We start from the raw sequence: 144,179 nt of genomic DNA, 5'->3' as shown, positions 1-144,179 counted from the left end.
TAAATGCCACTTGTTATACCTCCCTGCTTTTCAGCTAGTTGTTTGTATGTCTGTGTTTCTCACAGGTACACACATGTAATCACCCACACGAGCACCATTAATTACTGGATTTATTAAGTTTACTTTTCCTCCAGAAACCAGTTAGCGCCCTGTGTTGATGAGAAAGCACGTTGACACAGCTTAGCTTCTGCACAGGTTCTGCGATCCCAGGTGCGCCGTGCTCAGCCAGCACGAGAGCTCCGCACTGAGCAGCTCAGGAGGTGAGACTGCTCCACTCAGAACTTTGCACACATGCATTTCTGAACACTCCCAAGCTACACAGAGTCTTTCTTAATCCTAAACGTCCTATTCAAATGTGTGTTCTGTCTAATACAAGCAAGGGTACGGGACCAAACACTGAAAGAAATGTCTGGCTAAGTTGAAGCAGAGAAGAGAGCACAGAAGCAAATTCTGAAAAATGCAGATGTGGAAGGGAAAGGGAGGAAGATTAAAGAAAAGATGAGTCCAAAAGATAGTATATACATTGTGTGTGTATGAATACAAAACCACAAAAGCAACAATTGTATTTTCCTGTTAGCAAACATGGATACACTTCCATGTAGTTTAATCTCCACTGAAAGAATAAAGCAACATGTGAAGCAATGTGCAATACAGCAAAGAAATGGAAATCAGTTTGCCTTTTACAAATTAAGGAGATGTCCCTCTTCCTTTGGGAAGCTGAGACGTGTGAGTAGGGATGACAAGGTCCACCCGCTCAGTCCTGCTGGGACTCTGGAAATCTAGATGGGAGTTGCCTGGTTAGTCAAGCCTCATCGTAAAACCAGGCTGAGATTAGCAAGTTACTCTACTTTCTGGTTCCGTGGATCTTACACAATCACTGGGCTGTAGGCCATATTAGATGTTTCCAGACAGCTCAGTGGCCCAGCTCATTTCTTGGTTACTGATTTTATTTTAAATATGATTTTAGGGCATGTGATGTATCTAGAATAAGGTCTTCCCCATCAAGTGGGAAACAATGCAGCCATGGCTCCAGATTCTGTCTCCAGAAGAGTCTTGTGACCTTAACAGGAGGGGATAGTGGCTCATGGAGAGAGCTTAAGGGTAGCCCTGCTCTGGATCTGCAGGATCAGCAGCCCAGGGGGGTGCCTGGAATCTAGGACACAAACTTCCAGGTGACTCGCCTATGCTGTGAGTCCAAGAGCCACCAGTCTAAGGAAACCTCCCAGCTCGGGGACCCCAAGCACCTGCTTTGGTCACTGAGGCCTCTCCCAGGCAACCAGCATCTTGAGCTGGTCCTGACTCACCCCTGGGTCCTTCCTCTACTTGGGCTTCGCCAAGAAGAGAGCCCATCCCCTGGCTCGCACTGCTGAGGATGCAGCGCTGATGGGGGAGTGTGAGGCTGGTGCAGCGAGTTTTCACACCTCCAGGCATCATGGGAGGCCGCCCTGCTCAAGGAAGAGGGTGATCACACACCCCTGCTGGAGGTGTGTGCCCAGAACCTTAATGCTGACCTCCGACACACGAGGAACACAAGATTCTATATCTGTGCTAACGATTTCAAGCTTGATCCTTCTTAACCACCTGGCATTCACTGGGAAACTGCTCCTGCCTCACAGTGACGGCTCTTAACTCACGTACTAGGATGTACAGCCTTTTATAAATGCTCCACAATGGAGCACGTGCCTGGCATGTCACATTTTACAACAGATGTCAATACCCAAACTCCATCCCAGCTTCAGGACGATGACATCGCTTGTTCTCACAATCACCTTCTCAGCTCCCTGCTTTGCAGGGGAAGGCCAGACCCCAGGATGGACGATAACCCCTCCTTCCCAGGAGGAGGGCAAGGCTCCTAGCCACGTGATGTGAGCTTGGCTGGTCTGGGGTGTAGCAGTCCCAGAAGAGATTGTAGTGAAACATTACTGACCTTTTGTAAGCGAAACAGTGGAAAGCAAGAATGGATTATAAAACAGATCTTTCAAAAACAATTTTCTCAGTAGATGAGCTGTCTTTATTCTTCCTTATGGATTTTATGACTTTGTTAACAATACTGTATACTTAAAATTTGCCAAGAGTATATCTTAAGTGTTTTCATTTAAAAAAAAATACTAACATTGGTGAAGTAAGAGTGTTTATTGGCTTGACTGTGGCAATAATCTCACATTATCTATGTATATCAAATTGTCGTGATATACACCTTGCTGCTGCTAAGTCACTTCAGTCATGTCCGACTCTGTGTGACCCCATAGATGGCAGCCCACCAGGCTCACCTGTCCCTGGGATTCTCCAGGCAAGAACACTGGAGTGGGTTGCCATTTCCTTCTCCAATGCATGAAATTGAAAAGTGAAAGTGAAGTCACTCAGTCGTGTCCGACCCTCAGCAACCCCATGGACTGCAGCCCACCAGGCTCCTCCGTCCATGGGATTTTCCAGGCAAGAGTACTGGAGTGGGGTGCCATTGCCTTGCAATTTTACTGGTCAATTATATCTCAATAAAGTTGGGGGAAAGTTGTCTACAAAGAGACATCTATAAGAATAACTTTGCTAATTTTATGGTTAATTGCAACAAAGAGAAAACATTTTGCTCTGCTAAACCATTTAATACTAATTTCTAAATCATCATCCCTTAGGGACATGTTTTTTACCCTTCTGTGTCTGAGTTATATATGTGGATAGGATACTTAATTCTGACTGAAGGAATGTTATGTAGTGTCCTTGGAAAGTCAAGCTATCTAGGAAAATTATAGCCAAGAACATCATCTACTCAGAAATTTATTTAATGGAACACTAAAAATTACTTTTAGTGCAAATATGAGTTAATATTTCTTTTAGCGAAAATTGTACGTATTTTATGTTACAGAAGGAAATGTGCTCTGTTGAAGCGTCTACCAGTACAGCAATGACAAGAACCAGAAGCTATGGACACAGCAGTTGGGTAACGCATGGTGAGTAGAGAGACTGTGCTACCCAGGGAGGCACAGGGACCTTGACACATGGAGAGGAACACCACGTGCTCAGTGCCTGTCCCTCAAACCCCAGGTGATGGTACCAGGGGGAGGGGCCTCTGGGAGGTGACGGTTTGGGGGCATGAGGTCATGAGGGTGGAGCCCCGGGACGGGGGTGGTGCCCTAATGAGAAGAGGCAGAGACCCGGGCACTCCGTCCGCCCCTCCTGTAGGGGCCCAGCGAGAGAGCCTCGCCGACCCCACTGGCACTCTCGTCCTGGACTTCCAGACTCCAGAGCCCTGAGAAGTGAGCTTCTGTTGCATAAGTCTCCGTCTGGGCATTCTGTTTCGGCTGCCGAGCAGAGTGATGCGTCGCGTTTAAGACAGAAGGTGCCAGATCAAGTTCCGATAGTCCCCAGAAGGAGTTTGTCTCCGCGGCGTGTTGTAAAGGTGCCTAGAGAGGTGGTGCCGGCTTGGGCAGACAAGCTGGATGCTGGCTGGAGGCCCTTGGCCGCTGGATACCGGATCTCAGTTCACAGGCTGAGTGCGCGTTCAGGCGCGAGACCCCGCCTTCCCACAAGTGGCCCGTGCGGGGCAGTGCTGGCAGGTTATGTGTTTCCTGATGTTCTCTGGCTGCTTGAGCCCTTGCTCACTGTAGGTGTCTTTTCTGAAACTAGATGTCTGGGACAACTTGAGCTATAGCCTTCGCATACTCTCTGCTTTTGTTCTAGTTGCTACTTGATGGAAGTTGTCTGCATAAAAACGTATTTTCTCTCATGTGAGAAAAGCACAGTAATTACATGTTAAATGAGGTCTTTTAAATACAGGAGCTTGGGAGAAGCAACTGACAATGGAGTAGTGTTTCAGAAAATTGTGTTCTCCTTTTTCTTTCTATAAATGGCACTGCGTGTTTTAAGTACTTAGGAAGCATATCTGATTTCATATGTGATATAATATCTGGGCTAAGTTTTTGAAGGAAGGCTTAATTGTGCTGTCCTACCATATCTGTTCTAAGACTGAGTTTGGGTCATTGGTCACTGGTAGCGGTAAACTGAGAGCTATTCTTAAGGTAGAAATAGACCTATATATCAGAAGTGAAGTTTTTGTCACTCCAACCAGAAGGGAATTTGGAATTAAATCCGAGTATTAAGTGATTTATTTACCGGGACCCATCATGTTACTATCAAGATTACATACCGCATAATGCGAGAGCAGCGCGCCTTCACCTCGGCAGCCAGAGGCTTAGCGGCAGCGTCTCCGGGGTCAGCATGAGTTATTGGAGGACAGACGTCACGTTCCAAGTGTCAGTTTGAAAGATTTAATAATAAACTGAGAGCTTAGCAGAGGAAGGAGCAAAATAATACTGACTGAAGGGACAAAGAAGAACCGTACTTGACTTTTGAGAATCCACTTATTTAAGGGGGAATTGAGCAATAAGTCTGATTAACAAACCTCGCATTCTCTCGGTGAGAGGAGTGCTGGACGCTGGGGCCGTGGGGCCCTGAGACCCCAGCACTGTTCACAGGACGAAGTCTCGGTGGGTTTCAGACCTGTGGGCGGTCGCAACGCCCTGAACAAAGCACAGAGACTCCATTTCACTTGCATTCAGGCTACAAATTGCTTTAAAATTTTTTGAATGTAGAATCCCAAAGAAACCTTTGCTCTAATACGCTGAGTAAGAGGGCACTTCCGTGTCCTCCTCTAAGTAAGTAACACTGAGCGATTGTTACATCCTCCCCAGTAGCCTGATTCCATCGACTTCCTCGACAGTAAAGGTCAGTGTGTCTGACGCTCGGTCTGTAACAGGCATGCGTGTCCCAGCGCCTCACATGCGATGTTCAGCGACAGGGTCACAGGGAGGAGCAGGTGGGGAGGTTGACAAGGGCTCGTTCAGGCTCTGCCAGCCACTGTCACTGGCACCTCGATTCTGCCGGGGCATCCAGGCCCCGCGCTGCCGGAGGCTACACGGGAAATTAGCACCACACCTTGACTCGGATGGTCCGTAAGTAGCATCTGCAACCACGGCTTCTTTCACAACACCGCTTTGTTGTTTATTAAGTGTCAGAGCCAGAGCTAAAGCTGACAATAAACGCAGTATTGGTAAACCAGGTCACCACCCCAACACCTAACAAATTCCATTGCTTATTGTGAAATAAGAATGATGGCTGATTCAAATAGAATCTGCTCCTGAAATAAATGAGGTTTAGTTAAAAAAAAAAAAAATTGAATAGGTTTCTTGGCAAACGTTGACTTAAAAGTGCAGTATTACAAAAAGCCTCTTGGATTGAATTTGATTTTTCTGCTTTATATGGAAATTTGCGTTACTTTATATGAATATTTCAAGGCAGGCTTCTTAAAATATTAAATTTTACTTCATAAAAAGCGAAGAAAATAGGAAAAGACCATGAGTCATTTTGCTTAGTCCTCTCCTCTAGTTTAGGAAGAATCACATGAAATAGGTTCTCTACAAAATAAACCCAATTTATTCAAATCAGGCCGTAACAGACCTAGATCAGCCAGCTACTCAAATATTTTTAAAGATCCACTTCACTCTCTGTGGTTGGGGGTTGGTCTTGAGTAGTTGAGTAACTGAAGTAGTGACAGGAGGGAGGGGAGGGTGCCAGGGTTGGGGGTTGGTCCCCCCAGGAGCTCCAGGAGAAATAAGCGAAGGGCGTGGTGTGCCTGCTGGACTTCAGATCAAGTGCCCTTCAGCGGGAGATTCTAAATCTCTCAGAACAGCTGGCAACCAGCTGAGATTAGTACAGACAGTCTGTGGAAAAGAGAGAAACGTGAAAATCCAAGATTCTCAGACACACATTCCCCTGTCCCAGGTTCCCTGTTACGTCTCGGTGCCTATTCTGGAGAAGGAAATGGCACCCCACTCCAGTACTCTTGCCTGGAAAACCCCATGGACAGAGAGAGGAGCCTGGGAGGCTGCAGTCCATGGGGTCGCATAAGTTGGACACGACTGAGCGACTTCACTTTATTCTGTTCATTGTTTACGGTAGCCAAATTGCAGCTGACAATATCTAGAGTCTAGAATTCAGAATCACATTTTACAGGGCTCTAAACGTAGAAGACGGCTTCCAAACTGTCTCTCCACTGAAATGTGGGGCATCTGATGTCACCGGTACTTCATGTGGTCACAGTCAGTGTGGGTCAGATCATCAGTCAGTCAGGGCCAGAAGCTATGTTCTGTCCCTTTGCCAGGGCCCTGGGGCTCCTGTCCTGAGCACGTGGGGGGAAAGCAAGGAAACAGGGCTTAGGAGACAAAGCAGCAAGGGGAGCTGGGGAAGCAGGGATGGGAAATCTGAACAAACGGTTGGCTGTTTTCCTGCCGAGTTGAGGTATAATCGACAAATAAAAATTGGATATGTTCAAAGTATACAACTTGGTGCTTTGATATATGAATACATTATGAAGTAATCACCACAGTCAATTTAAAATGATCAAACTCATTGAGCAGAGAGCAGAGTGGTGGTCGTGGGCGGTGGGGTAGGGAGGTGGAAATCCAGGATGTTGGTCCAAGGGTGCAGACCCTCAGGTGCTGGAGACGGGAGATGAGTGGGTTCTGGAGATGGGACCGACAGCCTGTGACAGGGCTGACAGCACTGTGCTGTACACTGGAAATGCTGAGTGTTCTCAGACAAACCTCAGCTGGCCTCTGGGCAGGTCCGCGAGGAATGGTGCGGCCAGCGCACATGCATGGCTTCAGACAGAGTCACAGGTGTGAAGTGCTGGGTGTGAGGCTTGCACCGCAGAGTGGACACAGGCTCCTCAAGCCGCTGGGGCTTCCTCACGTACGAGGTCTTTGTTTGCGTTTTAGAACATGTGGACTTGACTTTAGTTTCATGGAAAGCATCCTCAGACTTCTGGAGAAGGATGGTGAAAAGGTCCGAGAGGAGGGGAGGAAGATGTGAGAGGCTTCAGCCAGATGACAGGCTGGCAGGACGGTCAGTGGGAGGTGATCCCAGGATGACAGGAGGGGTCGTGGTGGGAGAGGAAGCCACTCAGAGTGAATCAGCAGGCTTTCGGTGCCGGCAGGGATCTTTGCTGCATCATACAGGATCTTCCGTGGTGGTGTGGGCTCTCTAGTTGCAGTGCGACAGCTGAGTTGCCCAGCAACACATAGGACTTAGTTCCCTGACCAGGGATCAAACCCGCACCCCCTGCATGTTGGAAGGCAGATTTTTAACCACCAGGGTATTCCCTAATTAAGATATTCTGCATTATCTTAATTTAGATAATTTAGAGATTAACATATTCTGCATTATCTTAATTGCTCCTCCAAAGTAGCATTGAATTGCTAGACTAGTGAATTCACACCTGAGGAAGGTAAGAACTCCAGTTTCCTGACTAAGGTCACAGAGCTGGAAAATTCTGAGCCAGGCCTGGACCCAGTTCTGGTGGTTGCAAATCCATGGCCTGTTCACACTGCACAATATTCTCTGATGTGGATGTGTGACTTGCTGGTGGTCAAACCAACGCAGGGAGGAGGGAAGGTGCTGGGAGGGAGAATCTTGTGAAAATGCCGTCTGAACAGCCATGTCCTATGGGACAGGAAATCGTCGGGATCAGAACCAGGTAAACGAACAAGGTAAGGTTAGGAAATCTTCAACGTGAAGTCCTCGAGGGCTGTGGATGTCCCAGATGTGGTTGGAAGGACCCGCCTGCCCAGGATATGCAGACGTTGTCATTATGTAAGCTGGTGACCCTGGGGGAGTAAAACATAGTGTGTGATTTAAACAGCACACCTGTCAGGACGGCCGGTGCCCAGGCCTGACGGCAGTGAATGCAGACAAGGAGGTGGAGCAGCGGGAGCACGTATTCCCTGCTGGTGCAGATGGAGAGTGCTCCCATCACTGTGCACGTCAGTGTGGTGGTTTCTTACAAAACTAAATGTACTCTCACCAGACCGTTCAGCAGTCATGCTCTTTGGTATTTACCCAAAGAAGTTGAGAACTTATGTCCACACAAAAACCTGCACAAGGGTGTTTTCAGAGCTTTATTCATTATTGCCCAAAGTTGGAAGGAACCCACTTGTCCTTTAGTAAGTGAATAGAAAAACAAACCGTGGTCCAGTCATACAATGGGCTAAAGTAGAAGAGCTGTCAAGTGAAAAGGCCCAGAGAAGCTTCAGTACATCCTGCCCAGTGTACAAAAACTAAATACTGTGTGATCCCAGCCATACGACCTTCTGGAAAAATCAAAACTGTAGACACAGTATAGAAATAAGTGGTTGCCAGGGGTGCCCTCAGTGAGAGGGCAGGTGAGGTGAGGAGGAGGAGTCCCGGGGGTTTTCAGGGCTGTGAAACCATCTGTGTGCTGCAGTAATGGTGAATGCATGTCCTGTTGTTATATTAAATACATTTGTCCAGGCCCATACGATGTATAACACAAGAGTGAACCCAGTGTACTTAATAATGTGTCAGCCATGACCAATAAATTTAACACCGTCATGCAAGATGTTCACAGGAGAGGTGACTGTGAGGGACGATGGAGGTGGTACGTGGGAACTCTGTTACTCTCTCCTCAATATTTTATATAAACTTCAAACTGCTATAAAAATCAGTCGATCATATTTTTTAATGTGTGTGGAGACAGTGGATGATGATACTTGGAAAACATCAGCAGTTAAGAACTGGCTGGAGGAGGAGGAGGTGATTTTTTTTTAAAGGAGAATAAACACTGAGCTGCTGAGCTGGCCATCACGCCCAACGTGTGCTCAGTGTTACTGCAGCTGTTTCACGGGTGACAGTCCTGGCAGTCCTCGCTCCTGTAAGATAGGGTGTTTCCAACACCGATTTACAACTGTACACAAGCAGATTTGCTTCTTACGCACACACATGTGCACACGCGCACACACACGCACATGCACACACGCACACATGCACACATATATGCACATGTGCGTGCGCATACACACATATACACACGTGCATGCACAGACACGCACGCACGCACACGGCATTTCCTGCTCATCCATCTCCATCCTCTGAGAGAGTCCTTCCTCACAGCCGCACAGCTCCCACACACTCCATCATCCTCCTGCCCCTGGAGGTGGGGGTCAGGACCACTCGATGCTGCCTGGGGACTTTCCAGAAGCTTCCACCACTGTCCCCGACCTCCTCAAACCACCCCCACCCTGCAGCCCCACCACCCACAACTCCTGTTCTCCTGCTGCTGGCTGCATCCTGTCTCTGTAATAACCACTGCCTCTGCAGCCTGTGTGCTTGGGGCTTATTTGTTGGTCATCTCCCTCATGACTGCCTTTTCTATTTTGTTTTGTTTTCAGAAAAATGCATAAGACAAAACTTACCAATGTAATGATAATCATGCTATTTTCTTGTCAAATTGATAGTGAATTATTTTTAATGAAATTTGAATTTAAAATTGAAATATAGGCATGTTGTGTACTACTGATAATAAAACTCCCCCCAAAGAAAATATCACATTTCATATGCATATATACACTCACTGAGCCATAAAATATTCCTAATGGAGGAACAAAATGGTGCAAGAGTAGATGAACATGGAGTACATGTCTCTCCACGGATACATCAGGAATACATCTTCAGACACAGAAGTGCTTGCAGAACACCAACTGACAGGAGTACCTGACCACCAGAAAAGAACATATAGAACCACGAAAAACTCAGGAAGATGAAAGAACTCGGGGGGGAAACAGGAGTGTTAGTAGGCCTGGACCTGCCCTCAGCAGGTGGGGGAACTGAAGCAGGGGGTCCCATCCCCACATCAGGGCAATTGTCTGGGTCAGAGGAGAAACATTTAAGGCTGAGAGTGAAACAGCTGATCTGGGGAAGCCTCAATGGGTTGAGAATCAGACAGCCCTTGCTGCAGCCATACATACCCTCGACAGGGATGCAGGTCCCCTAGAAGGCACAGCAGCTGGGAGCTGGAGTTTAGGGGTTGTGGAGCAATCCCAGGGTGAGGGCTGGTGTTGACTGCAGAGAGACTGATCTAGGGGAGGTGAGGGAGGAGATTATGGTGGGAAATGCCGGTGGAGGAAAGGCAGGCAGCCATGGAAGCAAGGCAGTACTTCTGAGTCACATGTAGCAGGTGGAGCCATCACCATAGCCTCTCTCCCCAGACATGACAGCATCAGCTGAACAATAGAGAGGCTGGCCCATCAAACGCCTGACGCACTGAACTACAGAGTAGGACCCCACCCAGGTGCCCTTTTAAGTACCTGATGCACCGATCTACAGAGTAGGACTCCAGCCAGCGAAGCCCCTCTATATGCCTGACAAGCAGAACAACAGAGAAGGACCCCAGGCAAGGGAGCCCTCTAAGTGCCTGAATGGGCAGAGCTAAGGAAAAGACTGGCCAAACAGGCTTTCTGATTACCAGCTACCAGAAGCTGAAAAAAAAGACTCTGAGAGGGCCATAACTTCTGTGGTGGAGTCAGTCCGTGTCCCTGCACCCTTGACACCATCAGGGTCCCCACGATCCAAGCAGCTGCGTCTCTTTCACGCTGAACCCTCACTGGGGTGGAGCTGCCACAGGGAAAAAAGTCTTGCATCTGTGCACATAGGGTTGCCTCCGCTGTGTTCAACTGTTTGTGACCCTGTGGACTGTGGCCTGCCAGGCTCCTCTGTCAGGGAGGGCAGTTCTCCAGGCAAGAACATCAGAGCGAATTGGCCCATACTGGTTGCCATACCCTTCTAGAGCGCTACATTTCCTTCTGCCCTAGCCGCCAACCCCCCTGAGTACCTGGTGCTGCCAGAGCTCCTGCAACCCAAGCAGCTGCACCACCTGCACACCTGACCCTCACAGGGGCAAACCCAAGTTCTCCAGAGCAGCCTCAGGAGCAAACCCAAGTGGATGCCCCATATGCAGAAGTGTGGTTCAATTTCAACCACAATTGAAACCTAGGGGCAGTGTGGCTAAGGAAGAAGACCCAAAACCTTCCCACCAGCTGTACAAGTTGCAGATTAAATCCACACGATCAACTAGGCAGACTCTGTGTCTATGGAATATGCATATAAGGCCATTGAGAGCTCCCACAAAACAAAATGCACCAGTTCTGATAGCTATGGACATTGGAGGCAAGAACACACAGGAGTAGGACCAGATTAGAGTCTGAGCTGCTCCCAAAGCAGGTCCAGAGACCAGCACAGTGTTGGAGGGCATCCTAGGGAGGTGAGGTGGACTGTGACTCCCAGCAAGGGAAAGGACTCTGACAGCAGTGACTCAAGAAAAACATTTATTATTCCTAAGTTCTGACTTGTTCTATGGTTCCTTTGGATTTTTTTTCTTTTTTTGTTCTTTCTTTGTTGTAGTTGTCGATTTTATTAGCACTGTGAAATCTAATTAAGCTTTTGTTTTTTTTTCAATCACACTTTTTATCACCGTTAAAAACCTATACCTCTATGTTGGCCTTTTGCAGTTCTGTGGAGTTTCCTTTTTCTTTTCCTTCTTCTTTTTTTTCTAATTTTTAATTTTTTAGACCTATTATTATTTTTTTCTACATTTGTTACTTTGCTTGCTTTTCTACTGTTCTTTTCCCCTTGCTTAAACTTTTATAAGTCTTCTTTATCTACCTCTATTTAACTTTGCATTTCTTTTCTTTCCTTATTTCCTTTCTTTCTTTTTCTCACCATATTTTTTAGTTTTGTTTTAATTGCTTTCTTCCCCAGTTGGCACCTTACTTTTGTTTGCCAGTTTGTGCTTTAGTTAGTTTTGTTCTTAACTGGTGGATCATTTTTGGTTTCCTCTGTGTGCTGGGTCAATCTATTGTACTTTATTTTTGTTGACTGTTTTGATTTTGCTTATGGGTGTATATGTATATGTGTATATTCCATTATTTTAATTATTATATGCCTGATTTTGTAACAGCCATTTGTCTGGGGTTTATCTTTTGTTTCTCATTTTTGGGTATTCATTTTAATCCCGTTTAATGCCATAACAAACCACCTGTGGAAGCTCCATTGCTGGCCAGAGATTAAGTCTTGAGCCTTTGGAGTGGGAGTGCTAACTCCAAGATACAAAATACCAGAGAACTCCTAAACATAGACAGTATCAAATAGTGGGAACTCCCACAAAGGAAACCACTTGAATACAACAAGACCCTGTATCACCCAACAGCCAGTAGTACCCTGTGCCAGCTGCCTCATCCAAACACCAAACAAGACGAAAATACAAACCCAATCATTGGCAGAGAGGATTATCACCTCACTCAGCCCTGCCCATCACAGGAAGAAAAAAAATTCAGCACAAATCTCACCCTACACGAAGCTTACACAAACCACTGCACCAATCTTAGGAGGGCAGAAACCAAAAGGAAAAGAAGAATTCAACCTTGAAGCCAGGGAAAGGGAGACCTCAAACACGATAAGTTTAAAAAAAAAAGAAAAGGCAGAGAAATACTGCACAAATGAAGGAACAAACTAGAAACACACACATCCAAATAAATAAAAAGGAAATAGGCAAACTGCCTGAAAAAGTATTCAGAATAATGATAGTAAAGATGATCAAAAATCTTGAAAGTAGAATGGAGAAAATGCAAGAATCAATTAACAAAGACGTAGAAGAATTAAAGAATAAACATACAGAGACAAACAAACACAATTACTGAAATTTAAAATGCTCTAGAAGGAATCTATGGCAGAATATCTGAAGCAGAAGAACAAATCAGTGAGCTGGAAGATAAAATGGTAGAAATAACTTCTGAAGAGCAGAATAAAGTAAAAAGAATGAAAAGAACTGAGATAGTCTCAGATACCTCTGGGACAATATTAAATGCACCAACATTCAAATTATATGGGTCCCAGAAGAAGGAGAGAAAAAGAAAGGACATGAGAAAATTTTTGAAGAGGTGAACTTCCAGATGTTCAGGCTGGTTTTAGAAAAGGCAGAGGAACCAGAGATCAAATTGCCAACATCCACTGGATCATCAAAAAAGCAAGAGAGTTCCAGAAAAATATCTATTTCTGCTTTATTGACTATGCCAAAGCCTTTGACTGTGTGGATCACAATAAACTGTGGAAAATTCTTCAAGAGATGGGAATACCAGACCACCTGACCTGCCTCTTGAGAAACCTGTATGCAGGTCAGGAAGCAACAGTTAGGACTGGACATGGAACAACAGACTGGTTCCAAATAGGAAAAGGAGTACGTCAAGGCTGTATATTATCACCCTGCTTATTTAACTTATATGCAGAGTACATCATGAGAAATGCTGGGCTGGAAGAAGCACAAGCTGGAATCAAGATTGCTGGGAGAAATATCAATAACCTCAGATATGCAGATGATACCACCCTTATGGCAGAAAGTGAAGAAGAACTAAAGAGTCTCTTGATAAAAGTGAAAATGGAGAGTGAAAAAGTTGGCTTAAAGCTCAACATTCAGAAAACTAAGATCATGGCATCCAGTCCCGTCACTTCATGGCAAATAGATGGGGAAACAGTGGAAACAGTGGCTGACTTTATTTTGGGGGGCTCCAAAATCACTGCAGATGGTGATTGCAGCCATGAAATTAAAAGACGCTTACTCTTTGGAAGGAAAGTTATGACCAACCTCGACAGCATATTAAAAAGCAGAGACATTACTTTGTCCACAAAGGTCCATTTGTCAAGGCTATGGTTTTTCCAGTGGTCATGTATGGATGTGAGAGTTGGACTGTGAAGAAAGCTGAACACCAAAAAATTGATCCTTTTGAACTGTGGTGTTGGAGAAGACTCTTGAGAGTCCCTTGGACTTGAAGGAGATCCAACCAGTCCATTCTAAAGGATATCAGTCCTGTTTGTTCATTGGTAGGACAGATGCTGAAGCTGAAACTCCAATACTTTGGCCACCTGATGTGAAGAGCTGACTCATTGGAAAAGACCCTGATGCTGGAAAAGATTGAGGACAGGAGGATAAGTTGATGACAGAGGATGAGATGGTTGGATGGCATCACCAACTCAATGGACATGGGTTTGGGTGGACTCTGGGAGTTGGTGATGGACAGGGAGGCCTGGTGTGCTGCAGTTCATGGGGTTGCAGAGTCAGAAACGACTGAGCGATTGAAGTGAACTGATAGTTGGAAACTTCCCCAACATGGAAAAAGAAATACTCAATGAAGTCCAAGAGGTGCAAAGAGTCCCATACAGGATAAACCAAAGGAGCAACACATCAAGACACATACTAATCAAACTATCAAAGATTAACCACAAAGAAAGAATATTAAAAGCAAGGGAGAAGCAGCAAGTAACATACAAGGGAAACCCCATAGAGTTTAACAGCTGATCTTTCAGCAGAAACTGCAGGCCAGAAGGGAATTGCAGGATATATTTAAAGTACTGAAAGGGGAAAATCTACAGTGAAGATTACTCTACCTGGCGAGGATCTCATTCAAAACTGATAGAGAAATCAAAAGGTTTTCAGACAAGCAAAAGTTAAGAGACTTCAGTACCACCAAACCAACTATATAACAAAAGTTAAAGGGACTTATGTAATCAGGAAATACGAGAAGAAAAGATCTACAAAAATAAACCCCAAATAATTAAGAAAATGGCTATAGGAACATATATATCAATAATATATATCAATAATTATAAATGAATTAAAGGCTCCAACCAAAACACACAGACTGGCTGAATGGATACAAAAACAAGACCCATATATATGCTGTCTACAAGAAACCCACTTCAGAAACCCAGTAAAGACACATATAGACGGAAAATGAGAGGATGGAAAAATATATTCCATGCAAATGGGAAGCAAAAGAAAGCTGGACTAGCAATTTTCATATTAGGCAAAATAGACCTTAAAATAAAGAATATTACAAGAGATAATGAAGAACACTACATAATGATCAAGGGGTCAATCCAGGAGGAAGACATAACAATTGCAAATATCTAGTCACCCAACATAGGAGCACCTCAAGACATAAGACAAACACTAAAGACATAAAAGGAGACATTGACAGTAACATAGTAATGGTAGGAGACTTTAACACCCCTCTCACACTGAAGGACAGATCATCAAAACAGAAAACTAATAAGGAAACACAAGTCTTAAATGACATATTAGATGAGATGGATCTCATTGATATCTTCAGGATGTTCCATCCAAATGCAGAAGAATACACCTTCTTCTCAAGTGCACATGGAACATTCTCCAAGATAGACCACATCTTGGGTCACATATTAAACCTTAGTAAATTTAAGAAAGTTGAAATTGTATCAAGCATCTTTTCTGACCACAATGCTATGAGACTAGATATCAGTTACAATAAAAAAAAAAAAAACTAAAAAACACAAACACATGGAGATTAAACAGTACGTTTCTAAATAATGAACAGGTTACTGAAGAAACAAAAAGGGAAATCAAAAAATTCCTAGAAACAAATGACAACGAAAACACAACAACCCAAAACCTATGGGATGCAGCAAATGCAGTCCTAAGACGGAAGTTTATAGCAACAATCCTACCTTAAGAAACAAGAGCAACATCAAATAGACAACATAACTTTACACCTAAAACAACTGGAAAAAGAAGAACCAAGAAAAAAAGTTAGCAGAAGGAAATAAATCATAAAGACCAGAGTAGAAATAATGAAAAATAAATGAAAGAAACAATAGTAAGATTAATAAAGCTAAAAGCTGGCTCTTTGAGAAGATAAACAAAATTGACAAACCTTTAGCCAGACTCATCAAGAAAAAGAGAAGACACAAATCAACAAAATTAGAAATGAAAAAGGAGAGGTTAAAACAGACAATGCAGAAATACAAAGAATTATAAGAGACTATTGTGAACAACTATATATGGCAATAAAACGGATAACCTGGAAGAAATGGACAGATTCATAGAAAAGTTCAATCTTCCAAGACTGAACCAGGAAGAAATAGCAATTATGAACAACCCAATTACAAGCACTGAAATCGAAACTGTGATCAAAAATCTCAAAAAACATAAGCCCAGGACAAGATGGCTTTACAGGTGAATTCAATCAAACACTTAGAGAAGAACTAATGCCTGTCCTTCTAAAACTGTTTCAAAAAATTTCAGAGGAAGGAATACTTTCAAACTCATTCTATGAGGCCACCATCACCCTGATACCAAAACCAGACAAAGACAACACAAAAAAAGAAAACTAGAGGCCAATATTACTGTTGAGAATAGATGCAAAAATCCTCAACAAAATTCTAGCACACAGAATTCAACAACACATTAAAAAGCTCATACACCATGATCAAGTTGGTTTTATTCCAGGGATGCAAGATATATGCAAATATATGCAAATCAATCAATGTGATACACCATATTAATAAACTGAAAGGTAAAAACCATATGATAATCTCAGTAGATGCAGAAAAAGCCTTTGACAAAATTCAGTACCCATTTATGATTAAAATTCTTCAAAAAATGGGCATCGAAGGAACCTACCTCAACAGAGTAAAGGCCATATATGATAAGCCCACAGTAAACATTATTCTCAGTGGTGAAAAACTACAAGCATTCCCCCTAAGATCAGGAACAAGACAAGGGTGTCCACTCTCACCACTGTTATTCAACATAGTTTTGGAAGTCCTCGCTATAGCAATCAGAGAAGAAAAAGAAATAAAAGGAATCCAGATTGGAAAAGAAGTAAAGCTCTCACTGTTTGCAGATCACACAATACTATACATAGAAAACTCTAAAGATACTATCAGAAAATTACTAGAGCAAATCAGTGAATTTAGCAAAGTTGCAGGATACAAAATCAATACACAGAAATCACTTACGTTCCTATATACTAACAGTGAAAAATTAGAAAAAGAAATTAAGGAATCAATCCAATTCACCATTGCAACAAAAAGAATAAAATATCTAGGAATAAACATACCTGAGGAGACAAAAGAACTGTATACAGAAAACTATAAGACACTGATGAAAGAAATCAAAGACAACATATACAGATGGAGTGATATCCCATGTTCCTGGGTAGGAAGAATCAATATTGTGAAAATGACTGTACTACCAAATGCAATCTACAGATTCTTTGTAAAACTAGAACAAAGTTCAAAACTAGAACAAAAAATTTCACAATTCATATGGAAACACAAAAGCTCCTGAATAGCCAAATCTGTCTTGAGAAAGAAGGGAGCTGGAGGAATCAACCTTCCTGACTTAAGGTTATACTACAAAGCTACAGTCATCAAGACAGTATTGTACTGGCACAAAAACAGAAATATAGGCCAATGGAACAAGATAGAAAGCCCAGAAATAAACCCACGCACCGATGGGTACCTTATTTCTGATGAAGGAGGCAAGAATATACAATGGGGTAAAGATAACCTCTTCAATAAGTGGTGCTGGGAAAACTGGACAGTAAGTCACAAAGAGAAAGATAAATATTGTATACTAAGGCATATATGTGGAATCTAGAAAGGTGGCATGGAGAATTTATTTGCAGGGAAGTAATGGAGAAACAGACATAGAGAACAGACTCATGGACACAGGCAGAGGGTAGGAGAGGGTGAGATGTATGGAGAGAGTAAATGGAAACTTACCATATGTAAAATATATAGCCAACAGGAATTTGCTGTATGTCCCAGGGAACTCAAACAGGGTCTCTGTACCAACCTAGAGGGGTGGGATGAGGAGGGAGATGGGAGGGAGGTTCAAGAGGGAGGGAACATATATTTACCTATGGCTGATTTATGTTGAGGTTTGACAGAAAACAACAGAACTCTGTAAAGCAATTATCCTTTAATTGAAAATTAAATAAATTTTTTTTCTTTTTTTTTAATTTTATTTTATTTTTAAACTTTACAATATTGTATTAGTTTTGCCAAATATCGAAATGAATCTGCCACAGGTATACCCGCGTTCCCCATCCTGAACCCTCCACCCTCCTCCCTCCCCTACCCTCCCTCTGGGTCGTCCCAGTGCACCAGCCCCAAGCATCCAGTACCGTGCATCGAACCTGGACTGGCGTCTCGCTTCATACATGATATTATACATGTTTCAATGCTATTCTCCCAAATCTCCCCACCCTCTCCCTCTCCCAGAGTCCATAAGACTGATCTATACATCAGTGTCTCTTTTGCTGTCTCGTACACAGGGTTATTGTTACCATCTTTCTAAATTCCATATATATGCGTTAGTATACTGTATTGGTGTTTTTCTTTCTGGCTTACTTCACTCTGTATAATAGGTTCCAGTTTCATCCACCTCATTAGAACTGATTCAAATGTATTCTTTTTAATGGCTGAGTAATACTCCATTGTGTATATGTACCACAGCTTTCTTATCCATTCATCTGCTGATGGGCATCTAGGTTGCTTCCATGTCCTGGCTATTATAAACAGTGCTGCGATGAACATTGGGGTACACGTGTCTCTTTCCCTTCTGGTTTCCTCAGTGTGTATGCCCAGCAGTGGGATTGCTGGATCATAAGGCAGTTCTATTTCCAGTTTTTAAAGGAATCTCCACACTGTTCTCCATAGTGGCTGTACTAGTTTGCATTTCCACCAACAGTGTAAGAGAGTTCCCTTTTCTCCACACCCTCTCCAGCATTTATTGCTTTTTCTCAAGCGCACATGGAACCTTCTCCAGGAAAGATCACATCCTGGGCCATAAATCTAGCCTTGGTAAATTCAAAAAAATAGAAATCATTCCAAGCATCTTTTCTGACCACAATGCAGTAAGATTAGATCTCAACTACAGGGGAAAAACTATTAAAAATTCCAACATATGGAGGATGAACAACACCCTGCTGAATAACCAACAAATCACAGAAGAAATCAAAAAAGAAATCAAAATTTGCATAGAAACTAATGAAAATGAAAACACAACAACTCAAAACCTGTGGGACACTTTAAAAGCAGTCCTAAGGGGAAAGTTCATAGCAATACAGGCATACCTCAAGAAACAAGAAAAAAGTCAAATAAATAACCTAACCCTACACCTAAAGCAACTAGAAAAGGAAGAAATGAAGAACCCCAGGGTTATTAGAAGGAAAGAAATCTTAAAAGTTAGGGCAGAAATAAATGCAAAAGAAACAAAAGAGACCATAGCAAAAACCAACAAAGCCAAAAGCTGGTTCTTTGAAAGGATAAATGAAATTGACAAACCATTAGCCAGAATCATCAAGAAACAAAGGGAGAAAAGTCAAATCAATAAAATTAGAAATGAAAATGGAGAGCTCACAACAGACAACACAGAAATACAAAGGATCTTAAGAGACTACTATCAACAATTATATGCCAATAAAATGGACAACGTGGAAGAAATGGACAAATTCTTAGAAAAGTACAACTTTCCAAAACTGGACCAGGAAGAAATAGAAAATCTTAACAGACCCATCACAAGCATGGAAATTGAAACTGTAATCAAAAATCTTCCAGCAAACAAAAGCCCAGGTCCAGACGGCTTCACAGCTGAATTCTACCAAAAATTTAGAGAAGAGCTAACACCTATCCTGCTCAAACTCTTCCAGAAAATTGCAGAGGGAGGTAAACTTCCAAACTCATTCTATGAGGCCACCATCACCCTAATACCAAAACCTGACAAAGATCCCACAAAAAAAAAGAAAACTACAGGCCAATATCACTGATGAACATAGATGCAAAAATCCTTAACAAAATTCTAGCAATCAGAATCCAACAACACATTAAAAAAATCATACACCATGACCAAGTGGGCTTTATCCCAGGGATGCAAGGATTCTTCAATATCCGCAAATCAATCAATGTTATACACCGCATTAACAAATTGAAAAATAAAAACCATATGATTATCTCAATAGATGCAGAGAAAGCCTTTGACAAAATTCAACATCCATTTATGATAAAAACTCTCCAGAAAGCAGGAATAGAAGGAACATACCTCAACATAATAAAAGCTATATATGACAAACCCACAGCAAACATTATCCTCAATGGTGAAAAATTGAAAGCATTTCCTCTAAAGTCAGGAACAAGACAAGGGTGCCCACTTTCACCATTACTATTCAACATAGTTTTGGAAGTTTTGGCCACAGCAATCAGAGCAGAAAAAGAAATAAAAGGAATCCAAATTGGAAAAGAAGAAGTAAAACTTTCACTGTTTGCAGATGACATGATCCTTTACATAGAAAACCCTAAATAAATTTTTTAAAAAATTAAAAAAGAAACAAAACAACCACACAAAAAAAGCACGTTCCATCACCATTCAGCAATCATACCCATTTTTCCTTCCCTCTAGCCTCTAATCTAGCTTGTTTCTATAAGTTTGCCTATACTGGGTATTTCACATAAACGGAATCATAAAATACTGTACGTGGAAAAAAAAATTCCTAATACCTGTGGGTGAATATTCAGGCCATGAGTCTGTGTGAGGTGAGAGACCACAGAATGTAACACTGGACCAGCTGGTTTTGGAGGCATGAGGTCTAGAGTTGAATTCACTTCAGTTCAGTTCAGTCGCTCAGTCATATCTGACTCTCTGCAACCCCATGAATCACAGCACGCCAGGCCTCCCTGTCCATCACCAACTCCCGGAGTTCACTCAGACTCACGTCCATCGAGTCGGTGATGCCATCCAGCCATCTCATCCTCTGTCGTCCCCTTCTCCTCCTGCCCCAAATTCCTCCCAGCATCAGAGTCTTTTCCAAGAGTTGAACTGCAGTTTCATTATTTACCAGCATATATAATCTTTCTGAGTGTGAGATGCCCACCTGAAAAAAGTGGATACTATCTTTACTGCCTATCTTATAATAACACAAAATTTTTTCAAAAGATAATGTATATAAATGTTTTTTGCAAATGATTCTATGGGAATCATATCATATTTACCAATCACTATATTTATTGGTGAATGAAGTACGTGTTCAAACTTTATTCAGTTTCTCTCTCCCTCACACTTAATTCTAACTTCTTTTAGTCATTTTATGCTGTCATCATGTAAGTGATTAAATCTTTCCCTGACTTTGAATAATATGATGAGTCATTTATACAAACGTTTGCAAGATTGATCACCGAGGTCGATCATAAATAATTTTGGGCTTACATTCCATTTGTCTAGTCATTATTTATGGACAATTTAAAACATCACAGGCCAATTTAGCATTTATTAAATGACCCACAGCCTTATCATTAACCTTGAATGAGAATGGTGTAACCTTTTCCATAGAAACATTAGGAATATCTGGACCCGTTGTTCTTATTTTATTATCTCATTAAGAAAGTTTGGGAAAATTCAGTTGCTTTAAAGCATCTTATAATTTTATTTTACAGTAGCATTAGGAGGGCATCACAGATTTATCGAAGAGACGGCGAATGAGACAAAGAAATGGAAAGATTATTTTTGAGGCCTTTGACCATTATAAAATCAGATGCGGAAAAAGTAGTCACGGAAAATCATCATTTAAACTTGTCTTTTAGAATGTGCCCTTCCCATGTGACTTCATAATTGCCTATTCCAACCAAATGACTACTTTGCTTAGGGCTGCAGAGCTAAGATGCTTTCAAAAGGGCCATATCAATCATCCACAGAATTGTCAACCAAATTCAGAATGCACAATCAGTATCATCAGTTTTGAAACCCAAAAGCATAACACAGCTTGAGTTTTAGGGGAAAAAATCCTCTAATATATAAGCTAATCTTTGAAATGAAATTCAAGTTCAGTGTATGAATACATTTGCACATGAATACACTCGGTGTTTTAGTTACATTTCCTGATTTCCACCTGCAAGCTACCGGAGACCTCTGTTTGGCAAGGCCAGTGTCTGCTGTCATGAGAAGCAGCCATTCTGAGCCGGACTGGCGTTTGCTGCAGCAGATAGCCTGTGGCCAGAAAGTGGTAGGAAAGAATAAGCCATGGTTTGCCACATAAAGGAAGGTTTCCTTTTTTGTGCACTTGAGGCAAATCCTTGCCTCTCATAAGCTTGGAATGAACACTCATGATGCTTTCCTGGACATGTTTTCCTCTCCAGTATGAATATATATTTTTTTAATCTGATTTAACCCCTACTCTGTTTTGTTCACAACTCCCATAGACTTCAAACATACCCCATATCTTCTTTTTCTTTACCCTTCACCATTGCCTCCCAGGGCCCCTGGTGATGCTTCTGTTGGAGCTGCCCCGCGGTTATCTCCTGGATCCCCGTGGTCCCCAGCTGCCCATCTCCGTGATGTTCGCTCCTGTCTCATAGGTGCAGCACCTCCCCTCCTTCCTCTGATGATGTTAGCTCTAGTTTCTGGTGTCGCCGTATTTCCTTGGAGTTCTGGTTTTAATTGTTCTGTATTTCTGTTACTCAGCGTCCTTTTTTGTGTCATAGGTGTCCGGTTACCCTCAGGGCTTGGTTTATGCTTAAGAATGAGACTTCATATCATATATTCACGTATATACGGAATCTAGAAAGATGGTACTGATGAGCCTATTTGGAGGGCAGCAATGGAGACGCAGATGTAGAGAACAGGCTTGTGAACATGGGAAAGGAGAGGCTGGGACGAGTTGAGAGAGTGGCATTGAAATGTATATGTTACCATATGTGAAATAGACAGCCAGTGGGAACTTGCTGTATTTCACAGGGGGCTCAGCTCAGCGCTCTGTGATGACCTAGAGGGGTGGGAGGGGGTGGGAGGTGGCAGGGAGATTCAAGAGGGAGGGGACATATGTATACCTATGGCTGATTCATGTTGATGTATGGCAGAAACCAACACAATATTGTAAAGTGATCATCCTTAAATTAAAAATAAAATTTTTTAAAAGAATGATACTTTATCCAAAGAAGATATACAGATGGCTAACAAACACATGAAAAGGTGCTCAGCATCACTCATTATCAGAGAAATGCAAATCAAAACCACAATGAGATACCATCTCACACTGGTCAGAATGGCTGCTATCAAAAAGTCTACAAACAATAAATGTTGGAGAGGGAGTGGAGAAAAGGGAACCTTCTTACACTGTTGGTGGGAATGAAAACTAGTACAGCCACTATGGAGAACAGTGTGGAGATTCCTTTAAGAACTGCAAATAGATCTGCCATATGGCCCAGTAATCCCACTGCTGGGCCCACACACCAAGGAAACCAGAATTGAAAGAGACACGTGTACCCCAGTGTTCATCGCAGCACTGTTTATAATAGCTGGGACATGGAAGCAACCTAGATGTCCATTGACAGATGAATGGATAAGAAAGCTGTGGTACATATACACAATGGAATATTACTCAGCTATTAAAAAGAATGCATTTGAATCAATTCTAATGAAGTGGATGAAACTGGAGCCTATTATACAGACTGAAGTAAGTCAAAAAGAAAAATACCAATATAGTATATTAACGCATATATATGGAATTTAGAAAGATGGTAACGACAACCCTATATGCAAGACAGCAAAAGGGATACAGATATAAAGAACAGACTTTTGGACTCTGTGGGAGAAGGTGAGGGTGGGATGATTTGAGAAAATAGCATTGAAACATATATATTCAGTTCAGTTCAGTTCAGTCGATCAGTCGAGTCCAACTCTTTGCGACCCCATGAAGGGCTGCTTGAGGGTGATTCCCGCCACAAAGGTTACAGACATTCAGCCAACCCGCCTGGTTCCCGTCTCTTGACCCCTGCCTCCTGCCACTGGCCTGCCTGGAGAGTCTGTTTTCATTTTGTTAGACCACTGTCTCTTGTGTGTGCCGCACGTGAAATGGAACATCGGGGGAGGCACCACCAGGCGGCATGAGGCACAGGTAAGGACTCGGGCTCTCTCTTCTCTCTCAGTCACTTACGACCACTTGTGTGGGGGTGGACAGCCCGGGGCCCCCAGCTGCGTGACTGGGAGTCTGGGTTCAGCAGGACCTGCTCACACCCCTCCATCCATTTCTAATCTTTTTGGGAACATGGAAACTGTGTTGTCTGCTCTTCTCCCTGTCTTGTTGCTGTTGTCATCATTACTATTTTTTTTTTTTTTGCATTTTTCAAACAAAAACGACTAAATGTGTAATTCAGTTGGCATGTCCTGAAATGTCAAATTTAGATTGATAAAGGGCATGATATCAAATTTTTGGTGGTAAGCGCACAACACACACACGCAGGCATAATGCCATCCTTTCCTTTCTACTTTTTCTATCCTTAAGACGTTCAGTTATTAATGGCAATATGTCACTTTTTTCTACCAAATCTTTTTTCAGTAATTTATATAAATAATGACATACTGTAGGTAACACAAGGTAAAACAAAAGAAAATTCTTACCAAGTAGATGGTCTGTAGTCAGTCCAAGGTCAGTAGTCAGGTTGATTTGCAGATTGCATTTCTAGGTGAGGCCAGTATACAGCTTCCCAAGGTCTTCAGGGTGGCATTCTGGAGCTAATGGGTCAAAATCCTTAGATGCTTAAGGCTTCATGAAGCTCAAGAAGAAATGAGGTTGGCAGCTGAGAAAAGCATCTTTACCATCGGAGGAGTAATAACTCTACAGTTTTGCAGTTGATGAGGGCACTGCTGAGAAGAAATGGTCTGATGGACAGAACTCATGCTGTTGCCAAACTGATGCATAAAATTCGCCATCACACTCTAAAAAGAGTTCTGTGCTGCTCCCACACGAGGGCATTTTGGGGGTGGGGGAGGTTCCCTTCCTTTGGAAGATGCAGAATATTATTTGTCATGACCACATGGACACTTAAGTCATATGAAGTCTCAGCATCTTCAAATCCAGCACTTGTTACGTAAAACATGCTCTAAGTCATTGTGTAGCAAGTAGAGTTCTTATTTTAATTTGATTCATGTGTCTCCATGCAAGTAGATAAACTTATTATTCTGTGATCCTTTCCCCCAGAGAGAGAAAGAAAGGAAGACAGAAGGACAAACACACAGCTAGGTAACGAGAGGCCAGGGCAGGACAGGGTCTTGTTCTGCGGCAGAGTCTCTGCTTTGAATCCCTGCAGACAACCCAGCTTCTAGCAGAGACTCTGAAGCTCACCTTCTACGTGGTCAAATCACATAATTTTTTCCTATCTTAGATCCCTAAGTGTAGAAAATAGCCTTCTTTCTTTTCTTGCCAAATTCCCCCAAATACATAGAGAAATCGTCTACCAACTTCAAAGATCCTGGAGTGAGATGGGAAGGGCCAACAATGAGATGGTAAGCGTCTTTGGGAATTCACATCCAAAATGTTGATTGACATCATCCGCACAGAGGAGAGGATTGTGTCCTTATTAAGGAGCAGCTTATTTTATGGTTCCTTGTCCAGTGTGAGGGAATTAGATTCTGACTTGCCTTTATATTGCCTATCAGTGAAACACATAAAAAAACTCCTTACTTAACCATACTTAGGAACGAATAGGATTTCGTTCCTTTGAAATTATATATTTGATTCTTAAAAATTTATGTATCTTCACTTGCACATTTTAGTAGATTGCTTTTTCGGTCGTATTTTATAGGTTTGTTGTTTCATGGTGGGAAAAGGATTATTGCTATTGGTGCTGAAACAGGAAGGACCCCTTTGCCATACATTTGAAGGGAATGCTATGGAATTGATATTTCTAGTTCAGTCTATTAAAATAAATTGCTATTTATCATCTGAGATTTCAAATTTACATTAATAGTTCATGTTATTTATGAAGTTTTTTGAGCTCTGTCTGGAGTGTGATTCAGTTGCGGGGCAGCAAATGGACAAAGGCCAGTCACCTTCAGCAATCAGGAGCCAGTGGGTCCCAGGCAAACCTGAGTCTGACTCCACATGGTTAGCGATGACGGTCCTTGTTTTTCTGATCAGTTATAAATGATATGACTTCTCCCTGCGATAGCTGTCTTCAATGGCCCCTTGGTTTTTCATCTTCAGTTAGAGGTAAACGTAGTGAGCAGCTGTTTTGAGAGGGACATGCTGCCCTTTCTTTGTACCAGTGGTCTGCAGGCACCACGTCCTGCTCAGGATGGCGCTTCTCAAGCAGTGATGTGCATGAAAATCTCACAGAGGCACCAACTTGGAGTCAGCGTGCCTGCAGTTGGCTGCCATTTCTGCATTTTTGTGCTCTGTTCGTGGCTACACAAACCAGAATAAAAATTCCACGAGCTTCCAGGACATCCGTATGTACTCCATATGTCAGAAACGTGTACGTCATGGATTAATGAGTGAACAGATCTGTGGAAAAGTGAACAGCTGTTACAGCTGCACGTGATTCTCCCTGTATGAGCAGGATCCAGTGGCCCAGCCCCAGGGCCATGAGGAGAATGAGGGGCTCCGGTGGCTGCAGAGCTGACAGTGCGGTGCCTACGGCTGACGAGTTTGTGATGACAACACCCCAGAGGTGCCCCGGGACCCGCTCCTACACCGGTGAAGAAAGTTACACAGAGCCCCCAAAGCAGCTCAGGATCCGAGTGGGTGGTCGTTGATTTAACCCATCCTGACTTGTTGATATGGCCTCAGTGCGTGTCCACTGAGATTTGAGGCTCCCCCAGCTCACATTGCACAAGCCCTGAAAGGAACAAGCACACAAGACCTCCATGCCTCTCCACGCAGCCTTGTGGTTCCATGGAGGCTGGGGCTCCCAAGTGCACCCAGATACAGTGAACACAGTCCCTGGGCTGTCAAGAGACTGTTTTGTAGGAAGAATGTGAGATTTTGCTTAGCACTTACATTCACTACAGACTTCAACTGTATTCCTTTTATGATTTTTTTCCAGACCAAAGCACTATAATAAACTGTTTCAGTAAGTTTCCTATTATAAAACTTATATTTAACCAAAGAACAGATTATTTAAATATGTGCCAGAGAGATATTTAATCGAAGTCATTACAAGAAAAGAATGGAAACCAGTATTAAAAATACATTTCAGTCACTTGAAGTTTTTATGAAAGTGAAGTCGCTCAGTCATGTCCAACTCTTTGCGACCCCACGGACTGTAGCCTATCAGGCTCCTCCGTCCATGGGATTTTCCAGGCGAGAGTGCTGGAGTGGATTGCCATTTCCTTCTCCAGGGGATCTTCCTGACCCAGGAATCGAACCCAGATCTCCCGCATTGCAGGCAGACGCTTTTACCGTCTGAGCCACCAGGGAAGCCCCTAGTGAAGTTTTTATGCTGCTGCTGCTAAGTCGCTTCAGTCATGTCTGACTCTGTGCGACCCCATAGACGGCAGCCCACAAGGCTCCCCCATCCCTGGGATTCTCCAGGCAAGAACACTGGAGTGGGTTGCCATTTTCTTCTCCAATGCATGAAAGTGAAAAGTGAAAGTGAAGTCGCTCAGTTGTGTCCGACTCTTAGTGACCCCATGGACTACAGCCCCCCAGGCTCCTCCATCCATGGGATTCTCCAGGCAAGAGTACTGGAGTGGGGTGCCATTGCCTTCTCCAGAAGTTTTATAGGCAATGCTTATAATAATCTGAAAGCCAAGTTCCTATCTCCAGTTTGGCGATTTTTATAAATTTACATCTTTAAGCACAATAACATATTTTTATACACCTAGAATCACACATAATAGACTCTACTAACCATGTTTTACCAGTCCTCGAAAGGATAACAAGGTAAACAGAGGCAAAATTTTTAAATTTTCCCAGCCTTGTTGAGGTAAAGTTGGCAGGGACTGTATATGCTCACATTACACATTGTGATGCTGGTTTGTGTTCTAAGGGGGCCAACATGGGAAGGTTTAATGTGCTATCCAGATCAGAGCCCCCAGGACCAGAGGGGTCCAGAGCTATCCAGGACCTTCAGGGCCAACCGCCCCATCCAGGGTTTCCATGATTCTTGGGCTTTGGACCATGAGCCTAGGAGTTAAAGTACCTTGAGCTGCATAGTGACTGAGCTACCTTAAATATCGAGGTTTTAAAAATTAATAAAATGTCAAAAATTACCCCAAAAAATAAAAGTTTCCTGTTTGTTATGAAGGAATTTGCTCTGCCCATCAGTATTCTCACAGCATCACCTAGTGGAGCTTTGATATAAGAGCACTCTGGAAAATTTAAAAGATGGAGATTAAGATTATGAAACAAGCCACCGCGTTCTAAAGGCACTTTTTTCTCCACGTTTTTGTTGTTTTCGAGCAATTGATGATGCACGTCTTCACATGATTATAATTTCAATGTGTTCAGTCACTAAGTAATGTCCAGCTCTGCGACCCCGTGGGCTGCAGCATGCCAGGTTTCCCTGTCCACTATTTCCCAGAGTTTGCTCAAACTCATGTCCATTCAGTGACGGACATCCAACCATCTCATCCTCTGTTGCCTCCTTCTCCTCTTGCCCTCAATCTTTCCCAGCATCAGGGTCTTTTCCAGTGAAACTGGATAAAAATAATAAGTGTGGGAGTCATTCACAAAATCATTCTTTTATATTAGCATGAAAATAAAGATACTCTGAATTTTTACTTTTTTGCTGTTTTGTAAAAAAGTAAACACAGAGGTTAATTTTTTCTTCATATTTTTAGAAAGACTAGAAGTGAAACAATGTAGTATTTTGAGACAGTGTTAATATTGTAGTATTTCTTTGGGGATTATCGCAATTTAGTGTAAAATAGTGTAGTGACCAATGTAGACAGCATATTAAAAAGCAAAGACATTGCTTTGCCAACAAAGGTCTGTCTAGTCAAGCTATGGTTTTTCCCATAGTCATGTATGGATGTGAGAGTTGGACTATAAAGATAGTTGAGCACCAAAGAATTGATGCTTTTGAACTGTGGCAATGGAGAAAAACTCTTGAGAGTCCCTTGGACTGCAAGGAAATCAAACCAGTCAATCCTAAAGGAAATCAGTTCTGAATATTCATTGGAAGGACTGATGGTGAGGCTGAAACCCCAATTCTTTGCCCACCTGATGCGAAGAGGTGACTCATTTGAAAAGTCCTTGATGCTGGGAAAGATTGAAGGCGGGAGGAGAAGGGGACGACAGAGGATGAGATGGTTGGATGGCATCACAACTCGATGGACATGAGTTTGAGTAAACTTCGGGACTTGGTGATGGACAGGGAGGCCTGGCGTGCTGCAGTCCATGGGGTCGCAGAGAGTCGGACATGATTGAGCGACTGAACTGAACTAAGCATAGTCACATGCAGTTTTAAACTGAAGTTTTATAAGAAGTAGATCTTCGGAGACATTGCTCCAGATAAGGAATGTATTCAGGAGGACCCTTCTGTGTCAGTTGCTGTGTGGGTGGCTGTTTCCAGTTGAATGTTATGAAGGTCATTGCCCACAGATGTTCACAAGCTCCACACAGCACTCCTGTGTGCTTCATGCCTTGTGAACCTCCAGGGAGACTCTGTGACTTCAAATAAAATATGTAGGTTTCTGTTGTGTTCTTTGTAATTTCATGCCATTTCCTTTTCATCACAGTGGACATTTTCAGATTGCTTTTGATGTTCAAGTAGCTGTTAATATAATTACTTGTTCATGTGTCTCTCTTACGCTTTTACACTTCTCTCTCTCTTTCCGGACAAGAGCTCTATGTCAACTCTCTATGTGCCTGGACTTCTTACAGGAATGAAACAGTCTATCAAATCATTGCGAGGTGATGTGGAGAGAGCTGTCACTAGGCCGCTTCAGGTGCATAAACAGTGTACATTTATAAAGCGTGTTGGACATGAAGTCTGTATATGACTGAAGATGAAACTTTACAATTAAGCTATTGCTGCATTCTAATTTTAAAGTGGCATTATATTAATTGTTTAGATTGCTGTTTAAAAAAAATGAAAATCCCAAGTCCTACGTTGGTATCTAAACTCATGTTCATTAACTCACCCAACACATCCATGTATCATCACTATACACAGATGAGACCAGTAAGATAACGTGCCTTCAAGGACTTCAGTGGAACAGTAGGAACATTAAGATTGCAAAAGGAAAGAAAAAAAGGCTAATTATTTCAATGATGTAATCGTGAAAAACCCAGTATGACAACAAATGGAAAGGTTTCTGAGACCAGGATAACCTGCCGAAAGCCTAGGAAGACGTTAGGCAAGTGAAGCAGCTGTCATCCCTAGGCTGATGCAGGCTGAAGCTCGCCACAGTGTCCAAGTCAGGCAGCCAAGAAAGTTGAGGCCTCAAAACCAATGTGTTTAAGCAGCCTTGCTGATTCTACCAATTTTCAAGAAGGTAACTTGAGTATATCTTAAATCCTCTTGGCTGTGAACTTCTTCCCATTTCATGGAAAATGACATTTCTTGACTTAAAGTGATACAGAGATGTTGAGGAAAACCAAGAGAACAGTGTGTAAAAAAACGTACTTACATAGCAAGATCACAAATAAGTAGTCACTAGCAGAACGTTTCTATAAAATGTACTGTTTGTGTTCTGAAAATCTGCCCCTGAATCTGTTAAGTATGCTCTTCTAGGAAATAAAGATCATCCAAATAATCTTGAAAGAAAACTGAGGAATTTGAGAAGCCAAATAAAAATATAAACATTAAGGAGAGGAAAAGTTTCACATCTAGGAAAAATGCAAAAGATAGTTCTAGAAGGTTTTCATTAATATAATAAATGTTTAAAATATGACAGGGTGGGGAGGAAGGTGGGAGGGAGGCTCAGGATGGAGGGGACACATGTATACCTATGGCCGATTCATACTGATGTGTGGCAGAAACCATCACAATATCGTAAAGTAATTATCTGCCAATTAAAATATATAAATTTTTAAAAATACACCTTGAATTCAACATCTTAAATTCATGATGAACATCATATTGAATAAACTGACAACGGAGATTCTTGGATTTATTTAATAGAAAGAAGGTGTTACATCACAAAAGTCAGAATAAAAGGCTCCAAAGAGAAGTTAAGCTCTGGGGGATGGGTGAGGAAAGGAACAGTTAGCATTGGCCTTCTGAGACTCTGGGACCCTGGGCTCTAAAATCTTGAGTGCCCATCAACAGATGACAGATGCACTTACTGTAGTTTTAAACTTTATATATGTCAAGTCTATTGTCAGCATTAGAATGCAAGTTTGAGATTATTCTGGATTTCCAGTGGGATGTTTTTAGGATGACGTGACATGCCTAACCTCTATTCTCTGCTTTGGACTTCAAGTCAATTGTATGTCATAGGCTTATAATATACATATATCCTATATAAAAAAGATGATGACTGGGTAAGTGGATGTAGCATGTGCATATAGTAGAATGTTATTCAGCCCTAAAAAGGAAGAGCACTGGTGAATATCAGAATTTTCTTCTGTTGATGGGCACTCGGGTTGCTTCCATGTTCCAGCTATTATGAAAGCATTGCTGTGAATAAGCTGGGGCTTTTAAGAGAGCTACTGTTTGAATCATGTCCACAGACCGAGTAATCACTATAGAAATGAATCTGGAAACATGAAATCATGCATACACATCCCAGAAGGATTTCTAGTCAAGCCTACCATGTCCTTGGGATTCCCAGAGGGAAAGGAGAAGATACCCAGAGTGAGCCCAAGGCTGGTGAGGGTGAGGAGACAGTAACAGAGCTATGTCAGGAGCAGTTAAATGTATTCTCAGGCGACCACTCTCAGGATCCTACGGGAGAAGCATCTGACCTCACCCTGGGGGGTGTGGACAGGGTGCTGTGATGGCCGGTGCAGACGTGCATGAGGGCTGACCTTCCATGACCTTGCTGGATGAGCCCCCAGTACACTGAGGGTGCAGGATGAACACGCACATGTCTCAAGTCCAGAACAAAGGATCTGGATGAGACAGAAGCACGTGTGTGAACCACACCAGTCGTGCTGGCAGAGGCATGTGCTGTGGAGAGGACACATTCCAGTAAGGAGGGCTTCCTGGAGGAAGTGCTGTTTTTAAGCTGAATTCTGAAGTTTGAGTAGGCATTGCCCAGAGGTCAAGAAGGGCAAATCCTATTTCACGCAGAAATGGAATGTTTCAAGCTCTTGCCATCAAGGAGAGCAAAGTAAACTTAAGAAATCTCAAGTGAAATGTGGCTGCAGCAGATCATGGAGTGGGAAGGGAGGGCGTTGATAGAGAAAGTGGGGGGAGGCTCCTGCAGAGGGTTGTTCCCATGCAGACAAGATCTATCCTGGTGGCTGTGGGGTCACCAGAGGGTTTTAAGCACAGAAGGGTTATCATGAGATATAAAATCTAGAAGTATCATTCTGGCTACAGGACAGAACATTGCTTAAGGTTTGCAGAGTTGTGAGCAGGACAGAACTTTTGATACTGGGGGTGGAGCAGAGGTCAGGGATGATCAAGCCCTCTGCCAGTGGAGGGACGTGAACCACTCAAAAGACCCAGGCACTGCTGGGCAAATTAATACAGAAGAGTAAGGCAGGGGGGCATCGCCATCTCTTTGGTTCTGGATGGAGAAACTGGACCACAGATGAGGCCATGCATTCAGCGGGGAAGCCCAGAGGGGTTGACCAGAAGGACCAGAGGTGATTGCATTTGCATTTGTGGGTTTTCCCATCCTCACATCCTAAATGCTCTTAGATGGGCAAGAAACAGTGCTGGGGCGGTCTACTCAGATAAAATGTCCTCAGATTTCCCAGGCAGAGGTGAGTCATCCACCAAGAAAATAGGGAATCCGCATATAAGCAGGAAGCTCTCACATGTCAAACTCCCTTCCTGATCTTATGCCTTCGTCCTCGGCCCCATTCCATCACCAGTGTCTGGTTTCCCTGCCAGGAGTTAGAGCAAACACATCTTTCTACTGGGATCTAAGCTCACTCTATCTGTGTTCTCTCACAGTACATCACATGGGAAGAGAGTGTGTTGGTCCACATGCCTTCCACCAATGGGGGATTATTTTAATTACAATCATAAGTCTTTTTTCCTCAAATCCATACTTAACAATTAAATATTTTCCCCTTTTAGTGGTTTGTTTTTGTTGTTCATGCCATTTTCAACTCTTCCAAGTTTTGTTTTAAAAAGTATTTCTTGTTAAGTTAGGGGACAACTCCTTTCATTGGCCCATGTAGATTTTAATAAGCAAACCACAAAGGTACAGGATTTTTTTCTGGAGAGGTTTTGGAGTTTGAGAAGACTAATCATGAAATATGCATTGTAGCGGAGGTTTCAAAGCAGTGCCCAATCTGTATGCAAAATCCCAGTCTGCATCAGATACAAAGTAATTCAGGGGAAAAAATAGGACATTGCAACCACAGAAATCTCTCCCAGGTAGCCTTCTGGGACCCATGAATCAGCTCTGAAACTGTGCTCTGGGCTACAACTTGGCATACCCAGCAGAAGATTCTGAGCATTCCTTTTACCAAATGTGAGAAAATACAGCCAAGTTTTTTAAGTGAGAAAGGGAAGAAAAAGAACGGATTGCTTTGAAATGCTTTTTGGCTCAGTTATAATTCAAAACCAGCCTCAATAGTTACTCTCTTGATAGCATAGCTTGTAGCTCAATCTTCAAATCCTCATTTTTTTGGACGAAAGTCACAGAACTGGCCACCACTTACCGCAAACACATAAAGCAATGCGTGTCCCTGTGGAGTGTGTGTGCTTAGCTTTAAAACTAAACTCTGCAGCAAATTACCTTTCTTTAAGGTTAATGACAACTAACTTTCTTAGCCTGAAAATAGAAATGTCTTCTTGATGTTACTAAAGCATGTACCACATTGTTTCGCCCTCAATCACAGAAGTTCTGGGGTCCCCTCTGCCTGCCATGGGCACCGTCAACCTCAGGAAAGCCAACAACAGCATCTGGTGGGTAGGCTCCATGTCCAGCCACTGGAATCTGAATTTCCGCATGATTGGCCCAGACCTGTTTCAAAAAATGCCCGTTCCTGTGACGCAGTGAGGGTAGAAGATGGCACCTTCCAAACACCACCAGTTATCAGATTTCTCTTTATTAAAATAAAGACACAGATCCTAATGCTCACTTCAGCCTGAATCACAACCTCTGGTGTTGTGACCCTGAATGAGCGTTTATTAAGACTGACGCTTTGGGATCATCCCTGAAGACAGGCAAGTGGATGGTTATGGTCAGTCCTTACTTTGATGAACTTAGAAGTTAATGGCAAAGGAGGTGTTTTCATACAAATAAGCAGATCAGTACAATTCCCTGTGTCTCATGAGTGTCTACGAGGGGCACCTAACCCACACTGGGGGGATGGGGAAGCCAGTGACGCCCCTCGTGACAGCAGGGACTGTGGGGAGGGACAGCGAGGTGGTGCTGACCTGCCTGCTCCCCCCGGTGGAGTAGCCTCCCTGTCTCTGCATGTCCACTCTGTGAACAGCAGCAGAGGGCTTATAACGGGCTTATGATGCCTTCTCTCATTTCTTTGTCTTCTGTTAAAAATCACAAAATTAGTATCTATAGTATAGTTCTTTTTAATATCAGCAAACCTGGGTTTCACATTCTATCTGTATATATATTTTATATGATGACAATCAATAATTATGTAATAATAATAAAGTTTACTTCTGGGTGATAAAGGGGCTTCCCTGGTTGTTCATATGGTAAAGAATCTGTTTGCGATGGGGGAGACCAAGGTTCGATCCCTGGGTTGGGAAGATCCCCTGGAGAAGGGAAAGTCTACTGACTCCAGTACTCTTGCTGGAGAATTCCATGGACAGAGGAGCCTGGTGGGCTGCGGTCCATGAGGCCGCAAAGAGTCGGACATGACGGAGCGACTGTCACTGTCACCTGTCTGGGTGATAAAAGGCTGCCAGTACCAGGGAAGTAACCTGATGAGTAGTCAGGAGGGTGGGTGTTGGGGCCCCCTTGTCTGGGCACCTGCTGCTTCAGGCAGAAGTGATTTCCATTCCTTCCTGCCTTTGGCGCTGGCCTCCTTTCAGTTCCTTGGGTTTATTGCTGGTATTGTGTTAATGAGACTCCTGTAACTGCATTCGTCACCGATGAACTGGCTCTGACAGTTGCTTTAACCAGGTTGGCCTATTCAGCCTCAGCTACTGCTGTTCTCATGCTGACTTGTCAAGGGGCTCACAGTCTGACCCCAGTGTTTTCATATTTTATAGTTTAAGAGCTAAAGGTACATTCATCGGATTTGATAAATGAAGGCAAAACTGGCCTTCTCCTTTCCTGTCACAAACTTTTGAGATTTCTGCACCATATGAAGTGATGAAGTATTTGTCAACACGTAAAATGCTGGAGGAAAGAACCCTTCTTTCTCTTCTGGGGAGCCCTCGCTGTTGTCTCCCCACCTGCAGTGACTGCAGGAAGGAAGTTTCAAGTAGATGTTGATGATCTCCAGCGTCTCTGTGCAGCTCCTGGTGAGTCTCCTTGGACCGAGAGATGTAGGGCTATTGACAGCATGTGAACAGGGAACAAGGCGAGCTGGGTCCTGGGAGCCATCGCTCGGGAGCTGTCCATGGTCCTGAGTCCACGTTGCTGCCAAGGCTCCCAAGACTGGTTGATTGGCCGCTTTGCTGTTTCTGCTGCTGGGAAGGCCTCTTTATGTCCTCCTTGCTCTAGTTCTCCATCCAGATTAAAGCCTTAAAGCCAGGCGTCCACGCTCCACCGAGCCGCTCCACCCCACCTAGGAGCCCAGACGTGCAGGAGCCTGTGTACCTGTGAGTGCTCGGTCTACCCGTGGCACCTGGGCTGAGAATGTGGGCTTGCATTTCAAGGTGATTGGTGCGCAAGCCCAGTCTCCACCCTGTGAGAGATACACAGCAGACAGGTGGGTGGACTCACTCTCCTTTTGTGAGTGTGTTTCTGCAGGCAGAGCCAGAGAAGATGCTGGCCCCACGTGACTTCCCTGTCCTGGGGGAAGGGGAGAGGCAGAGGCAGAGAGACAAAGAGTCAGAAAAGCAGTGAGAAGGAGCAGAGAGCAGAGAGAGAAGAGACAGAGACAAAGGCAGAGAGCCAGAGGAAGGGAAGGACAGAGATAGTGAAAGGAGGGAGGGAGGGAGAGGAGGCAGAGGAGCAAGTCTGTAACTGTGGAAATGCTGTGATGTGGAAACCATGCTAAATGCTGTGTGTGCACACAGGAGCACCTCTGCCTGGAAAGAAGCTGGCCTAAAGCACCCCCAAAATATGCCTCTTTGACTTAAAAGCTATTGTGAGCCCTTTTCTTCCTGGGAGCAGAGAGAAGCCCAAGGGAGGCCATGCACTCTTCCAGAGGAAAGGAACACTCCATCACCAGGACGCAGCTGAGATCTAGGGGACCCTGTGCCCTGACCATGTTGACACTCCCTCTCTTCCCTGCCCCCAGTCCAATGGCTGCTTCCCTGCCCATCTCCTCCTCACCCCAACATGAAGTTCACAGCTTCAATTAGAGCCATGGTTTTCAATGTCTTCTGTGAAAACAAGACATGCTTCTGTGCATCGTGAGATTTGGCAGCTTTCTTGACGGGCTGCAGCAGCACGCACAGCCATCCCACCCTGCCTTCCCCGTCCTTCAGAGCTGAGTTGTGTAAAGAGAGCTATTTCCCCTCGGCTCCCCTCTTCTGCACGTGGGAGTCCAGGTTCTTTGCAGTCTGTGAATGAGCAGTACTCCGGGGCTGTCTGTTGGCATCTTAGGCCCCTTTTCTTTCCCCAAGGCAAGTGCCACTGCTCTGCCCCAGGATGGAGTCCCTACCGCTCAGCCAGGCTGACACCACCATGAGCCTGAGGACCCTTGGTTCTTTCAAAAATTAACTGCCTGTAGATGGAATCTGACAGCTGTGCTGTAAAGACATGCCTGGGGTCTGTGAAATGCCAGCCAAGAACCCACCGCCTCTGACAGCTTATGGAGGGGCTACGAGTGGGGAGTCCTAAGGATTCTGATCTGGGTCCAGATTCTCTGGTGAATCTCCCAGCTTTCCTAAGCCTCTGAAGGGATGGCTCACGTGGCATGCATGAAGCCAACAGAGCATCAGGCAGCTCATAACCATGGAAGAAATCACACCTATGTATCTGCACGTTGTATCTGTTCTCTGGCTAATGGCAGATACCTCAAGGTCCACATTACTGTGTAGGCTCATCAGGATGTGCTCAGTGGGCTGAAATGGTTAATACGTGTTCACATTCGACAGTTCTCCTCACAGAGCAGAAGTTGGGGGCAGGCAGATACTGCTCAGATCCTGGACTCATGCAGCTATTGTCATCATTTACAAGTAACATTTTTTCTTTATTAGAAGCTTTTACACACTAGTTTGGGAAACTTCAGGAAAAAATAAAGCAGATGAACTAGAAAGGGCAGCTGTAAGAAGTGAAGGTCACTCAGTTGTGTCTGACTCTTTGCAACCCCATGGACTATACAGTCCATGGAATTCTCCAGGCCAGAATACTGGAGTGGGTAGCCATTCCCTTCTCCAGGGGATCTTTGCAACCCAGGGATCGAACCCAGGTCTCCCCCATTGCAGGCGGATTCTTTACCAGCTCAGCCAAGAAGGAAGCCAGCAAGGGCAGCTAACTAATACCAAGGATAACAGCTCATCTTTGGGGAAATTAACATCTGTTTCAGTGCCATACACACCCAGAGTGCTTATTCACATCCTGAAAACTGCACAGAAAGCGTCCTGGACTGTGAAGGCCAGCGTGCAGCTGCTGCACATTCCAGGCTATGGGCCGGCTGCTGACCAGGAACCGGGTGTGTCTGTCCCTGCCGCGCTGACCCTGACACCCGGGCCATGATGCTCTTGAACCACATTCACTGAAATCACAAACTGAACTGTCTGGTGATTCTAATAAAAAATAACCATAAAATAAAAATATCAAGAGAGAAATTGACTTAACAACAGAATTGGTCAGAACCATTTAAAAAGCCAGCACAGTGAGAAACTGTGGGGAAACATTATCCCATGTGGCACTGGGCCCAGAACGGGCTTAATAAACATCATCTGATGCAGGTGCTGATAAGAGAAAACTTCATAAAACACAGAACACAATATCCAGCTAGCGCTGTGATCTGACTTCCTGATGGAGCTCCAGTATCTTCTGTTTTCCTGGAACTTTGACTTGAGCTGAGGAGTTTGGGGCAGAAACAGCAATAACAGATCCCAAGATGGAGCCTCCTGTATGTGAACCCAGAACATCCAGATGTTCAGGCTGGATTAGAAAAGGCAGAGGAACCAAAGACCAAACTGCCAACATTCGCTGGATCATTGAAAAAGCAAGAGAGTTCCAGAGAACTTCTACTTCTGCTTTATTGACTATGCCAAAGCCTTTGACTGTGTGGATTACAACAAACTGTGAAAAATTCTGAAAGAGATGGGAATACCAGACCACCTGACCTGTCTCTTGAGAAATCAGTATGCAGGTCAAGAAGCAACAGTTAGAACTGGACATGGACCAATAGACGGGTTCCAAATCAGGAAAGGAGTATGTCAAGGCTATATACTGTCACCCTGCTTATTTAACTTATATGCAGAGTACATCATGAGAAATGCTGGACTGGATAAAGCACAAGCTGGAATCAAGATTGCTGGGAGAAATGTCAATAACCTCAGATATGCAGATGACACCACCATTATGGCAGAAAGCAAAGAACTAAAAAGCCTCTTGATGAAAGTGAAAGAGGAGAGTGAAAAAGTTGACTTAAAACTCAACATTCAGAAAACTAAGATCATGGCATCTATTCATGACAAATAGATGGGGAAACAGTGACAGACTTTATTTTCTTGGACTCCAAAATCACTGCAGATGGTGACTGCAGCCATGAAATTCAAAGACACTTGCTCCTTGGAAGAAAAGTTATGACCAACCTAGACAGCATATTAAAAAGCAGAGACATTACTTTGTCCACAAAGGTCCATCTAGTCAAGCTATGGATTTTCCAGTGGTCATGTATGGATGTGAGAGTTGGACTATAAAGAAAGCTGAGTGCTGAAAAATTGATGCTTTTGAACTGTGGTGCTGGAGAAGACTCTTGCGAGTCCCTTGGACTGCAAGGAGATCCACCCAGTCCATCCTAAAGGAAATCAGTCCTGAATATTCATTGGAAGGACTGATGCTGAAGCTGAAACTCCAATACTTTGGCCACCTGATGGAAAGAGCTGACTCAGTGGAAAAGACCCTGATGCTGGGAAAGATTGAAGGCAGGAAGAAAAGGGGGCGAAAGAGGAAGAGATGGTTGGATGGCATCACCAACTCGATGGACATGAGTTTGAGTGGACTCTGGGAGTTGGTGATGGACAGGGAGGTCTGGCGTGCTACAGTTCGTGGGGTCGCAAAGAATCAGGCATGACTGAGTGACTGGACTGAACTGGAGATGGAGCCTGACATGTGGTATGAGTTGCTGTGCTTGTGTGTAGTCACTCAATCATGTCCCACTCTTTGCGACCCCGTGGACCATAGCCCACCAGGCTCCCCTATCCCTGGGATTCTCCAGGCAAGAACATTGGAGTGGGCTGCCATCTCCTCCTCCAGGAGCTCTTGTCAACCCAGGGATCAAGCCTCATCTCCTGCATTGGCAGGCAGATTCTTCACCACTGAGCCACTGGGGAAGGCCAGGTGCTGTGTGAGGTGGGTCATTAAAGGCACCTGTGGGAAGGGACATCTCAGAGCACTGGAGAGCCATGGCTGGGGGAAGGAAACTGCATCAGACATCTTCGTGAATCCAAAGTTCTACCCAAGTGGAAACATCTGCAGGGCCAAACCCAAAACACCAAGCAGCCTCAGCAGTCAGGCCTGGAGCAGGGGCGACCTCGTGGCCAGGCACTGCAGGGAAAGACACTTCTGACCTGGCCGCCGCCCTGCCCTCAGATGTTAGGACCCTGAGTGACAGCTGCCCACCACTCCCCACCTGCTCTCCCCCACTCACCACACGGTCCCCTGCAGGGTGTTTCATGAAAATGAGCTTGAAGGCTTGAGTGTCTTTAGGCTGAAAGCAGAAGGCCTGACCTTCCATGACTGGACCACAAGGGCACAGGGTCTGAGGTTTCCTTGATGTCTGGTTTGGCGTAAATGAAAATTCTGGTATTTCCAAAAATAAATGAATGCTGGCTTGGTGGAAGCATATTTTAGTCTCTGAAAAAATAAAGCTTCAGGCACAATAGGCAAAACTCTTGAATGGATTGAACTCAATCACCTTTTAAGTCAGTTCTGTAAGTTGGTGCTTATCCAGACACATAGTCATCAGCCTTTCTGCTGGATGAATATGGATCATGTGTCTCCTTCTCAACTCCGATAATGTCCTGGTCACATCAGGATGATTTGTGGAGATAAGTTTTAAGTACTCTTTTGGGTATTAGAAGTATTGACTTAGAATTTATGATAATATGGGAATCAGGTTATAAAAATATATGAGAACTGACATACCCAGGAATTAAATGAATCCACTGATAAATAAAAAGTTATTGACATCCACTGCTCAAAGGAGTCACTTGGGCCCTTTCTTATCAACACAGAATCCAGACAGGTGCTAATAAAAACATCTTCTGTAGCCAACATACTAGGCTTTGGGGAAAAGGGAAAACAAACCTGTTTTAGACCTAATATTTCATGATTGATTAGTAGAAAGGTTGATACAGTTCTCTTTCCCATTTCTTTAAATACTGGAGTTATACTTTAAGGTGATGAGTTCAGTACTTTATTTCTTCAGATTGTTCGGCATGTGACACAGTTCTCGAGTTAAACTATTTAATAGCACTTCACATAAAATATCAACACTGGTGTCCAGCTCTGAACAAAGATGTGGACAGGGAGTTTCTCCCTGGCATCAGGGCTGTGTCCTTTCTTTGGCCGAGGCTCCTGTCCTTAAGGCCCCCATGGGCCCTCCTGTCCACGTGTCCACTTGGATCCGCTCACCAGGACATTCCTGACCTGACTCGGGGACCCTGCCAGCTTAGCCCGTGATGATGGTTTGGTTTCTAAGTAACCCACATGCATTTCTCTTCCCAAGAGGAACATGTCTGTCTTGTCACAGCCCTTCTGAACCATCCACGTCATCAGGACTCCAGAGTTCTCACAGATCTTCAATTTAAACTATGCAATGCTCTGCCTACCCTAAACTTATTAGAAATGATTGAGAGTTCTATTCAATTTTCTAATTTGCTCTGGTCTCAGGCCTCTGGAATTTCATTTACTATCCAAAAAAAAAAAAAAAAACATTTCTAAGATCAAACAACCTTTTCCTAGAGCACCATGTCTATATATGTAAATGACAAATTTCTTCTGCCCTTGCAAATTGACCCTTCAGAAATACTTACCATTCCAATCAATAACAAGCTTGTGCAGTGGAACTAAGTATAACAATTTATATCACTTGTCAAAAATGGGCTGGTATAACCTGGTTCGAATGTAAAAGAGTATAACCATTGTGTACCAGAGTATGGAGATTCCTCAAAAAACTTAGAATTATCATGTGACCCAGCAGTTTCATTTCTGGATATTTATCCAAAAGGATTCAGAGCAGGCCCTAGAGGAGACACCTGCGCCCCAGATTCATGGTGCTCACAACAGCCGGAGATGGACGCAACACAAGTCCACGGACAGACACACAGCCCTCCACATCAAAGAATATTGTGAAGCCTTAAGAAAAAGGGAGCTCATGTGACATGATGCAACATGTATGACACTCGGGGACATTGCTCAGAGAAATAAGCCAGTCCCCAGAGAGCCAAACCTTCAGGTTTCCCCTTCTGAGAGGTTAACCCTGGAGGAGTTCATTTCTTAAAGACAGAAGGATGACACATGCCAGGGCTAGGGAGGGATGGAAGAGCAGCTGTGTTTAGTGGGAAGAAAGTGTCACTCTTGCGAGATGGAAAAGATGTGGAAATCTGTTTCCCAACAATAGGAACGTACTTGATTAACACGACTGAATTGTGCACTTAAAAATGGTCATGTTGGTAAACTGAATGTGTGTTTTTCACCATAGTTTTAAACATCTACTCCTGTAACCTTATCCACAGGAGTGAACAACTAAAATTTAGAGACCTACTTGTAGGTATTTGGAGTCTGGCGGATTTAGAGTTAAAAAGTTGGAAGTTTGGGAGAGCTAGCAGTTTATCAGAACCTCTTTCTTAAATAAGCCATATAAGCTGTCATTCTTTATGGGACCTTTTTTTTTTTATTCCCTTTAAAGCATGGCCTTGAGTTTTGGTGTGGGGGAGAATATGTGAATGTTGAATCAAAGATGCATTACTGGCATATTTTATGAAGATTCCCTCCAACCCTATAAAGCACCACCGAATTGGGGGGGGGGGGGTGGAGTTTACTTTTATTCTGCTTGACAGGGAACTAGGCAGCAAGGTCTCCAGTCAAAACAGACATTGTTAGAAAAAGTAATCGTCTTGGTCCAACACTCCCTCCTGCTTTCAGAGTTGGGCAAAGATGTCCCTTCAGAAGGCGCAGTACTCGTCCACCTCCCAAACACAATGAGCTGAGGCACCGGTGAGTTACGATGACAGATGATGAAATCGCGTGGAGACCATACAGCCGCCCGGGCCTGGTGATGGAGATGCTGTGATGGGGTGCCTCCACCTTCGGGCGGAGCTATGACGGAGCTGGGGGAAGCCGGCAGCCTGGGGGTGGGGAGGGGCGCGCACGTAGGAACCCCGCTGACTGCAGCCGGTTGTCCTTGGACCACGGCCGCCAACCCAAGCCCCGCCCGCCCGCGCTGCAAGCTGCCGGTGACTCTGCTCTTTTCCCCCTCGCTGACCAGCCCCAACGCGCTGGCCTGCCGGCACCCAGCATCTCCGTGTGAGGACCCTGTGTCAACTCTCCAGACGTCATGGCCAGCCCACCTGGCCCAGGGAAACCCCCCTACCTAGAGAGCAGTCGGCATCCTCGCCTTCCTCCACCCGGAACACCACAGGTACTCACGGCCCGGGGAGAAGCCGGGAGGTCTCTGTGAGGGCCGGATGCTCACCGCCAGGCTGCTCTGCTACCCCTGCCGCGTGCCTGGTGGGAGCCCGCAGCCTCGGTCCCCGAGGAGAGAGACGACCACCTCCCTCCTGCCCCGTCCCTGGACAGGAAGGAGCACACCCTGGCCAAGAGAACAGGGCCGGCTCCTGGCGGGGACAGGGCCAGCAGCGGCCGCATCTGGGTCCAAAGGGCACGTCTGTACCCGGTGATCCCGAAACCAAGGCAGAAAGAATCTCACATGCACCTTCCGGACAACGTCCCTGCCTGTGTTGCATTGTTTAATTAGCCAAGCAACTTAGAGAAGTGTGTTCACAGCAGTGATGATGAAGGGCGATGCTGGATGACAGTTTTGGTCCAGTTAACTGCCCCCATCCCATTTCCCCTGCTGACATCCTGGGAGACCTCTCCTCCCGGAAGCACTGAGCTGACGGCCCTCCTTTCCTCACTCGTCTCACAAACAGGAAGGACTCTGCGTTTAGAGTGTTTGAGGAACGAACGGCTCCAGAATGAAGCCTCACCGGTTCCCCCAGGCTCTGAAGGCTGATGACACAGTACTGATTCCGAGACGGCTCCTCTGGGATGAGCAGGGAGCTCTCTCTTCAGCATCCATTAATGCCCGATACCCTGAAATCCTTATTTTTGCTTAAATTTCATCAAACAAAGAGCTCTTTTCCAAAGATCCATTTAAAAAAAATAAAGGGGAGAAACACTTTATTCCTTTATATGCAGAAAACAAAACCTTACCCTATCTATGCTTCCCCTTCCTAAACACCCAAGTACTTCAGAATACACTCATCTGGACACCTGGGTGTTCACAGTTGAAGTCCATCAGCTGCTAACCCGACAAAACAAGTTTCTCCTTCTGAACCTCCCTGGCCAGACTTGCAGGGGTAAAAATACGCCGCCTAATTCAAGCAGAACACCGTGGACAGAAAGTCTTTGAATTCTGCAGAGGAAGTCCTGGCCTGCAGCGGGGACCTTCCGCTGTGAAACACAGGGCAAGAGCGTCACCTGGTGGCTGGATCAGGTGTTGCGTGCTTGTTGTCGAGGCTCCGTTCCCATCCTCACACTGTTGGGTGTTTGGTTTAGTCACTCAGTCGTGTCAGACTCTGCAACCCCATGGACTCCTCTGTCCATGGGATTCTCCAGGCAATAATACTGGAGTGGGTTGCCATTCCCTTCTCCAGAGGATCTTCTCTTTCTATTAAATAGCTGGAGGAGGAAATGGCAACCCACTCCAATATTCTTGCCTGGAGAATCCCATGGACAGAGGAGCCTGGTGGGCTCTGGTCCATAGGGTCAGCTGCAGCGCCCAAGCCGCAGAGGACAGGGCCCTTCGACCACCTGGGAAGACATGGTGCAGAGATGGCACTGTGGCCTGGCCTCACCCAGTCCTGTCCCGTCACCACCTCCTGCATTGCACTCCTGATTCTTAGGCAACAACAAGCAAGGCCCCGTCTTCTGGACCAGTTCAGTGGATGGCATCTCGTGTGTGTCTCCTGGGGTGCTGGGGCGGCGGGGCGGGGGAATGGACTGACTGGCACTGGTCAATAGGTTCGCATCTTATTTTCTCCAGCTCTTCTCACAGCCCTGGTCCTGTTGTATTCTAGGCATCTATGCATTTGTTTTCTGGTATTTATATGCCTGTTTCTCCCAGTGAACTGTGACCTCCTTCTGGCCATATATCAAGGCTGTATAATTTTTTTTTTAGCCTAAAAATAACGTCAGAGTAACAAGCAGCCACCGTCCACTAACTGTGCGCTCTGTGCCCAGAGCTGTGCCATTTTGTTTTGGTTTTCTGGGCCCCGAGCTGCAGCACAGCTGTGGGCCTCGGTTTGCAGGTTTGGATCAGAAACCCAGGGCCTGACTCACTACCCAAGACCCCAGCAGAGCCAGGGCTGGACATCCAGCCTGCCCACCAGCCAGTGGAGTCAGTTCCAGTGGCTGTTTGTCTGCCCAGTCTCCTGAATTTGAATAATTCAAAGGGCTCTTACACAGAAGGGCAATTATGGTATTGTTTGTTCTTCCAGAAGCAGAACAAGACCAAGGGGTGGGAATTACAGAAAAGCAGCTTTCACATGGACGTGAGAAGCCAGTCCAAAACAGTGGCACTTCCCTCTAATCATCAGACTCTTCCACGTTCCAGACTCAGCTTCCAAGCTGTGACCCCCCGAGTGCACACTGGTGCCCCTGTGTTCCAGATAAAGCCTCGCCAGCCCAGAGGCCAGGGGGTCACGTGTTCAGTCCCGTGACAGAAACAAGCCTACAAAGCCCCAGAGAAAACAGTCGGGTCAGGGTACCCCATAGCTATCAGTGGGTGAGCAAGCAGTCCCCAAACATAGCAGGGGGCGATAGGGTCCACTGACCACAAGAAACACGATGACCCCAACATCACGGCAGTGCGGGGGAAACTGTCTTACCCTCGGGTTCTGTGCGTCTATCGAACATGTATGTTTCCGTCTGTTTTGCAACCTTGTGTTACAAGTCTTGGTGTGTGTGCTAAACACACTGTTGCTTTTCTAGTTAAAAAGAAAAAAATGTAGTTAATGCCTGCTTCAGATCTTCTGACATGCTATTGTTTTTTTGTTAAAATTATTAAACTATTTCATGAATGCTGCTGCTGCTAAGTCGCTTCAGTCGTGTCTGACTCTGTGCGACCCCAGAGACAGCAGGCTCCCCCGTCCCCGGGATTCTCCAGGCAAGAACACTGGAGCGGGGTGCCATTTCCTTCTCCAATGCATGAAAGTGAAAAGTGAAAGTGAAGTCGCTCAGTCGTGTCCGACTCTTAGCAACCCCATGGACTGCAGCCTACCAGGCTCCTCCATCCATGGGATTTGCCAGGCAAGAGCACTGGAGTGGGATGCCACCTGACCTTTTAAACACATAAAGAGAGTAAGGGCCTAAACATATACTTGTTCTGAGGACTTTCCCAGAAAATCACAAGCCATAAGGGTGAGCTGAATGTTTACAGTCAAAACTGCAAGCTTGTTTCATCACTTATTTTATATTTTGCCTGATTATGTTTCACTTGAGTAACCACACTTATTAGGGAAGATACATAAGTAAGTATCCAATCACGCATATACTTTTGTCAAAGACGGCCACGCCAGGACTCGTATTAATGAAAATGTCCCGAGGCTGCAAAGCTCCCCTGGGCTGGATTGTATTGAAGCCGAGGAGAAGGTTGCTCCTAGAGGAAGTTCACGGGTGCCCGTGATGGGTGCTCATGGGCACCTGCCTCCCCGCAGCCTCTCCTGAGAGGGTGCCCCTCCCTCAGTGTGGCCCTCAGCATGGCAGTGGGTTGTATTTTCCCAGAGACCTGGATTTAAATGCAAAGATACATCAGTCTGTCCGCCCATCTCCCTGCTCAGAAGGAATTTATAAAATTACCTGAATCATTGAATCCTCTCAGAAAAACAAACAGGCCTCGGTTCCCCCGCTCGGGCTGGTGGTGGGGAGAGGGACAGGGTGCTGGAGCTGCGAACCCCCTTAATTGGATTCTCACGTCACTTAACCTGATTTCCAGGCGTCAAGTTCCTGGAGACCAGCTGTCCTTCATGTTCCCATATTGACTTTGATCACTTTTACTTTGTTTTATGAAGTTAAATTCTATCAAGATTGATAAATGAACATTGTAGAAAAACCAGGAGCCTCGGTGGCTCTGGAGGCTGGTGGGGCGGGGGATGCTATATCCATTTCCCCCTTCAGTCCCCGGAGTCCCTGTCGCCTCATTTAAGGGAACGTCTGTAGACTCCGCAGTGACCAGGCAGCTCCTGCTTCCTAGGAAGAACGCTTTCACACCCAGACTGGAAGGGAGGGACTGGCCTGATTCCCTCAGGAGTCCCGGAAGTGTGCAGAGTGCCCCCCCCCAACCCCCGGAAGCCTTGCCACTGCAGGGGAGGCAGACAGGGGCCTGCTGCGTGGATGGGCCCCGAGGGCTGGGTGTTCACAGGAGGTCACAGTGGACTGTCCAGGACCCAAGGGACAGCGACGAGCACCTGTATGGTGTTGCGGTGAAGCATGTGGGCAGGGGTTAGGGAGCTGGGTCACCCACACCTGCTCCATGTCCTGCTGACGCACAGCAACAGCCCTTCGGTGACCTGCGCCTGCCGTGGTCAGGAGCGCAGGTGGTTCAGCTGGGGCCCATGACACGGAGGAGAGCAGCCGGGCACACTCAGACCCCACCAGCGTCCGCCCTGCCAGGCCTGGGCCTGGCCCCACCCTCATGGTCAAGCCCCACGGTCAGGGGAGGACCTGTTACTCATCAGCATTTGTTTGAAGAGTTAATACTGCACCCGGTTCATCAGAGTGTCCCCTGCTTGAGAGAACACCTGCTTCCTTCTCGCTCGCTGCAGGGGCTGTCACTGCTGCATAACAATCTGGGCATCCGGGACTCACGGGGGTCCCACCGGCCAGGCTGTGCTGCCCCCCGTGGGGCCCCCACAAGCGTCTGTGGTCACCGGGCAGCATGTGTTAACAAGTGCTAATCATTACAAATGATAAAATGCACTTCACTGAACTGCACTTCTGTTCATCAAAACAATAAATTTAGGGAAAAAAAATAAGACAGTTAGCCTAGAAAAAAGAATCCCAACACACATATCTTGGGCTTCCCTAGTAGCTCAGTCAGTGAGGAACCCACCTGCCAATACAGAAGACTAGGGTTCAATCCCAAGGTCGGGAAGATCCACTGGAGAAGGAAATGGCCACCCACTCCAGTCTTCTTGTCTGGAAAATCCCATGAACAGAGGAGCCTGGTGGGCTACAGTCAATGGGGTCACAAGGAGTCAGACATGACTTAATAATGTTCATCAAAAAATCCATTTGGAAAAAATTAGACAGTAAGCCTAGAAAAAAAGAATCCCAACACATAGCTTTAAAAAGACATATATACAGAATGTAAAAAGTACCGGAAATCAGTAATAAACATAACAATCAGTTTAAGAAGTTGTGCTTATTAACCCAAAGTTTACTTTAAAGTCAGTCGGTGATCGCAAGAGGTCACACGTGGGTTTAAGATGCCCACATCCTCACATGCCCACCTGCTTTTGAGAATTAGATCCGCATCCTCAGAAGAAGTAGACAGAGCAGAGAGTGTCCACAAAGGAGTCTCAGACCCGCCTGAGACACAGGCATCGGTGGAAACCGCACTCGCCCCTCTCGGACAGGGCATCTGGAAGCCTTGCTCACAGTCTCGCCGAGGGAGCAGCAGCTGGCAGAGCAGCTCATCCCCGGGCACCACTGCTGGTCCTGGTCTGCCTGCTCCCCTTCGGCCGAGTCGCTGCGGGTGCGATGTCCCCAGTGAGGCCGGGGCTGACCACTGGAGCACCGAGGCAGCCTCCAGCCTCGCGCCTCGGGACACCCCACAGTCTGCACTCTTGCGGCTACGTAAACAGGCTGCTGGATCTGGTGGGGTGGGCACCGTAGGGCGGACACCTCAATGTCATGGAGTGTGGAGAGACATACAGGCCACAGTAGGAATGTGTTAACAGTATCTGACGTGCCTGTGCATATATCCAGAGAAAACTCCCGGCTCCAGAACTCACCACAGCACTATTCACAACAGCCGAGACGCGGATGCAACCTCGGTGTCCATCAGCACAGGGACGGGTAAAGGAGACGGGGTACATGTATGCAGTGGAGTATTACTCGGGCGTAAAAAGGAAAGAAATAATCCCATTTGCAGCAACACAGATGGACCTAGAGATTCTCATAGTAAATGAAATAAAGTGAAAGTGAAGTCGCTCAGTCGTGTCCGACTCTGCAACCCCGTGGACTGCAGCCCACCAGGCTCCTCCGTCCATGGGATTCTCCAGGCAAGACTCCTGGAGTGGGTTGCCATATCCTTCTCCAGGGGATCTTCCTGACCCAGGGATCAAACCCAGGTCTCCTGCATTGCAGGCAGACGCTTTAACCACTGAGCCACCAGGGAACCCCCATAAGTCAAACACAAATACCATACGATATCACTTATATGTGGAGTCTAAAATATGACACAACTGAATTTATTTACAGAACAAAAAGAGACTCACAGATATAGAAAACAAACTTGGATTGCCAAGGTGGGGAGTGGGGGGAAGGATGGTTTGGGAGTTTAGAATTAGCAGATGCAAACTGTTACATAGAGAATGAATAAATAAGATCCTACAGTATAGCACAGGGAATGATATTCAGTATCCATGATAAACCTATTTAATAGGTTAAAAGTTTAACCCTGAAGCCAGGCTTCTGATCCTGGCTCTGCCACTGACTGGTTCTTTTTCTTGGGCAAAGTAATCTGGTTTTGGCTCAGCTTCCGCATCTATAAAGTAAGATGCTTTCAGCACCACCTCTTACAGGAAGTCCTTAGCTTGGGAACTAAAAAAGCTAACGCAGTGAGTGGCTGACATGCAAGTTACTGAAGTAGTGTTAAATATGATTTGGGAGAAGAGCAAGCAGACAGCATCCTCACAGTAAAGCACAACTGGAGAAAAGCTTTTTTCTTTACCACGATTGTGCGAATTCCACTTAGACTGGGCCAGGGCCTTCCTGCGGGCTGCACATACCTCTACAAGTTTCAAATAGTTTTGTAGAAAGTAGTGAACACAAATGGGCTTGTGATAAACTTTACTACAGATACACTGTAAAACTAGGTAAAATTGGTTTTCATTTAAAAATCTATAGAAATGTGAAAAGTGACTCCCATGACAAGGAGTAAATTCTTGTCCATGCAAATAGTATTGAATAGGAAACTGTAACACCTGCTGTTGGAAAGATGGCAGATGGTCACACATACACACGCCTATTTATTAAAGAGCTAACATTTTAAATGCCTGCGCATGTAACCTTAGATGCAATAATAATTAAAATACAAGTCACAGATGACAACTCCATCAGATCAGATCAGATCAGTCGCTCAGTCGTGTCCGACTCTTTGCGACCCCATGAATCGCAGCACACCAGGCCTCCCTGTCCATCACCAACTCCCGGAGTTCACTCAGACTCACATCCATCGAGTCAGTGATGCCATCCAGCCATCTCATCCTCTGTCGTCCCCTCCTCCTCCTGCCCCCAATCCCTCCCAGCATCCGAGTCTTTTCCAATGAGTCAACTCATCTCATGAGGTGGCCAAAGTACTGGAGTTTCAGCTTTAGCATCATTCCTTCCAAAGAAATTCCAGGGCCGATCTTCTTCAGAATGGACTGGTTGGATCTCCTTGCAGTCCAAGGGACTCTCAAGAGTCTTCTCCAACACCACAGTTCAAAAGCATCAATTCTTCGGCGCTCAGCCTTCTTCACAGTCCAACTCTCACATCCATACATGACCACAGGAAAAACCATAGCCTTGACTAGACGGACCTTTGTTGGTAAAGTAATGTCTCTGCTTTTGAATATGCTATCTAGGTTGGTCGTAACTTTCCTTCCAAGGAGTAAGCATCTTTTAATTTCATGGCTGCAGTCACCATCTGTATAGGTTCAAGAAATAAAGTCTGACACTAATTTATCACTTTCTCACTTAAACTACCTAATAATGAAGGCCGCCTCTGTCACGTCTGAGCCTTGCTGTTTCCATAACGTAGTGGAAAGGAGGAGAGATTTTTTAAGGAGTGCTTTGTATCCTCATTCAGAGTCAGTTAAGGAGAGTGAATCCATTCTCGATTTGCCAAAATCTTTTGATATTCAGACCCTGGTGAACCCCTTCAAGCCGCTAAACAATATAATTTAAAAGTGAAACAATGAATCTGTGATATGGTTTTTATTTAACGGCTGAGATCACACCATATTGTCTCATTCAATCTGTGATGCAGAGATCACCCTCGCCCAGCAGGCACACCTCTCAAAACACACGTGTGTGCGCATACACACACACATAACCATATACAGACACATGCTCATAGGTACACACTCACACAGGCACACTCATACATACACACATATACACTCATATACACACACTCACGCACACACACATACACACTCACTCACATGCACACACACACAAGCCATCCAGACCGTGGGACGTGTCTCCCACCTGCATGTTCTTCCAGCAGGCATAGGGAGCTTCAGCGCAGCCACCTGAAGGCTCTGGAAACTCCTCTAATGGACCCACAGAAAGCTGACTCTGCCCACCGTGTGACAGCAAGCCTTCTCTCCCACACAGAAGGTGGTCACGATCTCTCATGTCTCTACATAAACGTGCGGAAGACAGCGCGCAGTAACTCACCTCACTTGTGCATCACTGCCACAGCCCTGGGTAGGTGGAACCTATTCTAGAGAGTCCAGCCCATGTGAGAGTGAGACCGAGACTCTGGCTGAGTCAGACCTGGGCCTTCACCACTCACATGAAGCTTCATTTTCTGATAGCGCAGATTCCTTTTAAAAGTGAGTAAAACAAGCTTCCTAGAACATAGCACAAAGGTAATCACAGTGATTTAGTTGCCTTTTCATATGTTTATAGACAGAAATGGAAATAAATAATTTTCTAATTTAGAGTATGGTCACACAGACATTTACTCAGTGCATGAGTATAATGAGTTAATTATGCAAAGGGATATTCCAAAGCCTATTTGTTGTGTTTCTTATCAAGTACATTCTAACCTCACTTCGATGTTCACATCTGCCTCCTGCCAAGTGTGATGTTCCCTGTGGCTGATGAAGGGCTGTGATCAGATCTGACCTCACAGTGCAGCTTTTACGTCATCTCCGGGGTGCAGGCCAGGACTCTGCAGTGTGCCCCAGTCCACCCCGTTCTGTGGGGGGCCTCGGGGATCAGAGAGCAGCCCCGGCCCCTCTCACACTGCCCCCCTCCAGGTACATGGCATCTTACTTACCGAGCATCTGTTAGGTACCAGGCAGGTTCCTGGTCAGGGTGGATACAAAGACATAGTTGTCAGCAGAAACAGAAGCAGTCGCTCACCACCCCAGACCTTCAGTCTAGAGGAGAAAAATACTTTTATCACAGTACCTATACCAGAAAAAAGTCACAAGTCCTCACTCTTGACTGTGAACCGGTGAGGGCACAGCCCGGAGAGATGACGCTTGGGGATTCGCCAGGTCCAGGGCAGATGAAAAAGAAGAAAAGCATTTGTGCAGAGCAGTTAGAGAAGCACAAAGCCCTCTCAGGAACGGAAGCCAGGATGGGGGCCTCAGAGCTGCCCACACCCAGGATGGAGCCGCAAGCAGGCTAGGCATAGACCACGCTCCAGGAGGCCGGGTCGGAGGGCAGCTCGGCCGGCACGGGTCAGGGAAGCTGGCTTCACCTTGAGCCCCGGGACAGCGGGACTAGGGAGATGGTGAATCTTGCCCGTCACGTGATGGCCAACAGGTGAGACCCTACTCTGGTGTGTCCATGAGGACGAACTTGGACGAGTTCCACGTCTGAGTTGGTGCATCTAGAAAAGCGCTTGCCCAGCGGTGCCAGCCCACCAGCACCACAGCCGGGGGAGCCTCCACCATGGGTTAGGGACTCCTGGCCCCAGGAGCACCCAGGAGGCCTCCAGTCAGGCCCTGCTTCTCCGCCGTCAGGATGGTGGGTAAAGAAGATGCGGTAGCAGGGCCAGGTGAGAGGTGCAGAGAAAAGAGGAAAACTATGGCCGTGACGGGTCGGGGCCTGCCCGCCTCCCAGGGCTCCCTGGGCCTTGGAGATGGACCAGGGCACAGACGGCCCCCAAGGCGCACCCCTGCTGTCTGCTCCCCTTCGCTGGGTTGAGTCTCCCTTTTCTCTACCAACCGTCACACACTTTAGCTCCTGAGCACATCCTAGTGGGCGGTGACTGCTGTGTGGTCATGCGGGGCTGTGACGGGCTGTGATGAGATCGTCCAGGACTGCGGGCCCTGGGACCGTCGGGAGCCACCCTGGTGTCCAGAGCCTCACTGTACCTCCACCTTTAATTAAAGTTCACATTCCCCTAAGTTTGCTGTGCGTGTTCCTTTCCCCAGCCCCACAGGGATCACTGGGATCACCTGCGGCCATGCGTCAGGTCTCTTCCAGGTCGCTACGTGCAGGGCTGTTTGTAACCCCCCGCCCCTCCCACAGCTGAGCCAACGTTAACACCAACTCAGGCCTGAGCATCAGCTCCCAAGACCTAAGCTCTAAGCTGATGGGGCTTCGTGTGTTTTCCCACAATGATGACCAAAGAAAAGGCAGTGATAACTGATGTATCTCTAGCCCCTCTTACAATATAAACAAGTGTGCATTCAGTTCTCATTAAAATCAAACAGGGGCTCTGTATCAACCTAGAGGGATGGGATGGGGAGGGAGATGGGAGGGAGGTTCAAAAGGGGGGGATATATGTCTTCCTATGGCTGATTCATGTTGAGGTTTGACAGAAAACAACAGAATTCTGTAAAGCAATCATCCCTCCAAAAGTATTTAAAAAAATATACAAGAACCTAAAAAAAAAATTCTCATAAAGGGCTGGAAGCAACGACACTGCAGAAACGGATTCATGAAGTTCTTGCAATATATCAGGATACGGCTCTGGGGTTGGGGTGACTCAGGGCCAGAAAGCTGAAGTTCCCCACCCCAAGTCACAAGCTAAAGGCCGGCATCACCGTGCGGGTCAGTCTAACGTCTTTTCTACAAAAAGACAGTAAGTACCAGTATCTCACAAATGAGAAGTGTCACTGCATCGTATATGCAGAGGAAATCTCAAGCTACAAGCTCTGAAACCACATCTGAAAGCATTTTTCAGCTTTGTTTCCAGAAGTCCATAGAGTTCGAAGTGCAATAGTCAGAGCCCATGTTTTCATTCCTGGAGCCTTTGAGGCGCAGCCCGCGGAAGGGACTGTGTCTGAGCAGCCCATGCACCCTGTCCTGTCGCACAGGAAGGCAGAGGCCTGAGCATCGGCCCCCATGACGCCGGCTTCAGCGCAGATCCCAGCCGCTTCTCTCCTCCGTTCACAGCTCACTTGGTTCAGCTCCAGTGTCGCCTGGAGCGCTGGGGAGACGAACCGGGTCCTCCCCGCTCCCGAGAGGAGGCTGGGGTCTCAGACCACACTTACTACACCACCTCCAGGGCTGAGCCAGGCCACGGCTTTATAACCTCCCTGCAGCAGGCGTTGGACTCGCTGATTAAACAGAGACTCTGAACTTGACAGAGGAGGAAAGTGAGGGCAGGAAGCCCAGCCAGTTCCCCCGGAACGCCTCAGGAGCTGGTTTACCGCCGGGGCCAGCAGCACCTGCTCTTCGCGGTCCCACCGTCCCTGTGACCAGGGGCGGCCGCCTGGCAGACGGAGAACTAAGGCCCGGACGGGACACCAGGAGGGCGGTGGAGATGCAGGACGCCCCACCCTGCCCGGCGCCGCGGGCTGCCTGTGTCTGGAGCACCCGCAGTCCCGAGAGGGGAGGCCAGGCCCCGAGGCCCGGAGCGCCCGAGGAGAGCACCACCCCTGAAGGGAAGGCGGTCAGAGCGGGACCCTCCCCGTGGCGAGGGCTCCGCGGGGGCTGCCGGGTCCTCTCCGGCCACAGAAATCTACCGCTTTGGCGCAGCCGCACTGGAGGCGGGAAGTGCATCTGTTTCCTGGCTGTCCTAGAGAAGAACCAGGACGCATGCTCCTAGGAGCCTTTTCATCAGCCAGCTTTGAGGACTGCAAAAGGAGGGATTGGTGCAGGAAGAAACTTTGTGATGTAGAATAATTTTTAATTAAAAATAAATAAAACCTCTATTGTCTCTTGGACGTTCTCAGTATATTAAAGAAATCGCTCACTTTATCAGCCAAATGATTCAGAGTCATCACCAGTTAATGTGAAGTCTAGAAAACACGTCAGAGTAGACCGATTAAGAAAGGAAGAAGAATGAAAGAAAATGCATAAAAACAATAAACTCTCAAAGATGTTCAGCTCAAGTATAAACAAGCTTTTATTTCATTACATAATTGCTGGAGTAACTCCCTTTTTAATAAACACAGGAAACACACCTTATAAATCACACAGCAAGTTGTTATATAATTGTTACATAATTGAGTCATTCTTAAGCAGCCAAATAATTAATACAGTGCCTCTCTTTCTGTTGTTCCCTGCACAGGTTTTTTCAGATTCCAGAATGTTAAAGTTAGTAACTTGCTCTTAAAACTCAAGGTATTAAATGCCACATATAACAGGTTAGTTTTGCCAGGCGATGCTCCACCATCTGAGGGAAAGGAAACGTCCCACCAAAATGTAGCGTTACAGCGCCTACCTCTGAGGGACACTGTGGGAGCCGCCTTCTCCCGTCAGAAGTCAGTTCTTGAATTCTAGGAACTACACGCTCACCGTACAGTCTAAGCAGCCCAGCTGCCACGTGGCTCCCCGCTAAGAACTGCAGTAGAAATGGGGACCTAATCTAGGAGGCACCTGTCTTTTGGGAAATAGCTTAAAATAAAAAGCTGAATTTCTTGGGATGTTCCCTAGAAGTCCAGCGGCTAGCACTCGGCACTTTCACTGCAGTGGCCCTGGGTGCGACCCCTGGCATGGCCAAAATAATAAACAAACTGACTTCTTTTTCTAATGAGAATTCTGCTCAAACTGGGATCAGAACCTCGTAAAGTAGTGGAATTAAGAGTATTTGTAGACTCTTCCTCTCAATATCTGTTGATTTTTAATACAGAAAAGAAGATTGCCTAGCATAAACAAAGATGCAGGAGCAATGATTACACTTGCATTTAAGGGGACAGTTTTCTAACACTGTCACTTTAAAGTTGTGATTTGCATAAAAGCAATTAATATGTTAATTATAAACAAATCCCATCTATGTATTAACTCAAACCTCCTATGCATGTAACCTACTTGAACTTCCTCTGTGTAGGAAAGTGCATAAAACCTCCTCTCTGTGCTGACCAGCCCCTGTTAGTGATATGGCAGAGGGGGTGGGACCTGCACTCATCAAATCCGGGCTCTCTGTTACCACCTTGCTACAACTCTGTGGGGCCCTGCGTCCAACATACAGATGCTGAGGTCCTGACTCTGCTTTAAGTGCTGGTCAAAAAATAGCAACCTGAACCAGTGTGGCCCCACCTTCATGGGGCTCAAGCACTAGTTGGTCAGAAGGGAGATCAGCACACTAAGAAACATAAAATGCGTATGTGACAGGTGTAGTATGTGACGTACATGCATATACCTGAAGGCAAAGGGGGAAGAGGGCGGCGGAGGAGGACCTGGTTGGATGGCGTCACCGCCTCAGTGGACATGAGTTTGAGCAAACTCCAAGAGATTGTGGGAGACAGAGGAGCCTTGTGTGCTCCAGTCCACGAGGTCTCAAAGAGTCTAACATGACTTAGAGACTGAACAACAAGCCTGCATAAGCAAGGGGCAACTATTATGTCCATTTTAGAAAGTAGGATCTGGGATTCAATAACTTGTTCCAGGACAGAGTGAATGTGCTGCTGACCCAGAACTGAACTCGAACTCATTAAACTCGCAGTTTGTCAAATCCTGCAGCCCAGACTCTGAATCACTACACTTTATTGCTTTACCATGACTCAGGCAGGGTAAGGGCTTCCTGGGTGGCTCAGTGGGAGAAAACCCGCCTGCAATGCAGGAGCCACAGGAGACATAGGTTCAATCCCTGGGTCAGGAAGATCCCCTCGAGGAGAGCATGGCTACCCGGTCCAGTATTCTTGCCTGGAGAATCCCCATGGACAGAGGGACCTGGTGGGCTACAAGTTCATGGGGTCACAAAGAGTCAGACACAACTGAGCAACTTAGCATGTACGTGCAGGATAAATATATATATATATATCTGGGTTCAATTTCTATTGATTGGGATAAATTACTAATCAATTCATTCAAAACCTACACTGAGCACCTTCCATGGGTCATACATCAGGAATCCTGTAATGGATAGACATATGAGCTTTGCCTTCTTGGGGTTCAGCCATGAGACTTCAGGGCCAAAAAGAGAGAAAGACTTCTCAGTTATCTTGTGGACACAGGAGGGACGTGTGAACAAAGACAGGAGTCAGGGTCCTGCCCCAGCCCTGCTCTGACCAACACCACCTCAACCCAGCACCACAGCTGCTCAAACCGCTGATGAGCAGACGCAAACAGCTTTGCTAGAGGAAGCAGAAGAGATGTTAGTCAGTTACTGAAGAATGCTCTGGGCACCGAGCATATTATTACACGTGGTGTTAGTTCCTCGTCCCCGGAGTAAGGACGTAGCGATGGGAGAGGGCTGGGCTGGAGGCACGTCTCTGTGATGTGCAGGCCCCCCACGTTACTTGAGTCTCAGGCCTTCTGCCACCCAGCTCCACGGCCACCAAGTTCACAATCATAAGAATACCCTACAACTCCTGCCGCAGCCCCCAAGGGCATAGCATGGTTTTAAGGTCTGCCTGTAAATAAAGATTCTTTTTACAAAGATGAGGGCAAACATCTCATTCATCCTTTCATCCTCATTGCCTGCTAATAAGTTTTTTAAAAAAGAAAACACAGTCCTTTGCAGACGCACATTGGTTGCCCCATCCCAGTTCCACTGACCGTCCCCCTCCCAGGCATCCACCCCTGCCCGCGGCTCTGTCTCGTGAGCTGCATCTGCTCAGCGCCGTTTCTAATGCAGGGACATCCTGCTTGTTTTAATCTCCCTTCCTCCCAGCTCTTCCCTTGCACCGTCTGGGTAAATAACTTCAGCTCGGAGAGGATGATACACATGGATCAAAAATAACAAAGGAAGCAAATCTCCTACCACCTGCAAGGCAGCTGTCAACCCCCAAGACACCGCCTGAGCTACAGGCACCCAGGACTCGTCCCTCCTGAACATGCAGGGACATGGAGGGGAAAAGAAAGGAACTTGGTGTCTGGACTTTTAATGATGACATTTAAAATGCAGTGCACCCCTGGGAGAGGGGGGTGATGAGCAGAAAGGCGACCTGGAGTGTCCCGGGGGGGCCAGGGCCACTTGGGGCGCTAGGCAGGGGTGCCACGCTCCAGGAGGAGAACCTCCGCCCAGCGCTGACCACAGTGCTGGGCCCTGTGTCATCAGCTCTTAAGAGAACTCGGGAGGCTGCTTCCCTAACCGCCCGTCACCGCAACGTGGAGAACGACATTCAGATATGAAAGTGACCCTGGGTCTTCTCCCGGAGCGTCCCCAAACCTTGAGTCAGGTGGCGCCTCCCTCCTGTCTCCAGGGCAGCCAACACCTGGCCTGACCGTGGCCCCCACCGTCCACAGGGAAGAGCCCTGAACTATGGCCTCCCGGGCCCCGGGGCCTGCTCCCCGCTCACCCACCTCCCACCCCTCGCCCGCAGCCTCCCTGCCTTTGAATCTTTTGCTCAGTCTTAAAGAATGTGTCAATCAGAATCCAAAAGGGTAAGAGAAGGTGTCAGGAAGCCAAAGGGGAGATAAAGATGGAAGGGGTGCAAGGGGAGCTGAGTCCTTGGGCTCGCAGACCCCTGGAAAGAGCAAGGCCGCGAGGAGCAGAGCCGCTCAGACCACCCTGCGTGGACACAGGACCTCAGAGGGCCGACCGACGGCAGGACAGTCCAGCAGCGTTTGGGCACGCTACTGCTTCCAAGCGTGAGGCTTCGCCGCGGACCTAAATCCTCCTGCAGCTTGAAATGAGATAAAGGGACGTGCAAAGTTACCCGGTGCTCATACAGATGAGACAACAAAAGGCCAAGAGCAAAAATACAAAATTTTTATTTTGTGTTCAAATTTCAAAAGGAAAAATATACTAAAATATTATGGAATCCTGGGCCTAGGGAGAGACAGGAAAATCCCCACCGCCAGGCAAAATGGGGAGTTAGTTATCTGACACAGAGGAACTGAGATGTGACCGGTTTTATACGATACATTTGCCGCGGAAGGAGGGAGACTTTCTGGCAGGAAGAATGAAAATAAGCGGATTTCTGTTTATCCCAACACTCAGTGCCAGCCCTCGTGGTTGCATCTCTCTGACAGGTTGGAACCCAGCTTGCGTGTGTCCCTGCGATGGCAGTTCCTCCAGAGGGCACTCCGAGTGGGGGTCCTCCCAGCATCTGGAGTCTTCCTCCTGCCTGTGATCTGGATGCTCATTCACACACATTGGAAGGAGGAAGGGACGAAAGGCAGAAATAGATGGTGGGGTGGGGGGAGGGAGGGCTTCTGAGCACTGGGGATTTCATCTTCTCAAGTCATCTCTGCTCATTTTAGCACAGACAGTTCAGAGCCACCCGAGTGGGCTCCTCTGTAAGCACAGGTCTGCGGGGAAATGAGAAGTCAACTCCTGCATGCCTCTGTGCAGATGCCCAGAAACGGCCTCCTCCTCCGAAGCATCACGTTGATTGATTCCTAGTGAACCAGGAGTGGAAAGAAAGGCGCTGATGAAGATACTTGTTAGTTCATTATGGGGAGACTCTCAGTTATCAGAGGATTGAAAGTGGACAGTTTTCCTGGTCTCAGGGAGACCCCAGGAGAAAACAGAATGCGTTTGCACACGACTAAAGAAGCATTCGGAGAAGGCAATGGCACCCCACTCCAGTACTCTTGCCTGGAAAACCCCATGGGCAGAGGAGCCTGGTAGGCTGCAGTCCATAGGGTTGCTAAGAGTGGGACACGACTGAGCGACTTCACTTTCACTTTTCACTTTCATGCATTGGAGAAGGAAATGGCAACCCACTCCAGTGTTCTTGCCTGGAGAATCCCAGGGACGGGGGAGCCTGGTGGGCTGCCGTCTATGGGGTCGCACAGAGTCAGACACGACTGAAGCGACTTAGCAGCAGCAGCAGCAAAGAAGCATTGAAAGCATAGATCGAGTATGAGATGCGTTTCCAACCTATTTGGTAACGTTTACTAAAAAAGGGCTCCCATTCTCCTCACCTCCTAGGAGCCACATGGAGACAGAGAGCCTGGTGGATGAGGATCGTCTGTGCCTGTGACCTCAGAGATGGCATGTGCCCAAGAAAACCCTGAACAGCTTTGATGCAGGACCATTAAAGAGCCTGGGAATCTGTAGTGCGTTCTCAGTGCCAGAGGCAAGCAGCCCAGTGACCTTGAACTGCTACTTCCTCAGGGGTAAGGCTCCCCCGACCCCAGCAAAGGTGCCTGTGAGATTCCCAGTGTCCCTGGATGTGCGCCCACCACCCCCGACCCAGAAGGAGGCCTTCCATCCTCTTCCCCTCAGCCACACCACCCAGAAGAAGCACCCATGGCCATCCTTCCCGTGGACATGTCTCCAGTTCATCAGCGTGGACGTGACAGGCCAGCCAGGCCTCCTGGAGCAGAGACGGCACCATCACCAGCCAATCCCTAATCAGGGGGTCAGAGCAGAAAAAGGAAGAAAAGGGGGATGGAGGAAATAGCAGGTGTCAGCCAAACCACGACCCCCAGCAACTTAAACAGCCGTGAGTTTATAAGCGATATGAAGAAACCAGATAGAAGAGCACGTATGTGGGCATTTAGGGGGAGAGTGACGGGGCTGCCCAGGCTGACGTGGTGGCTTCTTTTGATCACAAGCTGCCACATGGAGAAAAATCCCCTCACAGCCTCTGACAGACCCAGCCCGAGCCCCCCTGTTTGTGCACACCCACAGGACAGTCCACCAGGAGGGACCCTCGCGTGCACCATGGACTCGGGCGATGACGCCTGCAGGCCCGCCCACTGTCACACAGGCACTAATGCATCTGATGTGGATGCTGATGGAGGTAAGGCTGTGCAAGGCGGGGACGGGGTGTGTGGGAATTTTTGTACCTTCCTTTCGGTCTTGCCATGACCCTAAATAAAAACATCAAGCCCCCTTTTGGCATGAGCACAGCCAAGAAGGCCAGATAAGCAAGGTTGTGCCACAGACCACAGGGAATGCTAATAATCTCAGTGCTATGGCCTGGCGATCTGTGTCCCCCGAGAACTTATGCTGAATTCTAACATCAAGGGCGATGGGGTTAAGGTGGGAGGGTGGGGCTTTGGGAGGGGATGAGGGCATGAGGGTGGAGACCCCATGAGTGGGATCAGTGCCTTTATGAGAAGAGACCCCAGAAGCTCCCTTGCCCCCTCTGCCACATGAGGCCACAGTGACAGCAGCCATCAGTAAACGGGAACTGAGAGACCGACGCAGTTCATAAGCCGCCGCGTGTGGTTCTGAGAGAGCAGCCCCAGCTGATGGAAGCGCTCAGCCCAGGCGTCGTTGATTCAGCAAGTCTCCCAGTGCCCTCCAGGGAGGGAAAGATGAGCCGAGGCCTGTCCTGTTCTCAGCACCGGCCACAGCCAGAGAGGAGAGGAGCCACACAGCTGGTCCCCAGGACGGTCCGGGCACCACCTTCTGCGAATGTCAACAACAGGAGAGTCAAGGGACCAGGGGACCAGTAACACCATCAAACCTTGTTGAATCCAACCCTGTGGCTTTATTAAAACACACACACACAAAAAACAAAACCCAGATTTGGGAGGCATGGAAGTCCACTCTGCCACATAGCCCCTAGAGGCGGGACAGGTGACCCCCTCTCCGCCTTGAAAGCCAGTGGGTTTCCCCGGACTTTGTGAGTCAGTTTATAACCCATTTTGTTTTCAAAGCAGAGCACATAAAAGTGCAGATCAAGAGCACCGCCTGGTATCTGATATGAGGGCGAGAAAGCTGCTGAAAGAAGCTCTGCCTCGGAAATGTCATCATCCTTTTGATGTTTATTCTCTCTGTACATTTTTTTTAATCCTTTGAATAGGCTCTAATGAGAAATGCACAGTTTTTAACTTCTGACTTTTTAAAACTCCGTTTGAAAAGACTAACTGAAAAAGATCAAGTCCTTTTAAGTGACATGTCTGTGTCTGCGTGATTTTGCTCTGTCTTAATTACAACATGCAAGGGTGTCAGAACTTAAAAAAAAAAACCTGCAGATTAATGCTTTCTGTTGCTTAAAGTTTTTATCTATGAAACACACTGAGGATGTCTTCATTCCCATAATTGATCAATGTGCTCATTAATCTCTCATGGAATAAAAGTGTCGGAATCGATTTGCATAGAAAACTTCTGAAACGCAGCCCGAGCTGCCTGAATGACGTGCAGCTCAGCAGAGGGTCAGCACAGCGCTTCCGGGTCGTGAACTGTCTACTCACAGACCACTCCAGGGAAGTCTCGTTTCCATAATTGACCGATTTACTGATTTTTACCTCAAATTACCTAAGTGCCTTCTTGTTGATTGGTGAAGTTTAGAAAACCTGGGCTGCAAGAGTGATTTCAAAATCAACAAAGTGCTTGATATGTGTGGAAACCTTACCTGGAGTCACTGAGAGGAGAAAAGAAAGGACATTTGCAGAGCCTCCTTCTTCACTGCCCTTAATCCGGGAGGAGTTAGCCAGAGCCCCATCCTGTGTGAGTCCTGCCCCTGAAGGGCAAGCTCTGCAGGACTGGGCCCCATTTTATTCCATAGGTCAGAGACATTCCAGATGCACAGAGATCTCACCCGAAATCCTTAGCTCCATCAGGCGAAGAGGCTGGAATTCACACACATGGCAAGTTAGATAGAACCTCAGCGTGCAGAGACGTGTCAACACCCGTTTACTTCATTCTCAAAATGGCATAATATTGGCTTAAAAAAATCACCCCCTCTTTACACATTGCTAAAATTGGAGAAAGTGACCCATTTTAAATGTACTCACTAGGAGATCTCTTTCACATTGGAGAGTCCAGTGTGCTCACGTCCAGTGGAATTTTAAAGATAGTCCATTGTTCTTATCTGATATTTTTATTTCAAATGTCTAAACAGCTTTCTGCCTCTCTAGAATCTAAAGTCTAACTCATGATGACCGAGGAATCAGAGATCCTCACAGATTCAGGACACCAGCCAAGAATACAATCTGCATCTTTAAAAAAAAGTAAGCAGCAGCATCACCAAGCCAGTGTCCAGGGCCCGGGCCCTCAGCTGGGACCACGAAGCCAGGAGGCCATGGCCTGGCCGCTCCCGGAGCAGTCCTGCAGCTGCGCGCCGCAGGAAGAGGCCTCTCAGCTGCCAGCCCTCAGAGTCTCTGACACAGAGACCCTGGGAGTTTCCCTGAGGAGAGCTGCTCAGATACCCTGTCAAGGAGCCTATCATCGACGGATTGACAGCCTCTTCTGTCTGTCGCGGTGGGGGAGTAGATATTTTCACCACTCGATTTTGTCCCCTTAATATTGAGCTTAAGCTAAGCAGGAGAGATGTTATTGATGAAAAGCTCTGTAGTGTATCAGCTCATGTATGTCAACTCCATGGATAACGTATGACCCAGGGGCTAATAAAAAGAGAGAAATTTTCATGTTTTTATAGACTATCAAACTCTAAACTGTCAGCTCTTCCCAATATAAATCTATTTTAATTTCAGTTGCTTCTGAAACACTTAGCTTCCCAACTGCTGTATGACAGTGTCAATAAAAAGTGGGGTGGAAGAGGGCATGTCGATGAAACACAGAGCAGATGATGCAGGAGCGTGAGTGGCTGTGGGGTCACTGGCGCAGAGTAGGAAGTGCTCAGGGCACTGTCTCTTCTGCTGACGACTTGTTGCTGCATGTCACTGCCACAGCTCTAGTCTCTGTAGTAAGTTGTGCATTAGGTCTTTAAGATGCTTACAAGCCATCCTGGAAAACAGATTAATTACATGTCCTGGTTAATTACATATCAGTACAGGTTAGGAACCACAGGTTTAGTCTGGGCTGCAACGTGGTCTCTCTGTTCCCAGATCATGGTCTTCTCTGCTCTCTCCTTGCTCGATGCAGGATAGATCTGCTCCCTGTAGGGAGAGTCAGCCCGGAGCCGAGCAAATCCCAGGGACGCCATCTCAGCGACCAGAAATCTCAAAAGGAAAGTTATTGGTGGCAGTTCTGTGCTCTGAGGGCTTCCCAGGAGGTGCTAGTGTTTAGGAAACCGCCTGCCAATGCAGGGGAAACCGGAAACCCGTGTTCGATCCCTGGGTCGGAAGATCCCCTGGAGGAGGAAATGGCAACCCGCTCCACTATTCCTGCCTGGAGAATCCCGTGGACAGAGAAGCCTGGTGGGCTATAGTCCACGGGGTCGCAGAGTCAGGCACGACTGAGCGACTGAACAATGGCAGCAAGGGTGTTCTCAAAGTCGGCAGAACCTCTGTGTCTGTGCTTCGGGGACTGTGAACAAGAGGGGAGCGTGAGTCTGACTCTGCACAGTTGAGAAGCTGGGCACGTGGAGGCTGGGGTTCCCTGGTGACAAACACAGAGCTCCCCTAACCCCGTGCAGGTCAGGCAGGCAGAAAGGAACCCTCCACAGACACGGCTGAGCGCAGCCCGCGGGGGTGTTTTATTTGCCCAGGCTGTGCCAGGTCTCAAGTGGAAAGTTAAACAATGTCCTCGGGTTTTATTAGGCCTCAAAGGCAGACTTGGAAAGCATCATTCCATATCACTAAGCAAATAACCTGTTAGCTCGTACTTCCTTACTGACTCCAAGGGGCAGTTTGACAGAACCAGCTAAGGCAGCTGACTTCATCACCACCTGAAGGTCCTCCTGCCCCTCAGAGCCATGTCAAAGCCTTTCTCTGGGGCTAGAATTCATAATTAGCCATCGTTACCTCTCAGATTGTTTCAGTTTAAATCTAGGAAGAGATTAATCTGTTCACAGTGATATTGCAGATCTAACATAATGAGAAGAGGGGCTCTGGAAGATGCTGAGAGGAAAAGGCTTACACTGGGCATGTCACGGTTTAGTGCAGAGTCTGGCCAGCCTTCATCCCCTCAAAATATCCTCACGGGAGTGAAATAAGATGCTCCTGCGTGTGCAGGCGGGCAATGCAAGGTGCAGGATTATCTTCCTGCCTCCACGGGGAAATGTGATGGTGTCATGGTCCCATTTTGTGAAGGATAAAGGCAGCCTGATTGACAAAGCTATTTCCACGTTTCCAAGAAGCCAGAAATCCCAGAGCTGGACCGCCGCCCCATGCCTCAGAACTGTCGTGCGGAATTGGCCACGGGGCTCACCTCCGAAACAGACATAACTGCTCTGAAATTGAGGTCACGCCTGCTGAAATTGCCAGTGGACGTTCATCCCGCAAGAAGTGTCATTAACGCAGTGAGGAGTCAGGGAGCCTGGGACCGGGCGGACACTCAGACAGGCGCACAACCCGATGGAGGAGAAGCTCACGTCTCTGACCGTCTACACATCCCTCCTCATGGGAGAAAATATAAGCCTCATTGTCAGGAAAAACCTATGTTCTGTTTGTAAATTTTATTTTTGAAAACAATATTGAATAGTGTTGAATTATTGATGTTGGCATTTTCCTTAGGTTTCCTTAGTCGTGTTTACACTACTGCTTTCCTGGTTTATGATGTCTGTGCTGAGCCATTCCCAGCCACGTGGAAACAATGCATTTCACACCAGTAAGTAACCCCAAGGTCACCACAAACCCCCTTCCCGGCTCCACGAACCATCTTAGGGGAAGTGGCTCCAGTGGGTCTGGCCTTGGAGCCTCCAAACAAGCATTACCTGGAACCAGAAGACCCCAGAGGCCTGTGGAAGCTGGGGAAGGCCCAGAGTCACAACAGGGAAGAAAAGGGGGAGCACCCCAGCCCACCATCTGTGCATGGCCATGATTCAGCGGTGCTTTTATTAACTGTGAAGTGAAGACCAGGCCTAATATATTCTGGAGCTAAAATAATACAAAGACACGCAGCCTGGCAGGTGATAACAAACCAGCGTGAGCCAGAAAATGGGCTGTAACGGTTTTCCAAGCTCTCAGCACAGATCTGAGAGCTGGAGTCAAGTGCAAGGAGCTTTCATTTATCCACTGGCAGGTGCTGAGGACTTCAGGGCCTGGGATGCCACTGGGCCGGGTTGGACTGGGCTCTGTACTAGGTTTTCCAAAGAGCCACCCTCACGTGGGGGACTGGGAAACCTCTGAAACCTTGTCATGGTCTTGGCTGTCACACATCTCTCCTGGGTTCCCCTTTCTCCAGGCCATGCAGTGCCTTTTGGAAACCTTCACTGATAAGGTTTAAAGCCCCAGAAAGGCTCCATACAGAGAAGACAGAACCTATCTCTCAACTTTAGCTGATGTCACATTATTTAACCAGGTAAGAGTTTAGTAAGCATCCCATCAGCCTCACTTCTGGGAGCGCCGTGCTCCAGCAGCCCAGCCCTGGTCTGTGGGCATCACCAGCCTCACTTCTGGGAGCGCCGTGCTCCAGCAGCCCAGCCCTCGTCTGTGGGCATCAGAGGGGCTTGACCTTTAATCCTGCTGTCCTCATGGCACGCACCCTAGGCCCCGCCACCCAGGGCCTAGTGTCCCCCTGGACCCTTGGGGCTGGCTCTGTGACATCTGACTTACAGGATAAACCCCTATCTGCCTGCTAAGGAAAGCATTTACACATTACAGACAAACCCCATCCTTGCCCCATGAACACCAGTGGATTTAGGGGTTAGATGTGGAGAGAAAAGGCAAGCAAAACGCTCATGAAAGTAAACAGCACATGTAACATAAACCTATCAGTATGAAATTGCCTTCCTACCCATGTGGGTGACAGAAATTTAGGGGGAAAAAGACAGGGCTGCTTAAAGAAACAGTGTTAAAAGGAAAATATATTTACCATACAATGTATATAGTACTTTGTTACACATACAAGATTTTGTTAAACATTTAGAAAGGAACAAAATCCATCTACATGCATATATTTCCAAAAACACTGTGTATCCCTGGTTTAATGTCATCAGGATTAGTTATGATTCATCACCTAGTCCATCCTTCAGGAATTATTTAGCCTATTTTTCAGAGCACAAACAAGCAAACAAAGCAGAGAAAACATAGATAATTACTAAGTTTAAAACAGAGTGCTATTTAAGGCTTCCCTGGTGGATCAGAGGTTAAAGCGTCTGCTTGCAATGCAGGAGACCTGGGTTCGATCCCTGGGTCAGGAAGATCCCCTGGAGAAGGAAATGGCAACCCACTCCAGGAGTCTTGCCTGGAGAATCCCATGAATGGAGGAGCCTGGTGGGCTACAGTCCACGGGGTCGCAAAGAGTCGGACACAACTGAGCAATCGAGTTAACTGAGAAGCACTTCTATGCACAGTTATTAATAGCTGCCCGCACTGCACAGTTGCTGCTCCCTCAGCATTTGCCCATATGTTTACCATCCCCTCTTATTTATTCCCTTCTGTCGTGAATATGCATCAGCTTCTCCTCCATCACACTCAGCCTGCTTAAGAGTAGCCACTCCTCTGAGATTTATGCTCACTGTCTGAGCCTGGAGCTGCGAGAGTCTTTGGGAAACACCACTCTGCAAGATTCATAGGGGGGGGCAGGTTACAGCCACACAAATCATATCAGTGATCTGTGGGCCGTAATTCCAGCCACATCTGAGCAGTGTTACGTCTGTTATCTATAGAAACAACCATGAATTACCTCTCAAAACCATTTTTTCACGTTTCAACAATACCACTTCTCTTCATATTTATAGGCTATTTTGGCAATGAGATATTAAAGTCGTGTGCTGGGCACATAGGTTGATTGGTGGTTTTATTGTGTGCTTTTTAAAATTGAATTAAATTTACATTAAACCTTTTAAGATGAAAGCTGTTTTCCCTTCTGTTACCTTTCCCCAAACATCAAAGGACTCGGCACCCACAAAATTGCTTTGGTATTTCTTGAGCCTTGCTCAAGTTTCCCGGTTGTCTTTGGATGCTGCTGAGCTCAGAGATGAGTTTTTGCCAAATTTAATCACTATGCAGGTTCTCACCACCACAGGCATTTCTATGCATTTCTGTTTAATCTTAGTATTTCCTTCTTATTTTCTCTCTACCTAACTGTCCGTAACTTTGTGTTATTTGTAAGGACACTCTTTTGTAAATTATCTCTAAACAGTTCTGAAGTGAGGAATGGGATAGATTGACCAGATGGATGGATGGACAGATCAGAGGTGATAGATATCTACATAGTTGATAGATAGGTACATACATAAATAGATGATAGAATAATTCAAGATGTTATTAGTCCTCTACACCTGTGTAGAAGAACACGAATCAGATTTTTGGCACTGATGACCTGGTTTGACCACAAGAGAAAACTGGAATAAAGATGAGCAAGGATTTATTTTCCTTTTACCACTTTCCAGTATTTTTTCTTTACCATGAGCACTTGTTACTTTCAAGAGTTTAAAATGCAGAGCATTAGAAACATGTATACTCTATAAAGTAAATGTCACACAAATAAAATATTGGAAATATAAATGAGTCCATAAATATAAAGCAAATATAGGGTTGACATGTAACGTATCTTTAAATTCTACATAAAAAGTGCATGAAGGGGAAGCAGTGTGCATTCCCATCTGTAGAGCACAGGGGAGGCCTGTTTCCCACAGCCTCTCCAACTTGTTGAAAACCTAATTTCTCATCTATTCTAAGGTGCCTAAAAGACACCTTTATTATATAAACACTGTATATTTGAAAGGTAGTAACAAATAGATTATCCAAGACTGAAGACAGAGCAAAGAGAGGCCTACAGAGCAAAGAGAGGCCTACGCTGATATTTAACTCACTCTTCACAAGAGTTTAAAGATACGTATTTTCCAGTAAATTTATTAGCAGAATATTAACAGCATGATCATTAACTGTTTTTATTAAGTGATTTTATTTTTGTTTGCTTAGTAGGTAAGATTTATGGTAAATTAGAGTCCATGAGATTTTTGATTAAATGTATTAAGTATTTAGAAATAGACATGTTTAGGTATACGGTGGATACGTTTATTTTTAAATAATAAAAAATAATAAAATCTAGAGAAAATTTTTGATCCACACAAAATAAAACATTGAGGCTAAAAATGGTACAGACACACAAAATATATATACACATACACACACACACATATACAGTATCATAAACACACAATTCTCACTTATTTTCTCCTGATTTCTCCTCTTTCCCCTACTTTGACACAAGATTCATGGATAAAATTTAATTTTAAATATTATTTTAATTTTAATAATATTAATAGTACTAAATATTATTGTAAAGAAAATGTTTTACACCAGCTAAACAATCTGTCAACACAGTACTTTAAGAAACAGGAATTACAGTGGGTTGCAAAGGCCAACACTGGAAAAACAGACATTTGACTTTTCAAGGATGAATTTCCTAAAGCTGTGAATTTCCTAAAGCATGTCAGCTGCGTCCTGACATGCTGGCGAAGCCGGCCCTGGACGGGGTATTTAAAGCCTGTCGAGTTCATAAAAGCCACCCAAGAGCACACTCGTGGGGCAGGGGCGCTGACAGCCGTGTTCCGTCAGGACGAGCAGGACTCCCGGTGTGTGTGGATCGTCCGAGCCGTGTTGCGTAAGTTCCTGCTAAAATTGTCAGCCAACACCTTCACCCTCTCCATCGCTGGCAGAAAGTTGGCACGAATTGTCCCACAGACAGCAGTCTCTTCATTATCCTTCACAGCCCAGGATGGTGGATGCTCTATAAATAAAGTTTCTCCCCTCCTCATTCTGAAGTAGGCAATGACAGCATGGGTGAAAACGGCTAACGTTTTCAAACAGACAAAACTCACACTCCCTCTCAAAACCACGGGTGTCTGCACCATCCTTTCCCGTGTCTGACTTGGAAAACTGGATTAAGAAAATGTCAGCTCACTGCCAAGTTCTTAGAAATGCGAATAGCAGAACTCAGGGAGAGGAAGTGAAATTCCATATTAGTTAAGTCTGAAGTTGACGAAGTTTGAAACAAACTTCGAACCAAAGACGGAGGGGAGAAGCCATCGATTTCGACATCACACGGGCCCGTGTCCGCTCTGTCAACAGGGCAAGCTGGCTGCAGTCTCATAACAACCCTGCGAAGAGTTGCTGCCTCAATTTCACAAATGGAGGGAGGAAGCCAGAGAGAACCAGAGGTGCTTTACTTCAATACCTGCACCTTGACGAGGCGACGGTGGGGGACGGCTTCGGTCATTTTCATTATCAGCACGTATTGTGATGAAAACAAACCAGGGAAGTGATTGCTCCTGAACTCTCAACACCTGGCACTTGAAACACTTAACAGCGGACGAGAGCAGAAAACCGGGAAGGCGCTCCCTCCACCAGCCAACAAGACAGAGACAGGATGAAGGCTGACCTCCGTGCTTCAGAAGGCTCTAGAAGTGGTCAACTCCCACGGGAGAGAAACAGCTGCTCACACCAGTCAGGGCAACTGAGGTACCCACCTCTTACAGCCCCACTGCAGGGCCGTCTCCAGCCATCCCGCCAAAGGTGTGATCCAGGAGACGCTCCAGGACTCATCAGCGATGGAGCCATGAGCCCTCCAGTCTGGGGAGAAGCCAGGAGGACTTGCTGCTCGGGGAGCCACCGCACGGGGCACTGGCATATTTGTGCAGGAGGTGTGCACTGGCATGTTTGTGCAGGGGGCGTGGTGCTAACTCTGACAACAAGTGGCCCGGTTCCGGCTTTCATTATGCCTAGGAAAAGTCAAACCCTCACCATGTGGAAGCAACTCGCCCCCCTTCAGAAATTTAAGACCACTTCCCATAGTTGGATGCAGGTTGCGTAAAAGTTTATTAACTCTCTTCCACTTGTGTCGTTCTTCCTAGAGCTATGTTACACTTCTAGTTTTATTTAAGACCACTTCCTTTGCCTGTCAACTTCTTATTTTTCAAGAGGAAACTGCAAGTGCAAGTGAAGTCGCTCAAGTCGTGTCCGACTCTTTGCAACCCCATGGACTGTAACCTCCCAGGCTCCTCCATCCATGGAACTTTCCAGGCAAGAACACTGGAGTGGGTTGCCATTTCCTTCTCTAGGGGATCTTCCCAACCCAAGGATCAAACCCAGGTCTCCCGCATTGCAGGCTGATGCTTTACCATCTGAGCCACAGAGAATCCTGTGGAAGAAGAAACTGCACAGGGTCCAAAAACCATATAAATTCCACCTCTCTAAATGTTTATGAACTTAAAATGATATTACATTGCTTTATGTTAAAAAGTAAATAAATACAGTAAGAGCATTTCCTGAATATTCAGCCCATGCCAGAATTTCTCCTTTTCCACTGATTCTTCCCGCCTCTCGGGCGTTCCATCCACCCGTACCTAACAAACCCCTCATCACTTAGGGAAAAACCAGCATCTTAGAAAGAAGATCATAAGCACGAGAGAAATGATGTGAAGGGATCCACTGCTAGCTGATGAGGCTAATTGTTCCTGGTGTCGCTTCACGGTGTTGCAGTTACACACAGTCTGAAGGCAGTCTTCCAGGTGAAGGGGGAGGGGGGTGAAGATGCTAAAAGTCCCTTAAAGTCAGGAACAGAGAACTTGAAGAAGCCAAATTTATGCAGCAGAGCTACACAGTCCATGTCTGAGAGGAGAGGTCAGAGGTCAGGGGACAGGGAGCCTGTCGGCGCCGGGTGGAGGCTGCAGGCTGGTCCCGCGAGGAAGCCTCAGAAACCCCTCGGGTCAGCATGGAATTTCTCCCAGCTGCCGCCATGCCCACAAGAGCTGGTTTACAGTCAGGAACCCACGGCCAGGGGACGGGTCACTGACCCTCGTCTAGCTAAGAAGTGGGATCCAGGCCAGAGCTGATCGTGTGTGCATGCTTGCATGCTAAATCACTTCAGTCATGTCTGACTCTGTGACCCATGGACTGTACCCACCAGGCTCCACTGTCCACGGGATTCTCCAGGCAAGAATACTGAAATGGGTTACCATTTCCTCCTCCAAAGGATCTTCCCGACGCAGCTAGGGGTCGAACCCTCGTCCCCTGTGGCTCCTACACCGCAGGCAGATTCCTTACCGCTGAGCCACTGGGGAAGCCCAGAGCCGATCATACCTGCACTCATTCCCGAAGAAGGGTTGCTTTCTGTAGGTTCCACCTCCTTGATTTCTTTATTGTCTTGTGTTGTGTACATGACTGTATCTTTTTAGTCAAGAGGGAACTTTGGCTGCAGGTAAGTTTCGTGACATTGTACAGGAGACAGGGATCAAGACCATCCCCATGGAAAAGAAAGGCAAAAAAGCAAAATGGCTGTCTGGGGAGGCCTTACAAATAGCTGTGAAAAGAAGAGAAGCAAAAAGCAAAGGAGAAAAGGAAAGATATAAGCATCTGAATGCAGAGTTCCAAAGAATAGCAAGAAGAGATAAGAAAGCCTTCCTCAGCGATCAATGCAAAGAAATAGAGGAAAACAACAGAATGGGAAGGGCTAGAGATCTCTTCAAGAAAATTAGAGATACCAAGGGGACATTTCATGTAAAGATGGGCTCGATAAAGGACAGAAATGGTATGGACCTAACAGAAGCAGAAGATATTAAGAAGAGGTGGCAAGAATACACAGAAGAACTATACAAAAAAGATCTTCATGACCCAGGTAATCATGATGGTGTGATCACTGACCTAGAGCCAGACATCCTGGAATGTGAAGTCAAGTGGGCCTTAGAAAGCATCACTACGAACAAAGCTAGTGGAGGTGGTGGAATTCCAGTTGAGCTCTTTCAAATCCTGAAAGATGATGCTGTGAAAGTGCTGCACGCAATATGCCAGCAAATTTGGAAAACTCAGCAGTGGCCACAGGACTGGAAAAGGTCAGTTTTTATTCCAATCCCAAAGAAAGGCAATGCCAAAGAATGCTCAAACTACCACACAATTGCAGTCATCTCACAGGCTAGTAAAGTAATGCTCAAAATTCTCCAAGCCAGGCTTCAGCAATACGTGAACCGTGAACTTCCTGATGTTCAAGCTGGTTTTAGAAAAGGCAGAGGAACCAGAGATCAAATTGCCAACATCCGCTGGATCATGGAAAAAGCCAGAGAGTTCCAGAAAAACATCTATTTCTGCTTTATTGACTATGCCAAAGCCTTTGACTGTGTGGATCACAATAAACTGTGGGAAATTCTGAAAGAGATGGGAATACCAGACCACCTGACCTGCATCTTGAGAAATCTGTATGCAGGTCAGGAAGCAATAGTTAGAACTGGGCATGGAACAACAGACTGGTTCCAAATAGGAAAAGGAGTTCGTCAAGGCTGTATATTATCACCCTGCTTATTTAACTTATATGCAAAGTACATCATGAGAAATGCTGGACTGGAAGAAACACAAGCTGGAATCAAGATTGCCGGGAGAAATATCAATAACCTCAGATATGCAGATGACACCACCCTTATGGAAGAAAGTGAAGAGGAACTCAAAAGCCTCTTGATGAAAGTGAAAGTGGAGAGTGAAAAAGTTGGCTGAAAGCTCAACATTCAGAAAACTAAGATCATGGCATCTGGTCCCATCACTTCATGGGAAATAGATGGGGAACCAGTGGAAACAGTGTCAGACTTTATTTTGGGGGGCTCCAAAATCACTGCAGATGGTGACTGCAGCCATGAAATTAAAAGACGCTTACTCCTTGGAAGGAAAGTTACGACCAATCTAGATAACATATTCAAAAGCAGAGACATTACTTTGCCAACAAAGGTCCATCTAGTCAAGGCTATAGTTTTTTCCTGTGGTCATGTAGGGATGTGAGAGTTGGACTGTGAAGAAGGCTGAGTGTCGAACAATTGATGCTTTTGAACTGTGGTGTTGGAGAAGACTCTTGAGAGTCCCTTGGACTCAAGGAGATCCAACCAGTCCATTCTGAAGGAGATCAGCCCTGGGATTTCTTTGGAAGGAATGATGCTAAAGCTGAAACTCCAGTACTTTGGCCACCTCGTGTGAAGAGTTGACTCATTGGAAAAGACTCTGATGCTGGGAGGCATTGGGGGCAGGAGGAGAAGGGGACGACAGAGGGATGAGATGGCTGGATGGCATCACTGACTCGATGGACATGAGTCTGAGTGAACTCCGGGAGTTGGTGATGGACAGGGAGGCCTGGTGTGCTGCGATTTTTGGGGTCGCAAAGAGTCGGACACGACTGAGCGACTGAACTGAACTGAACTGAAACACAGACGGAGTTGACGGCGCTGGAGAATCAGGCTCAGGGGACCAGGGACCCACGTGTCCCTCCCAGACCAGCGAGGACCTGCCGGGCTGCAGCTTGTGCACATGGAGACCTGTCTAGGGAGTGCATGTCGGTGTGAGTGTCTGTAGCAGAAACAGGTTGGGCAGAGCAGCTGCACAGCGGAGCAGTCTGCCTCCTAAGCCTCCGGAGAAAACGCTGAAGAAAACTTAAAGACGCTTTCCAGGGACTTGTGAGTTTGCATTGAGGGCAGGAATGAAGTGCTCAATAGAGATAATCTGCTTGAATCATCCCCAGATCATCCCCCCCTCCAACACTGGTCTGTGGAAAAATCATCTTCCCGGAAACCAGTCTAAAGGACAGATTCTATCTAATGAAAGTCAGGCTGGGGATCTTCAGGCAACAAGGAGTCAGCTAAAGGTTTTTGGACAGAAGCTTTCTTCTTTTTTGTATGATTGCATTTCTTTAATTAAGAATAGTTGATTTAAAATATTATATAAATTATGCCTGTATACTGTAGTGATTCACAACTTTTAAAGGTTATACTCCATTGTGTGTGTGTGTGTGTGTGTGTGTGTGTGTGTGTGTGTTAAGTCACTCTTTGCAGCCCCATGGACTGTAGCCCACCAGGCTCCTCTGTCCACGGGATTCTCCAGGCAAGAACACTGGAGTGCGTTGCCATTTCCTTCTCCACTGATCTTCTCCAACCCAGGGATTGAACCCAAGTCTCTTGCAATGGCAGGCAGATTCTTTACCACTGAGCCACCTGGGAAGCCCATACTCCATCTATAGTTATTACAAAACATTGAGTATATTCTGAGTTGTACAGTGTATCCCTGTAGCTTATTTTATGCCTAACAGACTCCACCTTCTAACCCCCTCCCCCTGGCCCTCTCCCCACTGATGACCGCTGGGCTGTTCTCTACATCTGTGAGTTTCCTAGTTCGTTGTGTATTTTAAGTTCCACGTATAAGTGATATCATACAGTATCTGTCTTTCTCTGACTTATTTCACATAGTGTAATACACTCCAAGTTCATCCATGTTGTTGCAACTGGCAAAATTTCATTCTTTTTATGGCCGAGTAGTAAAACAGAAGCTTTCTCTTTGTCAGCACTTTGCTTTCAGAGGGTGAATTAGGCCGCAGGTGGTAGCCAGGTAAGGGGAGTGGGAGGATACAGACCCAGGGAGGAAGCCAGGGAGAATCTTGGTCAGAGGGATTAAGAGCCTGAACCAAAATAAGGGCACAAAAGGATGTGAAAAGGGAGTGTGGTGTGGGTGTTCAGCCACTAAGTCATGTCTAACTCTGTGATCACACGGACTGTAGCCCACCAGGCTCCTCTGTCCATGGGATTCTCCAGGATACAATACTGGAGTGGGTTGCTGTTTCCTTCTCCAAGGGATCTTCCCAGCCCAGGGATCGAACCCACATCTCTTATGTCTCCTGCATTACCAGGCAGATTCTTTACCACTGAGCTACCTGGGATTACATATATGAGATATTCAGGTTGCTCCATGATATCTGCCCCTCCTGTGTCCAGCTCTTTTGTGACCCCATGGACTGTAGCCCACTAGGCTCCTCTGTCCCTGGGATTTCCCAGGCAAAATACTGGAGTGGGTTGTCATTTTCTCTTCCAGGGGATCTTCCCGACCCAGGGATGGAACGTGTGTCTCCTGCAATACAGGCAGATTCTGTACCACCGAGTCACCTGGGAGGTCCCTTGCTTGCCCCTTACAGAATGATATTATTCTTCCTTCTGGAATCCATCACAGCTTCAGGGAAGAGAAGAGCCTTTCAAGGATGGTATTCATCAACAGAGGAGTAACCAAGATGGAGACTGAGTAACAAATGAAATCATTTAGGTAAAGTGTATGATGTTTGATAAATTAAGGCATCATCTCCCTACAGAAACCACCACCCAGCTGTACGTTGTGTCCCGTACAGAAAGCTCACAGCAGACAGCAGTACAAGACATCATATTTGTGCCCAGAACATAATCTAAGATGACTGCACAGCCACAAATGCCGCATCCCACATGAGAATCTGCGTGGGTGGGGGCGCACATCCCCTGCCTCATCCTTTAAGGCTTGGACTTAATTAAAACACGTCTTTGCATGCCAGCTTTATACAAATACTCCCTGAGGCTGCCCATTTAGAAACATGACAGACAAGGATAATGTAAAAAAAATTCTTCCTGCAAATACGCAGACGTGCTCTTACAGCAGTTTCTCAATGGACTGTGAGGCCCCGGTGGCAGGAGCCGAGGAGCTGGGAGAGATGGAGCTGGGCGTGTGGGAGACGGAGCTGGGCGCGTGGGCTGGCCGGGCTCCCAGGCCTCACAGGGCAGCCGGCTGGTACACCGAACACAGGAACTTCCTGCCGAGGAGGTGAACTCGTACTGGAAAAAGCGCAAAGCTCCCCGCTTTCTTGCTCGGTGCACATGTGTGGTGAACAGGAAGCACAGGCAGTGACCACTGAGCGGCAGGGCCCCGGGTCCTAGGGGGGCAGCGAGGAGTGTGCGAGACCCGGGGGGGCAGGCGGGACGGGTCATTTCTGTGCGAGGCTGAGCGGTGACAGCGGCATAGCCAGGGAAACGGTTGGGTGTCATTTTTTTTCCTTCTGTTCATCTTTAGAAGGGAAAGTGTGGACTGATGTACCTGTGTGTTTTCTTACACTGCACGGAAGAGCTGAGCATCTAAAAAAGCCACCAGACGGCAGCCTTGACTGGAGTCCCGACGGGGCAGGGCAGTCTGCGCACTCCAGGCCACCCAGTGCAGCGAGCATGGCCCTCCTGGAGCGCGCCCGTGGGGACCGGCCATCCTGCAGTGCCCGCCCTTGGGGACCAGCCCTCTGGACACCGTGCCCCTTCCTCACCCAGCACCACGGTTCACCCCTGGCCCCTGGCCCCTCTCACCCTGCTGCCCCCAGGGTCCTGACCCTCCAGCAGTTAGTAAACGCCTGCTGACCCTCCGGGCGCTGCGGGCGAGGCCGGGGCCCCTGCTCCCCTGATTCTCGCTCTTTGGGCTTCTGGCCGCCATCCGTCCCCTGGCACTGACCTCTTTCTTTAAACAATCTTGATGGTTCAGTTAGGACCTGAGGAGACAGCCTGAAGCATGGACCCCCCGGGGCAGGGTCGAAAAGTTTCCAAGGAGAAAACTTTGGACTGAAAACCCCAAGAGCCTATCAGAACATGTCACGAAGGAGACAGAAGCTGAGGTCACCACGGCGGGGCCTGAGGCTAACAGGGAGCTGGCCACTCAGGGCATTCCTAAGGCACACAGATGGCGCTTGGCTGGAGAACTGGGGGTCCCCCTCTATAGTGAGGGCACTGGGCACACGCGGATGGAGGCTTGTCGGGGTCCCTCTATAGTGAGGGCATGGGGCACACATGGGTGGAGGCTTGTCGGGGTCCCCCATACAGTGAGGTCACTGGGCACACACAGGTGGAGGCTTGTCAGGGTCCTCCATACTGTGAGGGCACGGGGCACACACGGTGGAGGCTTGTCAGGGTCCCCCATACTGTGAGGGCACTGGGCTTATGCGGATGAAGGCTTGTTGGGGTCCCCTCTACAGTGAGGGCACTGGGCACATGCGGGTGGAGGCTTGTCAGGGTCCCCTCTACAGTGAGGACCCTGGGCACACACAGGTGGAGGCTTGTCGGGGTCCTCCATACTGTGAGGGCACGGGGCACACACGGTGGAGGCTTGTCAGGGTCCCCCATACTGTGAGGGCACTGGGCTTATGCGGATGAAGGCTTGTTGGGGTCCCCTCTACAGTGAGGGCACTGGGCACATGCGGGTGGAGGCTTGTCGGGGTCCCCTCTACAGTGAGGACCCTGGGCACATGCGGGTGGAGGCTTGTCGGGGTCCCCTCTACAGTGAGAGCACTGGGCACATGCGGATGGAGGCTTGTCGGGGTCCTTGTAGAGTGAGGGCACGGCACACACGGATGGAGGCTTGTCGGGATCCCCTCTACAGTGAGGGCACTGGGCACACACGGATGGAGGCTTTTCCAGGGCTCCTGGGTAGCTGGTTCTGAGAGAGCTGGGACTAACCCCCGTGCCCCCTCAGCTCTGTTCCCCACCCCATGCTTTTCTAGGGCAATGCATTAAAAGCAGTGAAAGAAGCGAGGTCTGGTTACTGGAGAAGCCATCATCTTGAATGAAACAAAAGCCGATCGATCGCAAGTGTGACAGGTGGCGAGGCTGAGTCGAGGCTGAGTGATACACAGGACACAGGAGAGCGGCTGCGATGTGTGCTTGGCGTCCCGGAGCAGCCCCGAGTGGGGTGCTGCATCTTCCCGTCATTTTTAACACAGCCCTTAAATGTGCCTTGTTTGTATGCCCCCTTTGTTTAAAAATACCATCATAAGTCTGTGATAAAATGCCAGTATAGTCCTATGCTTAAATGATGTTTAAATGGATTTTCAACTACTTTAAGCCAAAAAAAGAGATGATTATATGTACACTTTTGTTCCATTTCTTTATTTAACTGTACATCCAAGGGGGCAACTACAATAAAAAGCAGATGCCCCCTCCCAATGAACCCTATAAAACACTATAAAACAGAAGATGATGAGGGCTGCTCACGCCAACCAGCAGCTTCCTCTCCCAAACATCCATTGTAAGAAAGTCCTTTAAAAAATCAAGAGGTAGAACAACCGCTGAGAAATGCTCAAGGACAGACAAGGGCAGCTGGGTGCACACGGCTCCCCGAAGACCCCGAAGCTCCTCCGGGTCCTCCAGTCCCACTCCCGCCCCACAGCCCTGCAGCGCCGGCGGCTTTAATGGGAAAAGTTCCAAAGCTGTAATTTACTGCTTTGAAAGATGAGGGAGCCTGCTGCGTTTGACATACTTCTTTGAAACACGGAATATTTAAAATCCATACCCCCAACTTAATGCATAGATAGATGACATCTTTTTATGGCTTCGCTGGTGTAAGAAGAGCCTCGTAACCTCTCACACGGTATGTTTTATTCCTTGTAATGTGTATCACGTGAAGATTAAGAGGCTATATTATCGCCTTCAAAATGACCTGCTATTTCCTGGAAACAGTAATTTTCTGGACCTGTCCTTGCCTCTGGGGCGAGCATAACGCCCTCAATAATCTTCCATTCATTAAGCAACATGTCTGCATCAGAAAGACGGGTCTGGTCTGGCCACGCTGATGGGCATGCTGTGTTCAGTACCTTCTCTCCGAGTGCCATCTACAGGTGGTGAGCCCCAGCACAGGCGCTGGCTGGCAGGGCTTTCTCTGCTTTCTCGTTAACCTATTGTGGAGAGTGTACCCTCAAGGCTGAGAGTGAACATGTCTAAGAACTAGGTTATCTCAGCCCTTCACGCTGAGCTGGAACTGCGGAAACCTTCCCAGTGGAGAGCAAGGCACAGGGGTGGGGCTGAACCGAATCAGGGGCAGGTTTGCACTGAGGCCAGAGAAGCCCATGGAAGCTGCAAAACCCAGCACCGCTGAGAAGCTGGCCCTGGAGAAGAACAGGAGAGCCTGCTGGGCTGACCTCCGTGGCCGCCTGCCTTCCGTAAAAACGGAGAAGCGGTCCAGCTCCCCTTCTTGGTCACGACTCAGTCACGGCCCTAACGCGGCTCTTACGCCTGCTGGAAACCGTGTTTGCAGAACCCAGCCCTGTGAGGCACCAGCCCAGGACCGCAGACACAGGAAACGACTCTCGTTGACGCAGAAGCAAAGCCCTCGCTCCCCAGTTACAGATGCTCTCCCCATCGACAGACACACAAACCTACCTTTATGTACTTAAACGATTGTTTGAATCAGTTTTTTAAAAGACGCTTTCATAAATACCCCCTGCTAATGAGACGCCTTCAGACGAGTCACAAACGTGTGTCTGCTCATCTGTTTTGCGCCATCATTACCGTGAGTGCACTTTTATGAAATTTAATTTCTCAATGTATTTATGGCTTTTAATTTTCTATGTCATTAATGTTCACATGTGGATTCTCACTGCTCTCCTAGGTGAAAAACCTTTCATGGGAAAAAAAACACATGTTTTCCTGACAGCAGCACATCTGTCTCCCTCGGAAGGAGGCAGAAGAGTTACGTTCAAGCCTGAGTAACAGTACGGCCATCGTTCACACTGTCTGCCTGTCCCGGACATAAATACCCCTCAAGGGCTCCTCCTGTTTTGAGAATGGATACGCAGGTGGGGTCAGCACAGGATTGGGCTTCACTCCGTGTTTACTGACTGGGGAAAGCGGCGGGGGTTTTCAGGAAAGGATTCAGGTGGAATCCTAGGAAACCAGAGGCCTCTCACTGGCTGGGGTGTCCTGCCTGCGGGAAGTTGCAGGAACAGGACCCATGTGAGAGTTTGGACCCCCCTCCACCCTGGACGCCCAGCTCCTCAGGGCACGTGGCCCGCCGGCTCCTGCTGTGAAGCTGCCCCAAGTCCTGCAATTAACCAGACCAGATCGGGGACACAAGCAGGATGACGAGCTGGGAACTGCTTGGTACAGAAGAGACACAAAGAGTTGCCTTTTGAAGTTTTATTGTCTGAAGCGAGAGAAAGCAGAGAGCAAGAGGCACATATGCTGACAGCCCCAGCATCTCAGAGCCCCCAGGCCTGCAGGCATCATGGACAGAACACCCCAGCGAGGCATCAGCTCACCCCTAGCCCACGCTGTCCAGTGCCTGCAGACACAGTTGTACGGGGAAACACCCGCTCTTCTGCTCAGAAGGACCGAAAGTACTAACAACAGAACACCAAGATAAAACCACAACGTGCGAGGGGCTGTCAGGCCACACAGGACGCCACCCACAGCGATGGCACGGCCCCCTGGCCCCTCAGTGGGCGGGTGAGGGGGCAGCTGCGGGGAGGAGCTTGGGCTTGGCCTGCTGGGGCAGCACCACGTCGGGGATCTCCTCCCCGTGCTTGTACACGCTGACCGTCACATCGATCTTCTCGCCACCGTACTTGTTCTTCACGTGGATGCTGTACTTGCCCGAGTCCTCGGAGGTCACGCCCTTGATGGTCATGCTAACATACTTGCCCTGCTCCACCTTGACTGAGAAGTGGTCACTCAGCTCGATGTCCTTGTCATTCTTGAACCACACTACCTCTGGGTCAGGGTTCCCAAACACCGTGCAGGTCAGGTTCAAGGTCTTGGGGGAAGAGCAGGCAGGGAGGGGGAGATAGAGAAAGAAGAGTCAGGCGGGCTCTGTGTGGCTGGACCTGCGGCCCCACCCAGGTATTGATTTGCCCCACCCATCATTTATTTGGTCAACATGCTCTTTGTATATGGAGGCACCACTGGAGACACCAGGAGCCTCAGACACAGCACGGAAGGTATCCCATGGTGGGAGGGGTGCCCTGTGTATTCAGAAGAATCAACATCTGTCCCTTGAGGAGATAAGGTCCGCAGAGGCAGCCCAGACCCAGCAGGATGCAGGGACCCCCCACGCCAGCGCACACCCAGGGCCTGCATGAGGATCCCCTGCCCTTCCGGGTACCCCCTGCCCTCACCTTGCCCTCCATGATGGTCACCACATCAGGCAGGCCGCCGATCACCTTGCCACGATCTGCAACAGGAAAGCAACTCGGCTGAGAACACCATCTGTGGGCCTGTTCCTGGGGGTTGGGGCACCCAGGGGCCAGGAGGGGCTCAGGTGTGGGGGTGCTGCCTGACAAGGCTCATGGCTGGGGTCCCTGGCTGAGGTCTGTGTGGAGGGGTGTGATTCCGTGTTGGGAGGGGCTGGCAGGGTGGTGGGCAGAAAAGGGAGGTTGTGAAACACTCTAGAAGCTCAGACTGAGCGGGGCTTTGAGGATGAAGGTTCACCCTGGCCACGACACCAGGCAAACCACGTCCTCCTGAATTCTTTCAGGAGCTGGAAGGGCCTGGCCTCTGGAGAGAGGATTTTGCAAGGGCAGTGTTTTGTGTGTGTGTGTGTGTGTGTGTGTGTGTGTGTGTGTGTGTGTGTGTGTGTATATATATATATATATATATATATATATAGTATAATTTTCTGCCTCCCATGATGTTCTGACATCTGAAATCCCAGCTGGTGGGCAGATACCCCCCCACTCGCCAAGGGCCCGCCAGGAGTCGCCCACAACCTGTGCCAACCCCTCAGCCAGGCTGGCCTCCACCACCTGCCCTGCCCCCGGAGGGGACACTCATCTGCCTGGATCACCCCAGCCAGGTGCCTGGCAGCTCAGAACACCCCTGTAGCCCAAAGCCCAGAGAAATCACTAGAACGGGCCAGTCTCGTGTTCACCCCACCCTGCCTGCCTTTCCCTGCAAACCCCAGGACAGGCCGTGGCCTCTGTCCCCCTCTGTCCTGCCCTCTGCCCCTGACCCCGACCCCCGCATGCCTGGCACACCCCTGCCTCCAGGACTGGAAGCCTGTCCTGCGTATCCTCAGGTGTCCACTCCTGAGTGAGCAGTGAATAAAAGGACACAGAATGGGTGGTGGGGAGGTGGGGCAGGAAGGAGGGCAAGGGGGAAGGGGGGGCTGGCATCGGGCTGCAGGGTGCAGGGGTGGGCAGCTGGGGGCAAGAGGGGGCATGGGCAGCCCTGGGGCTTCGTCAGGTGAGGCGGGTCTGCTGTGCTCACTCTGTGCTCTAAAATACGGACCCTCTACCCCCACCCGCAAGAGTGTACTGTGCTTGTAATCAAGCATGTACTCACTTTTCTCTGCAAAAGCAGCAGCCCTAAAAATTAAAGAGGGCAGAGGGGAGAGAAAAAAAGAGTCATGAGCAAATGCTGTCAACTAAAGCGTCACACATTCAAGAGGTCTACTAGAGACAGAGCTTCTCCAAGAATAATCCAGGTCACAGGGACGAACAGAGTTCTGATGCCTCCCTCCGCCCTGCCTTCCAGCTGCTGAAACCCACAGAAAGGCCTGCCATCCGCACTCGCAGGGTGAAGAGATTTCTTTTTTCACCAGATTGCATTGGGGATTTTTAGATATTTTTTGAAACTGTTGATTTCTGATTTACCTCAGTTATGCATTCATCCATCAACAAATATTTACTGAATAACTCAGTGTGGGACAAAGACTGTTGTCGGCTTTAAAGATGCTTTAAAATTGAGACACAGATTAGAAATCCCAAGTCATTCTTTAAAAAGTTGCTCTGAGCAATGGAATATTAATCAGCTAAAAAGAAACGAGCTCTCAAGCCATGAAAATACATGGAAGAAGGTTAGGTGCTTATGACTGAGTGAAAGAAGCCAGTCTGAGGAGGCTGCAGACCGTGGGATCCTAGCAGAAGGGCCCCTCAACCAGCACAGGGGTAGGGGAATTCTTGTGAGTATAGCTGTCATACCTGTCATTATATGTCTGTCCCAACCCAGAGACTGTCCAACACCACGAGCGAGCCCTAACACGACCCACAGACTCGGGGTGACGGTGGCCTGTCCACGCAGGCTCACCGGCTGTAACTCGTGGACGGTGTGATGCGGGTGCTGAGTGAGGAGGCCACGCATGGAGGGGGCGGGTATTTTCTGTCCCTTCCTCTCAATTTGCTGTGAACCTAAAACTGCCCTAAAAATATGACGCCTTTAAAAGGAAACTAAACGTCCAACATTTTAAACGTTGCTCTGTATGACGTGTGGCTATAATTATGCCTATTTCAGAAATTCAGTATTTAAATTCATTTAAGGTAACCCAGGGTCATTATAACTCTAAAATTAACTGTTAGATGCATTTACAGTTTAGAAGGACGCCTTCTTCTGGATGTGGAATGGCTTAAATTGCCAACTTATCCCAATTCCTAGAGCTTCACATTTTTGGGGTCAGTGAGGCATCCACAGAGGTCCCCACACTCAACCAAAATGACGCCTGGTCCCCTGGCCCCCAGAATAATGGACAAACATGCAAGTCTTACTTGAGCTGCTGGAATTCGGCAAATGCTTCATCGAAAGCTGCAAGGCAATATTTTGCACATTAGTGAGCGTTTGAATGTGCTTGGCTTTTATTCACCCACTCTCTCGGCTCCTGAATTTGTTTCGTGAACACTGACAAATAGCTGAATGAATAAAGCGCTGGTTCAGAAGTAATCCTCTCTGAATGAAAATCGTAAAATTGGTGGTTTCCTTTCCAGCATCCAGCGTACCCTGATCCCCTAGTACAAAATTACCAGGGGCCAGAGAACAATGATCTTACCCTGACCAGACAGGTCAAGTGAGCGCTGGTGGTTCTTCTTGCCGTCGAGAATCTCGAAGGTGTACTTCCCCTTGTCTTTTTCCGTGGGCTCACAGATCTGCAGCCAGGCCATCTGCTCACTGCCGCCGATCCTCATGTGCTCGCTCGATGTGATCTTAGCATCCCTTTGAAAAGTCACAGGACGCATTCGACTTACAATCTCACACTGCACGTGAGACACTCTGGGGCATGCTGGGCATCTTTCGGAGGGAGCCTCCTCCAAGCTGTAGAGTCGATGTCATCGTAGATGTCTCTGGATCTTGTACATTTACGAACCACATCAGCAGCTCAGCTCTGAAAACCTTCCGAAATTAAATCTGATACTTACTTCATAGAGATACACTGTGGTTTAACATCTGCTTGCTGGCCACACATAGACTATCAAATCCTCTAGGCCATGACTTATTTTTCTACTTAAAAAATTAAAAACAGAATCACCGTATGATCCACTGTATGATTCTGTGGATATGTAACCAAAAGGATGGGCAGCAGGGACTGGAACAAAGATTCACTAGGCATGACTCAGCAGCCAAAGGTGGAAACAAGTGTCCAGGGACAGACGACGGATAAGCAAACGGTGGCCCATCCACACGATGGAGTGGGAGGAAATTCTGACACCCACTACAGCATGGATGGGCCTCAAGGACATCATGCCGAGTAAAACAACCTGATCACGAAGGGAGAACTATACCCAGCATCGACTCAGCCATGACGAAGGCTGAACACGGCATTGAAGGAGGGGGTGTCCACCGAACGCCAGACCACACGCAGCCTGCCCACACGTGTCTGGAGCCCTGCCGCCCACCGGGTCTCCTGTAGGAACCCCCGGCCCCTGGGCCAGCACGTCCCCAGCCCAGCGTGACCCTGAGACCAGCTCCAGTCTCCGATCCCAAGCCCAGACTTGACCTCTGCCCCCACCCCATGGTCACAGCCCTACCGACTTGTTGGACTGGGGACACATTCTGTCCCCCAGACACACAGGAAGCCCCCCGTCTGCAGCAGACCCACCCCTCCACCACCCCTGGCCTGGCTCCATCCCCAGATGAACCCTTGCCTCCAGAACCTTCCCTGGCCAGCAGCCCCACGCTCAGCCCACACCTCCTGCCACAGCAGTTCCAGGAACCTGTCACCTTAGAAGAAGGCAGACCAATCCTGCTGGAGCAGCACAGCTGCAGCAGAGTTCACTGTCACCGTCACCCACTGACCGCGACCTTGGCTCAAAGGACTGTCTGTTCCTTACTGCCTGGGGACTTAAGTGGGCCAAATTGGATAAAACCGCCTCCTTGGTTTTATTAGTTGATCACAAAACCTGACTGAATCCCTTTATTCCCAAGTAATCTTAAAACATCTTACATTAAGGAGAGAAAGAGGCAGATGTGCGAAAGCCTACACGTGTCTGCCCGTTTGTGTGAAAGCAACCAGGAGGCTGGTCCCTGCAGGGGTGGGCTGGCAGCAGGGTCGCCCCGAACCTCCTCTCCCCCGGGAGCCCCAGGCTTCACTGAGACTTCAGGGGCCTCAGAGCAAAGCTCCGAAGTTGAGCTAAAGTCCACACTCTGGGATTAAAGCAGCGTTGACTGTTTCCTTCTGTAAAGAGGCCACTGGCGCTTCAGTGGCTCTGCTGCTTCGATGCCTTCAGCAGCCAGTACTTCACACTTTGAGGTCTAGCCCTCCCCCATCACAGTCATTTCACCTTCCAGCAAGAGAAAAAAAATCCCCTACCAGAGGACGTTTCTGCTGACTCCACTTTGTGGGTTTCTAAGTCCTCAGGAGCAGGTTTCCGCCTTCCTCTAAGTGGCCCTTGATGTCTTACTCAGCATTTTCCTCACAGAACAATCGGCCTTGCTGACGTGCACGTTTCACCAAATCCTCATCATTCTCTATTGATTTCTCATCACCCACTGGCGCAGAATGCCCGGGTCCCCAGGACGAGTCTCCCTCGGGCACCCCAACTCTGTTAAGTGGGCCCTGTAGCCTCCAGTGGCAGGCTGTATTTCAACAAATGCTTATTATTCTCTGTGTTTCCAATTACTGTCAAATAAGAACGTGATCATCAAACAGTGACATATAGCCAAGGTTCTGTAAGGCACGTGTGAACACGCTGGGGTCCTGTCCGCTGATGAACAGAAGGTCTGGGTTTGTGGACGTCACTGAAAACGTGGTCTGGAAAGGTTGAAACGTTGCCCGTGTCCTCAGGTTAGAGACAGACTACCCACCGTCCCCACTTACGCCCGACGGAGGCCAGGCCCGGGGGACAGTAACCCTGAACTTGGTCCTGTTCCTGACAGACTTGAAGCTTTGACGAGTGTGCTGGAGATAAGCCTGGGGAGGAGGGTCGGAAGGGCAGACCCCAAGGGGCCGGGGGCAGGCCCTGGCCCACCGCCATGAGCGAGCATGGCTACCTGGACAGGCAACTGCAGCAGATGTCAAAACAGAAACCTGCTGTGTGCAGGGCTTGATTTCACTTGCTTTCTTCTCTTAAGTACTATTAAGTGTGTTTTGGCCCTTTCTTTTTAATTGATCTAATGTGAAAGCAACAGACTGGAAATCTGGAGCGTGGTTTCTGAATAGTCTTTTTCCATTAGCTCTGCCAGATGCCGACAAAACCTGTGTCACCAGCAAAGCCACCCTCGTCTACACGGAGACAGCAGAGGACTCGATCTCCGGCACCTTCAGCACTTCTCTTTGTCCTTCTCCCCCATTTCTGAGATGGCCCCGCCCTGAGCCCACGGCTGTCATTACGTCTCAAAACTGCCAAGTCTCAAAAGGACTTGGCCAGGAGCCCCGTGTCCCAGCGATGGGCCCCGGGCACCACCCTGTGGACACGCAGGGCCGCGGCCCACAGCACGTGGACACTTACTTGTGGTACCAGTTCACCTTCATTTCCTCAGTGAAGTATTTCATGAAGCACTGAAGCCTTATTCCTTCTGGGGTGCAGAGAATCTTCAGTGGAGACGCAGAGGCTCCTGCAGAAGATAGAGCAGACTCAGACCTGAGGGGAGCGGTCTGTGCTGGGTGAGAGCAGGCTGGCCCTGGGCCAGGAAGCCCAGCCACATCCCCGTGAAAACATCCTCACCCAAGTGTGTTCTAACATCCACACCGAAAGTACCTGAAAATCTCTTTGACAGAGGCATGAAGTGACTCAAATGGCCCCGAGAAAATGTTCCCGAGGGGCTCCTTACATCCCCGACCACGTCCATGCAGCCACTACTACAGCGTCCACTTACAACTAGACCACAGGCAAGCCTCCAGTGCAGACGGGGCCCCATGCCGACGGGCCTGCCCAGTGGGCAAGACCACATCCAGCTTCTCACACCCCTCCCCTCCCTCTTCCTACCCCCTGAAGGGAAGAACCCCCAGGCATTCTGTCACCTACACGTCTTGTGGAAATGCATCAACAATGCCCCGGTGGGAGTCCCTCCACAGGGCTCTGAGCTCAGAGCCAGCTACCTGAACGCCCCACCCCATGGCCTCTGGAGTCCTCACTCTGCTCCTGCCTGAAGGTAAACCAGAAAATGGCTTTTCTAAACCCCTTTCTGCATCGTGCTTCTCCGCACATTTCACCCTGTGGTGGGGGGCGGAGTGGACTAACCGCAGAGGGCAGCAAGCCGCACATCCTGGAACACAAAGATGCGGAAACGCTGCAGTCTTAACAGAAGAGCGTAAAGAGGAGGGTCATTTTTCAGACTACAGATAGGGTTAGTAAATGACAGCGTGTCCAGAAGGGTTTCCAGTCAAGCAGGGAGTGGGGACTGGTACCGTCTGTAAGACGCAGGGGCAGAGGAGAGTGGTCAGGTCTGACTGCGGTGACTGAGCACGCACGTGGGACAGCCGGGCAGGAGAGCGGCTCTGGGAAATATCTCAGCTCAGATCCGGGTGCCGGTATGTCCCTGTGCTCCTCATCGATCCTGCACGGGGTTACACCCTGCCCCACACCACCAGCCGGGTTGACTCACTTCAGATAGAATCTATGGATAAGCAACTGTGCCGCCACGGGGAGAAGGGACGGCGGGATGCACATCCCGGGTAATCAGACAACAAGAGCCTGGCTTCCAGGGCTGACTCTGACCGGGGCAACGCGCCGCGGAAGTCCTATGTTTATCCTCCACTTTATCTCAACTGCATCCTTACTAAGCCTTGACTTTGAAGATTTAAAGAGCATCTATGTCTTATCAGACAAAATTTAACCAGATACGTATTTAATCTTTGCAGTCGCCACACCAAAAAGTGAGTTCTGCCGTTGGTGTTTCTGTTCCACAATTGCTTCTTATTTGATTAGACATTTCAGAGTTCTTAAGTATTAAAAATCAAGGGACACACTATAAGTTTGGCCCCCTTTAGAGAACCTACACCTCAGACATTTTTGTGAAATTGGAGGATTACCAATGTGAAAGAATTGGATGGGTCGCATCCTAGAGTACACATCTCGCGAGAGGAGGGAATGCTGAAGGATATGAGAAGGAAGCCTGGGCTCCTGAACTAGGGACATGAGATGACCCCGGTGCTCCCCAGGACTCTGCTGGTGACAGCAGGTCGCACAATTGCCCCGGGACCAGAGTTCTCGTCTGAATACCGTGGTCTCTCCCAAGACGCAGAAGACGCACATGGGGTGCCTTAGCACACCTCGTGGACACAGTGATGAGATGCTGCGACTTCACTAAGGAGTCTGAGGCTCCAGTTCTGTTCCCGCCTCAGAAGTCAGGTGGGAACGTAGAGAAGTGTCAACAGCATGTTCTCACGTGTGTGTTCACACACACAGCGTCCTCCATGCAGAGAACTGTCACTCTGGCATCGATTCTTATAACGGGTTTGTTTGTATCCACAGTTACAGAATTTTACCTCTGAATGAGAACTTGAAAGTCACCCCTCCAGATTCCTTATCACAAGGGTGAGGAGGTCAAGGGACCCTAACTCTATCACAACGGATTTGCTTTGCAGCCACACATCACCTCCAGCCCTGGGGACACTAAGAACAGACCCTTGTTCTGTGGGCCGTTAGCCTGACCCTCCAGAAAGCCCCTTCTGTATGCCTTTGTCATCCACAAGCCGCTGTCCTGCCACTGAATCTGGGCCTGTTCACAGATGTGCTGTGGTTCCATCAGCTGTGGAAAATGCCCTTCTCGGGAAATAGAGAGTCTAGCCCCGAAATGACTTGAAAATTAGAAGGCATTTACTTACCACAGACTCTGCTCATCGCCAAAATCATATCCTCATACACTGAAAGGAAGGAGGAAGTGCACAGTTACAGGCCTAATTTATCAGCAGCGTTTTCACGTTTAATTAAATTGATACTGGAAAGCAGGATGTTCAGTTGAAAAATGAAATATTAAAATGGCAATGTGTATCCATGAAAGGCTTATGTGGTGATAAATCCTAATTTCTCCATTTTTTAAACCTGGAGCAAGGACATTTTGCTCAACATTCATCTGACCTTGCATTTAACTCAACCACCTCATCCTGGGTTCAATCATTTTAACGCATTCATCATAGGACAGGATTTGGCTCCTGTTGGTGGACGAAGATGGCGTTTCAGAAAAGCCCAGCGTAATGTTCTTCTCAACTCACTCAAACGCCTCTGAGCACAGCAGGAGTAGAAGCCTGCCCTCTGCTGCGCTGCCACCAAAGACACAATATGCCCAAGGGCGCAGGACGCCTCACCCGCATCTCACACCCATCCTGCTGGCCAGGTGGACCTCCCTGGGGAGCAGGGACAAGGCTCTCATCTACCTTTGCCAGCTATCTCAAGGGTAGACACGTCCTGACCCCTGTCGTCTTTCAAGGTTGCCTTGTATTCACCGTGATCCTTCTTCGACAGCTGCAAATGAAACACACCCGACACGTATGTAAAACTGTTGCAATGATATAAAACCTAGTATAAGCTAATACGTTTCCTTTGCAAACCATGGACATTCAGCATGCAAATTGGGAGATAAGGCAGAATTCGCAAGAGATTTGAAAGACTTTTCTTCCTTGTTTCTGTTTTCTTTAGCCCACTCCAGTATTCCTGCCTGGGGAATCCCATGAACAGAGGAGCCAGAAGGTTGCAAAGAGTCAGACATGACTGAAATGACAGAGCATGCGCACACGTGCACACACACACACACACACACACACCTTTGGTATGAGCAGCTCACAGACACCCTTCTCCAGGTCAGGCATCTTCTCCGTTTCATACAGAACATCATCCTTTAGCCACTTGAAAACTGTTTCCTTCTTGGTGTTTGCAACCTACAAGACAGGGGTCTTATGTTGAGCACGTGAATTGCTGGAGCTTGTGAGAAAAAAGTCTTTTCTGATTTCAAATCACAGACCTAAAAAAAGTGAATAAACTTTTATTATAGACAGTGTCAGACGGAAGCTCACAGGAAAGCTATCTATTCTATCAACAGTAAATACATTTCTAAATTCCAGCTTCTGAAATAATTAAGCCCCGACAGGAAGAATGAATGACTCCTCCTCCTTCTAATCCAAGAAATCAGATGGTGTAAATTTCTTTGGGTTCATAGACGATTTCCATAATAAAGACAAGTTGTGAGCAGTGTATTTTAAATTTATAAATAATATAAAACCACACGCGTGTGATCTGACCATCTCCCCGATTGTCACTCCCTTCTGGGTGGAACTGATCTCTCACCTTACACACAAGCCGAACCTCACACTCTTCTGTAACATCCCAGTGCAGATACTCAGCAAAATGCGGGCCTGGGGGGAGAAGGGGAGAAAGTTTTTAAAAAGGAGAAAAATGTATACACAGACACATACATATAAATGCATTCGGGGCAGAAGAAAGTAGTTGTTCAGTCTGAAACCAAAATAACTTGATAAAACTAATCTTCGGGGCTTTGACCTCAGCATGTGCAATCCTGGTACAAAAATCTCTATTTCCAACAGGACGACGCTGCCCAGTCTCTCCTGCTTACTGACATCTGACGGCTACTGCCCTTTAGAAAGAAGAATAATGAAATACTATATTTCTTCTCAAGGCACGTGTCTGAATAAACATCCACCAGCATAGCCTATAAAAACCTTGAAATAGGAGAACTAATCTAAGTATGATGAAGAAAAAGCAGTTTGACCTAGCAATCATATCAACATGTGATATTTTATTTACATAGCATCTGAAATCAAAGATGAATTTATATATCTGTAGAAAATACCATTTTGCCTAATGTAAAAGTCATATGCTAATAACACATTCAACACAAAAATACAAAGCAGATTTAGAAAGTATTTTTTAATTTCTTCCATATAAATACATTCTACAAAGTTAAAGAATCATATGGTAGAAATAGGTAAAATAAATATTTTTGTCTATGAAAAGTAAAAATAACATAAAAACAATAAAATAATATTTTTATATTTTAAAATCTGTATTCTAACCTTTTTAAAAAAACAACAGAAATTCTGTATAAAAGTGTTTTTCAAATAAACCCCTGGGCTATATTTCAGTTTTTAAAATTTATCTATTTTCCTTCATATCTAGTTATTGATAATATGCATTTTTAAAACAATGTATTTAAAATATATTATTTGTAACTGAACAATTACATCTAAAAGTTCAAGTTCACACAATTTTAAGTAAAATAACAAGTTCCTGGGCATTGGAGTTGGGTCTGTGGCCCTCTCTCCATCTCTCCTAATAAAGCCCCCACCTCACTGCCTCCCTCCATTCTTTCCTCTTTTTGTTACAATCACTGGACTCATATGGACCTGTAACGAGGGCACCCTTTCCTTGTCACTGCAGGAAAACATCAACACTAAACAAGAGATGCCAGGGCTTTTCAAGTAGAAGCAAGAAAAAAGCACAGATGAAATAAAGGAACAGAAAGGGTCCAAACTTCTACAGAATAGAAGAGATCTGACTTCTCCATCATTTTAAAATTGCAGTTAGCCGTCTGGCCTCAGACAGGATCTGCTCCAAACAAATACTCAAATCCTACACCTTCGTCTATGCCAGTGGTGGGGAGCCAGCCGACCACCTACCTTGTTTCCTGAGGAACTCCTTTCTTTGAAATTCAGCCTCTTTTAGGACAGCCTTGAATGCTAAATCCAATATTTAAGGGAAAAAAACAGAAATGAAATAAACATGCTTCTCTCAAATCAGAAGAATCTGTTTTGAATTTTCTTTTATGGACATACAAGGACCTTCCACATAGCGTACCGTCTCCAATAAGAACCAGAGAAGACTGGCTTTTGGCTTTTCCGTCTTGAATCTGCACGGTGTAGGTGCCTTCGTTATCAATGGTGAACCGATCCATCACCATCTCGATGATGCCAGTGGACTTGTCACACTTGATTCTGTGTGTCTGGGAGCACACAGGGGAGGTGAGAATCCCACCTTCCCGAAAGGGAAAATGCCTTCCCGAAGCTTCCCCTCTGGGATCTGACAGTCACTCAACTATTGTATCTTAAAGGAGTATGCTGCCCAAAACCAGAAAGTGAAATTCCATCCACTGAACCTCTTGGTGAAGCAAAGATCAAATAAGGGACATTGGGTGATGACACCCTGGGTCTACGTGAGGAGCAACCTACACTCGAATCCAGCAGAAACTCTGCACACGCCCTGGGAATGTGCAACCGCCATGAGATAGCACATGGGGAGCAGAGCGGGATGCACTGGGACCCGTGTGACCACAGAACCAGAGACGGCAACACAACCACCTTCACACCGTGAGAGCTTCCCGACTGGTCGCCCCTGCCCCATCACCACGCTGGCACCAGGGCTGAGGGTCTCCAGACTCTGCAACCCCAGCTGGGCAGCCTCAGGGGGACCGTTCCTGGCGCAGCCCGCCCAGGGCTCAGTCTGCAGACTCCACCCTCGTCGCCTGTGATGAGCCTCAGGTGCTCCGATCCCGTGTGGTTGCTAATGGGCCACGAGTTATTCCACCCTGGGTTCGAGGTCGCCATTGAGCACGTCAGAGGCAGGAGGGGCACAAGCACAGGGATGACCGTCTCCAGCGCAGCCGCTGGGCAGGGAAAGGGGGCCAAGGTGCCAGGATGGGCTCCCCAGGGCGTCCACTGCAATAGCAGAAGGCTGCTCCCTCAGCCTGGACCTCACCCTGCTCCACGCCCAGAGTGAACAAAGGCACAGCCACCTCTGCCGGTGATGCTTCCTGCAGGCGTTCCTGCCTCCTTTCAGAGGCAGGAAGCCGGGACTTAAGCAAAGGCTTCCCTGCCTGGACCTGACCTGTCCCAGGAGAGCGTGGCCTGGAGCGAGGTGAGCAGGGTCGCCGCTCGGGATCTGTGGTCAGCACCCAGGGCGGGAACCAGGGGAGGCCACTCCGTTCATTAGAGACACCCTCCTCTGACGACCCTCACTTTGACCACACTACCAGGACACACTTCTCTCTGTAGGCGACTAATAGAAACTGCATAAGATCAGCCACGTCCTGACAGATCACGCACATCTATTTTCAGGATGCTCATCTTCCTCTCTCAGCTGACATTCATATTGTGGATTCCAAATGCCAGCGTCCCAAGAGCGCCGAGATAAATGTTAGTGAAAGAGCGCCTTTGTTCAGTGTCCCTAAGCTCAGCCCCCTCAGCATCAAGGGTTGGCTCCAAATTCCCCCCTTGGTGTTGGAGGAGGCCCCTCTGCCTTCTCCCTCCTTCCGTTTTATCCAAGTGCATTTCCAAGATGCCCCGTCCACGGCCACTCCGCTCAGTCAGCCCACCCCGCCTGGTTTCCAGTCCACACCTTGCCCACTCTCCCTCGGGAAGGCTGCAGGGCACGCCTGTTCCCCAAACTATTCCTCCTGAGGAGAACCCAGGAACCCACTACTCTGGGAATCTCCTTTATATTCTCCAGGCTCTAACAGCTCCTTCTCAGAATCAGCACTCACTGTATGTGGCGCTCGTGGTAAAGAACCCACCTGCCAATGCAGGAAACTTGAGTGTCCGATCCCTGCATCAGGAAGATCCACTGGAGATGGGAATGGTGACCCACTCCAGTGCTCTTGCCTAGAAAATCCCATGGACGGAGGAGTCTGGTAGGCTACGGGGGGGTCGCAAAGAGTTGGACACGATTGAGCGACTTCACTTTCTTTCTCTCTTAAATGACTTAGCTCACACATAACTGTTTTAACACGCTCTGTACTTTTTCTATATCATCCTCTGACTCAAGTTGTGTTTCTTCCACTCTGGGATAACCTCCAGGAGGGCAAGGCTATATGTCATTTGTCTAGGCTACAGAGGGCACTCAAATGCAATTTGCAGAATATAAGCTGCCAACCACGGGGAAAAGAGAATGAGTGTGTGAGGTCCCAGGGGTTAACGTGATGCCTCAGGTTCTCCTTGACCAAAGATGACTTTCGGGCTTTAACTGAATCAAGCCAGCCCATGCTCATGGGCCTTAACTTCCAGTAAACATAAAAAAAATCACCTTGACAGTTGGAAATTGTGTTCCTGTATAGGATGGCTTAGGTATTTTTCTGAGACACATGAGCTCAGATTACTTTTGAGGGTGGTCATTTTGGGAGATGGTGCTGATCACAGGGAGTGCATGGGACCTGTCTCCTTCCCGGAGACTCGGGTGGTTCTTGGGGGGCTGGACAAGGAAGGGGCAGCAGGCTGAGGGCTGAACAGAGTACCTTGTGGGGCCCGTGAGTGTCTTTGTAGTTCTGAGTATTTGCTTTTGCAAACCAGGAGCAAATTTCAAGGAGCCGCTCTGATTCTGTCAGACTTTTGCTCCCTTTAAGCATCTGTGAGGAGCAGCCTGCAGGAACCTACTCTAATTAGCCCTGAGAGGTGAAAAGGAACCTCTCTCACCAATGAGATTCTCAGCAACCCAGGCCTTCTACATTCTCTTAGCTTCTGCACCATGGGGTCTGGGCAGGTTTGTGAAAAAATTAGGCTTCTGGCAACCGCCATTATGCAGTGAGATGAAGTTCAATGATTTTATGGGGGCCATAAATACAGGTTTCTATGTGACTTTCACAAAACAGTATCAATCTCCATACAGAAAAGTCACCTGTGGATTGCTAATTAAGGCAGTGAAATAGTACAGCCCTATTGCAAAAGATGAGCCATATAGCAAAGATGCCGATCTTAAAGTCAGCTATCCACAGCAGGTAGGAAATGTTAATCAAAATATACTCTGCAGATAAAGCACAATTACATTAAATTCCATTGCACGCCTACATGATCTCTGCTCATAAAAAATGTTTCCAGTTACCTCGACCATGACGCTCTTCTATGCACAGTGTCCATACTGTGGGCTCTTCTGCAGCCAAGAGGAAGCTGCATGCTTTCTGCTTACTAGCCACCCCCCAGCTTGTACAGTCCTTCAAGGACGTCATTATTCTCAAGGGGAAGATGGACTGGGAAAGAAACTCACAGGATCTTTGTCCACACACGACGTTTCCCTGAGGGACATCCATCTAACCAAGCTTTACTAAAACCCGTCAGACATAGGCGTCAGACCAGGGATGAGGAGCCCGGCTCAGAAGGACAGTGAGCGACCCCACCTCCCAGGCTGTCCCGTTCACACTCGTGCAGAGATGGTTGAGGCGCCTGAGTGAGACTCAGTGGGATTGCTGAACAGATACAAAGCAGTGGGTACCAAGCGCAAGGAGGACAGAGGAGGTAAGGACGCCGGGACTACAGACACCCCCAGGGCACCACTGAACAGTAAGGAAGGGATCCAGTCAAGTGGTCGGCTTTTAACTGCGTTCCGGGTTGTGCTGTAGTAATTAGACAGAATGACTTATATGGAAACAATATTCCACAAGCAAAACAGGAACCTTCTAACATTCGTAAGCTTCATTCTATACAAATAAAAGCAGCAGAAGGACAAAGTATTGCATCACAGCATCCTATGCATTTTCTTGGCCCAGATTCGCCCGGAGGCAGCCTAAAGCTCAAGCTCAAGACACTAATTTCCCTGGTGTCGCCTCCCACAGGAGCTCTGGGGGCTGGGGCAGGGTGAGGGAGGCCTTGCTCCCATCAGGGCAAAAATATCCGCCTTCAAAACCCCCATGAAGAGGAAATAAATGGATCTGTGGAGCATATCGCTCACCCCGTGCAACCAGAACTTTTCCATAACACCAAGCTAATGTCTCTAAAATGTAGGTCGTTGTTTTTTAATTGTAATAGGCTTGAATTTAAAGACCTCCCCATCTCTCATGAAACCCAGACCAAAGCTCTGAACAGTGCCAGCCTCAGCCTTCTCTCACCCACCTCGTCAGCCTTCTACAGCCCAAAAGGGATGCAAACAAACCAGAATGCCGACTTTCAGGAGCTGACCTTCCCGTTCACACCCAGAAGCCTCCAAAGCCAGAGACCACGCTCACACACACTCACCTCGCTGTCGGCGACTTCTCTGTCATTGATGATAAAGCGGTAGCTGGAGTCTGGGGATAAGTGCTCAGCCTGGAGCCAGAAGCGGACCTGGCCCTTGTCAAAAATCTCATAAGCTAATTCTGACTTCAGAGGAATAGCTAGTGCAAGACAAGAAATACCAAGTCAATAGTGCGTGAATCCCAGTGAGAAAGAAGAGTTTCGTGTTGTAGGAAAATCTCAATCCTCAGTATTACATTTTTTGAAAATGTAAAAAACCCCTGAGCATTGACTTGATTATGAAAACCAAAACTAAGAAACACAACTCTAGTTAGCCTGGCACTGCAATCAAAGCCTCACACCCGTGGGTCCTCAGCATGCATGGTCTGCTTCCCTGAGGGCCCAGGGACCACAGACATATTCCGTCTGAATTCAGCATAATCCGCAGCTGAAGATCCTACCTGGTGCAATTCTCACTTGGATCAAGCAGACACACTCAACCCAAAATCCAAAACATGGTATGCAGTGAAAATCACTGCCGGTTACAGTGTCAGCCACTACTTGTTCTGAGCCACACAGTGACAAGCACGTGAGTTGCCACACGAGGCAAGGCCCCCCCAGGGCTGCACAGGTCACAGACATGGCCCTGCTCCGATCCAGGCCCACTTACTGGGGTTCTTGATCTCATTGCTCAGGGCCTTCAGACGTTCCAGCTCTGAAATTAAGACAAAGAGCATCAGTGGTTTTGACCTGTATGTTCAGAAGTTTTAAGCCAGAGCAAAGCTAGACAAAACAGAGATTCGACATCATCAGGATTTCATTTGAGGCTGTGAAAGAAATGAGAACTGAAGTGAGAAGGAGACGGGGTAACACGAGCTGTGAACAGTCCCTCTGGGGAATCAGTGCACGTGTGTGCTCAGTCGCTTCAGTCGTGTCTGACTCTCTGCCACCCCATGGACTGCAGCCCACTGGGCTCCTCTGGCCATGGGATTCTCCAGGCGAGGATAGTGGAGTGGGTTGCCAGGGCCTCCTCCAAGGGATCCTCCCGAGGGACTGAACCCCCATCTCTGATGTCTCCTGCGTTGGCAGGCAGGTTCTTTACCAGTTGCGCCACCTGGGAAGTCCCGCAGGAAGTCAGTGGTGCCTCACATTGAGACAACCCACTTCCTAGAGGGGTGTGTTAGGACTGGTTAGGGTGGTGGTCCTGAGTGCAGGGCTGGGAGGGCAGCTGTGTACCAGACTAGAGGCCGACCTGCACAGGGTGACACAGAGGGCTGCACTTCCACATCCTCTCATTCCGTAGGAACTTTTCCATGAAATCAGTCTGGCTCACCGAGAACATGCTGGTCTGTGATTTTCCTTCTGCTTTCAGACTGTCCTGCTTCAACATCTCTCTCACCTACCCAGAATTTCACTGTGGTGTATTTTCATGAGTTTAAAAAAATTATAATAAACTAAACAATAAAAATTAAAAAAAAAACAAACAATACATTGCTCCTAAGAGTCTCAAGAATGAGTTAAGAAAATTGAAGGTTCTAAATAATTTCTTTCACCTTCCTTCCTTTCTACTTAAAATTAGAATTTAGAAATGAGATCATGGTTACAGAGGTCTGTATGAAAATCCATTCCAGCCTTTGGGCTTCCCCAATGGCTCAGGGGTAAAGAATCTGCCTGCAGTATAGGAGATTCAGGTTGGATCGATCCCTGAGCAGGGAAGATCCCCTGAAGGAGGAAATGGCAATCCACTCCAGTATTCTTGCCTGGAGAATCCCATGGACAGAGGAGCCTGGTGGGCTGCAGTCCAGGGGGTCAGAAAGAGTCAGACACGACTGAGCACAGCACAGCATTTGAATCGAACAATGAAGCAGATTTCTTGTGACCAGAAGTAACTCAACCTGGACAGCTGATTTAAAGGTCTCACAGCAGATCTCACAGCAGGAACTTCCATACATCAGATGACCTAAAGCTTCAGCATAAAGGTTTTGCCTGACTGGACTTGATGTCCATATACAATATAAAAGGTACTGGAAACGTTCATCCTTTGCAATGATTTAAAATTTAGGTGAAATGTCTTCAAACTCTCAAATGGAGCAGAGGAGTACACCACTTATCAGAATTCTTAAAGGATGTTTTGCAAATAAAAGGCTGTTTGAAGACCACCACATAGGGGTCAGAAAGGGCAGCTTAGAAGGCCTGTGAGCAGATTCCAGCCTGTTCCTGCTTGCTGGGGACCCCAGGAAGCAGAGAAGGTGCACTGCTCTGCTGTTCTCCTGCTGGTCCCGTCAGATCACAGGGGCTCCCCACAACTTACCCAATGTCTGCACAGGACCCTCACATGCCTGCCATCCTCAGACCCTGTCCTCTGCCCCCCACCGTCCTAGCCCCGCCTCCCGTCCTAGCCTCCACCCCCCACAACTGTATCCCTCTTCTGAGACCACCCCTTTGGCTGTGGCAAACAAACTGCCAGCTGATAAGGAAAGGATTAGATGAGCAACCTATGGCATTTTTGACTGAGGACTCTAAGGCACTCGGAAGCCTTTAAAGACCCAACATGAAGATCTGAGGCTTCTACCCAGAGTTATGCAGTCCCCTCTAGATCACAGACACAAGAAACATCAACCCAGGCAGGGGGAAGCCTCCTCCTAAGGCTGGCTCAGTGCCTGGGGACTCAGACCTCGGGACCCGCCTAAGAGAAGGGCTGCTCTTCACCAGGTCGTGATGAGCTGACTTCCTTCACTCCTTTCTGCCGTCTGCTATTTGTAAAACAGAGAGGGATCTTAACTATGGCAATTAAATGTTATCTCGTGCACACAAATACATACATCCATATGTGTGTTTTCTTTTATTAGCTGATTATCCAATTAGTCAGTGCTGGGAGGAAAGGGAAGCTTTTTTGCATGCCTCTCATTAGTTTTATGGACTTATTTATAATATTCTAGTTGGTACTTGCCAAACTAATGAAATGTAAATAAAACTCATCTCTAAAACACAAATGGGAGGCAAATAAATGCAATATAGAGAGCAATAAATAAAATATTCCCGGACCAGTGATTTACTTAGTGGCTAGAGTAGAAACTCAAGAGTTTGTGTAATTTCCAAAATAATTTTTGGATTTAAAAAAGATTCCCCATCCTTAGCCTCACGCAAAGACACACACATTTTTTGAGCAAGTAAGTCTTTTCTCTATGAGCATCAATCTTTCAAAGTGTTACAAAAACCCCAAAGGCAAGCCAGTGTCCCGCAGGTGTTACCTTCCTCATCCAAGACAAAGCTGGAGGACACGCCATCCGTGTCGCTGACCGACACAGAGTATGTCCCCAGGTCCTCTTTGTCCAGGTTCTTGAAGTACAGCTTCGAGCTGGAAGGGGAGAGAGCCCGGGGCATGAGTTGCTGTGCTGGAAGGTGCTCCTAGCGGGTCACACCGGCCGGCCCAGGGAGGAACTTACTGGTCCCCTGCGGTCTCGACCTTGAACCTGTCGTCATCTGCGATGTCCTCGTAGGACTTGCACCACGTGAAGTGGGAGGCGTCCGTCACCTCCGGGCAGTCGAAGCTCAGGTAGACGTTGCCCTCCTCGTCCACGCCTGCGCTGACCTCTTTGGTGCCTGCCGAGGAGCCGGGAGCACTTAGGGACGCGGCGTCCGCCCCGGGCTCTCTCTGGAGAAGGGGTGGCCCGGCACAGAGCGCGTGCAACATCGAATCAGCGGTTTTCACTGACCATCCGCCCAGGATGTCGGCCAACACGCCCTCGGCAGTGACGGAGGGCAGAGGAGGACAGGTTTGCTGTCCCGTCATCACCTTCTGTCCACGTCCTTTTCTGCACCCGGCACCCCTGAAGTCCAGACACTCGGTCCTTCCCCCTGGGGTCTGATCACTTCCACCCCTGGGCCTGGGCAGCACAGTCACAGCGGTCTCCCCCACACCCCGTTCTTCTGTCCCTGGATGCAGCTGGACACCTGGCCCCACACAGGCCACTCACAGCTGTCCCTTAGGGGTCAGAGCCGGAGGAGACACGCCGGCTGAGCTGGGAGCTTGCTGACACCCTCCTCACCAAGATGACAGAGCCAGAGGCGGAACACCCCGCCTCGCTGGTCTCAGGGAGGGGAGACCTCCGGGGATGCCATGGCTTCCACCCGATTCCACGCCTTCTGGGAGGCAGGGGCCCCCTCCCGGCGTGTCTCGTGTTCTGGGAGCTCACTTCCCACCCTCGGAACCACTTCCCCACCAAGGGCCCATAAGCTAGGCTCTGACTACTTGTAACCAAGACGATTACCAGAGGCTTTATAATTTTTGATCAAAACTCAGCCGTAACCTAAGACACCGTCGTCACCGCTTGCCTGCTGTTCTGCCGCTGCCAGTGAAGACCCCCACCCCCTCGGGAAGACCTCACGTGCCCCTCTCCGCCTGGGGTGGCGGGGCGTGTGGTACGTCAGGGAAGTCATCCTTTACCACGTGCGCCAACCACTCCTTTCACGACAGTCCCGCCATCCTCCTGCCCACCCTCCACATGCCCACTTGTTCCCCCCTCCAGGTCACCCCACCGAGAGGTCTTGCCTGTTGCCAGCTGAGCGGGCGAGTCTCACCTGGCCTGGCCTCCACCAGCACCGGCTCCGAGGTGTCCGAGGGCCTCCCCACCCCACTGGCGTTCACTGCCCGCACACGGAACACGTAGGTCTTTCCTTGGTGAAGGTCACACACCTTGAGAGATGAAAGAAAAGACACACGTGAACCGATAAACGAAAATGACTTCATCCTTCGTCACATTTTTATTACGAACATGCTTTCTTTTTATAAATATCATGTTCTTCCAGGTCAACCAGCCATGCAGAGGAAGTCAGGGGATCAGGAGGGGAGACGAGATCCAGGGGCGGGGCCTCAGGTCTGAGCCACTGACCCAACCCCGTCACCGCTGAGCAGGCGCCACTGACCTGACCCGTCACCACTGACCCATCACCACTGACCTGACCCATCACTGCTGAGCTGTCACCACTGACTCATCACCACTGACCTGACCTGTCACCGCTGACCTGACCCCAGTGACTACTGTCGGAGCTAGAAATAGAAACATTTGGAGAATAAACTCTTCAGATGTGTTCACACTGTGTATGTGTGTGTGTTTATCAGATAGACGTCCACCAGCAATCATATGAATCGAGTAAATAAAACACAGAGTCAGTGTGAAAAGACGTAATTCCAGTCATCACTGTGGACGGTACATCCACGCAGCCAGGACCGTGAGGTCTCAGCACCGTCAGGGGTGGTTGTGCGGCAGCAGGGAGAGGAAGCTGCCCTGTGCAGACGGTCCCCACACACAGTTGCTGCGCAGGTCCGCAGAGGGCGGGCAGTCCAGAACCCCCAGCAAGCAGGAGGGGTACCCAGTCACACATGCCAGCCCCTAGGGGCCTCGGGCTAGACCCCAACACAGCCGCTCCCCAGAAGACAAGGCCTGAGGGGCCTGTGTCACCTTCAGGTAGCGATGCGGTGTGGCAGTCTCGTGGACAGTGAGCCACTCTCCAGAGTCCTCCTCTTTGTAGTCCACGAAGTAGCCAGAGACAGGGCTGCTGCCCGAATACACTGGGGGTTTCCAGAGCAGCACCAGGGACGTGTCCCGGACCTCACAGAACGTCAGGTCGTAGGCAGGGCCTGAAAGCGCACAGACGCCCGAGTCCCCACGCTCGCCCAGGACCCGCAGGCCCGTCCCGCAGAGAGAAAGGCGTGCAGGACGGTACCCGCCCACATCTGCCTGGACACCCGAGCATCACAGGACTCACCCAGGGACCAGGCACCTGCTCCACCACCAGGGGACCCCTCCCGCTGCGACAGCACCGCTGGGGTGGGGCTGACCCCCCACCCAGGTCCAGAGGAGCCCTGAGCAGTGAAAGCGGGAAGGGCCACAGCCCCGCCCTGACTAATCACTCTAAACCCCCACAGCCTCAGGGAACTTCCACAGCTTTCTCTTCCACTGACTTTTCTAAGGGGAAAAAATTAATATCACTAAAACCACTCTCCTCCCTCCCTGCCCAAAAAAGAAGGGAAAAAGCAATATAATTTGGCCCCAAAATTGAAAATTTTGAGCCTCAGAATTTCTGATATTTTAGGCTTCAACTTTGGGTTTACTGTTTTATGTTGTTTGGTTTTGTTCAAAACGTGAGCATAGTAACCATTGCATTAGGGACCCTGACAGACTGGGTACCCTGACAGGCCCTGATGGGCTGGATCAGTTTCTCTGGATACGCCCAGTCTTTGTGAATTTGTGAAAACACATCTGTGCATGTAGAGCTCTGAGTAAATGCAGATCTTTGACGACGAGGCCCTTCAGAACCAGAGACCCCGGGCTCCTGGGTGCTCTGGGAGGGGGTCCTGAACAAACGCACAGCCAGTGGCATCCAGCTGCCCCACACCAGTCCCGGCTCCCGCCTCCTCCGGGAAGCTGGGCTCCCCCCACCCCTGGAGCGGGTCCGCCCTGGACCAGCCTCTGGCCACAGCGTCTCTGACTCAGGGGAGCCGGGCTCAATCTGCAGCAGAGGTGGGTGGCCTCCCGCCTCACATGCCCCCTTGTCACTGCCTGGCTTGTGTGTCCACCGCCTGGACACAGGGCAGGTCACCTGATGCCCAGCCCTGGCCCGTGGGGGCGGTGGTGTCAGAACCTGTGAGGGGGACTGAGCATCTGCTGGCTGGGAAGCCTGCACCACAAAAGGCCCCTCCTCTGGGCAGCCCTGTGTATACAGGAGACACCCCCCCTTACCTGGTTCCGGCATCGTCCAGGCCTCACACTTGAACAGCTCGCTGGGGTCCGATGGCTGCCCGATCCCTGCCATGTTGGCGGCAGCAATTTTGAATTCATAGAGCGAGCCTTCAGTCAAGCCCTCCACCTATTCAGAGGATATGTCTACATTAACACTGAGCCCACAGACACAGAAGACAAACTTACTGTCATCAAAGGGGAAAGGGAGGAGTAAGTCAGGAGACTGGGATCAATGTCTGACATACACACGCCTGTGCATAAAACAGGTGAGCAACAATGACCACAAGGACTCCACTCAGCGTCTTATGAGAACCTCTGAGGGAAAAGGACAGGCACACGCCTATATGTGTGTGTGATTGAATCACTGTGCTGTACACAACAGTGTAAATCAGCTCTACTCAACTTCTAATTATTAAGTAAAATGAAGCTGCATCACAACCCACTGTCCATCATGGGAAGCAAGCATTTCCGGCCGATCGAGGAGCCGGTCAGTGAGTCCAGCCCGCCTGCCACGGGGCCATCCCCACTCTCCCTCTCACACAGTTCCCTTGTGCACTCCATACGCCCTCCCTCGGGGACGACTTGATGACCCGGTCGGGAAATCAGGACTCAGAGATGAGAGCCACGAGGGGCCAGTGGCAGAGCGGGGTGGGGACGGGGCACACGGCCATGTCACCCTGCAGACGGTGCGACCGTCACCCACGACCCTGGTGGGCAAACAGCACCTCGCTTATTTTTCTCCGAGAAACCCTGAGTGGCGGCTCACAAGGAGGGGCTCTGGGAGCAAGAGCAGTGGCCAAGGGTTCGCCTGGGACTTGATTCTAGGTCTTTCTTGCCCTAAGTCCTCATGGCCCCGATTCCCTGCACCCGGACTCGATGTACACCTGAGCAAGTGACTCGCTGAGGGGCCTGGACACACACGGGCCTGGGAGACGGGCACACACAGGCCCAGCAGCGCCGTCTCCACTGCCTCCACCCTTCCTGCTCCGAGTACAGAGCCTCCTGCCTCCAGCGCCGCTACCAGCCCACCAGCCCCGGGAAGCAGCCCACCGCCCCGCTCTCCTCCCTGCTTCTCAGAAGAAGATGCTTCCTAAGGGCCTCAGGTCTCACACTGTTTTCATTCATCTTTGCTTCTGTGTCAAATTCTCTAACGTCACTGAACTCTGAGACACTGGAGGGGGGACTCCGCCCCCCGGGGAGAAGTCGCCAGGCAAGAGGAACTGAACCCGCAAGCACCCACCGTCAGAATCCTCTCTTTGAGCGGTGAGGAGTTGACCTCATGCCAGTTTTTGTGGTGAGCCTCCCGCTTGTCGACGTAGTAGCCGAGGATGGGGGAGCCGCCGCTGAACTTGGGCACCTTCCAACCCAGGATCATGGAGTGGCCGTCACAGTTCAGGAGGGTGATCCCATAAGGGTGGGAAGGGACGGCTGCAGGAGACACGGCGGGAAAGTCACCCGCGTCCCAGCGCCTCAGCCCGAGCCCCCCACGGCCACCTCTTCACCACGGGTGGCACCCCGGCCCCACACCCTCCTCCCTCCTGTCCTGCCTCCCTGCCCCGTCTCTGCTGCTTCTTTTAAAGAGAATGGTTTTATAAAGGGCTTCCCAGGGGAAACGTGGTAAAGAACCCACCGTCCATGCAGGAGGCTTAAGAAATATGGGTAAAAGCCTCTCATACGAGTTCACTGCAATCTCTAAACACACCTTCCAATACATACACAGGTCTTCTAATATTTCAATAATACAAGGGCCAAGAATTATTTCAGTCTGGCCTGGACATGTGAAGTAACAGGCTCTCCCCGCTCCTCTAAGGAAAAGCTGGAGAGAGCAGCTTTCTCGTTATGCCTATGAAGGACTGCCAAGCCTCCCATTGCCGGCGATGACCAGTACCCTTAGGCCAGGGAGCCTTAACTTCCTACACAGTCACAGAAACTTCAGACTAGTTCACATGAGCACGAGTTCATTTCCCTTTGACTGCCGTGTTTGGAAGTGGACCATCTTTTCCCACCAGGATGGCAAGGATATTGCTGCCTCTGCTTGACTCTGAAGACCCCACGGCACACCCCTCACTGATACCCAAACACAGCTGCCCAGAAAAGAGCTGCCCCTATTATGGGACTAAATCACAAATGACTGCTTTTCCTTTAGTAGGAATGACTTGAAGAGGCAAGTGGTAATGTTTGAAAGTCCCTCCTGAGAAAAACTGATGGATTAAGACAATGACCATAAAATAAAAGGAGCGTTAATGTTTCACTATATTGCCCACCAAAGTATTATCAGATTTGACATTCCTCGGAAATTCCAGTAACATTATTTACTGTTAGAAGGGAGATCATAATTTCTGAAGATGCTTTTAGATTTAGATGGAGACAGAAATAAAGAGCAAAATGTGTCTCTCCTAAGTAAAAATAATATCCATACTCTGATTCAAAATGTGTATAAGAGATGATCTTGTTTCAAAATGTTCATGGGTACTTTTAAGCCTTGTGTTCCACTTTATATAAAATAATTATAAACAATTATAAAATGCAGAACTGCACAGATCAAGTTTCCTAGGGCACAATGCTACAAGCTAAGACACAAATTGTTCAGTGTGGTCAATATAATAATTCTAAAGATCACCATTTATGAACAAAGCCACAAAGTTACATAAACATTTGAAATTTTCTGGAATGACTAAGTTCCTTGAACTAAGAATAGCTGAAAAGGCCATTGATGTTCTATCTTAGCATCTTATTTTGAAAGGAAACAGTCACACCCTATAGCATGCACTTTAATGTGGGCACGTGTGCTTGGAAACCAATGTGACCTCTAATAACATTTCCTATTTTTAACGCATATTATCATTTCCCCCTGTCACCCTGGCATTTGCAAGACAAGTAGCCAGTTGATGAGAGGGCTCCATGTAACTGCGTGTTTTTCTGCTCAACAATTCACATCCACGCTTCTCCGCGTGTAATGTTCCAAACGGCATCATAACAGTTGACTCCTGCAGAAATGAAGACGTAGTGGAGAACCAGGGGCTGGTGCAGAGCGGCCAGAGAAGCACTTACTGAGAGCGGCCTGGACTTTGATGACGTCCGACTCCTGCGAGTTCTCGCTCGTGCCGACAGCATTAACAGCCTTAACTCGGAAGATATACTGCTCGCCGGTGGTGAGGCCATGCACCACAAACCTGGAAAATATGAATCAGGGGCGTGATGGCCAGGGGCAGCCCTTTGTCCTTCTCAACAGACACAGAAATTGCCTTGAACACACTAGAAACGTAGTCCCTGGGACTGGAAGGAAGTTTACTCTTTTGAGTGTCTCATGAACGCCTAACATCCATCCATTCTCATCTGCAGTTGTAGTTCATTAGTTCCCGTCACCATTGGTGGGTCCCAGATGGAGGGCTGGAGGAAGCTAGACTCTGACGGGGGCCCAGAATGGATGCCCGCAGCGTCCCCCCAGCCCGAGCCGAGGGCCCTGGTCCCGGGCTGGGCCCCTCCTGCTCACTCGGGGGCAGGGGCGGGGGGTGCCGGGTGGCCACACCTGTTGTAGCCGATGGGCTTGTGGTTGCAGGGCTCCCAGACATTGGAGCCGGCCACAGAGCAGTCCACGTAGTAGCCCAGCAAGTCCTCCTCATGCTTCGGCCGGTCCCACTGCACGACCACCGAGGTCCTGGTGTTCCGGGACGCGAGGACGCGGCCAGGCGCCGAGGGTACCACTGCAGAGACAGGCGCACAGGCCCAGCGGCATCAGGGCCAGGGGCCACACCGGGGGCCCACAGTCCCCTCGTCTACAGGGCCGGGGGCTTCAGTGAGGTTTGGACAACGAGCACAGAGCAGAGAAGGGGGCCCAGGAGGCACCAGGCAGTCCTCATACTCTGTCCCAAAGTGCCAGCCTGGCTCCCCAAGAAAGAAGCCCCATCACAGAGTCTCCCACCCCCACCAGCCCTGGTCTAGACCCTCCAGCGTGCTCCTCCAGTGACACACGTGCTTTCTTAACTGGGGTGTAAAGCTAGCCATTTAAGAAACAGGACACGTTTCCAGCAGATTGGAGAGACTCAGCAAGGGCCTCAAATCAAACAATGATGCAGCCCTGGATCTCTCCCCTGGTGCAAGTCAGAATCCCTCTAACCCATACTAGACATCTTCAGAGACAGAATCGCAAGCCACACGGACCAGAACCCTAGTGCATGTAGGGTTGTATTGTTGTTTTAAAATATTTCTAACCCATTTATTGGCTTCATAAAAAGAAGATGGAATTTGGGAGAAATGTTGACCAAAACAAGGCAGAGAGATCGCCAACTCCAGCACAATGAAACTTTAAGACAACTTGAATTTTAACCCACAGGTGACATTAATGTCTTTGTCGACATTTGCTGTCCCTCGTGACATTGCCCAGGGCCCGTCTCACACACGGGTCATGTGCAGGGACTGCTCACCAATGGTGTCCTGGGCCTGGATGGGGGCAGTGATTTCCGACGGGTCACTCAGGCCGTGCTTGTTTGCTGACAACACTCGGAACACGTATGGCTTCCCCTCGGCGAGGTCGAAGACGGCGTATCTGGGGGACCTCACAGCCGTCTGGGCATTCACCCGCTGCCAGCTGCCGCTCCCCACCATGGACTGAGAAGATAAGGGCCCGATGGAAGCCACAGTCCCTGAACCCGCATCCCAGGGGGCGCTCGGCTCTGGCTCCCAGATTACACAGTGGGAGACCACAGCCAATGGCTCCTCTGAGTCCATCAACACCCCTGTTCTGAATTTTAGGAAAAGGAAGCCAATCTGGAGAAGGGGGTGAGAAACTACCCAAAGCTGCATATGTTAACAATGAAAATTTTTATGTGAAAGCCAATAAGTAATGGAAAACTTCAGGGAATCAATACATAGGTTGTAGCTCTAGTAAAGGTGAAATGAACTGTAAACAGAGCTAACCGAGGAGTAGATGCAGAAAATTCCATCATAACTTCTCACACTTGAGTTTAAAATTTTCACTGTTTCCCAGCTGCTATAGTCGTCACAAAGTGACACCTCCCTAAATAACGCAATAGCGTAGGTACATTATGATTCCAAATGACACGTATGTATTAAATGTGGCCACTTCAGTCATTGTATAAAGACCTTCATTGGGGTGAGAAAAAGTGTATCATTTTGTTAAATGTAATGCAGCATGCCAACCACATCTACAATATGTGTGCATGTATGTGCTAAGTCGCTTCAATCGCATCTGACTCTGTGCCACCCCATGGACTGTAGCCCGCCAGGCTCCTCTGTCCATGGGATTCTCCAGGCAAGAATATTGCAATGGGTTGCCATGCCCTCCTTCAGGGGATCTTCCTGACACAAGGTTTGAACCCGAGTCTCTTATGTCTCCTGCACTGGCAGACAAATTCTTTACCACTAGTGCCACCTGGGAAGCCCATATCTATGGGCTCGATACCAAGGTACAAACACCTATAGAGGAAAGGACATGTGCCATGTTAACAATGACTATTTCACATGATCAAATTGTTGGTGATTTTCTTTTTGTCCTATATATCATCTATGTATTTGGAACAACAGACTGGTTCCAAATAGGAAAAGGAGTTCGTCAAGGCTGTATATTGTCACCCTGCTTATTTAACTTATATGCAGAGTACATCATGAGAAACGCTGGACTGGAAGAAACACAAGCTGGAATCAAGATAGCCGGGAGAAATATCAATAACCTCAGATATGCAGATGACACCACCCTTATGGCAGAAAGTGAAGAGGAACTCAAAAGCCTCTTGATGAAAGTGAAAGTGGAGAGTGAAAAAGTTGGCTTAAAGCTCAGCATTCAGGAAACGAAGATCATGGCATCCGGTCCCACCACTTCATGGGAAATAGATGGGGAAAGAGTGGAAACAGTGTCAGACTTTATTTTTGTGGGCTCCAAAATCACTGCAGATGGTGACTGCAGCCATGAAATTAAAAGACGCTTACTCCTTGGAAGGAAAGTTATGACCAACCTAGATAGCATATTCAAAAGCAGAGACATTACTTTGCCAACAAAGATTCATCTAGTCAAGGCTATGGTTTTTCCTGTGGTCATGTATGGATGTGAGAGTTGGACTGTGAAGAAGGCTGAACGCAGAAGAATTGATGCTTTTGAACTGTGGTGTTGGAGAAGACTCTTGAGAGTCCCTTGGACTGCAAGGAGATCCAACCAGTCCATTGTGAAGGAGATCAGCCCTGGGATTTCTTTGGAAGGAATGATGCTAAAGCTGAAACTCCAGTACTTTGGCCACCTCATGCGAAGAGTTGACTCATTGGAAAAGACTCTGATGCTGGCAGGGATTGGGGGCAGGAGGAGAAGGGGACGACAGGGGATGAGATGGCTGGATGGCATCACTGACTCAATGGACGTGAGTCTGAGTGAACTCCGGGAGTTGGTTATGGACAGGGAGGCCTGGCGTGCTGCGATTCATGGGGTCACAAAGAGTAGGACACAACTGAGCGACTGATCTGATCTGATCTGATGTATTTTCCAATTTTTTTATAATGTATTTGATTTTTATCAGTGATAATTACTTTAAAAACCAGGATTGCATGCCTAATGTAATTTTCCCTCCTCTGGAGATGTGCCTTCCTTTCCAAAAAGAACATGATACGATACAGAAACTATATTTCAGTTTAATATAATTAAAAAATTTTTAAGATTTTTAAATATGTTTGCTGAAAGTTGACCTTTCCAGCTCTGGGTAAGTCGATAAGGAAATATCCCTGAAGAGGGGGAGAGAAAACACCTTTCCTCCTCTGCCAGCCCTTCATCTGGGGTTTTCATGAGGCAAGAACTTTAAGTTAGACTCAGAAGAAAGAGGTTAACACGACTCTGCAACACAAGAAAGTCCTGCAGATAAGCGGGGAAAGCTGAGGGTCGTTATACCTTCTGGTGTAACGAAAACTTCTGAAAACTGTTCATACTCACCCTGCTTCTCTTCACCTTGTATTTCACGTCATTACTGGGTGGGACATTTGCTCGTGTCAGGGTTACAGACTCTACCTGTATGTTATGTGTACTGGATTGTATGTTATATTGTCATATAAAGTCAGTATCATGAAACCACAGTTACAGGATCAGGTGGCTACACGGGTTTTTCAACAGCCCACGACCCAGTCACAGGTCAGCGATTTGCACGAGTGGGTCACAAGCTGCATTTTCGTGTGATCGGCTGAGCAAAGCAGGAGGGAGGGCACGTGGCATGTAGTAAGGACACGTGTTCGGAGTTTAGGTGGGGGTGTACATTTACTGTGTACACACTTTCTTTGTGTGCGTCCAGACCTAAAAGCAATGACTCTGTGTAATCGTTCACCATCTGAACTGTGAATTGCTCAACACAGTCGCCACCACTGAGTAGTTACTCAGCTTATGAGCAAACTGAGAGCAGGGGCCGCTGTCCCCCTATGTCCCAAATCCTCAGAACCTGGGGCCTAGAATGTTCCAGCAGGAAGCACACTGCAGGCTCCCCCAGCAGAAGGCCGTCATGTGTAGCGGGACCCAGGGGCCGACTGGCCCGCACGAAGACTGCACAGCCCAAGCCCGCCACGTTCCTGAGGCCACGTCCACCACAGCACTGCTCAGGCATTGCCGGCTCAGCCACTGCCTGCAGCTTCACGATGGAAAACCGCGTGGAGTCTCTGAGATGATCGATCCGAGAGCTGCCCACCCTGAGAACCCACGACCCAGCGCCTGGGCAGACCCGACAGACTCGCTGCTCCTGGAAACCCGGCCAGTGTGTACCTTCTCAATGAAGTACATCAGCGGCTCCTTGCCCCGGGGCTCGGGGGGGTCCCAGCTGAGGACCACGTATGTCCTGCTGGTTTCCGAGGCATGAACGTTGGTGGGAGGTCCTGGGATCTGGACTTCACCTGGAGGAGGAATCCACACCATGAGCGCTGGCCGAAGCCCATCCCCCGCTACCCCGGCCCATCCCGGAGCAGGCGCCCCACTCCCCCGGCCCATCCCGGAGCAGGCGCCCCACTCCCCCAGCCCATCCTGGAGCAGGCGCCCCACTCCCCCGGCACATCCCAGAGCAGGCCCCTCAGCTGCTTCACAGGCCCTGAAGGACTCCAGTGTCAGTGTCAGCTTTTGCTCCATTTCTATTTTGGGAAAGTCAGTAAATGGCAAGAACTGTTTCTCCAGAGCCAAAGTGTAATGAACGGGTGAAGATCATCCAAGTACTTTTGTTCCCAGTATAAGCCAGTTTGTAAGAATAGAATCTAATCCAAAGCTCATCCAGAATTTCAACTGGACGTGGGAGGGGAGGGTTCACCCAGAAGAAACAGGGCGTGCGTGTGTGCTCAGTCGCTCAGTCAAGTCCAACTCTTTGTAACCCGTGGACTGCAGCCCACCAGGCTCCTCTGTCTATGGGATTCTCCAGGCAAGAATACTGGAGAATACTGGTTGCCATGCCCTCCTCCAGGGGATCTTCCCAACCCAGGGATCGAAACTGTGTCTCTTATGTCTCCTGCATTGGCAGGTAGGTTCTTTACCATTAGCACCACCTGAGAAGCCCAAGAAATAGGGCATTTAACCAGACATGCAGCTCTAACTGGGAGGGGGAGTCTATGGAGAGAAGGTATGAGCAACCGTGCTCTGCAGCAGGGAGTGGGGGCCTCCTGCTGGTTTCCTTTCATGACGCCCTCAAAGCACTGAGACTACACATCAACTAGCAAAGCACGTGGTTTCCCCCCACCTCCCCAGGTAGGTCTGGCCCACACCACAGGCACTGCCTTCCAGGTCTGTATACTTGACATTCCCACGTGATATCCACTAGCAAGCAGCCATAACAGAACATTGCATCAGAGTAGCCTGCCACCTCTGTTCTGCCACATGTCTCTCTCTAATAAAACGTTACATGTCAGCGGTGTTATGTTTGGACGTGAGACCTTCTCGTAAGGAGTGGAGGCTCTCCAGACCCACAGTCCCAGTCACTGCGATACAAAATATTACGAGCTTCTGATTAGATTAGCACATGATTAAAGAGGTTCAGACATCCCCGGGGACATCTCAGAACCCTGCTCAGTATCCAGTTGCTCCCTCCGGACTCTGCCGCTGGCGAGGAGCTGCCCGGCTGCATGGAAACAGCACACACAAGCCTGGGTTTGTTTCATCAAGAGGCCTGAGACCGAGCTCATCACATTTTACAGGACACTGAAGCACAACCTGGTTTCACCCAGCAGCATCTGGCAAGTGGGCTGGGTTTCAGACAAGGAACCAGAGTGTATCCAGAAAGATGCCAAGTATGCAGGCAGAGCAGGGCCCCCGGGCCCACCTGCCGCATCCTCACCCAGAGAGACCCAGACAGAGGGAGGGCTCGGATCACCCGAACCCAGCAATGCAACCTCGCTTCCAAACTGAGTCCCAGCTTGTCTCAGAGGCACTTGACAACACAGGGACAAACCGCAGGATGGATGGAAGCCACGCAGATGACGCAGCAGTGGGAGCATGGAAGACAGTGCAGACTGGCCTCTCCCGCACGGTCAGACCTGAGGGCCCAGAGCAAACTGCAGTGAGAAGCACTCGATCTGAGCCCAGGCAAGAAGGAAGAACCCTCCCTGTCAGCTGGGAACCCCCGATCGGGGCAGCATACTTTGTCATCCAGACCCCTGGCTCCAGCCTGAGCCCCTGAGCCCAGCAGAAGAGGAGGGTCTCTACATGGCCCCAGAAGCCAAGGCGGGGACCATGGACAGAAGCTGAGGTCTGTTACTGACCCTCTGACTGTGGAGAGGCGCCTCAGAGAGAGAGAAGCAGATGGAGGCAAAACAGAAAAGGGGATGTGCTCACAGTGGTGATGGTGGTGAGCACCACCCGCAGCCCCGCCTCAGCATCACGGCCTGTTCGCGGGCTGTTCTGAGGAGCCACGTGAGCACCGGTGAAAGCAGACACGTGACGTGCAAAGGCGGCCCAGGAAGGGATGCAGGAAAACGCAGCACCTTCCTGGGATCACACAGCCCGCCAGTGGCCCAGCCTGGGTCTCCCAACTTCAACTCTGGTTTTCTGTTCTGTAGACTCAAGGAAGCCCCAGCCTCCACAGCCCGCCCAGGAGACTCTCAGCTGTCAGTGAAACATAAAGTTTATTGGGAAGTTTTAGAACAGCCAAGAAGACAGGATTCAGGAATGAACGACTGTAAATGAGTCTGCAGCATTCAGAGAAAAGGATGAGCTCAGTGAGTTGGCTACAGATGACCTGGCCCGGGACAGTGCAGTGAATGCTTGGATGTATAATTAGCAGGATGGAAACAATCTCATTATTTCTCCAAGAGCCTCTTCTCGTCTTTCTAAGAATGAAGTATCTATTCTTCCAGGGAACCACTCAAGAAAGGTTGCAAAAGCTAGATGATATTGAGAGAAGAGCATAGATATTAATTTAAATGTTTGCAGGAAGACATTAACCAACATTAAAATGATTAGAAAAAAATTAGCAAAACAATAAACATAAAAAATACCCTGAACTAACAGAAGAGCACTTTGTTAGCCAACAAAAATAACTTTTTTTTTTCATTAAAACAAATGGCATTTGCCAGCACTTTTCTAGTAAGAGCAATGCCAAGAAAGTTCAGCTTAGATGAAGAAAAGAGATACGGGTAGGAAAGGAAGAAATTCCTCATAGCCCATTTTGAACCCAGAAATGGTTTCCTTGAAAACATCATGGCGTTTCTTTCTCTCGCCAAAGACTTATAGATTGGAAGAGGTAGTCGTTGTTTAAAACGAGAAAGGTAAGCAAATGAACTCTCCGATCCCTGTGTAAGTACACAGGTCTTTGTTTCAGATTTGGTTTGTTCTAGACCATGGACACTGCCTGTGCCCCACAGGCAAAGCCTCACATAGCAACTGAGGCCCGTGAGGTTGAACTCCAGGCCGTATCAACAAACCGACTCCAGCAATTCTCTGAGCGTCTGAGCCTCAGCCCTCCAGTTGGTATGAAACGCTGCCTTCTTACGAGGAAACAGGAGACAAAACATGAAAGGTGTTTTCTGTAACTTTAGAAGACCTAGAAAGAAGACCTACTGTGTCTGTAAGACACACTCCCTTGGAATCAGCTGGAAAAGCAAGTCTTTGGAAATGGGTCATCTCTTCATTTGGTGCTTAGTGAATCACTGGCTGTTTCAACCCAAGAACACCCATATCTATGTTTCAAGAGATAGCTGTTCTGCCCAGAGGGGCACAGTCCTGCCTTGGAAAGTGTGTCAGGAAATATTACTTCACACACACACACACGCTTTTCACAGTGACCTTTACACAGTGCAGATTCCGTCCTGGATATTCAGCATCTATGTAGCAACTTACATGGGGATTCCTTGGTGCCTCAGCTGGTAAAGAATCCGCCTGCAATGCGGGAGACCTGGGTTGGATCCCTGGATTGGGAAGATCCCCTGGAGAAGGGAAAGGCTACCACTCCAGTATTAGAATATTGGAGAATCCCATGGACTGTATGGTCCATGGAATTGCAAAGAGTTGGACACGACTGAGTGACTTTCACTTTCACTTTATATAACAAGTTACAACCCTTCATTTTCAGTTATTTTTACCGTATTTGAACTCTGATGTGTCCACTCAGGGTAACTGAGATACTCCTCCCTTCACTGCTACCTTTAGAAGAAAAAGAGCTTCTTTTTCCCCTCTCAGGTCAAAAACGCGTATTTTGTACAGGCTGGTGTCCTACGAAACACCTGTTCTAATGTCATCAGGGTCATTTTTATTCATTGAAACACCTATGTTTTCATCAGTTGTTTGATGGTGGTGCTTTACTGTCATGTCGTGTCCGACTCTGCGACCCCACTGGCAGGCAGATTCTCTACCACTGAGCCACCAGGGAAACCCCTCTCAGTTGTACAGGGGGTCATTTTCTCAGCCTCTCCTAAACTATTTTCTTTTGTTATTTATTTGTTGGGCTTGCTTCTCAGTTTCTGCATTTTTCTGGAAGCAGAGGTTTTAATGGAGATGTTAATATTACCATGGGATTAACCAAAATTCGTCAAAGAGTTCCTCTGAGAGACACATGTTTGTTTTGAGACACTAAAGGAAAATTTTTACAGGGTAGAAGATACAGTGTTTGGGGAGCAGATTGAGGAGCAAATATGAAAATCAACCTCTGACTTTCTGACTCTGCAGCTCTCCAGGGAAAGAACCTGGGCTGTTTTTAAAAAGAGCTCAGAAGTACATCTCCCTGGACAGAAGCTCCAAATTAAGCTAGTTTTTGCATGTTTAAATTTTCATTCATTGTCCTCTGTGGATGGTAATCATAACTGCAATCAAAATGTTTGGATCCCGGTTAACAGTGCAGGATTCTCCTCCTCAGTGAATCGATCTTGCTACAGCAGGGAGAAATATCCAGAAGTGTTCAGAAAACCCAGTATACAAAGGGAAATGCAAACTTTCAAATCACAGGGACGTTATCTGATGGGAAAACTAGTCCCTCTTAGTTACAATGCTAGAAATAAAATTTGTGATTTAAAAGAAAAAAAAATGGAATACTGTTCATGCATGTAGTCCTGGGTAAAGGACTGCCTCCTTGGCCAGGAATCAGGGCTCAGGCTGGGCTGGTCACTGCTCCATGGCCCCTGCAGATGCTGGAATGACCCACATGAAGCCAGGACTCTGCTGACCTCCTCTTTCAGCCCTACCCTCTGCCTGCTCATCTTCCTGATTCAATGACCTTAAGCTGGGCCCAAAGGCTTTATTTTTACATGTGAAGAGCATACCCTCCACTCTCTAATCACAGCCCTAAACCCCTCGAGCAAAAACAGCCAAAAGGAAGTGGTGCCAAGCGCCTCACCTTCAAGTTCCTCCTGGTAGATCACGATGTCTTTCTCTCCCTCCAAGTGAACGGCTGCAGAGAGAAAGGTCGGTGCTGAATCTGAATCCAGAAAGCCTCTGCATTACGATGACAGCATCTGCACTACGCTGAGGTGGTCTGAGTTGGTGTTTTGGAAGTGGGCTTAAGGACAGCCAGTGTTTCTCAGCTCTTTGTACTGGATTCAAGAGACCACGCAGCTCAGGACAATGCAGTGACCACTTCAAATGTCATTAAAGAGCATCATTAAGGACACAATCTTGCTGAGGAATCTGAGTCACATGAAATTAAAATTTAGAAAGAGAGGGGCTTGGCTTCAACGCCTTCCAGCTCTCATTATGCACCGAACTGACAGAACCAGTGGATAAAGAAAAGTCTAATTCTGAACCAGTTTAATGATTTCAGTGAAGAGCCTTAGGACGATGAAAAACCTGCCTTCCGAAGTGTAAACGTCAGTCTGGTGTCCACACTCCTAACGTGACCTCGAGGGTTGCCCGAAGCCCCTGGGCCACAGTCTTGCCGCGCTCAGCCCTGAGGATTCACTCAAGGCTCAGAGCCAAGTTGGGGGAAAGAGAAAGAACAAGCCACACAAACCTGCCGGACCTTGAACTCCAAAGGACCTACCTTGTAACCTTCTGAGGTCAACAGGGTCGAGGGCAGCCACGGCCTCGGAGACTCTGGAAGGCCGGCTGATCCCCGCGCTGTTGACAGCCCGCACGCGGAATATGTAAGACCTTCCCTCAAAGAGCCCAGTCACGGGGTATTTACAGATCTTCACGGGGGCGTCATTGCACTGTATCCAGTTGTCGGTTCCCACCTCGCATCTTCAGAGCACAAAAAAGAGCAGAGAGTAACAACTGCAGCAGTCTAATACGTGTATGCAAGGAGATCAGACTCGTCAATCCTAAAGGAAATCAACCCTGAACATTCATGGGAAGGACTGACGCTGAAGCTGAAGCTTCAATACTTTGGCCACTTGATGTGAAGAACCGATTCACTGGAAAAGACCTTGGTGCTGGGAAAGATTGAGGGCAGGAAGAGAAGGGGACGACAGAGGATGAGACGGTTGGATGGCATCACTGGCTCAAGGCACATGAGTTTGAGCAAACTTAGGGAGATGGTGAAGGACAGGGAAGGCTGGTGTGCTGGAGTTCATGGGGTCGCAGAGAGCCAGACATGACTTGGCAACTGAATAACAACAGCAGCATTCATTATACACACGTATAACGGTTACAGTGGGAGAGCATCTCCCAATTTGTTTTGGTTTCTGTTATTAATCCAACGTAAACCCTGAACAATGCAAGTCTGACCCTAGCATAGCATCAAATTATCGCCCTGATGGTGCATGTTTTACCTAAACACATAGCTTTGTTTGATGCCGCTGCTGCTGCTAAGTCGCTTCAGTCGTGTCCGACTCTGTGCGACCCCAGAGATGGCAGCCCACCAGGCTCCCCCATCCCTGGGATTCTCCAGGCAAGAAAACTGGAGTGGGTTGCCATTTCCTTCTCCAATGCAGGCAAGTAAAAAGTGAAAGTGAAGTTGCTCAGCCGTGTCCGACTCTTCGAAACCCCATGGCCTGACTAACTAGTGACAATCTCTTTTGCTCTAGGGTGTGTATTATGTGGATAAAGACCTGGCATGCCTGTATCCATTTTGCTTTCATGTAGAAAACAAGTCAAAGGATGGAACCAAGACACAAGGACCAAAACATACGTGTTGGATGAGGAAGAGAACTTAACCAATATTAAGCGAAAAAAAAAAGAGCTGCTTGTTCTTTTCTGAAATAACCCCCTATGCCAATGCATTTATCACATACAAAACCTTAAATTCCTACCCAGAACCATCCTCTTATAACCAAATAGCTTATACCCTTCTCTCTTACTTCTGAACTCATGATCTTTGACTGTAATTTCATCCAAGAAGGGAAGCAAAAAGCAAAGAAAAGGAAATATATAAGCATCTGAATGCAGAGTTCCAAAGAATAGCAAGAAGAGATAAGAAAGCCTTCTGCAGCAATCAATGCAAAGAAATAGAGGAAAACAACAGAATGGGAAAGACTAGAGATCTCTTCAAGAAAATTAGAGATACCAAGGGGACATTTCATGTAAAGATGGGCTCAATAAAGGACAGAAATGGTATGGACCTAACAGAAGCAGAAGATATTAAGAAGAGGTGGCAAGAATGCACAGAAGAACTGTACAAAAAAGATCTCCACGACCCAGATAATCACGATGGTGTGATCACTCACCTAGAGCCAGACATCCTGGAATGTGAAGTCAAGTGGGCCTTAGAAAGCATCACTACGAACAAAGCTAGTGGAGGTGATGGAATTCCAGTTGAGCTCTTTCAAATCCTGAAAGATGATGCTGTGAAAGTGCTGCACTCCATATGTCAGCAAATTTGGAAAACTCAGCAGTGGCTACAGAACTGGAAAAGGTCAGTTTTCATTCCAATCCCTAAGAAGGGCAATGCCAAAGAATGCTCAAACTACCACACAATTGCAGTCATCTCACAGGCTAGTAAAGTAATGCTCAAAATCCTCCAAGCCAGGCTTCAGCAATACGTGAACCATGAACTTCCTGATGTTCAAGCTGGTTTTAGAAAAGGCAGAGGAACCAGAGATCAAATTGCCAACATCCACTGGATCATGGAAAAACCAAGAGAGTTCCAGAAGGACATCTATTTCTGCTTTATTGACTATGCCAAAGCCTTTGACTGTGTGGATCACAATAAACCGTGGAAAATTCTGAAAGAGATGGGAATACCAGACCACCTGATCTGCCTCTTAAGAAATTTGTATGCAGGTCAGGAAGCAATAGTTAGAACTGGACATGGAACAACAGACTGGTTCCAAATAGGAAAAGGAATACGTCAAGGCTGTATATTGTCACCCTGTTTATTTAACTTATATGCAGAGTACATCATGAGAAACGCTGGACTGGAAGAAACACAAGCTGGAATCAAGATAGCCGGGAGAAATATCAATAACCTCAGATATGCAGATGACACCACCCTTATGGCAGAAAGTGAAGAGGAACTCAAAAGCCTCTTGATGAAAGTGAAAGTGGAGAGTGAAAAAGTTGGCTTAAAGCTCAACATTCAGAAAACTAAGATCATGGCATCTGGTCCCATCACTTCATGGGAAATAGATGGGGAAACAGTGTCAGACTTTATTTTTTTGGGCTCCAAAATCACTACAGATGGTGACTGCAGCCATGAAATTAAAAGACGCTTACTCCTTGGAAGGAAAGTTATGACCAACCTAGATAGCATATTCAAAAGCAGAGACATTACTTTGCCAACAAAGGTTCATCTAGTCAAGGCTATGGTTTTTCCTGTGGTCATGTATGGATGTGAGAGTTGGACTGTGAAGAAGGCTGAACGCCGAAGAATTGATGCTTTTGAACTGTGGTGTTGGAGAAGACTCTTGAGAGTCCCTTGGACTCAAGGAGATCCAACCAGTCCATTCTGAAGGAGATCAGCCCTGGGATTTCTTTGGAAGGAATGATGCTAAAGCTGAAACTCCAGTACTTTGGCCACCTCATGCGAAGAGTTGACTCATTGGAAAAGACTCTGATGCTGGCAGGGATTGGGGGCAGGAGGAGAAGGGGACGACAGGGGATGAGATGGCTGGATGGCATCACTGACTCGATGGACGTGAGTCTGAGTGAACTCCAGGAGTTGGTGATGGACAGGGAGGCCTGGCGTGCTGCGATTCATGGGGTCGCAAAGAGTCAGACACGACTGAGCAACTGAACTGAACTGATGAGAATGGATGATAAATTGCATTTCCAGTAATTTCACAGCTCCCCTTGGTCTCCCTCCCAGGATCAGAACTCCATTCCAGGTAAAGGAACAAGAAAGTTAAAACTCCTTTCGCATCAGAGATGACCTACCATCACGTTATTACTCAAAGACAAATCCCAATATTTTGTGCATTATAACATCAATATTTTCTACTTGGAAACAAGAAGAAAATACTATTTAACCAAAAAGAAGATGGGCCTTCGGGTGTGAATGAGCTGGCATCCATGTCTACACGTACCGTGCTGGGCTCTAGCCCCAGAGGAAGAGACAGGGCTGAGCAGGGACCTCCAGCTGGACCTTCGGCGTCCCCGGCTGGACCTGAGCAGAGCCTGAGGTGGCTCCAAATGGCCTGGGGCAGGCTGGGATTAGTGTTGGTCAGGCACACGGAGCCCCTTCAGCACCCAGAGGAATCAAGGGCTCACCAGGCCCTGCCAAGGAGGCGATGCTTTCCAACCACCCAGCCAGGAGCCATAAGCAACCGCATCGTGAAGCACCTACACCCACAGAGGCCATCACACCCTTCAGATGAGAAAGATACCCATGCCCGCTGTCCAGGAGGAGACTCGCCTCGGGCACGATCTGGCCCCGGAGGAGCAGGACACTCACCGATCGATGAAGTAGCCGATGACGGGGCTCTCCTTGGTTGTATTGGGGGGCTTCCAGGTCACGATGACGTAGTCCCGGTTCGCGTCGTGGCAATGCACGTCCATGGGTGCACCCGGGGCCCCGGTGACCAGGGGGTCAGCGTCTGGGGGGAGGGAAGAGGACAGCGGCCAATGGTCAGTGTCTGGGGGGTCAGAGGACAGTGGCCAGGGGTCAGCATCTAGGGGGAGGGGCCAGGGGCCAGGGGTCAGCGTCTGGGGGGAGGGGACAGGGACCAGGGGTCAGCATCTAGGGGAGAAGGGGACAGGGACCAGGGGTCAGAGTCTGGGGGGGAGAGGACAGTGGCCAGGGATCTCGGGGGGGAGGGACAGGGGCCAGGGGGTCAGCGTCTGGTGGGCGAGGGGAGGGGACAAGGACCAGGGGTCAGCATCTGGGGGGAGGGGTCAGTGGCCAGGGGGGTCAGTGTCTGGGGGTGTGACAGGGACACCAGGGGGTCAGCGTCTGGGGGGGGGGAGGGGAGAGGACAGTGGCCAGGGGTCAGCATCTGGGGGGAGGGGACAGGGACCAGGGGGTCAGCGTCTGGGGGTGGGACAGGGACCAGGGGGTCAGCGTCTGGGGGTGGGACAGGGACCAGGGGGTCAGCATCTGGAGGGGAGAGGACAGTGGCCAGGGGTCAGCATCTGGGGGGGAGAGGACAGTGGCCAGGGGTCAGCATCTGGGGGGGGAGGGGACAGGGACCAGGGTCAGCGTCTCAGAGGGAGAGGACAGGGACCAGGGATCAGCATCTGGGGGGAGGGGAGGGGACAGGGACCAGAGGGTCGGCCTCTGGGGGGAGGGGAGAGGAACGTGGCCAGGGCCTGGGGGCAGCTGAAGCTCTGACAGCCCCTCAAACCTAGAGGCCCCCCTGCTCACTCCTCTCCCCAGCTTAACCCTGAGGCCCAGATGACTCAACTGTGACCGCTGGTAACCAGAGAGGTGCCCGTATGTGTGACTTTTAAACTCAAAACGTTCTGTCCTCTATCACACATTCAGTCTGATTTTCCATAACTGACTCCAAAGTTGAAGTTCGCCTTCTCCTGATGGCCTGTTGTCACATAATGTCGGGATGTCAAAAACTGACCGATGAAATATTACTGTTATCAGGAGGCATTTTGCACACTGGAGACACAGTACCTTAACACTCGTGTGTTTCAGAGTCCTCACAAGATCTGAAGACTTATATTTTTTCCTGCGAGTTGTGACCACATTTGAGTCTGTACCCACGTGTCCCTTCCTCAGCCGTTTACGACCAGAGTGCAATTGCGTTTGTTTCCAAATGTTAATTACTGCAGCTGTGAAGGCCAACAGAGCTGTTCAGAAGTATTAATACACTGAGCATTTAATCTCCTGGTGTGGCGTGCATAGTTACTTGGGACCTGTGGCCACTGGACCTCCTATCAGTGCCAGGTGTATACAGTTTCTTGTTCTGTCCCCTCAGCACATTGAAATCTAAGGATTTCTTGACACTAAACCAAATATTCTCTCTCACATTCAAACTCCTCAGAGAGTCATCAGAACAGTTAAGCCCCCAGCCCTGCCCCCACCGCACGCGTGTCGTTTTCTTTCTGCTGGCAGTGCTGCATAAGCTAGAAATTGCAACTCCAGTGTATGTATCTCACGTTGATGAGGTGAAACATCTTGCTAGAAGGTCTGCCCAGAGAGTGCAAAGGACATTTTAATGGCATCCTCATAAACATGGCAAAACTCTGTGGAAGTGTCTGAAACCCCAGCCTCATTGTCTTGAGGGGGTGGGGAAGGTGGGTGTCTGTACTTGTTTTGCATTTTTTTTTAAGCTAAAATATTCGCTGATGGTACAGCCCTTCCTTCATGCATGGATCTAACTGATCTGGTTTGGAAACATAATGTAAGGAGAGGGTCACTCCAGGCCCCCAGAACCTGGAGCCCGAGTGGGCATAAAGGCGCAGCAGGAGACAGGAGCACAGGATGGGGGGGTGGGGGCTGAGCGTCCAGGGCCATGGGGGGAGGGGAGCCCGAGTGGGCATAAAGGTGCAGGAGACAGGAGCACAGGATGGGGGGTGGGGGCTGAGCGTCCAGGGCCACAGCGGGAGGGGAGCCCGAGTGGACATAAAGGTGCAGGAGACAGGAGCACAGGATGGGGGGTGGGGGCTCAGCGTCCAGGGCCACGGGGAGTGGGGGACCGGGTTAGTTCAGTGGCCACCGGCCACCCAGAATAGACCATGTTGGTGTCCTGGGTGAGGGTGGTCAGTTGTGCCTTGGCCAGGTGGGGCTCTGTGCCTGAGGTCCCTGTGCGCCCAGAGGCCATGCAGGGTGAGGGCTCGGCGGGGGGAGCAAGGCCCCCATCACAGCCCAGGGGACCCTCCCCAGCTTAGACACCCAGGGCCCCCTCCCTGGAGAAGGGCCCAGGCCTCTGCCTGCCACACAAAACGGAAGAACATTCCTTACAAAACTGTTACGAAGTTTAGATTACATATGGTATATGAATATATGTGTGTATATATATATTAATACATATATATGTATGTATACATATATGTGTACATTATATATACAATTTTATCCATTTTGTATATCCCTTTATCCATTTTACATGTAAATGTATATAAAATATGTATATATGACCTGTACTTCATGCATACATGAATGTATACCTATAAGCCTATAAGGATAGGCATGTGTATATGATATATAAATGCATATGTTACACTTGTGTCTAAAGGTAAATGCTCTTATACACAGCCTCGCCCACTGTGCCTGCGGTGTCCTGAGCTCTGTCCCGCCTTCCACACCTGGGTGGGTGAGGCCGTCCCGCGAGCTGAAAGGAGAGGATGAAACGAGACAACACAAGTGTGTCCTGTGTGAACACTCCAGGATGCGGCTGCCCTGTGCTGAGGCTGGTTCTTCCTGCGACCATCCTCAGCTGTCACCAACCTCAAGGGTGGCAGAGGGGAAGGAGGGAGGTGCCTGGAACCGGCCTGCCCCCCAGACCCCGGCCGGGCGTGGCCCCTGAACCGCAGGTGCTCACCCCAGGACTTATCCCCTGGATTCCAGTGGCTTGTCGGCACCCAGGCAGCGAGCCCTGCCTCCGCCCCAGCGCCACTCACACCGAGTATCACGCTGGTCCCCACCCCCGGGAGCCCACGCACCTCGGACAAACAGGAAGGCGCTGTGGTCGGTGATCCCCCCTCTGGACACGATCCTCAGGGTGTAGAGCCCCTCGTCATCCTTGTTGAGGTGGCTGAAGGACAGCGAGGCCTGGCCTTCTCCGAAGAACATCTTGGTCCACTTGGACTCCTTCAGCAGCACGTCTGCAAGACGGGCAAGGAGACGGGCCTCAGGGACACGCAGGGCCCAGGTGCATCCAGAGGACAGTGTGCATACCAGGACGTGTGGAGGACAGCGCGCACGGCAGGGCGAGGGGAGGACAGCGCGCACGGCAGGGCGAGCGGAGGACAGCGCGCACGGCAGGGCGAGCGGAGGACAGCGCGCACTACAGGGCGAGCGGAAGACAGCGCGCACGGCAGGACGAGCGGTGCGCGGGGCCCCGCCCAGGGCGGAGTAGAGGGCGGCTCGCAGCGTGTGGAAGGCGGGACGGTCCCACACGGCCCTCCTGAGCCTTGGAAATGTACCACGAGGCCCTCATAGTGTTCCTTAGACAGTAATAATAACGTGCCAACAAACCACAGCCTAAAGGGTACAGAACTAAAAAGGTGAATTTCAGGAGAAGAAATATAAATGATAAAAAAAAAAATCGACACTGGGCATCAAGGAGACACAGGATAAAATAATGAGAAATTAGCTATTATTTTTCATCCACTGACTCCGTAACATCCACAACCAGAAAGTGCAGAGCGGGCCTGCCTGCTCCGCCCTAATCAGCCAAGACTGTGACACCACGTGGTCTGGGGATCCCGGAACTTAAGACCTAGGCACGGGAACACCTTCTAGCATCCAGGCCAACATCCTCTGGAAATATCAGGAGACCCCTCCTCACGTCCCTGTCACTTCTCTCCAGAAAGGGTAAATTAGAACCTTAGGATTTACATGAGACCTTAAATCCTAACTCAGAACTACAAAGCATAGATTAATCTCCTCTGCCACCACAAAGCATGTCTCTCCCCACCCCTTGCCCTCCTGGGCAGTGAAGATAAGACACACTGTCCTTTTCGAACCAAGACCACCACTGTCAACGCCCTCAAACCTAAAGCACCCTCGCAGTGGCCACAAGGTCAGCGGCAGCTCCTCTGCGCCCCACCCGCCCAGGGCTGCATTGTCTGTCAGCAGCTTTTTTCCATCAAGCTCTCCGTCATCACCGCGAGCCTGGTTTCCTGGCTACATTTGACAGCACCAGGGGCCAGTACCAGGCATCTGGCAAGTTGTCACAGGCTCTTCTGGGGTACTCCTTATATTTCACAGATACCTCGATTTACCATCTTGTGTATTTCCCCAGGGTTATAAACTACCTTACAGACAGGAATGGCATAGGATCCTTTGTGGTATTTCCCATTGCGTTAGGTCCTGGACAGATAAAAGCAGGAGGCTCTGTGACCGAATCCGTAGGAAACAAGCAGCCGCCAGAGGTGAAGAAGGTTCCTCCTGCAGTCTGCTCATACACACACATGCACACAAGAGCTCTCACATAGTCACACACTCTGCTAACACACACGCATGCACACAGGAGCTCTCTCACACACAGACATACACGGGAGCTCACTCACACACATGAGTTCACACATAGTCACACACTCTGCTCATACACACACACACACACACACACATACACACATGGGAGCTCACACACGCACATAAGAGCTCACATATAGTCACACACATACACACACATGTGTGAGCTTGCACATACACACATACACAGGAGCTCAAACATAGTCACACACATACACACACACACGAGTTTGCACATACATATATGCAAACTCACATACACACACACACACTCACACACAGCTGCACAGGGCAGCCCGTGCTGGCGGCAGCATGGGGCAGGGCCCTGGGGCCGTGGAGACTTGGGCCAGGCTTCCTGGGTCCCACTCCCTATCCTGCTGGCTCCCAGAGGCAGGGAGGGGAGGTCAGTGGTTCCTTGCCTCAGCTATCCACCCATAAGGGGCTGAGCACAGTCACTCCAAAATTCCTGATGAAATGAACTGGGCCATCAACCTCAGAAGAGTCGGACACACAGTCAGCTCTGGTGACTGTTCACAACTGTTGTAGCCGAGGAAAAACATACGGAAACAGACGCCTCGCTCTCTCCCCCTAATCACACCAGACCCTCTCTGTGGACCGAGAACAGCTCTGATGTCTCATCTCTTCCAGGCCCATGAACCGCATTCCAGGGAAGGTCAAGGTCACGGCAGGCCCAGGCTCCGCCCAGGCTCGCGCGCTCTGCCCCCTACAGCTGTCATGGAGGCGGAGACAGCACCACGTCAGCGGCAGGTTCGGAGCTCACGTCCACCCGAGAGGCCCAGGAAGAGCCCACGGCCACTCACCGTCTCGGTACCACTCGGCTCTGGGCTGCACGCGCTTCAGGTCCGGCGTCACCAGCAGTGTGCACTTGAGAGTCAGGGTCTCGCCCTCCCGCCGGAAGGTGACTCCGAATTTCTCAATGAACTGGACGTCAAAGTGCGTGTACGGGATCACGGACGACAGGGGCACTGCACAGAGCAGCGGGCACAGTCATGGCCAGGCCAGCAGGTAGAGCGGGTCCCCCCCCACCCCTGTGCCCTCTGCCTCTAACAGACAGCCGTGGACGGAACGTCTGTGTCCCCCAGGTCTCATGTGGGGGAGCTTCTGTGTGACGATATTGGGGGTCTGTGGGTGATCAGGTCATGAGGGTGGGGCCTGGGACAGGATCCATGCCCTCATAAGAAGAGGACAAGACCAGAGCCCTCTCTACTCTCAGAGAGGATGCAGCATCCCTCACCCACTCGGTGGTGGGCACCTCGACCTGGGACCTCCAGCCCTCAAGCACCGGGGGAAGGAAGAGTCTGATGTTCAAGCCCATGTGTGATGTTCATTACAATGCCTGCGTGGACTCAGCCACCTCTGAAGAACCAGAAAACCAGCGTGGAGTCACATCTGGACTCTGGAGAATCAGAGTGTGCAGGGTGTGTGTGCTCTGAGCACCGTGTAAGAATAAGGGGTCTAAACCCTGCACCAGCCCCAAGACGTGCGGCTCCCATCAAGTCGTAGCACCCTGAGCCCCGAGTCCCTGCAGCAACCGTCAGCACACGGACACCAGCCGGGAGAAAGGGCCTTTTGGAACATGGTTTTAGAAAACATCTGATGCTTAGAAAATATTTGGACACATTTTTCTGCACAAACAGGAAAATAATCAACTTACATCCAATCGGGAGCCCCACCGAATGGAACGGCTCCTCGTCACCCCGGAACCCTGCAAGACAGCCGGGCGGTCACGGCGGGTGGAGAAAGGGGAGAGAAGGCGGGAGCAGCCCCCACCCACCCCGAGGGCACACTCACTTCTCACCACCACTGCCGCATTGGTGGACACCTGCCCATGCACGTTTGTGGCCACCGCCGAGTAGGTTGCGGTGTCGTCAAAGTCGGCCCTGGGGGAAAAGCCAGACGCAGTCCTGATGGTGCCCTGGGACTGCCCTGCTCGGCCCCGGATGCAAGAACAGCCTTCCTCGAAAGCGGCTCGGGTGACCTGGATCCCTCGTCCTTGAGCAATTTGTTTAAGAACAATGCCAGCTTGTCCTCGGAATGAGGTATTAATTACACACACTATGCCTTGGCTTTGCAGGGAAAAATATGTACTGGCCCTTCCTAAAACCCCGAGTTTCACCCTCGAGGAGGAGCCTGTGTTCCCTCTGGTTCTGTTTTCCTACCTGCTACGTCCGTGGTTTTGTCTTGTCATGGGGCAGCTCCAATGGCCTCAGCCTCTGGGAGAATCACCCCTACTCCCTCCCCACCAGGGGGCCCCTGTGCAGACCCCAAGCACCCACTGGCGGGTGTAACCAGGGTGCCTGAACTGGACCTGCCCGAGGCCTTGGGGTCCGAAGAATCACGGGAACATGTGCTCAGCCCCAGGAAGGACAGTGACCCGGGCACCACAGACCCCAGTTTATCGGGGAGGGGCTCCTCACCCCACGTCTATCTCACACAAGTTGAAGCTTGTTTTCTGGATCTGCACTGTCTTCCCACCAGCTTCCCCCAGAAACGTCAGAGTTGAGAGGAGGGGAGGACTTAAACTAAATGCAGACTCTCTGCTGGTTGGGATTCCCAGGTGGCGCCAGTGGTAAAGAACCCACCTGCCAATGCAGGAGACACCAGAGACACAGGTTCAACCTCTGGGTCGGGAAGATCCCCTAGAGGAAGGCATGGCAACCCACTCCAGTATTCTTGCCTAAAGAATCCCATGGACAGAGGAACCTGGTGGCTACAGTCCATGGGGTCACAAAGAGTTGGACACGACTGAAGCAACTTAGCATATACACACTCTGCTGGTCATTTTTCATCAGCTATTTTGTATACAAGTCTTAAGTGCCAGGCAAGAGAGTCCTGTTACCCTATTAATACAAAGAGAAAGCAGAGTCTCTAAGAAGCTGGGTAAACACACACAAAATCCTGAAATCCGCAGCTTTCTGCCTTCTGCTGCCTCTCCAAGCGTGCGCATCACACGCACAGTGACAAAAACACAGAGAACATTTACTCAAATGTCACATTTAGATGCTTCAAGCATCCAGTGACCCAGAGACGAACCGGTTCTTCAGAAGTCCTTTAATTTTATTGCATGTTCTATTCCACCTGGGGCTGAAAATAGTTTCTTTGACCAAAAAATACACAGTGTCTCCAACAGTAAATAAGTGTTAGTCGCCCAGTCGTGCCTGACTCTTTGCGACCCCCGTGGACTGCAGCCCACCAGGCTCCTCTGTCCATGAGATTTACCAAGCAAGGATACTGGAGTGGGTTGCCATTTCCTTTTCCAGGGGATCTTCCCAACCCAGCGATTGAACCTGGGTCTCCTGCACTGCAGGTAGATTCTTTACCGACAAAAGGAGAGCATATTTCAGAACATTCGGAGGAACCCTGGCCCACCCCTTCGAGGTTCCAGTCCGGCCCCAGATGCCAAGCCCACCTGGACAACAGCGTCTCCTGCTGGAGTCTGAGCTCTTCCTCGGTTGATTCACAGAATTAGGACCCGGGGCAGAGATCCCTAATGCATTAGCGCAAACGCAGGTCAAGTAACCCGCCAGCACTTGCCGCTTAGCAGGAGGGACCGGGCCAGGGAAAGGGCACCTGGGACCCAGGGTCCTGGTGCGCAGAAGGCCTGTGCACCCACTCACACGCACCTATCCAGTACAGAGGCTCCACGGACCGTGTGATGTGGACAGAAGCCCACGGCCCCTACAAGTGCCCAGACCTGCTGACTCCATGCAGAGGACCCCGGGCAGGCACGCCCCCTAAGGGAGCACACAGCGCAGGGCGGAACTCGGGTTACTCTCATCTATTTCTTCTTGGACACGTCTCTGTAAACGCTTCGCCTCCTATGAGACACAGTGGAACGTATACAGATGATAAATAAGCACACGGGTGTGCGGGGCTGCCCATGTGTATTGGTTGGCTCTGGTGCAGGGGTGGGCTGCAGGAAGCCTCGTACACGGCGGCACCGCACGAAAGGGCAGACAGCAGGGCCAGGGCATGCAGGACAGAGTGTTCAGAGGGGACCACGCCCCATGTGAAATTTCGTTCACAGGTCACCTGGAGACCCGCATGCCTGACCACAGCTAGGGGCCTCCAGTCTCTCTCTCCCTCCCGAGGCCGCACCAGGGGAAGCCCAGAGTCTTAATTCGAGACTGTCAGAAGCCACACACAAGTGATGAGGGGCAGAGAAGCTTCCTTTCTATCTGGACGACATCCCAGGGCACACAGAGGGGCATTCCTTCTGTCTTAGTTGTTTCAAACGTCGTGGGGCACTTTTGCTTCCCAAAGCCTCGATCTGAAGTGTTCCCAAAGCCACCCCAGGCGAGAAACCTTATCTATTTTTTTTTTGAGGGGGGTCACTCCAAGTGGCATGTGGAACTTCCGCAGTCAGAGACCAAAGCCGTGCCCCCTGCGGTGGAAGCACAAAGTCTTAATCACTGGATCACCAGGAAGTCCAACGTGGTCCATTTTGTTTTACTTGAATATTTACTTATTCACTTGGCTGCGCCAGGTCTCAGCTGCGGCATGTGGGATCTTTGGTTGTGGCATTCGAACTCCTAGTTGCGGCACCTGGGATCTATTTTCCTGACCAGGGATGGAACCCAGGCTCGCAGCATTCGGAGCATGGGGTCTCAGCCGCTGGACAACCAGGGAAGTCCCTTGTCTATTTTAAAAAAGGGACAGATGAACATTTAAGCAGGACATGAATTTCTTCTGGGTCATCGGGGCCCATGTCCTCAAACTCTAAGCGGTGTTGACACGGGATTTAAATTTTCACTCAAAGTAGAATTTGAATATCAAAGTCTAAAAATAAAGCGCGAGAAGAGGCCAGCCCTGGAGTCACCCTACAAGGAGTGGGGCGCGTTGGGGTCAGACTGAAACACAATACGTGATGTTCTGAGCGCCTTTACCAAAACGGCAGCAGCATAAAAATTCTTTGAAGAAACAGAACTCACCCTGTGAGTCCCAAGAGAAAGTCTTATGAGCATGTAAAACCGTGTCAATTACAGCTTCAATTCGAACAGTACCGAAGGGGACGAAGCTTCTTTTCGGCACTTCAAGAATCTGGCAGCAGCAGCCAAAAAATATTCATAGGAGCAAATGTCACTGGGTAAGAGAAGGTGGGGCTGGCTCCCGGCGGGGCGGCAAGGAGCAGGCACATTCTCCCACACCTACAGGGCGCGGATCAGATGATGGCAGCTCAGCAGTTTGGAATGAACAGCTGAACGCAGCTGTCGTGTGTGGGACCTCCCGGCACTTCTTCTGGAGAATATGCTCATTTCAGCTGCTAAGAATGTCCCCACACGAGTAAGAATACTGAGAAAAACGTTAGTCTTGGGAATGTCCTTGTCCCCAGTTCCTTGGCTACTTGCAAGCTGACGCCAACACCAAGTCTATCTGAGGATCCCTGGGTATACTGGGGCCTCACTGATTTAGCTCCCCTGGTTCAAAGCTTCTCTTATTCTCAATACACCATGAAAAGTTGCCGCGTGAGGGTGAGTAGGATCTTTCCATACTTAAGAAGAGCTTCCCCAGGGACTCAGATGATAAAGAATCCGCCTGCAATGCAGGAGACCCAGGTGTCATCCCTGGGTCGGGAAGATCCTCTGGAGGAGGGAAAGGCCACCCACTCCAGTATTCTTGCTGGAGAATCCCATGGACAGAGGAACCTGGTGGGCTACAGTCGCACAGAGTCGGACACAACTGACTAACTAACACACACATACTTGAGAAAGGGAATTTGTTTCTCTTTTCAAAATAATGATTAAAATATAGCTTTAAAATGAAGCAATTGCTCCCTCAAGCTCACCCCGAGCACTCCCAGGGCACCCCAGGTGAGAAAGCCACCTCAAATTAAAGCACTCTCCTAAACAGCAGCTGGCCCCTCTCCCTGTTCATAAACTGCATGGCTCACTGCCTGTGGACACTTCCGGAAACTCTAGGACTCGAAGGAGCATGGATGCCCGGCCCCCACCGTCCCCCAGCCACCCACACCCCAGCGGACACGGGACTGCCTGGCCACTCCATCACAAACCCTCGTGCTCCACTCTCGAAACCTGTCCTCACCCCGTCCACCCGCCCACACGCCGCCACCTTGCCTACATTCCGGCCAAACTGCCCACCTGCCCTCCTGCCACTCGCAGTGGTGACTCTTGGGGACCTGTCAGACCTGCCCTCCACCCTGTACCTGACAACAGCCATGGTCCCAGCGGATGGCTTCAGGGTAGGGGGGGTCGTCTCTGCTCTCCTGCTCTGAGATGCCTGCCGATCGTTGCAGCCCCGGGGCAGTGCCCCTCCTGGGAGGCCCCGTCCCTCTGCCATCACCTGCAGGCCTCGCCCTTAGCTTCTCCCCAAAGACGTGCCCCTTCAGCTTACACCCGCCCCATGGCCGGGCTGCGTGTCTGGATCTGGGTGCCCAGCACCATCACCCTGGCCTGATTCTCCATTCCTGACGTGCACAGCTCACCTCCGTGTGCTAGACCTCCAAGTCAGGAAGCCAGCTTCTGGCTGCTTTATCCCAAGCTCCCGGACAGTGTGGGGCACACAGTAGGTTCTTAGCCAACAGTGCCAGTGGGGCCTCCAGCTGTTCTAAGCAGCCTCAGCTTTACTTTAGAGAAACAAAGTCATGACTCAACACAGACTTTAATCTTAACTGTAGCCTGTTAGCCTCTGTCCTCATTAACCTGCATAATGTTATGATCTTTTTGTAAAAAATGAAAGCTATGTATTCAGAAAAGCAGAAAGAAAATGAACAGCAGAATTTCACTTTTTGTTAAAAAAATTGAAGTATGCATAGAAGGTGAATGTTGTTTAAGAGAAACAGCAGTGCTGTAAGTGCGCCAGAATACTGACCCCAGTCGCTGGAAACAGGGGTGAACGTCATTATCTTTTACTTATCTGTATTTACTGCACATGTGTGCATGCTTAGTCGCTTCAGTCGTGTCTGACTTTGCGACCCCAGGGACTGTAGCCTGCCGGGCTCCTCTGCCCACGGATTCTCCAGCAACAGCACCAGGGCGGGCCGCCGTGTGCTCCTCCAGCGGATCTTCCCAACCCAGGGATCGAACCTGAGTCTGTTAGGTCTCCTGCATTGGCAGGTGGATTCTTCACCACCAGCACCGCCTGGGAAGCTCACCTGTATTTATCACATGTTTCCAATTTGTTGTGAGGAAAAAAAAAAAAAAAAAGACACGTTTCCTTGAAGAGTGGAACTTAGGGATTGTGGCACAAACCTGGGAGAAGATTCAGCCAGGCTGGTGGGCGGGCATGAGGGTGTCTCAGCTTTCCCTGTGGCCTCATACCTGGACTGACCGCCGTTGTCCTTCGATAAACTGTCTAAACCACCTACTCCCTTTGTGTCCAAAGCAGAAGCCTGGGCAGAGCTCGGGTCCACACCCCTCAGATGCCACCAGGGAGACGGAGGGACACTTGTGTCTCCTGCCAAGAGTTAACTCAGAAGCTCCGGGACCGCTGTGCGGAATGTGGAGTGAGCTGCCCTGTGCTCCTGTGTTTGGGGCCTGGCCACCTGGGCAGGCATCTGGGTGTTTACCTGTTGATCTCCAGCGTGTGCACACCATACTTGCTGTCGATTCTGTACTTGCCCGGCTCCCCGGCCTGGCAGATCAAGCTGCCGTCCTTATACCTGAACAAGGAAAGCACCTGAGTGTGAAGGCAGGTGGAAGTCTGGTGCATGTCCCGACCTTGCTCGTTTTCCATCCCTGCCCCCGCCTGGCCCCACACTCACACACACATGCGCACGCACACATGCGTGCACACACACACACACACACACGTGCACACACGCATGCACACACACACGCATCATCGCCCTGCTTCTGCCTGAGTCACTGCTCACATCTCAGGTGGATGAACAAGGGGAGCAGCTTCAGGAAGGGTCCAGAACCCCCCTCAACTGTTTAAGAGGGGTCAGCTCTCACTAGACTCCGACGACCTGGGCAACCCTCAACCTGCAACAGAGCATGGGCCAAGGTCCCCTGGAACTTGCTAGAAATTCAGGATACGTCATTCCAAGAAAAAAATGTAGCCAAGGTTGTCAGGCCCTGGTATAGCCTCTGGAAGCTACAGGGTCACCGGGACTCACATGGAGAGACCCAGCTACTCTGGTCTCACCGGGAGGAGGCTGGACCAGTGGTCCCCCAGGACAGCAGAACCACGGCTCCCCAAGACCAAGGGCAGGCAGCTCCCAGTCTCCCTGCCTATCAAGCAGCCAGAGGAGCCAGGTAGACACTTGTCTCCTCTGCTGCCAAGAGACCCAACCTGGGACACGAGCAAAATGTCTTCTGTGGCCAGACAGACCCCAGGGACCCGGCATGAGCAAGTAGGAAGGAAATGGACAGATATGTCAGCTTAGCAATGCACATCAAAACCAAGTGTCGATGGGCTTAGAGACTTCATCTGTCAGTATCTCAAGGCTCCAGAAACCCTGCCCTGTGGTTCCAAAGCCTTGGAGTTTAGTGTCTCCACTCACACGAGTGAAAGCAGAACCGTGGGTGTCAACGCTGGTCATTTCAGGGAACCTGGTTCTATTTTACTTTATTGTGTTTCCCAGCTGCATTGTGCTGCTTGCAGGACCTTAGTTCCTCGACTCGGACTGGAACCCCAGGCCACCGCAGCGAGAGCTCAGAGTCCTGACCAGGGGCCTCCAGGGAATTCCTGGGTTTTACATAACAGTCCTCTGGACAATCAGTTGGCTCAATTGCAGTGAAATGAAACCGCCTGCCCAGGACCCCGGGCGCGTTTACCGCTGCCTTTCTTGTGTGTGTTGTTCCCTGGAGTGGGTGCCAGGCTCCCTGCACACGGACCTTCTCCATCCACCCAGGTAAGCAGAAGGCCGCAGAGCCTTCAGAGGGGAGCAGCCGGGCCACCCGAAGGGCGCCCACTCACCACTGCACCACGGGGGTGGGGAACCCCTGCACCGTGAAGCACAGCTTGACTGACATCCGCTCCCAGACGGTGTGCGAGCGCAGCCGCACCAGGATCTCGGGCGCCCGGCTTATTCGCTCCTCAAACGAGTGCCGCTCCCAGGCCAGCCTGTCGTCCACCTGTCTAGGGCCCGGCACGGTCAGGGCGCTGGGGGGCGCCCCGGGCCCCGGCCCCACCGCCCCCGGACGCCCCCAGTGCGCACGCCTACCGCATGGTGCAGGCCGTGTCTGCCCGCGTGCTGCAGGGCCAGCCTGTCCAGCTGGTCCCGAGCGTGGGTGCGGGCCACGTGCACATCCTCCTCCAGCTGGGCCAGCTCGCTCAGGTAGCGCTCCCGCTTGGCCTCCCCGTAGGCAGCCACCATCGACTGGTACCTGCATGAGCCGCGGAGAAGGGGCCGCGCTTACCATGGGCGGGGCCAGACCCCGCCTCCCCAGGATCTCCTGGGGAGGAGAGCTTGTTCCCCTCTGCTCGCTTGTTCCGCAAGCCCTGCGTCACACAAAACCCACTCGTCTCCACCTGAGGCTGCCATGTCTGAGTGAATTAAAGACCCAGGTAAAGCCTTCTGAACTAGCAAATTCAGAGTGAAATAGTCTGTATTCCAGAGCACACAGTCGGCAGCTTCTCGGTCTATAGGGGCGGAGAAGTGAGGGGCCCACTCCTTCTGCCGAGGGCTGCCTCCGTGGGCCCACAGATGACCCCCGACACCCCTGCCCAGCAGGCATCCAGGCTCCAGGCCAGCTCCAGACACCCTGATCCTGGCTGCCGGGCTCCCATTCACTCCAGGAGACTCGCCCACGCAAGTGGCTCTGCGGGTCTGTGCTGGAGACAGCGGGGGCCTGCTAAGCGGGCTCCCAGAAATGGAGCCTTCTTGTCTGCAGGGATCCCACGAAGTGACAGACACAGCAGTGATGGATCTCTGCACGTGCCGCAGACTGTCCTAGCAAGACTGAAGGATCAGAAGTCCCACCTTGACCTGTGTACAAACTACGAGCATGGGGCTTGTTGATGGCACCACCAGCCCCTAGTGATTTATAATCGAACTGGAATTGCCCCTCGCCCCAAACACCCTCACTCAGGACACTGACAAAGTGTCCCTACTGGTACCTGTCCAGGAGGCCAGGACCCCATCCATCCTCCTGTGCCGAGTAATGTCAGTGTCCGAGCTTCTGCCCTAACGACACAACCCTTGGACAGCTGCGTGAGACTGGGGGGCCCACTTTGCCCAGGACAGACAGACAGGCATCAAAGGGACACTGCTAATCGGCTGTATCTTTCGGGAGGACACACCCAGACACTTCAGAGCACACTGGTGCCGCCTTGGCTTTTATCTCACATGAAGAGCTCACAGCTTAACTCACACTGATCGAGCCACAATTTTGTCTTTCACCAAAGACACATTTGTCCTGTAGATTAAACTCGTATCTGCCACAGGACGTAAGGAATAAATATGTGCTTTCAGAAACGCTTTTGGCCAGCAAGAGTAGTAAATCATCACCAGGACTGGAATTCATCTAACTCCTCAAATCCCCCTACACCCGCTCCCCTCTGTGGCCAGGACAGAGCGGGAATTGCTACAAAATCTCCACCAATTCTGGCTCAGCTCACCAAAACCTCCAGCTGTACTCAGGCTCACTCTGAAGGGAGGAAGGACCTTGTAGGATCTTTTGCACGGGAGATGTGCACACGGGGTGTGAGAGTAAAACCCTGTGAGGGTCCTAAAAGCAGCGCCCAAAGCCTGGGTGCTGGGCTCCGTGGAGGGCGGGCACAGCCGAGCCCTGTCCACGCTGCACCTGCTCAGACGGACTGACTTTCACCCTGAGCTCCAGGGACACAGTAAGATTATAACCAGTCACCGAGAATCAAAATACATTCTTGAGTCAGATTTGCTACTGCAAGAGAGCAGCTTCAAAGGTTTTAGGCAAACTTCCAACAGCCAGAACTGTCACAAAAGTCATTTTTTGCTGAAACCACACGAGTCACAGTAATGACTCCCTAACTGTTCAAATCAACACAAGTTTACTTTCCTCATCCACTTCACCTCAGGAAACTGAGGAATGGGAACTTATGGGACAAGATCACGCCAAGTTATTAGTAAAACTGATGGTTCAAATAAAGATAAAGTGATAAGGCTCGGGTCTTGTCATTTGCTGTGCCACAACTTAAGTAGAGTAGAACTCTTTCTGCTATAATCCAACACATAAAAACCCAATTTCTTAATGTACACATTTTGAATTGATTCTTTGGCAAAATAAGTCTTCACTTGACAATAAAATTAATTTACAGGACAACATTCCCATAAGGCATTTAAAGATAATTCAAATTTTCAAAAATAAAGGCTAATCTTTTCAGCTATACAATATTTTCATTAAACAGATTCCTTAGTCATAGTGCAACTTTCAGACTAAAACATGTTGACCTAAATCCCTTTTTTCCTCTTGAATTTTGAGTGTTTTAGAGATATAGAGAGAAATTTCTAGAAATAAGTAGAAGGTGAGGAGGAAAAATAGAGCAGATACAAAGCATTCTCAAGATGCGTAAGCACTCTGTTCTTAGAAGATTCAAGTAAGCTGACCACCAGCTTCTTGTGATCTGGGTTAATTTTAAGCCCGGCATTCTCAGTCACCCGCCCCATTCCGGCAGCTTCTCCCCATGAGCTGAGCCAGTAGAAATGTGAAGCACGAGGGTCCACAGACCACTCCCTGCAGCTCCATGTCCACAAGGACAGACGGCTGGCACCCTGGCCCCTCTCTGGAAGGTCCCCTGCTTGAGCGCAGGCCTCACAGCTGGCCATTGGTAGCCCGAGAGGTTGTTGATGGAAATTTGAAAACTCCAATTCACACCTTTAGGTCTCGATGTTTCCAAGTATGGCAGTCATGTTCCCTGGGTGGGGAAGTGCATTTAGCGGGGAGGGGACAGAGGCCTGAGGCCAGCCCAACTCTGTCGTGGGGAAGTAGACGTGGGTCCCCTGGACCATGGCACTCCTCTCTGCCCGAGGGTGCAGAAAAGCCACCCCGCTTGCTTCCTTGCAGGGACCAGTGGAGACGACGGGGGTGCAGAGCAAGACGGGCCGAAAGCAGCCGCTCGTGGCTTTTGCTGCAGCAGGAGCGCCCCCGCATCTCCCAGGCCCCTCCAGCTCTGCCCCCGCTCTGTGGCCACACAGCCCCCAGTCCTGGGCGGGGGCGCCGAGTGTGGTGGTGGCGGGGGTCCCAGGCCCCTCCAGCTCTGCCCCCGCTCTCTGGCCACACAGCCCCCGGTCCCGGGCTGGGGCGCCGAGTGTGGCGGGGGTTGGGAGTTACCTGCGCTTCCTCTCCTGCGCCTCCTCTTCCAGCGCACTGCTCATCCTCTTGGCGCACAGCCGGCAGGTGGTCCTCCCCAAGGTGGTGTCCCCCAGGCTGGTCTCCCCCAGGGTGGTCTCCCCCAGGGTGGACTCTCCCAACGCCGCCCGGCTGGACTCCCTCTGCGAGGACGACTTCCGAGTGACCGATCTCTGCAAAGACGACTGGGCGGAAGCGCGCCTTGGTGCAGGGGAGAAGCGCAAACGTGTAGTTACAAACAGCATCACTCTTTCCATCCCCCCAGCCTCTCCTCGGAATGCACGGGCACCCACGCCTGTGGGCTCGCCTGTGTGTACACACCTACCTGCTCGCGCGTGCACACACTCAACCCCGTGTGTGACCTCCTCCCCATCTGCCCGTGTCCACCCCCAGGGGCGCCCCCTCTCCCCAGACTCAGCTCCCTGCCACCCCCGCCCGCCCTCTGGGGCCAGCAGGTGCCCACCAGGCCCTTCTGGCCTGAGGCCGCAGTGATGTCTATCTTAAGAGATTTGAAGCTCCCCAAGGCTGTGGGGAGGGGCGGCGAATGTTTGGCTCTGTTTGTTCCTGGGATGGCAGCCGACCACAAGGGCCACGGGCAGCTCTAAATATAGAGGCCGCGGAGCTGAGGCCAGAGCCAGTGCCAGTGTCCGTCTCCTAAATTATCGCCGCAGGAGCTCACTGATGAAGCTGCAGCTTGACACCAGCCCATCAGACAGAGAGCAATCTACCTTCTGCTACCTTTGTCATTAACGTAGCAGTATTCTGAGATCAGCTTCCATCCAGTCATCACTTTGCCCCTACACCCCTCAGTCCCACCAGCATTCCCTTCCATGGAGTTCCTTCTCATGGTCCTTGCTTCTGGGTGAGCTTTTAAATTCTAGTTCTGAAGGCATGTGAAGGAAGATCCCTGCCTCATGAGCTAAACCCGGGGCTCAGAGCTGATCTAAGAGGACCTGCTGGGACCTGCCAGGATGTCATGCAGTAGCCCCAAAGCTTTCTGTGCAGCTGGGGCTCCCAGCTCCCTCTCTGCTCTGGACACAAGCATCGGGGATCACAGCCCTCCCTGAACCCCCAAACCAGTTCATCTCTGGGCTTTAGGAAGCCTCCAAGGTCAGACACAGCTCATACTCGAGATCAGCCGCCTCATCAGTGACTTTTGACTTACTTCTTTTTCGCTGAGTATTCATCCAGAAGGTACCTTGTCTGGATATTGCGGTACGACTGGTCAAAGTGCTTGTGTCTCTTTTGGTAGAAGGGCACAGCAACGAGCGACATCTTGGCAACTCCTGCAGGAAAGAGCAACAGGCAGAGCTGAGGCCCTGCATTTCCACTGACCAGGCTGCTGCAATTCCTACACGAGAATAAACTCCAGCTAACTAAACCCTTCCTAAAAGAAAAGAAGGGGACAAAAGGAAGACTCTCTAAGAGGAAATAGTGTTGGACACCTATTAGGTCCCTCGGCACCTGACTGCCTTTCTTGTTTGAGTCCATAAAAAATTAGAAGACTGAGCTACACTTTCCACTTAATTAATAAACTCACCCAGTGTCTACAGACGACCTAGTCTGTTCAGGCAATGTGGAAAGCAATGTGAGTGATAAGGATAAAAATAACTGAAGCACAGGTCAAAGAAGTACACAAACACTTAGAACCCAAGCGAGGAGGAGACAAAGCAGAGAGAGGCACGAAACCCTCTGGGAAATGGAGTGGTTGCGGGAGGGGGGCACATGGCCCTGGAGTGCGGCAGCCAGCAGCCCCGAAGAAGGCGCCGTTTGAGAGGAGCCTCTCTGGGTGGGGAGGTGACGGCGGCCGCAGGGCGGGTGAGGGCATCCCTGGAGCAAGGCGAGGCAGGACACAGGGTCGCAGGGTCCCAACAGGAGAGCTTTCACTCTGCAAAGACCACAGCCACATGCGGAGCATTCAGCATCTGTGCAGAGGCTGAAGCCACTCCTGATTGAAGGGGCTTTGAGGAAGGATAGTGTCTCCAGGACACACCCAGGCCCACCCGTCTAACAGCCTGGCCCACTCACGGGCGACCTGTCAGCTTACTTCATTGGGGGAGCAGGCCTGGGGACGGAGCCCAGCTCAAAGCCTGCAGGGTGCAGGAAAGTGAGTGTGTTTTGGCTAAATTCTCCCCAAGCTTCTCTCTGCTAGAACAGTGGTCCCAACCTTTTTGACACCAGGGACCAGTTTTGAAGAGGACAGTTTTCCCACAGACTGGAGGGTGCAGGGTTGGAATGATTCAAGTGCATTAGATTTATCATGCACTTTATACCTATGATCAGCTCTTCAGATTACCAAGCATTAGATCCCAGAGACAGGGGGCCCCCTGTGGCGGGAATGTGGGGGTCTGAGGCAGGGCGTGTTAGCAGCATGTGCTGCACATGCCCGCCAAGCCAGTAGCCCGCCAGCTTCCCAGCTGCCTGCCTCTCTGAGGGGAGCAGACAGCGTCCCCCAGGCCCTGTGGCTGCTGACCTCCAGACAGAGGGGCTCAAGGACCCCCCAAACCCCAGTCCATTCTCATCTTCTGTGTTCAAACTGGAGTGATCTGGCCCAGAGCACAGCCCACAGGACAGGGTGAAAGCTGAGGGGCAAGCATAGGGTCCTGCCTGCGGCGAGCCCCTCACTCCGCACCGCTACCCACACTCCTGAGTGGAGGCTAGGAAGCCTTCCAAACACAGGGTTTGTTCCTCGTCTGTGACTCACAATCAGGTCCCTTTAGTCTGTGATCTCCCAGAATCGCAGAACTGCAGAGCTTGGCAAGGTCCTTGGGGGTTAGCCAAGCTCCTGCCCTTGGGGGAGGATGGGCAGGTGCCCCCGTGGCCAGAGAGGGGAGTGATTTCCCAAAAGCAAACAGAAATGCCCTGTGTGCACACAGAAGCACACAGAAGACCAGGTCCAGACACCACCAGACTGCTCTTCCTGGGCCTTTTATACTTTTCTGCACTAACTCATCTCCAAATTCCCTCCTAAAAGCCAGCTAGTCAACCAACCACCACGGATCCCTGGGGTCCAGCGTGTGGCACATGGTGTATGTCTGACTGTAAACACACAACAGAAACTTCCGCCTAAGGGAGCCGATGCAGACGCAGCCCCTCCATCCCACCCAGCTCTGAAAGAGGTGCTGTGACCCTGAGGTCAAGTGCGCAGGTTCGGACACCTGCAGCCCTGGGAGGGACTCGACCCTCCAGCGCTCTGCGTGGCTTTGGTGCTCTTGTTCTGTCTCTAACCCGGACCTCCGGCTGAACGTGCACGCTCCGCAGGGAGGAACGCACACCTACACCAGTGGCCGTCTGTGCCTGGCACACTAGTGTCTGTTGTTATCGAGCTTAATTGTGTAGGCAGGACGGGGCATCTGAAAGCACACGCTTATCATTTTAATATCTGCAGTCCCTCAACTTCATCCCTGGGATTTTCCAGGGAGTGACTCAGAGCGAATCTTCAAGGAAAGTTTCCCCTCTAAGAAGGCACACATTCCATCTCTGGAAACGGGTCGCTGAGTCCATGTGTTGGGGGCCAGGGGTCATCACTCAGAGCCAGTTTCATCTCCGAGACGCCTTCTCCCACCGGCCGTGAGCTCGTGGGGAGGAGTCCTACGGCAAAGAAGCCCAGGACACCTTGCAGCTGCGGCTGCACCGGTGTCCTGGCCAATCATGATATGTACATGTCTCTGCTGAGCCACCCGTCAAATCTGTCGCCTTTCTTGGCAGAGGGAAGAGTCCAAAAATGGCCAAGGTGACAGGGGAGAATAAGCTGTCAGGATGTGTTCAGAGTGTAGCAGCTAGCACCCCAAAGAGGCAGCCGCCCCTTGGCAGGACCCCGGTCCTGTTCAGAGCCAGCGCCCCGCGGGCTCTACGTGCAGTAGGCGCCCAGCTTGTGCTAGGCTGATGGGTGGCTGGCGAACCCACCCTCTCCTGCTGCGGGCGAGCCCTCTGTGGTGATGGGGACGCAGGGCTGGAGTCGAGTGCTTGCCCTTCCCCTGCTTTGACTGTGGACTTGCCGGAGATGCGTCCCCCAGGACATCAGGGGCCCGGTGGTACCTAGCCCCCAGCCCACACGCTTCTCCACTCACTGAGTAGACATCCTGCCCAGAGATCCAGGAGGCTCCCCCACATCCACCCCGCCCACAACGGGCGCACCTGTTCGTGCCAGCCAAGCATGGACCCCGGCTGGTTGCGTCTCGAGGATGGAGAGGCCTTGGGGGTGCCTGCTCCAGGCTGACAGCAAACTCCTACCTTTGTGCATGAGACCCATGCCAGCAGGACTGCACACAGCCAGAGCCCACGCCAGGCCCCGTGCAGGCGCTGCTCGGTGGACCTCGGGTTCTAGAACCTGCCCAGCTGTGCCCGTCCCTGCCTGCCCGGGGCCTGTAGATGTGGGGAGGATGCCCGTGGAAACGAGCCCTGCAGGCCCAGCCCCTGCTCCAGAGTTGTAGCCCCTGGGTCTCAGGGGACCATGGGGACACAGCCAGCTGCCCTCTGGGGATCCTCCAAGAGGAAGGGGTGACAGCCTGTTTGCACAGACCTCCCTCCGCTTTCTCCTCTTTAGGAAAACAATCCCCTCACTCACCCCTCAGCTGCCCCCAGCACAGCCTAAGGGAGTGAGTCCCAGGGGAGGAGGCACTGGGGCCAGAGCCCAGCTCTAACCCCACCGCCCACCCGGGTCAGCGTCTTTCACGGAGAACAGAGGGGCTGGGGGAGGGGGCAGGGCACACCGGGCACACTGGTGGCCAGGCTCTGTGACCTCCAGAGACAACACCCCACTCTGACCACTGACCGTCCTCCATACAGAAGGCACACAGTCAACCAGTCAACCGTGGTCAAAGCACACGGGGTTCGCTGTTTACAACTGTGAGTGAATTTACACAACTCAAGCTGCGTGGTCTCCTTCTGTCCCGGTTTGAGTCTCGACCTTTCCTGCGAGGAAGCCGCCTCAGGTGATGAAAATAAGCCGCCTGCTCCCGGGCTCCCGGCAGCAGAGCTGAGCGTCCGTCTGACCCGGAGCCGCTGCTCTCCACCCACGGGTGCTCCTGACACGTTTGGGGATCGTGAGCCCGAAATGAAACACGAGCTGGACGTGCCTCCGTGGCAGGCTCCGCCCTGGTCCCGTCCCGTGAGGATGGACCGGAGTCATCACCCATGTCCCCAGAAGGACTTTAATCCGTGGAAACATGTCCATTTACTTCCATGCAGTAAAAGAAAGTGTGGTTTGTGCAGCTAAAGCGCTCAGAGTCCACGAGCACAACAGGTGAGAGCGCCTCCAGAGAACAGAGCACACAGCCGCCCCCACCCCGTGGAGCAGGCCCCCACCCCTCAGCCCATGGAGCCGGCCCGCCCCACCCCCCACCCCAAGGAGCCACCTCCCCCCACCCCGTGGAGCCGGCCCCCACCCCTCACCCCAAGGAGCCGCCCCGCCCCCACCCCGTGGAGCCGGCCCCCACCCCCCACCCCAAGGAGCCGGCCCCCATCCCGGTTCCCAACACAGACTGCTTTCCCTGAGGCTTTCCAAGCTACTCAGCCCAGAAGTCAGTGTAACAACAGAGCACAGAGTAGCCCTTCAAATCCTCACCCCCTGACGCGGCCTGACGCCTAATGTCTGGTAGCCAGTTTTTCAAGTGTTCCCCAAATAGCCTCTGAGCCCCGGGACTGAATGTCTTAGCAGTTCCCTCCTTGCTGCTGCAGTCCCTGGGAGCTGGTCCACACCGCCCCGGCGCTTAAGCAGGATCAAATTAGACAGAGAAACAGGATAAGGCGCTGCTTCCTGGACAGGAGCACTGCCCTCTCCAGCAGCCCAGCGGCCTGCCGCAGTTTTCACAAATGGAGAGAACTAGCAACAAAGGAGATTATCCGGAGATTTCACCCCACAAACTTTACCCACTGGTTTCCTTGTCTCCATAAGAACACGTGGGCCAAGTTCCCTAGTTCAGCGTGAGCCTCACACAGATGCCCTACACGTACGGCCCAGCCTTACTCTAGGACAGAACTCTAAATCAGCTTTACCCCGAGTGCTCTTGGAAGCCTGTGTTACTGCTGTATTCATCAGGGCAGGACCTTAGATCAGGAGGTGGGGAGAGATCAGCATTTCTGGGTTTCTTTGGTGGCACCGTGTGGCATGGAGGATCCTCCCCGGCCAGGACCAGGGCTCGAGCCTGTGTCCTCCCATGGGATTCCAACCGCTGAGCCCCCACCTTCCTGCCTCGCTGCTCCCCCCGCACCCTGGACCTCCCGGGTGTAGGCTTCCAACCCCACTGCCGTCCTCTGGGGCAGCGTTTCAAAAGCATGACCAGCACTCTGGCTCTCTCAGGGGAACCGAGGGGGAATTGTGCAGGCTCATAACGCACGGAAGAGCTGGGGGAGCAGCCTGCTGCTGTGACGGGAGCTCTTGGAAACAGTGACGAGAAGCACGGAGCTGGCCCCTCCCTGAGACGCTGCAGTCCGGATCAGAGTGCAATGGCCCTGGGTTCTCTTTTTCTCTTAAGAAAATATCCAGCTTTATTTCACACCACTTCAAACCTGCCCTCTCTTGCCAGAGGCTCTCATTTCTGAGGCTCCAGAAAATTGCAGACATCCATCAACCGACTGGGGAACCTGGAGATGCTGCAAAATCCAGGCTAAGGTGCGAGGGCTGGAACGGGCTCAGAAGTGCCCAACAGCACAGAAAGTTTCAAATCCTGGCACAGAAACTCAAAGTTTGACTCCAACTCTTGGCTGACGTTTGTCTGCGACGAGTGGACTGCTCTGGTTCACGTTTCTTCCCCCAACACCCACTGGGAGTTTGAATGCGGTCAGCTCCTACCCACGCCTCAATCCTCCCTGCCCAGCCTCCCACAAGCAAAGGAGAGAAGAGGAGACTCACCGCAGGAGGGGCTGGCCAAGGGGAGAGGGTTCACAGGGCCGCAGGATCTGCTGGGGCAGCTAAGCACGGCTGCCTCCCGAGGCCCGGCCGCGGTCCATTTATGGCCGAGGAGATGCTATTTATAGAGCCCGGGACGCCTGGCCCCATGGGGCTACCTGTGCCCTAAATCATTAGCCTGATCTCAGGAGGGAAAAAGTCCAATTCAAGTTGGAAAAATGGAAACGCTAAGAGCATCCGCCCACACTCAACAGGTGTACCTTTCACACCCAGGAAACCGAGGCAACTGACCCAGAAAAGGAGCATGGGCCCGACCCCCTACCCGCCCGTCCTCCCTCCCTCCCCCACAGCTTCCCTCTGCACAGGGGTCCACAGACCTATTTCCAGCACTTCTGAGCTAAAGTCTCCCTGGTTCATGAGCAGACACCCCGAGACAGCTCTCTCGTGGAGAGTGGACTGCAGCAAACACTGAACCGTTTGGGCTCCAAACCCCGAGAAGGCTCTGAGCCGTGGGTGCAGGGAGGTGGCCTTGGTGGAGACAGGGGAGGTTCTGGCTGGGTTTTTATTTCAGAGACGACTCCAGCTGGGGGTTTCACCCCAGGTTTCATCCTGGGGTTAATTTACCCAGAACTTCCACCTAAAAGAAGACCCATGCCTAGTCGGCAAGTTACGTCTTATTTATAGTTATTACCA

The 144,179-nt window shown here is 49.3% G+C and overlaps 1 protein-coding gene across 1 annotated transcript; it reads right to left on the bottom strand.

The window, feature by feature from the left end:
• Nucleotides 1–79,782: 79,782 nt before the first annotated feature.
• Nucleotides 79,783–143,646, bottom strand: MYOM2 (myomesin 2). Its single transcript, XM_070781757.1, has 37 exons — nucleotides 143,490–143,646; nucleotides 137,802–137,922; nucleotides 136,619–136,837; nucleotides 133,531–133,693; nucleotides 133,284–133,441; nucleotides 131,929–132,021; nucleotides 126,195–126,283; nucleotides 126,058–126,108; nucleotides 125,204–125,368; nucleotides 122,846–123,007; nucleotides 119,685–119,826; nucleotides 115,896–116,095; nucleotides 115,254–115,307; nucleotides 110,216–110,343; nucleotides 106,896–107,079; nucleotides 106,001–106,175; nucleotides 105,523–105,644; nucleotides 103,712–103,899; nucleotides 102,472–102,598; nucleotides 101,191–101,369; nucleotides 100,310–100,424; nucleotides 99,175–99,331; nucleotides 98,980–99,086; nucleotides 96,399–96,443; nucleotides 95,753–95,889; nucleotides 91,614–91,758; nucleotides 91,436–91,495; nucleotides 90,087–90,154; nucleotides 89,567–89,680; nucleotides 89,180–89,267; nucleotides 88,631–88,669; nucleotides 86,313–86,418; nucleotides 83,417–83,580; nucleotides 83,139–83,175; nucleotides 81,940–81,962; nucleotides 80,775–80,830; nucleotides 79,783–80,413 (listed from the first exon to the last, which is right to left on the bottom strand). The coding sequence occupies exons 2-37, from the start codon at nucleotides 137,909–137,911 to the stop codon at nucleotides 80,096–80,098; spliced, it is 4,488 nt and encodes a 1,495-aa protein (XP_070637858.1). The 5' UTR covers nucleotides 137,912–137,922; nucleotides 143,490–143,646; the 3' UTR covers nucleotides 79,783–80,095.
• Between the last annotated feature and the right edge of the window lie 533 nt (nucleotides 143,647–144,179).

Source organism: Bos indicus, chromosome 27 (genome assembly GCF_029378745.1).
Source record: "Bos indicus isolate NIAB-ARS_2022 breed Sahiwal x Tharparkar chromosome 27, NIAB-ARS_B.indTharparkar_mat_pri_1.0, whole genome shotgun sequence".
Lineage (NCBI taxonomy): Eukaryota > Metazoa > Chordata > Mammalia > Artiodactyla > Bovidae > Bos > Bos indicus.
Note: the sequence above shows the minus strand (reverse complement) of the source record. Positions and strands in the feature narration are given on the sequence as shown.

What these genes read in the sequence shown, in the direction of transcription:
- MYOM2 (XM_070781757.1), bottom strand. Translation starts at nt 137,911, where the DNA reads ATGTCGCTCGTTGCTGTGCCCTTCTACCAAAAGAGACACAAGCACTTT. An exon ending in CACCGCATCGCTACCTGAAG is followed by an intron (nt 100,425 to 101,190) that starts GTGACACAGGCC and finishes TCATCTCTCAAG; the next exon opens with GTGTGTGACCTTCACCAAGG. An exon ending in GGAGTTCCTCAGGAAACAAG is followed by an intron (nt 90,155 to 91,435) that starts GTAGGTGGTCGG and finishes TTCTCCCCCCAG; the next exon opens with GCCCGCATTTTGCTGAGTAT.